General features: G+C 38.9%; 1 protein-coding gene across 1 annotated transcript; it reads left to right on the top strand.

Annotated features, from left to right (window-relative positions):
- Window positions 1-27,124: 27,124 nt before the first annotated feature.
- MOXD1 (monooxygenase DBH like 1) lies at window positions 27,125-123,817 on the top strand. The gene is made up of 13 exons (XM_040965322.1): window positions 27,125-27,129; window positions 43,529-43,831; window positions 67,821-67,967; window positions 69,603-69,770; window positions 69,881-69,964; window positions 97,339-97,518; window positions 97,796-97,898; window positions 99,912-100,078; window positions 101,071-101,262; window positions 103,467-103,526; window positions 113,995-114,137; window positions 122,485-122,653; window positions 123,398-123,817. The coding sequence occupies exons 2-13, from the start codon at window positions 43,568-43,570 to the stop codon at window positions 123,560-123,562; spliced, it is 1,842 nt and encodes a 613-aa protein (XP_040821256.1). The 5' UTR covers window positions 27,125-27,129; window positions 43,529-43,567; the 3' UTR covers window positions 123,563-123,817.
- The last annotated feature ends 10,857 nt before the right edge of the window (window positions 123,818-134,674 follow it).

Below are 134,674 nucleotides of genomic sequence, written 5' to 3'. Positions count from 1 at the left end.
GATGACTAGTGAACCTGAGCCTCTTTTCACATGTCTGTTGGTTCTTTCTATTTTCTTCTTTGAAAAATGCCTCTTCTAGTCCCAGACTCATTTCTTAACTGGATTGTTTGCATTATTGTTGTTGGGTCTCTTGAGCTCTTTGCAGTCTTATATATTAATCCATTATCTGTTTCATTGTTGGCAAACATTTTCTCCTATTCAGTAAGTTACTTTTTCATTTTTTTCTAAATGTTTTTCTGTGTTTGTTTGTCTGAGATTTATTCTATTTTTTATTGGAAAGTCAGATATACAGAGGAGGAGAGAAAGATAGGAAGATCTACCGTCTGATCATTCACTCCCCAAGCGGTCAGAATGGCTGTTGCTGCGCCAATCTAAAGCCAGAAATGCAGGAGTCTCTCCTAGGTCTTCCGCTCAGATGCAGGGTCCCAAAGCTTTGGGCCATCCTTTGCTGCTTTTCCAGGCCATAAGCAGGGAGCTGGATGGGAAGTGGGGCTGCCAGGATTAGAACTGGTACCGGTATGGGATCCCGGCACATGCAAGGTGAGGACTTTAGCTGCTAGGCCACAGTGCCAGGCTCTGTTTGTTTTTGTAGTACAGAAACTTCTTAGCTTGGTGAAGCTGTTCACTCCTAAGCTCTTCAGTTAGGGGTTCTATAATGGAAAAATTTAGAACCCCTGCTGGTAGATGGCAAGTAAGTTCATTTTTCCCATGAAAACCAAATCTCTGCAATAAGACCATGAGCTGGCATTGTGGTGCAGGGGTCAAAGCACCTCCTGTGTCACTAGCACTCCATATGAGAGCTCCCCGTTAAGGAACCTGGGGAAGCAGCCAATGGTGCCTCAAGTGATTGGGCTCCTGATGCCCATGCGGGAGACCCAGATGGAGTTCCTGGCTCCTAGCTACAGCTTAGTTCCAAGCCTCAGCCAAATCCCTGCAGCCTTTTGGAAGTGAGCCAATAGCTGACAGATATTCTCTCTGCCTCTATCACTCAGCCTTTACAATACATCTTTTTTTAAAATAAAAATAATAAAGAAAGAAACAAACAAATAAAGGGGTCCCAGAGTAATGGTATAGCATGTTAACCCCTGCCTGTGGCACCACCATCTCGCTTGTGTGCTGGGTCAAGTTCCACATAGTCCGTTTCTAATCCAGCTCCATGTTAGTACCCTGGGAAAGCAGTGGAGTTGGGGGCCTGGAACAAGCTTCTGTCTGACTTCTGGTTTTGGATCGGCCTACCTTCAGCCACAGCAAGCATTTGGGAAGTGATTCAGTGGATGTAAAGTCTCTCTCTGACTTTATCTCTCTGCAACTCCACCTGTCCAATAAAGATAAACCTTTTTAAAAAGGACCCCCAGTTCCAACACAACAGCAGAGTTTTCTTCTTCCTCTGTGTTCTCCTATTCCTCCATCCCTGTTACTGCAATTGCTCAAGGAATCTTTGACATCATTCGGCACTGATGTAATGTCACCATTTTGGCAGATTTCCACACGCCTTGACATAGAAAATTTAAGGATGAACCAAAAGAATATGATGTCTGGCCTCAAAGAACTAATATTTTGACATTTGCCATATGAAAAGCTATTGACATGTTAAAAGAAAGGAAATGGTAGGAGGCGAAAAAGCAGGCAGGGAATAAATGGAATTGAGGATGAATTCACCGCTCTTTAGACCAACTAACATCTACTGAACAACTAACTAACTGGGCAAAAAATCTTTAGAACCAGCCTCTTGCTTACCCTCTTTTCCATTTACTAAGTAACTCGATTTTATTTTATTTTTGGCTCAATTAAAGGGTACTAGAATAGTAACGGTTCACTAAGAAGTTATTAATTTGAATGATAGCATGTATAATGCCCTCATTGTGCTGGTGATGGTATAGTTGAATTCATAGCTAGTGTGTCTGGTAGTCAGGAACGATATTTGCAATACATTTACCAAGTTGCTGTTCCTGATAGACTAGTAAAGGAAGGGCGGCCAAGGGAATTTGCAACTATTGTTTCATCAGAGCACGTGCAAATGCACTTCCAACACTGCCTTTGAAATAGATGAATAATGTTTTTAATTTAGTCTCATCGCAAATCCTTATTTTTTAATTGAAAAGAACAAAGAAAATCTTGTTAATGGCTCATGTAATGTTTTCTCATAATTTACTTATTGTATCAATGTGTCTTTGGATTTAGAATTCTTTTAGTTAAAAGAAAAATCATGTAACATCTTATTTTTGTCGAAATATACCTAATTTTAAATTAGGTAGAGACAGAACTAACTAGTGACACACTAGCTAGGTTTTTATAAACTTTGTTGCTTCTGGCAAGTTTTTAAGAGGTTGGTCACTTAATTACTCAGAGTGGGATTCCTGTAGGTTGTATGTAAGGATGGTATTTTTGCTTAAAATTCAAGTGGTAGAAGGCAAAACCCAGATTTCCTGTGCAATCGTCACAGGCATAACACCCCTATTTGTTTCACAGGGAGGCCGCTAGAACTGAATTGAGTCTTTAAATAAACTTGAAAGGACATTAATTCCCACTTTGGCCAACCCAAAGTACAAATTTTTAAGTATTTACTGTAAGTACTGTTAGACAGCAGTTGCTAGCTCCAAAACCTGTTAATCTTGGTGGAATATGTAGAAATGTAGCAAAGTTACAACAAAGACTTATTAATATGAACTTAGAGTTTTTAATGGGTGCTGGAAGTTCTATGCCACTATTTAATGGTAGAACTGAAATACTGAACCCATACCAGGAAAAAAGAAAAGACGTTTTCTAGAAACCAGAGATTTAACCCAAGATTTAGATACAAGCTTTTGTGTTTTCAGTTTTTGCTTTGTTTTGTTTGGATTACTTATAAAACCCAAAGCATGATGGCAGACCCTTCAGGTTAAAGATGATTCCTCTGCCAGTAATAATTCTAGAAACATCAGTCCAACTTTAGGTAGAATATTGCAATTATTTGTCTAATTCTGGGTGCTTGGTCACTTTGAGTTTATTTCAAGGTGTTTGACCACATCAGCTTAGTGCCAACTATAATGCTTCAGCCTCCCTAAAAGGTACCAGGGTTTTAATGTTTAATTATTAATTTGCAAAGGGCCATATACAAACAATTAATAAAAATTAAATTTGATAATCTGTCATTTATCATTCACCTTACTTCTACCTTGGATGAAAAATAATACTTCTACTTCAAAATTAGGATTTCCCCATTGTATTTTTTCAGAATCTACAAATATTTTTTGTGCTACTTTAGAATTTTTCTATGTTATATTACATTTTAAACTGGAATACAGGTAACCAACCAATATTTTACTTTGGAATAACATGGGCATTTTAAATAAAGAGCCTGTTTGCTATAAAACATAAAACTTTTTAAAAAGATTTGTTTACTTTTATTGGTAAGTCAGATATACAGAGAGGAAGAGAGACGGAGAGGAAGATCTTCTGTCCGATGAGTCACTCCCCAAGTGACCTCAATTGCCGGAGCTGTGCTGACCAAAGCCAGGAACCAGGAACTTCCTCCAAGTCTCCCATGTGGGTGCAGGGTCCCATGGCTTTGGGCTGTCCTCGACTGCTTTCCCAGGCCGCAAGCAGGGAGCTGGATGGCAAGTGGGGCCACCGGGATTAGAACCAGCGCCCATATGTGATCCCAGCTCATTCAAGGCAAGGACTTTAGTTGCTAGGCCACCGTGCTGGGCTCCATAAAACATTTTAATGTTAATATTTTAATTAAGCTTCAATCAAGATAACTAGACTCAGATACAGTTTAAGATACTATAAAAGTAATTTTCCCATGTACCTTTTACACAGCTTCCCTCAAATTAATATCTCACAGAATTTCACCACCAAAATACTAATCTGAATACAATTGAAATAAAGACTATTTACATACAGAACATTTTCCGCCACAAATCCTTCATGTTGCATTTATAGACGCACGTGCTTTGCTCAGATCCCTTATCTCCTTAGAATTTCTGTTCTCCATATATATATAATATATATGTTATATATATAAAATACATATGTTATATATATATACATTATATATATAAAGACTGGACTTGAATAAGGATTAAGAAAATTTCATAATAATAGAAATTTTAACCAGGTTAAAATTATTTACACAATTTTAGGCAAAACAGAAAAATTTAGAAATTAGTGAACTATGGAGAAAAATGGAGAACTCTCCTTCTTAAAACAAAAGCATGGCATAACAAGCTAAGCTTCCACCTGTGGCAATGGCATTCCCAGTGAGTATCAATTCATATCCCAGCTACTCCACTTCCAGTCCAACTCACTGCTCATGGCCTGATGACCAAGAGCCTGCCTCTTCCATCCATGTGGAAGACCTGTGGGAACTTCCTGATTCCTGGCTCCTAGCTTGGGTCAGCACAGATCTAGCTATTGTGCCCAACGGGGGAGTGGGACTCTCTCCTCTTATTTCTTTGACATTATATCTTTCATATATACATATATATATAATCTTTCATATATATAATCATGTCCCTCATATATCTCTCTTGGTTGTCTTCCTGGCACCCACAGCACAATGGCTCCCAGGTTTTCCTGTGGAGTAGTGACCTTGTCTACTGATCAGTAGCCATATACTTTGCCTGGAATTGATTCTATCCTAACTAGAGATGATGGACATTACTCAACATCCTTTGGTTAGCTGAATCATATTGTTTTTGCCTTAATGACCGGTTTAGTTATGTGTGTTAATCTAGATTAAGCAAATGAACTCATGGGTTTTTTTTAAAGATTTATTTTTATTATTTTCTTATTGGAAAGGCAGATATACAGAGAGGAGAGACAGAGAGGAAGATCTTCCATCCAATGATTTACTCCCCAAGTGAGTGCAACGGCCAATGCTATGCCGATCCGAAGCCAGGAGCCTCCTCCGGGTCTCCCATGCGGGTGCAGGGTCCCAAAGCTTTGGGCTGTCCTCGACTGCTTTCCCGGGCCACAGGCAGGGAGCTGGAAGGGAAGCGGGGCTGCCGGGATTAGAACTGGCGCCCATATGGGATCCCGGGCGTGCAAGGTGAGGACCTTAACCACTTGCGCCATGGCGCTGGGCCCGAACTCATGGTTTTACTCTCCTTCAACCAGTGATCCAATTATGATAATGTGTGAAATGTGATCCTCTGGCAGTGAAATTAGACACTAGTGAAAGCTTTTATTGTTATAACAGAAAATACAACTTCAGAACGAAAAATATGAGTTTGGGTGAAATCATTCATTCACATATTTAATAAATATTCACTGAGCGTTTAAGCTCTGAGAAAAGTTAAATACATTATTCAGCAAATTTTGACACTGTTGCGAAGGAAATAGCGGATAGGTTCTACACTTAAAAGCAAAGATTATTTCTGAAAACCCCATTCTTGCTTCTCGAAAGATTGTTGTTTTCCCAATCAGAAATTTTAGTTCCAGGAAAAGCACAAGACAATGACAGTATTGTATGAAAGGTTTCTTTCGGACAGTTTTTTACCCTAATCATCATGATGCTAAAAGCCTTCAGAAACACAAGTGAGTCTGTGTTCAGACCAAGCACTTGGCCTCGAGAAGATGAATGATCAGAACGACTCACCATATGATTATAAGGGTCAGGTAGTTTAAAAAGAAATTACAATCTGAATTGAACGAAGGATGAACAGTGTTGCTATTGAGCTACAAATCCCAGCTAATAAGCATAACCTTGTAAAGAGAGGTTAGTGTTTGGGAAACTGCATGTTCTTACAGAGGGCAAAGCTTTGCAATATAAATAGCTGTGAGTGTACCAGCTTTCATCTTTGGTGTCTTAACCATACGATTTAGCGTTTTTACATCCAAAGTTGGATTGAAAATTTTAGATGTTCCAAACATTGCTAAGACTATAAGTACAATTCCACATGTAATTCAAAATACGTATTTTTTCCAAATGTTATAAAACTCACATGGATGCTGAAATTAAAACACTAACTTGAGTGTTTCACCCTGAGAAAATCAGTAATTTTTGATTACGAAAAGAAGAGTGCTTGAAGGTCTGCTCTTCTTCATCCTCATAACTGTATGATGTATAGTTTTCTTTCTTTTTTCTTTTGAAAATAGAGTAAGAATCAGTTAACAGATGAACAGCTCCTGCCTGTTAATTTCATTGGGATGTCTAGCGATTGTTATTATTACTATTTTAATCTCAAAATTTCCTTGCACTCTCAGGAGCAAAGAGAAATTGACTGTTGGAAAGCGGGGAGATTGCATAATGCAATGGAAAATCTTTGTCAACCTTAGGTGTGAAATAAGAGTAAATATTTCCTTCACCAAGGAAAACAGATAGCTTAGTTCCATACTTTAAGTTTTGACACTTTTTATCTAATTTTTGTTTCTCTCTTTAAGAATATTTCCAAATTTGATGACATATTTATCTTGTATATCAAGATAATATTTATAGAAAAACATTTTTTTTCATGAAAACAAAATTTACCATTGGAAATAAAGGTATACACAGGCCAAAAAATAATGTAGGGGCATGATTTTAAATGTTGAGTAGTATTTAATTTGCCTTAAACTTATTTTACTTTTCCTTGAAACATCATATATAACAAGTTCTCTCAGAGTTTTAGTTTTGATCCTGGTAATTTCATTAAAATCATTAAATGTTTGTGAAAGCAGTTAATAGAGAAAGTCCAAATAGACCTTCAAAAGCAGTATTTTTAAGAGGATAAGTTGTGCATTTAAATTATAATACTCAATTAGAGTCCCAAAATTGGGGGGGGGGTGGGAAGCAATGGGAACACTATAATTGAGTCATAATCCCTCTTAGTTTGCACAAATACTCTATTATCCATTCCTATTCCTTCCATTTTAACCAGCAAAGAGACAGTTTCCTTTTACGAATATTCTCTCCAGCGTGTATTGACTACATTTACACAGCCGGGCCAAACAGAGGAGAAATACACACTTCTCCTTACATCATGGTCTAAAAAAATGACCTCTTATGAGTGTAATAGACGGGGAAGATTTTACTCAGAACTATAGCAATAAGGATCAAGTCTACTGAAATAGGGGAGATTGAGAATCAGGCATTATAACCAAAACAGGAAGGCTTCAAGTGTTGGGGTGTTTGCAAAAGTAATGAAAGGTGGTCGGTTAACATCAGTATGCCCTCTGTGTTTGCTCACTGTGATTGGGACTTACTATAGCCTTCTTTCCCACACAGATGCGGGGACAAGGTTGTTATTTATTCTGACGACTACTCTTTAAGTCAGTGTTCCCATGTCTTTAGGAAAAAAAAAGACATTTCAGGGCTGCAAAGAATTTGCCTTTCAAAGGGGTAGAGAAAGCACTTACAAGTTTAGGTTTTCTTAATGATGTAAGTTGCTCAGAATTTGATAAACTCAAGAACAATGCCAAAAATTCTCAATCAATAATTGCTACCATTCATGTGCCAGGTACAGGGTACATGTTTATCTTATGTTTATCAGTGACCTTCGCAACAATACTTTCAGTAAATTGTATGATCACCTTATTTTGCAGATGAGAGATCTAAGGCTGAAGCTTGGGCTTAAGGCTTTTTCCCCCATTTTTTTACTATTAATATTTTGTGATATAGTTCATATACTCTAGGATTTCCCTTACCCCATTCCCAAATCCCCTCTGCCCACCTCCACTGATCTCCCTTATATGATTACAATAGTATTGTTCTTTATGAACAGTCATAAGTCCATCATTGCAAGCATGGACAATGGCAGACAATCCAGCACTATATTGTCAAGATATATTTAACAGTTTCATTGGGAGTCCATCTTTGATTTGAAAGTAGAAATACATACTGCATTGTGTGCTCACATCTGAATATGATTGTCTCCATTGCACTGTTACTATACATCCCCTTCAATGAAAAGCCACAAAACAAAATCAACAATGGGAAGAAAAATAGAGAAATTCACAACATGAAATTAAATAACATGCTACCAATGACTAAAGTATTACTTAAGAAATGAAAAACAAAATCAAGAACATTTTGATGAAAATGCTGCAATTGTATGATCTGAGTCAATGAAGAATTTGAGAAACAAAGTGTTTTGAAAAAATGAAACTAAAATCAAAAACATCAAAATCCATGAGATATGGTTTCCACTGGTCTTTGTTAGTGAGATGTGTCTCCTGTAGGCAACAAATAGATGGATTTTGTTTTTTTGTAAATCTAATCTACCAATATATGACATTTGGTGGATGGATTTAAGTCTTTTACATTCAGGGTTAATATGAATTGGTAGTAATTTGGTCCTGTGCTTTTAGAAATGGGTTGTCATTATTTTGTTATTATTTAGCTGGGCTATTCTTCACATTTGCCTTTAGTTTGGTGGGTGCTATTCCTTTTTTCTTTCAAGAGAATATCTTTAATTATCATCTATAAGGCAGGTCTGGAAGAAGCATATTCTTTGAGTTTTTCTTTTCTGTGAAAGCATTTTATTTCATTTTCAAAGACAAAAGAAAGCTTTTCTAGGTACATTATTCCGGGTTAGAAATTTTTCCTCTTATCTGGAATATGTCACTCTATTCTCCTGTGGCCTGCAGAGCTTCCTGTGAGAAGTCGCTGTGAGTCTGATTGCCATATATCAATTAAATTTTTTTCAGAAATATATTTAAGAATCTTTATGTTCTATTGAAGAGAACTTGATTATCATGTGTTGTGGTGAAGATAGCTTTTGCTCAAACCTGTTGGGAGTTCTCCTCCCCTCCTGAATTTTGTTTCCAATTCTTTCTCCAGATTAGGAAAGTTTTTCTTTATAATTTCATTAATATACTCTTTTTATTGATTGGAATCTCAGTATTATCAAGATAATGAGCATTCCTAAAAAGAACTACAAACTCTGTACAACTCTTTTCCAAATCCTAATGGCAATTTTTGTAGAAATTAGCAATCAATCCTGAAATATATATATGGAAATTCAAATGTATTAAAATAATTTTGAAAAAGAAAAATAACAGGTTTTTGTGTTTGGTTTCAAAACTTACTATAAGGCCTTGATAGTTAGGACGTTGCAATATTAAAGAGGGAATAGGCACATAGGTCAATGGAATAGACAGATTTCAGAAATAATCCTTAAATTTATGGCCAGCTGATACAGTTACTTTGGACAGACTTCATAAAACTTAGGAACATTTGTTCCTTCTGCATCTTTATCCATAGGGTCAACCTTGGGTAAGTCAGAGCTTGCTTTGGAGTAGAGGCCAGCACCATGTGGGTGTGCCCACATTAAGGAAAACAGAATAAAATTATGAGTATAAGACAGCTTTGAAAGTGTTTCATATAAGAAAACAATCATAAAAAATGCAATTTTAAAGAAAAGCAAGCAACACAACCATCACAAAATACAGAAAATTAACATGGCTGTTATTAATTAACTGACCAATGTCTACACAAAAAAGTTTCCCCTACATTTTTGGCCTCCACACATTTAGAGATTATCTTCTCTTATGAGATATTCTTTAGTATTTTCTCCAGGAAAGTAGAAACATCCCATCTTTTCTCCAGCATGACTGAGGGCAACCCAGGGTTCAGAAAGCTTTCTTGCAGCTTCACCATTCATTACTGGGGAGATCACATTTGAGTTTCTGGCTTGGGCAGCAATCAGCAGAGTCACAGGAAAACACCCAAAAAGCCCAAGTTTATGTTTAAGAGTTCAATCGGTTATGCCTGTGAAACTAACAGCCGATAGTTAGTTTTACACAACAGTCCCACTGCAGTCCCAGTATCACTTTAGGTTGTAGAGGGTGACCCTGAGACTGCACAGTACTTCATGCTCCTGAGTGTGGCTGAGACCAGTGCCTCTTTCTCTGGTCATGAAAACACAAGTGTTAGACAGTGTTATAAGTGAAAATCCCTAGAGGTCAAGCTTCATGAACAACTCAGCAAGACCATAAATCTGCCTCTAACCACAGTTGACATTCTTCTGAAGAGCTTCTCTATGCACTGCCAAACAGATCCTCAAAGCTTCTTTCATGCAAAGGTAGAAGGCAATTAGGTTCATGATCTCATTAGTTTGATGTCCCTACAAAAGATTTAAAATCAGTTCAGAGTTTGGGTTTTGACAAGAGGAAATATTCCAACACATTAGAGAGGGTGAGAAAGGTATGGAGGGCACAAGTGAATGAAGACATATTGTGGGGAGAGCAAAAGGATCATTTGGGAAAAATATCCAGTTGTAATTAAGCTGATAGATTCATTACGAGTACTTGGGTGTAAGGAAGATCAGTGGTTCATCATACAACATGAGATTGCCCTGGGAAAGTAAAAGAAGAGCAGAACAAATTGCCACTGGGATCTGTCTGCTGTGAGGATTTTCCTTTGAAAGGGCTGGTCAGTGGGTGATGACATTGCCATTTGAACAAATAGAGCATTCAGAGGTTGGAATCAGCATATATATTGCAAACAGGATTCAACAGAGAAAATAAATGTGAGAGTATGAAAGCTATCCCTGGATAGTCCATGCCAGGACTGAAAAGAAAACAGTAGCTACACAAATCACACTGAAGTGGCCAGCACCCTGTGGGTCCCTGCCCATAACTGATAGTGTAAGCTGCAGATGCTGGAGATCCAAGGGAGGTGCTTTTCCTGAGGGCAAAGCAGCCAGTTACAAAGAATGGATGAGCTGGCACATTGGACACAACCTATTGCTGTTGTTTCCTGGAGATCTTCAGAAAAGCACAAATTGGAAAACTTTCTAATTTGTAATTTGTCAACTTTGGACCATCTATCAAATTCAAAGTTAAAGGTAACATGAGAAATTGCTGTTGGGGGCGGGGGGAACTTTGTGGAAACTTTAGAATACATATTCTAAATTTCTTCCATACCAAGAATTCTCCAGAGAAAGACCTGTTCCATTGAAAATCACCTGATTCCCTCCAGTCCAAGAAATGTTCAACTTTATGGCACTGGTTTCACATTTGACATCGAGTGGCTACTGTAAAAAGCTGTAATTCTTTCCTCACTGTCTTCTAGGATATGTAACAGCAATGATTCTACAGACCAATATGCCGAGAGAGAGCCTGAAAATGTTTGTACTCTCAGTTACATGGTCAATGGGTTCTGATTTTATATATCAGTACACAAAAAAATCATGATCATGAAATCACCTTTATTTATGCTATTTTAGACTGTTTTGAGACATATAAAGTAGAAAAGTAATGCTTTTCTTATTATTATACTCCCCCAAAACATTTTTAACTGATTGATATATATTGTGCAGGTATAAAAACCCATATTTGTGTATGCAACTCAGATCTTCTTAAGCCACCAAGAACAGTGAACTACCATGTCCTCCGTGTGCACTATGGTCTGCTGTCAAGCACTCCATCCTCTACACTGAGGAGGACCAGTTCTTCTAGGAGGACTCATGAACATGAACCTGAACCATGCAACTAGAGCCATGCTGGACCACCCCCACCCCAGGGCTCATGGACCCTGCCCTCACCACACAGGCAGGCTTGGTGACCTGGACCAAAAGACTCAGGTCCCTCCAGGGCCCCCATCCTTGGGGCTCACGAATCAAGCACTCACCACATAGGCAGGCTCTGCTGGACCCCCACACCTCTGGGGTTCACGGATCTGATACCCACTATGTAAATTGACTCATGGGCCTGGGCCAGGAGACCCAGGGCCAAGCCAGACCCTCCACTCCTGAGGCTCATAGGTTCAGCACCTACCAAGCAGGTGGGCCCAATGACCTGGGCCAGGAGATCCAGGACCCATGGAACCCCAACCGCTGGGGCTCACTGACTCAGCCCCCACCACACAAACAGGCTTAATGACATGGGCAAGGAGTCCCAGGCCCCTCCCAGACCCTCCAGGCTTATGGATCCGATATCCATCACACAAGCAGATCCAAGGACCTTGGCCAGGTAACCACGCCCTGCTGGACCCCCATGCCCAGGGCTCGCAGACTTGACACCCACTACATAGGTGGGCCCTGAAACCTGGTCCAGGAAACCTATGGCCAAGCTTAAGCCCCTACTCCCGGGGCTCATGGACCCGATACCCACCACCTCCAGACTGACAAGGCTCATCTTTGCTCATCATCCACCAGTGGGTGCTTCAGCTGCAGAGTCAGCCCCTGTACTGGCTTGAGTATAAACTGGCTGGTGATGCAGATTGATTCGACCCCTCTTGTGCCACATCCTGGTTGATTCGACCCCTCTTGGGCCCCATCCTCATTCTCGAATTTGCCAGTGAATGCTATGAACTGATCTGGCCTAGCCCAACCCGTGACCTGACCCACATGTATGCCGGTGGATGCTGTAACCTGCTCTGGGTTGGGCTGCTCCTCGCCTTGGTTCTTGTGCTTACCTGCAGGGACTGTAATCTGACAAAGGAATTCACCCAACTCCTCTATCTGGTTTCTTCCAAGTGGCAGATCTTGCACATACCAGTGGGTCCCTGGCTCAGGTTAGTTTTGTCCACCTGTTGTCCTGGCAGGGATGGTTTCCTTGCCCAATCAGTCTGTATCCTTTCCAGTTATTACTGTTGGGCGTTGCAGTCTAGCACACCTGGTCCGTATCCTAACACAGCTCTCACATGGTTTAGTGGGAGCTGAGACCTAGCCCAGCCTGTTCTATATCCTCCCTGATTCTCACAGTACCAGTGGGTGCTGGAGTTTAGCCTAGTTCAGCCCTCCTCAGACCCATGCCACACCAGTGCCAAGGGAAATTGAAGCTATGTTCAGCCCAGCCCTAAATACCCATTCTGATTCCTAAGGTCATCAGTGGGAATTCCAGCCCAAATGGGGCATTTCCTTAGCCCCTGAATCAGGCCTATTCCTAGCCACAGTACTTGTGTGTGCCAATGGATATTGCTGTTTCACATGGATGGGCCCACATATTGCCCTGCAGAGTCTACCCTCAGACCTGATTCACGCGTCTTTGTCCACTTCATGGTCAAGCCTCATAGAACCTATTTCCTTTTCTGACACTCTCTCATGAGTTCCATATAGTAGCTTTTCAAGTAGAGTGGCCATGTCAGTGGAAGTTCCAGAGAAGTCATTCCTCACCTGGACCAGAACCTTGAGGTCCTTATTGATCTCCACCTGTGCCATCTTTCAGACTCCGTGTTAGCTCACATCCCCAAGCTCCCAGAGTGCATTGCCAGGCAGCCTGTGGATTATGCCTGGGCAGCACTGGCCTGCTGGACTGCCCCAGCACAGCCACTGAGATCCCAGTGCCCGAGATCCACCAACAGTGTGATTGCTGTGGGAGGAGGGGTTTCTTGGGCCTCAGGACAAGCTCGTAATTTGCCCACCACCTGTCAGTGGTGGTCATGCATTGAGCCTAGCTCAGCCTGGATTCCCCCAGCACAGCAACAAAGCTGGGAGAGTTGAGCCTCCAGCTTCAGACTCACCTGGGCTCCCCAACCCCATTCCTTTTGACTTATTCTTAACATCTCCCTCTGAACCAATACCCCTCTTCTTTAATGCCATTATAAGTTTAGTCATCCTCAATAAGCCTTATTACCTTAGTGTCCCTTTAAAATTCATGTGACATTAAGATAAGTCAATGTCTTTTTAACTTTTCCAGCTATGCTGCTAACAATTCCTCATGTTTTTCTTCAGCAAAAACTTTGTTTCTACCAAGATAATTTATTGGAAAATTCTTAAAATCACAGCCTGTATGGCACAGATTAGTCCCAGAGATCACAGAACTGCCAAATGAGAGAGATTGTATTTGCTGCTGTAGGCATCAAAGAACTGGCCGAGTATACTTTCAAACATGAATGAATATAGTCTCAGCCTTAGTATGGTGCTGTAGAACTTGCTATATCACAGGCATTTGTGTTTTTTAAAACATGTGTAACTTTTACCAAAGTGTTATCAGGTATGATGGACACCTGCAGCTGATCTAACAACTGTATTCATTTTTCCCTTCTCTTTCCCAGAGCGTAAAAAACATTCCTAACTTATAGTGAGTTACTAAAACATATGTATCCAGATGGAATGATATTAACTTTCCTCTACCACATCCCAAATGTTTGAAGAATTTCTTGAGAAATCTGGTGTAATGTCACGGGTGCTGTGAAGTGCACTTAAGAACCATTGGGACACTTCTTTTTCACTACAAATGGAATTACCTCCTTGGAAAATTAGTTATGCTGCACCTTCTTCTGAAACAATTGTCACAGCTTAACAATAAAATAAAAAGCACATACGCTATATGACCAGCTTCTCAACCTGCATCCCAGAGCTTGTAGGGATTCATTCCTGGAAATAAGAAAAGATGCTATCTCATCAGAAATACTATCATGTAATAGCAAAAAGTTAGAAATCACGTGTGACATATGCAATGGTTGCATATCTACTTGATTATATGTTATGTAAGATGTATAATAATACAATTATTTTTACAAGTAACAATTGAATAGCATGATATGTTCCTTTTGCTAACAATAATTATGTAAATGAAGGAGTAGATTTTGTGACTCTTAGCCTTACTTCTGCTTTGTCAATACTGGCTTGAGTTCCAATTTCAAGGGTTATTACCAAAGATAGGTAAAAGTGATCAAAACTATAATTAAGGACTCATGGTGTCAGCTACACAACTTCTGTTGTTTGTGAACTCATCTAGCTTACAAAAGACACAAAACTTGATCATGCAAAAGGACCATGACAGAAGATTAATCCCATACCCTAAAAACAATTCAACTATGTGTTTTGTCACAAGAAGAATGCCAGGGCAACTTTCCATTATGTCTTTTAAGTTGGGGTTTCTTGAAGTATAATTATCAGGCCATGACTTGAACTCAATTCACTAACTGGTGCTTGTAAAAGTGCAGGTATCTGATCCTATAATAAGGTTATGGTATATGAAGTCTCTGTGTCTGTGGCTTGAGAATCTTAAACAGCTTCCAGAGAGAGCAGTACTGAACTGTGCTAGACTGTCATGTTCTCTTCTTGGTAGCTTCTGTGTCATCACTGCTAGGGTTTTCCCTGTCCTGGTGCCCTGCTTCCTTATTTTTGCACCTCAGCTTTGCTGTCTGAGTCAAGGGATGGCTTAATTGTGAGGAAGGGTATTCCTTGCCCTTTCCGTGCCTTAGGGAGCAATGCTGGAGTCCATGATTTGGGCTCCCCTACATGCACATGTGGTGGACATTCCAATGTGCACATAAGACATCTTCCATGTTTTTTGGATTGTGCTTAATTCTTCACGGATTGCTTAGATTTTATCCAACAGCCTGAGCTGAATGGAACACTTGGTTCTCTTTACTCCCAAACAGGAATTCCCTCTTTGGAACATACCTCCAACCCCTCTTTGGAGAAGACACCAGCTAATGCAGTAGAGAAAAGTTTTGCTTTCTTCTACTGACTTCAGTAGATGACCTTGCAGGAAAGACACATGTTACTGACTGAATGAAAACTTCAATGACTGGATTGATTCTTCTTTCAATCCAAAGAGCTCCTTGGTGAAACAGTTCAACAGTCTACATGTAAAGGCATCAGCTTCATTTTAATTCCTCTGAGGTGTACCTCTGTGAAGGGACAAGGCTGTGTGTATATTTGATCATATTATATAGATTCATTATCAGACCTACTACTGGTATATCTGAAAAAGTTATTTTTTAACAGGTTTAAGGCTCTGAGGCTATTTGTCTGACAGAGTTTAAAACACTTCTACTGGACAGAATCAGGACTGCAGGATGAGTGCAGTAAGCCTGATCCAAAATTAATGCACATTTTAGTTTAGAATATATCTCTATATCCATATCTATTACTTATACCAATATTGTATATTGTATATGTCATAATCCTTTACTAAAGCAAAACTTGTACAATTGAATGACATAATGACATACCTATATCTTTATTCTTAGTAAAAGAAACGTAGTCAATGTATTGTCTTTGATTGAAAAAATTCACACTGACTTACATCTGGTTTGATTCAATTCAATACAGATAAAATAAAAATAGATAAGAGATTTTTAAGGAGAAAATCAATATGATTAGCCCAATAAGCAGTACATATAATATTGAAAATTACATTTAAAATTAATGACAGTAAAGAGACACTGCATATCTATACTAAGATCACAGAGGATAAAATACTGAAAAATATCAAATTTGCTTTCCAGTCTTTCACCATTTTCACATTTGTTATTTCTTGAGTTGGCTCAATTTGTTTAAAATGTCACACAATAGTGATTGCTACTCCATCTGGAATTTTTTGAAGAAAGAATGCAATTGAGTAACTTCTGACATTTGCAAATCAAAGTTGGTTATATTTAAAACAATTCATTATAGGTCATTTTAAAAAAGAATTTAAGATTTTAAATACTTAGCTATGTTTATGTTACTTTTCTTCAGTTCTGGTTTTCCCAATGTTCAATAATTAAAAACACATAAATAAAGTCTTATGATAAGAGCAGGCAGAGATCAAAATTTTCATTCACAGCTTACTTAATTTCACAATGTTTCCCTACTAAAATGCATTTTAAGGTTAAGAAAGTGATGAAAATCAATAGGTTCAAAATTAGGAAAGAAGTTTTGAATAGATTAACCAATTTTATTTATATATAGAACATATATAATCAATTGAATTTATATCCAGAATACATAGAAACACATAAATATTTCACCCAGTTGACTTACTAAAATTTGACTTTAAAATATGATATTTAGCCTGGTATGCTACAAAGAACACAATGTGGACATAGATTTTTCACCAGTGTAACTTGGGATTAAGAAAATCAAAGCAGGGTGGGGTTATACAGTTAAGAGTTGAGTTTAATGTCTGTATTTTCACTATTTCTCCTAAAATATTTCAATGAGTGACATGTTAGCAATTAATACATATTTATTGTTTTCAACTGGGAGAGAAAAACAGAGTGAGTATAAATAATGCTAATATTTGGTTATTTCTGTGTAAGGGGTTGGGGTCCTTTTTATGTCTGGTCTTCTATTACAAACTTTCCCCTTTTTAACTGCAATACTCTTATTTATTCTACAAGTGTGATACTTTCCAATGAAATACTATGAATGAATAGGGAAAATTAAGACAAATTCCTCTTCCTCAGTTAAGAAATTCTTGGGTGGGTGTTGTGGCACAGCATGTTAATGCCTGCCTGCAGTCTTGGCATTTCCAATCCAGCTCTATGCGAATGCACTTGCAAAAGCAGTAGAAGATGGGTCCAATACTTGGGCCCCTTCATCCCCATGGGAGACCCTGAAGAAACTCCTGGCTCTGGGCTTCAGACCAGCCCAGATTCAGTTTCAGTTCTTGCTGCCATTTGAGGAATGAACCAGTCTTAGGCTACCATGCCAGGCCCCATACACTCTCTATTATACTATATATCTACTATTAAATTACAGATTTCCTCAACTTTATGGCTTACAAAAATAGCCACCATTCATTTCTCCTGTAGTTCTTAAATGTTAGGAGTTAAGGAGCAGTAAAGCTAGACTAATATTTCTAGTGTGGCTCAAACACGATCGGAGAGAGTTGATGCTGATGGTTTGTAGAAACCTTGACTTTTTCCTGCAGGGACCTTTCTAAAGACTGCCTGATTACCCTTAAAACAGAAGGATGGGGCCCGGCGCGGTGGCGCAAGTGGTTAAGGTCCTCGCCTTGCACGCCCAGGATCCCATATGGGCGCCGGTTCTATCCCGGCAGCCCCGCTTCCCTTCCAGCTCCCTGCCTATGGCCCGGGAAAGCAGTCAAGGACGGCCCAAAGCTTTGGGAACCTGCACCCGCGTGGGAGACCAGGAAGAGGCTCCTGGCTTCAGACCGGCATAGTATCGGCCCGTTGTGCTCACTTGGGGAGTGAATCATCGGACGAAAGATTTTCCTCTCTGTCTCTCCTCTCTGTATATATGCCTTTCCAATAAAAAAATAATAAAAATAAATCTTTAAAAAAAAAAAAAACAGAAGGATGATGTCCTTTACAGTAAGCAATTGGAAGGAGAGGCCATGATGGGAGCCACAGCACTCACTGAGCCAACTCTGGACAGCAAGTACTCTAATTTACAAATTACCTTAATAACCAGATTCAGCATGAAGAGAAACTTTGCAGGGATGTGAATAATAATAAAGATCATCAACAACTTTTCTTAGAACCTATATAACACTACCTCTCAAATACAGTCAAGAAATATGAACAAGCAGGTGGAAGAAGCTAAAAAGCATAGTATTAGAAAGTGCTAATCAAGGGATTTGACAGTAAGTTCCCATATTTAAGGATTAGTCCTCTAACTATACCAGTGTTTAACATAGTAAGACAAAAAATTATAATAAAAATTTAACATCATTACAGGAGCACTAACATTGCTACACTCATAGCAGAGAGAGAGACAGAGAGAGAGAGAGAGAGAGAGACTAGGAAAAAGTCTGCCCAGAAGACAGGGAAAGAATGGGGACTGTCATCTGTATTTACCAAGGTTCTGATGGAGAAAAATGTATTCCTAAAAATGAGTTGGTTTCACATGTTTTTGAGAATTCAGAAAACAACTGAAATAGTTGAAATTGTCCTGAGTTGGAGGCCTTAGGATGCACCGTGAAACCAATTAAACATTCTCTCTGACTGAACAACTCATCAAGCTGTGGTTTCTACAGCTGCTGCGTATTACATTCTCAACAGACATGGGAACACACTTCAAAATTACGAAGTATAAAAGAGAAACAAAACATTAAGAATGAAGACTGAATGAATAATAAAAACAGAACACAGTGGAACACTCAAAATGTTGAGTTAAATCATTGCTAAAATAAGAACATAATGTAATTATTTGTAAAAAAAAAAACAGAAGCAGAAGAAATAAGAATGAAACAAACATTTAAAAATCAGGCAGATTTGAACAAAAGCAAGAATAATAAAAGCCATGAATAAGGAACAAATAATGATGGTGAAAAACACATTATCATTGGTACAACCCTACTTATGTCAAAATGAAAAGTTAAAATCATTTTCTCATTAAGTATCATTTTCTCAAAAGCTGGAAAAAACATGACCAATCAATAAGCACAGAAAAACGTTTGACAAAACCACTACTCATTCATGACTTAAAAAAATTCAACAGATTAGAAATGGAAGGAAACTTTCTCAACTTAATGAAAGGCAACTAGGGCAACACTATACATAACATCATATTTACTTGTGAAAGATTGTTTCTTAGGAAGAAGACAATGTTGCCTACTCTCAATACTTCAATTCAACATTGTACGCAAGATTCTAAAAATAAATACAATGCATCTAGATTGGAAAGGAAAAAGTAAAGTTGTATTTATTCACAGATGCCATTATTCTGTGTTAAGAAAACTCCATGGGTCCACAATAAGAAATTACTAGCAGTTGATAAGATCTACAAGATTGGCTTCAAGATAAGATACAAGGTCATCCTTATCATACTAACAATGCCCTGAAAAATTAAGTAACAGAATAATTTCACACATGATCTCATTAAAATATATTTGACAAAAGAAGAGAAAATAGGCACACTGAAAACAATAACACATCACCAAAAAAAGTTATAGAAGATCTAAATACATGGAGAGACACTCACATTCACAGATTAAGTATTAAGAAGGTAATTGTCTTCAAATTCTCCTTAGCGAGAAGTTCTGAAGGAGCAGCTTGGGAAACTCCTCTGTCGGAACACAGCCCCTACAGATGGGCGCAAGAACCACAATATGGAGCAACCCAGACCAGGCCAGAGGAAGATACCCACCATCATAATATGGCATAGGTTGGGGGCAGACCAGGCTGAACCTGTTCACATCAACCACTGGCGAATCCGAGCACCAGCATAGAGTGTGGGTCAGGCCGTTTTTGGTCGCAACACATACCAGTGCACATTTAGGAATGTCAACATGAGGCGAGCCATACCAAATGCGATTGCAGCGTCAACAGCACACATGAGAACCGGGGGCGGGGGAGTGAGGAGGCAAAGCCAGCTGGGGAATGTGGGCTCCTCTGCTGGACAGCCACTCCCACTGGAGAGCATGAGTTGGGATGTGGCGGAACAGATCATGCAGGGCTACAACACCTGTGGGCCTCATGTAAGCTAGATTGGGAAAGGACCAGACTGGGCTAACTGTTCCGACTGGTGCAAGCAAAAATTAGAGGGAGTGAGGGTTGGTTGGGCTTTGCCACATCATCAGATGGCAGAGGCTGGCGTTGAGGGCCAATTAAGTTAAATTCCAGAACCACCTGGAGAGTGCATAATCCAGAAGTTGGAGTGACCTAGTAGCGAGATAGTTGGCACCTCCCTCTGGTGTAACACTCCCACTGGAGAGCACAACAACCAGGACTGGTGCAGGGGTGGCTAGACAGAAAGGCACCTGCCAGTATGTGTGTGGGCTGTATAGTAGTTTGGTTGGAGTTGAACTAGGCTTCAATACCCATTGACAAGTACGAGAGCTAAATGGGATGTGGGGCAGATTGAACAAGCCTGCGGTACATACTGGCATGCATGGAACCACAGTAGGGAGTAGGTCTGGTGGGAGTTATGGGGAGTCGCCCCAACTAGGCTGCAACTCCCACTGGTTTACATGAGGACTGAGTATGAAGTGGGTAGGATCAAGCTGGACTACAACACCCATTGGCTCAAGGGCTGTAAACAGAACTGAACCAGCAATTGCAATGGCCAGCATGTGCATAAGCTGATTGGGGCAAAGGACTGACAAATTCACACAAGAAACAGGTCTGGGATCATCTCAGATGAAGTTTCTTTGGAGAGCCCTCCAACTGAACTGCTGATCTCAGAACCCCAACCATGAAGAGACTATGTCAGCCAGTAGATTCTGAATAGGTTTCATTGTGCTTTGAACAGCGAGATTGACAGCAATTCAGAACAACTGAACTATCAAAACTGCTTGAGCAGGACCCTCAGAGACTGCCTCACATCGGGGACCTGGGATGGGAAGAATACTGGGTGGGGCTTTTCCCTTTGTTTCTCCCCTGACCCCATATACAGGGAAAAAAATATTAGTGTGGAAACAATGGTATTACCCACTTTCCTGTAGTCCTTAATCCTTTGTACCTTAACCAACTAAGTAAGATCATTTAAAATAAATAAATAAATAAATAAATAAAAAGGTTATGAAAGAAAAAAAAAACCCACAGAAATTCTCCTTAGTGAAAAAATTATAGCAATTAACAAACCGTGTGTATTTGTGTGTGTGTGTGTGTGTGTGTGTGTGTGTGCGCATACAGAGAACAAAATTACTAAATAAGTTACTAAACAATTTTGAAAAATGTTGGGGAACTAAAAGGTCTTCATTTCAGGTGGTTGCTTGAAACTACAGTAACCAAGACAACACAGACCACCTTAATTGAGAAGTAGGTTATTTGTTCCTTGTAAGTTTTATGTGTCAGAAAGTTTTCATAACTTGATTGCTCAGAAACACAATTGTATTTCAAAAAAAACGGAATTACAAGGTAAATTTGGGGCAGGTCTTTGAAGTGCCTGAGTTCCATGCTTTGCTTTGCTCTTAGTTCTAGTTTCCTACTAATGCAGATGCTGCAAAAACAATGGTGACAGCTCAGCTACCAGGGTTCCCACCACACACACACACACACACACACACACGGGAGATCTGGATGGCATTTGTTACTCTCAGGTTCAACCCCGGTTTGGGATGTTGTGAACATGTGGAGAGTGAACCAGTGAATGGGTGTTTTTTTCTATCTCTTACTTTCTGTCTCGCTGTCTCTCAAATAAATGAAAAAAAAAACCACACACACACACACATTGAAGTAATATTTTAACAACTGGCATTTTGGAATGACAGGTAAAGCCACCACGTATCACACCAGCATTCCACAAAATTTCTCAGAGTCCTGCCTATTCCATTTCCAATCCAGCTTCCTGTGCTTGGGTTTCTGCCATCCTGTGGGAGACCTAGTAAAGCTCTGGGCTCTTGGAGCCTAGCGCAGCTCCAGCAGCTGTGACCATATGGGGATTGAGCCAGTGGATGGAAGACCTCCCCCCCACCCCCGCTCTCTCTTATTCTCTCTCTCCCTCTCTGTGTGTGCTTCTTCCTCTCTGTCTGTAACTCTGCCTTTAAAATAAATAAATCTTTGAAACATGATGCTTACTTTAGTGGGAAAGTTGTTTCTTTATTTTTTTTAATTTGTGCAGATTCTTCTTCTAAATAGTACTTTTCATAAGCACCCCTTACATGCATGCCTTTCAAGGCTTATTCAGAGCAAGGCTGAAGCTGGCTACTGGTATAAGAGAATTACATATTCAGGGAAAGCATCATCAAAAAGATGGTATGGAGCCATCTTTCTCTACCACACTGAGAAATTACATTTGTTTTGATCCCAAAGAAAAGTGCTATCCTTTTCTTGATAAATGTAAATACAAACATTTCTTTGGCTTTTCTCTGTCTACTGTTTATATCTACTGCGCCTGTTATTTTATTGTTGGAGAGTAGATATTGAATAGTGATTTAGTGAGCTTACCAATTACAGAGCCATAGAACACAACTCAACACTTTCATACTTTAATTCTCAGCATTAGCAACAAGTCCATAATGATTTCCTGTGCTTGTAGACTTGTGTTTTCACTTCCAGTCAAATGAATAGCTATCTCAGAAGACTCTCAGGATTTGGATTTTCCTACTAGGTCAGAGGTCGCCATGAAGCCACTTACTGAGGGCTAGCTTTGTGGGTGATGTCAAAGCCCTCAGGGGCACTCTGCAAGTCTAAGAGACTCTCTATTCATCCAAGTCAAGTTCAAGGGCCTCAGGCAGTCTTCACTCAAGAGACTGTGGGCTAGGAAGCTGGCCTGATTTGGGAGGACTCTTTGGTACCCAGGGATAGCTGTCTGTAACCCCAGTTACAGGCTCAGCTGGCAAAGCTGGTAAAAAAAAAAATTGACACATAGGATCAAAACTACAGGTTTTGTTAGTGTGCCAGGAAGTTTGGGTGGGTCACCCTCAGCGCATCACACTCCCTGTGCCTTTGATGTTATTTACCCTGGAACTCTTCACCTCTGTATTTATGGCAAAAGACATGCTGGAGAAGATCATTTTTCTCATTACTGTGTTATTGCAGTCAGCTGAGGTTAACAGCACTCTGCATGCTTTTAATCACAGGGTCTGCCTAACATTTTTCTCTGCTTCCCGTATTTCACTTTTAGTCACTTTGGCTGCACTTTTTCCTCCTTTTACCCTGCCTCCCCAAATCATCTAACTCCAAAAGCAATCCTGTCTTGAATTAACAACCTATGCATGGAATAGCAAAACAGGGAACTTTCAGAATGCTTATTTGCAAGTGTGAAGTTTATGGATAAAATGGAATCCATTTTAGCTTCTTTTTTTTTAAAAGATTTATTTTATTTTTATTGGAAAGGCAGATATACAGAGAGGAGAGACAGAGAAGAAGATCTTCCATCCAATGATTCACTCCCCAAGTGAGCGCAACAGCCAATGCTATGCCGATCCGAAGCCAGGAGCCTCTTCTGGGTCTCCCACGCGGGTGCAGGGTCCCAAAGCTTTGGGCCGTCCTCGACTGCTTTCCCGGGCCACAGGCAGGGAGCTGGATGGGAAGCAGGGCTGCCAGGATTAGAACTGGCGCCCATATGGGATCCCGGGCGTGCAAGGCAAGGACCTTAACCACTGCGCCATCATGCCGGGCCCCTATTTTAGCTTCTTGAAATAAAATATGCTAGAACAGGTGTAGCATGTGTGGAAAACAAAACTAGCAAAAATGGGTTCATTGATTTCTCAAGGTTTTCTTTTAGAGAAATAATTTACAGGAATGAAGAATTTATTTATCTGTTTGTTTAACACACTCTGATATGGCATTTCCTTGTGCTAATCTTTAAAGAAGTCACGAACTTAAGTCTCATTTAATCCTTATAGTCGTATGAGAGCTATTAATCTTATTCCCATGTTAAATGACAAAGATGAAACAGAGAAGTTGACTAAATTCAGTGAAATTGCACAGATATTAGGTAGCAGAGGTAAGATCCAATTTCAGAAAATGCCCTCTTCCAACGCTCATGATCTTCGTTTTCCAAAAGTTAAAACTGCAGTCCTATCTCATTACCCATACACATGCTCCACTTACAGAAACCACAGAGTGAAAGCAAACAGCGAGGGCAATAGAGAAGAAAAGAGAGAAAAAAGAGGGAAAAAGGAGACCAAAGAGAGAGAGAGAGATAGAGAGAGAGAGGATGAAAGACTCATGCATGGAAACAAGCACTTTCTTGATGATCTGGGTTTATTTAAATCAATAGCACACATTTAAAGTATACAGCAGTTGAAAATGCTTTCAGTGTACTCTTATGTATGCTGCAAGGAACTTGCGCTTGAAAATGTGAAATGATGCATTAAAATCTGGCTGTAAGTTATATGAAAGGTTTTCATTTGCAGGTAGACTGTGGCTGTGAGAGAATGAAGAGGTTATTGTATTATGATTTTAAGGATAGTTGGAACTTCTCAACAGATAAGGAGAAATATGCACAGCAAAAGAAGGATTACAGTTTCTACTGTCTTCCTAGAAAGTGTATTCTGTTTTGAAACGTGGACCTAATCACTGGGCTTTAGCATTTGCAAGGATAAATCAAACAGATGTAGTGCATGTATATGGTTGTTCTCTGAGCAAATATAACTATCCTTGGACATTATTGACATATATGTTTGACATTTCACAATTGGAGATACATTTTGAGTTTTTGTATTGATGTGTGCTGTAGTGACAGTGGTCTGGAGAGTGGTGTCAGGACCCAGGTAAGGCTGGGCGATGACACTGGACTAGCAAGGCTCAGAGAGAAATGTGAATGTGTGGCTCCATTTGAGCAGAGAAGGTCATGAGATTGAGACTGTTTACATAACAAAACCAATGACAGGTCATGTTCCATACACACTCAACTATGCATTTGGTTGACTAAATTTGCTTCCTAATAAATTAATGTGCTAAGTTTAATCATTCATGCTATGGTATTTCACACAAAGTCAGGCAAGAGCACTTTGAACCTGATGAACAATAAGCTCAAGGCTTTCTTTGAGGTGGTTTGTTACTTGGAAAAATTACTGTGTTTTAACAGTTTGTGTCTTGGCTCTATGAAGAATATCTTGATGCAATTCTTTGTATAAACATTCTATTTTCTATGTTTTGTTAATTCTTAACCACCAACATGAAGAAAGCATTTTCAATTTTGTTCAGTATGGGGGTCCTTTTGTTTTTCTTTTGAATGAACTCAAAATAAGAAACTAATAGTATTGTATAGATGACTTTGTAGAAAAAAATATCCCATGTTCAACTCAAAATAAATTAAAAAACAGCTATTGGGCTCGGCACGGTAGCGTAATGGTTAAGGTCCTCACCTTGCAGGTGCCAGGATCCCATATGGGTGCTGGTTCTAATCCCGGCGGCTTCAATTCCCACTCTGCTCCCTGCTTGTGGTCTGGGGAAGCAGTTGAGGATGGCCAAAGCCTTGGGACCCTGCACCCTGTGGGAGACCTGGAAAGAAGTTCTTGGTTCCTGGCTTGGATCAGCGCAGCACCAGCTGTTGCGGCCACTTGTAGAGTGAATCATTGGACAGAAGATCTTCCTCTCTATCTCTTCTCCTTCTCTCTGTACATCTGCCTTTGCAATAAAATAACTAAATCTAAAAAAATAAAGAAAAAAAGAAACAGCTATCAGGTTTGCAACTGTTTATATTTTGATTCTTTATCTAGAAATTAATGAGTACTTAAGTTCCTAGAATGCAAGCTCTCTGAAGAGACAAAATGAATTTTCATTCATGGCTGTGTCTCCAGTGCTTAGAACCTAACAAGTACCTGATTGGTCCTTAAATGTATTTGTGGATAAATTAATGAAGTAATAACCTGGAATCCAATCTAAATGAAAAATTCACAAATTTACAACAAGCAAAATACATGAAAAGATTAATTCTAGTGAATTGACAAAGTGTTCTTTCAAAAGGCTATTTAAATTTGATGGTCCATAAGACAGGTTTGGCTTCACAATACACTTTATTTCTGTTTGCTCTTCTAAATTCTTTGGCTTCACTTCTTTAACAACTTTTGATCATTTGTGAAAATATGGGGATTTGTGATTCCTGGGAGCTACTCATAAAAGGATCAATTAGTAAACACAAACCAAGACCAGCACTGTGGATTAGAAGATAAAGTCCCAGCCTTCAGCACTAGGTATCCCGTATGGGAGTGGGCTCAAGTCCCAGCTGCTCCATTTATATTCCAGTTGCCTGCTAACGTGCCTAGGAAAGCATGGTAGAATGGCCCAACTGCTTGGGTTCCTGCATCCACATGGGAGGCCTGCAAGAAGCTCCTGGCTCCTGACTTCAGACTGACCCAGCTCCGATTGTTGTGGCCATTTGGGAAATGAACCAGTAGATGGAAGTGCACTACCGTTTTTTCTCTTTCTACCACTTTTTCTAATTTTTTCTTTCTTTTAAACAAGTAAATAAATCTTCAAAGGAAAAGAAAACATGTTTTTCTACTTACAGAATGGATACTGTAAATGTTTCCTTCTATGAAACACTATTTCTTAGTTTTAAACTGCCTTTTCCATACAAATCACAATTTTCTTGTAGACCTTCTAGTTTTAAAGTCCTAGTTTTCTTTACTTAAAATTTGTCTTAAATGATGGCTATCTTTCTTTTCTTCAAAACTATATTAAATATTGTTCAACAAATCTAAAATAATACATACATGCATATAAGTGTTTCAACTGTATTTTAACCTTCAAATTGTTTACAGTCTGGCTCATCAGATTTGCCTGCTTCTACTTTTTTTTGGTCACCTCTTAACCCTTGCCTGCCTTTTGAAGTCAGTTGTTTGTTGGATCAGCTGTCCTGAAAACTAGTTGTAGTTACATTCTGTTTTCCGCTTGACTCATCCAAACGCTTGATCTCTTGATGTATATTAAAGAAAAAAAAAATAGAGTTCCAGCAGACTGAGATCACAGGAATACTGTTGGGAAAGCCTGTGCCTCTTCTGTTCTTACACCTCTCCTTCTTACACTCATTCAGAGGCACTCTGCCTGGTGCCTCTTCTCTCTGTTCCTTTCCTCCTCAGGCACAAAAGAAACTTATGGGATTGACACCTTTTTCTAAAGATTTATTTATCTTTTATTGCAAAGTCAGATATACAGAGGAGGAGAGACAGAGAAGATCTTTCGTTCCAGGATTCACTCCCCAAGTGACTGCAATGGCCAGCACTGCGCCAATCTGAAGCCAGGAGCCAGGAACCTTCTCCAAGTCTCCCACGCGGATGCAGGATCCCAAGGCTTTGGGCCGTCCTCACTGCATTCTCAGGCCACAAGCAGGGAGCTGGATGGGAAGTGGGGCCCCCGGGATTAGAACCAGCACCCATAAGGGATCCTGATGCTTTCAAGGTAAGGACTTTAGCTGCTAGGCCACCCTGCTGGGCCTGGGAATGACACTTTTAAGAAGCACACTTTTCAGCTAATTTTTCCTATGCACGAGGGTTTTTGCCTGGTTAGTAATATAAAATTCTGCGTTTGCCTTTATTTACCACATCATGGCACATTTAAATATTAGAAAGTTAAACTTGTATCTTATACGAGGGGACTATACTATTGTGGTAACATGGGCACAAGCAGGGGGAGAGGAAGACAGGCAGGCAGAAAACAGAGGAATCTGTATCTACAAAATAGCACTATAGAAAACATAAAAACTAAATTTTTAAAAAGCGGAACAGAAATTAACTCCAAAACTGATTATCTTATCCGTTTGGTTAACTGTCACACCCAAATAACCTGCAGGCTATCATTTGCTACTTGTTTTTGCTTATCCTGATTTATATAATTAAACTTAATGTTCCTTGTTACCTTTTGGGGAAATAGGTGGATGTAGTAATTTCTGCAAGATGGAGCTAAGATGTCATTTTTAAAGAGAAAGGAAGAATGGAGCAAGAGATGCTTTGTCTGGGCTAGCCATTTGGCTACAGATCAGAGATCTTCTCATACCTCAATTCAAAGCCCCTTTCCTCAAATGTTGAGGCATCTGACGCGTTCTCTACATGGACAAATCTGTCTCAAAGAAGTGATATGTTTAAAGTTTTCGAATAAAAATATTGATTTGGTAGTTGAAAGAACTCTGGAGATACAAAAATAATGTTTGAATCTCTGTAGTTTATATCTCAAGTTATAATTTTAAAAATGTGAATGTTTTTGAGAGGCACAGAGACAGAGAACTGATGGACAGAGAAATAGGTCTTCCACTTACGAATTCACTCTCAGGTGCCCACAAATGGCAGTGTTGGACTGTGTCCAAAGTCGATAGCCAGGATTTCAATCTGGAACTCAGATGTGGGTAACAAAAACCCAAATACTTAAGCTATCACCACTGCAGTTGTGAAACTGACCCCCACAACACAAAATGTCATTGCCCACCCTTTATCAAAAATTTACTGACTTATGGGAGTAATCTAGCTGGCCTTACAGGCTCTAACCACTTAGATTCAAGGAGTCAACTGCTTCTCTAATAGATAGGAACATTGATGGCCAGTGTTGTCCTAGGTAATTTGTGTAGGGTAATTCTAGATCTGAGCAAACATAACTGCTACCTTTATGTAACTCCCAGAAGAGTGGAAGCCCACCTTGCCATCAGAAATTGCCTAAAGAGCACTTCAACACTGACCACTTTGAGGAGGATCACAAGCTCCCCTGACCAGCCAGGAACTTGGACACAACCTGATTATGCATCTCTCACCCCCAGTTCCAATGCAGAAGAATGTTACCCTTAACTCCTTGAGGAACCAAGGAATTAAAGGATAGCAGCCGGTCCTGTTGCTTTGCACTTTGCAATAAATACCTATTTTGCTCTACCATTCTAGTGTCAAGCAAGTGGACCCAGTTTGGGGGCTGTGTAATAATGCTTCCAATCAGTTTTGGGTGTTGTTTAGCAACAATAGCAGAGTTGGGAATCAAACTCTGATGGACATAAGCATCTTAACTCACATCTTAATAGCTTGACTACATACCCACTCTTCAAATTTTGAGTTTTGGGGGAACCACTTTGTGTTGGATTTTCTTTTTATTTAATAATCTTTCATTGTAATAGCAATAATAAAAGTATTATTTTTCTACTTTAAATTTGATTTTCAAAATATTTCAGACCCACACTTTCATCAATACTGTACTTGTATCCTGAATTGCCTAAATGTCTTCACTATCCGATGTCACTAGGGGTCCTAAGATAAGCCTACATTTTAAAAAAAATCATTAAAGCTATTTTTTTGTAGTAACTTCTTACTGCTCTAGATTTTGATTATTGATTATATACTTGAAAAATGACTAGGCTTGCTTTTCCTGGTTGTTCTTTGTAAAACTTTCAGTCTTTATGTTACACAGATTTGATTTTCTACAAGCGTATTTCTCCTTTTGTAACAAATGGGAAAAATGAATTTTATAATTACCATTTACAATGACAAAGATAGCTAAACTAGTTTAACTTGTATGTTTGCATCTGTATGTTTGTGCCTGAGTATGTGTAATAGAGAGAGAGAGAGAGAAAGAGAGAGAGAGAGAGCTTCCTTCAATTTCATCCAAACTCATTTCCCCTGTCCTCATTATATCTCCACCATGAAATTAAAGCTTCATATTTTTTACTGTCATGTAACCAACTTCAGTAAAAAAGGTTCTATTCTAGAAACCCAGCAACCACAGAAAGTTTTAGAAAGATATTTCAAGAAAAACGCCAAACATCTATAGAAAATTGATTTTCTATGGTTTGCTTGTCCATTTAAAGCTAACAAAAATAACCTCCAACACAACTATTTGGCAAAAGAGGTCAAAACTTTGTAAAAATACTTTGTAGTTAATAATAGCAATACATACTTAATATTAACAAAAATTTCTTCCTTCACAATTGAGAGGTAATCCTGCTGTTACTGATTTTTATAAATTGAAAAACCGTTCTATCTCTCAATTTCCTTGAAATTAAAATTCCTTGAAATTAAAACTTCATGAAGATGCTATAGGATTAAACTAGACAGTTCATGAGACAAATCTGTGGTACTCAACACATGAATGATGATGGTGATGGGAATGGTACTGGTCATTTGCATCCAATAACAGTGCTTGGCTTTTTCCATAGTCTACTCTTAATAATTATTGATTGCTTTTTAGGTTTCTCAAGTTCACCATTGGTTCTCATTATATCAATTTTTTTAAAAAGATTTATTTTTATTATTATTTTTTTATTGGAAAGGCAGATATGCAGAGAGGAGAGACAAAAAGGAAGATCTTCCGTCCAATGATTCACTCCCCAAGTGAGCGCAACGGCCGATACTATGCTGATCCGAAGCCAGGAGCCTCTTCCGGGTCTCCCACGTGGGTGCAGGTTCCCAAAGCTTTGGGCCGTCCTTGACTGCTTTCCCAGGCCACAGGCAGGGAGCTGGAAGGGAAGCGGGGCTGCCGGGATAGAACCGGCGCCCATATGGGATCCTGGGCGTGCAAGGCGAGGACCTTAACCGCTGCGCCACCGCGCCTGGCCCGGATTGTTAACTTCCATAAACATGTTAGAAAGAGAAAGTGTGAAGAGTGCGAAGGCATTGTGAGTATGAAGTATCTTCAAAATGTTCACAGAGAATGAATATTCTGGGGGAAGAAAAAGCCTTTCATGGAGTTTACACATTTTGCACTTCTCTTATTGCCATTTTCTGTGAAAGTTTTGATCTTCTCTTACAGGTTCAGACTACTTAGACAATAGCCTTCTGTTTCTTTTATACTATTGTTATTGTTGATGCTTTTGCTCGTAATGCTAATTTCATAATGGGAGTTTTGGTAGACCCTGTCTGGGCAAATGCTATGTTAGTAAAGTGACAGCAATTATCTTGCTAATTACTAATGTGACAGTCAACCTGACTATATGATTTAAAGTCTACTGATCCTTATTTAACTATCTAACTGAAGAAAAAGATGTGCTTCTTTTGAAAAATCAACTTACACTGATGTAAAGCTAAGTTGATTTTCCAATGTGGATCTTTAAATGTGCCAAGTTCCAAAGAACTGAGACTGGAGTTTGGATTTAGAAATAAGAGGAAGTAAAATGCTGTGGTCAAGAAATAAATACACATATTTTTCTTCTTCATTTATTGATTACAGGATCTCAACATTTTGCTCAACATTTATTCCCAGAATGTCTTATATGTGCTTGTTTACATATGAAAAATAGTTGTTGGTTATTTAAAATTTCCATCTAGGGGAATTGTTTTCATTGTTTATTATCCCTAGTAATTATTGCCATGACCTCAATTATGATGGATAATTAAATATTTATAGTAATATTTCTAGTCTCTATGTTCTTTCATTAGAGCACAGATTCCTTTAACTTCTAAAACCACATGTGGAATTTTGAAATCAAATAAGTTGTACTAAATCCTTTCATCATTCTTGCTTTGGAATCAAATTTGTATTCAGTTTTGAGTTCTTGTTTACTAAGTCTAGACTTTTCTTTAAATTGAAAGCCATAGAAGTGTGAATATAAACATATGGAAATCTAAGTATGTAAATGGCAAATCTATAGCACAACTCAAGCAGTAACATTTAGGGAATGGCTTGTGCATAATATCACAAGATTCACAATGGCTTTACTTCAAGTTTTTGAAAATTAAAACTGCAAAATCAATATTAGTATTAAATTTGAGACATGCAAGAGGTAACTGTTAAAAGAAAATATTGAAAGTGTAGGGTATTATTAATTGTGTTAGGCAACCAATTTCCTGATTTTCTGTTAAAAATGTTATAATGAGGGCCCAGCGCAATGGCGCAGTGATTAAGGTCCTTGCCTTGCACACCCGGGATCCCATATAGACGCCGGTTCTAATCCCAGCAGCCCCGCTTCCCTTCCAGCTCCGTGCCTGTGGCCCGGGAAAGCTGTAGAGGATGGCCCAAAGCTTTGGGACCCTGCATCTGCATGGGAGACCCGGAAGAGGCTCCTGGCTTCAGATCAGCATAGCATCGGCCATTGTGCTCACTTGGGGAGTGAATCATTGGATGAAAGATGTTTTTCTCTGTCTCTCCTCTCTGTATATCTGCCTTTCCAATGAAAATAAAATAAATCTGAAAAGAAAAGAAATAAAAAGGAAGAAAATCAAGATGGCAGAATAGGTAAGGACACATTTAAATAGATGGAGATTCATTGGCCAGGGTGAAACAGAGAAGGCACATTTCAGGAGATACAACAGGCAAATTGCAGAGGGGCACTCAGAGACTCTTGGACATGAGAAATCAGTGGAGACAACAGTGTGGTGTTGCAGCGACCAAAGAACGTAGCAGCAGTCAGTGAGTGGCAAACTGAGCTCCGCCAGTGGCCAGAGCTTTACTAACAGCCAGGTGGGAAGGGGGTTCACCAGGAGCTGAACCCATGCAAAGAACTGTCCATCCTGCTTATTTGTTTGATTCAACTAGGAGCAGAGACATAACGATGTGCCCCAAACCAGTGGTGCAGGAACAGGGTGGACTTCACAACCCAGACCTCCCCTCTACCCCTGCCTCATTATAGCTGCATTGGATGCCATTTTGTGTAGGGAAGCAAAGACTTGGTATGGGGCTGCACATGCACTGAGGAAATGAGCTAACTCATTTCCAGTGCAGTGCATTGCACTGATATGGTATCCTACAGATCCTATCCAGAATAGGTCTCAGGCCTAATCTCCAACAGATCCAGAACTCTACCAGTGGTAAACTGGGTGCCATTTTGTACAGTGTGGCAAAGGCTTTAGAAACTGGAGGAACAATAGTAAGCTGCACATACGCTGAGCTGAAAGCAAACGTACTTGCAGCTCAGTGCATTGCACTGTCCCAAGGGGAAAATGATACTGACATAAGTATCCTATGAGTCAAAATACATCTGAATAGCCCCTAACCCAATGGCCAGCAAGTTCTGTAAAGATCAGTACAGTAACTTAATTTTTTTAGGACACCTGATGTCTCCCCAATCCTGGGGACTGCTCGAACCAGAAGTGGGAGAAAGATGGTACAGGAAATGGTACAAACTCAGCACAATGTTACAGGAGGTGGAGAATGGTGAGTCAGGAAGATTAACATGAATGGCTAAAGATTAACATAGGAGCCCATACCTGAAACTCACTAGAGGAAATGGCACAAGTGACTGCAAACAAAGAGCCCTGTACCAACCACAAAAACTAAAATTGAACTGCAGACCTGTGAATGTTGCAATTGAGAAACCTACCCAAAGGAGAAGAATCTGCTAACCAGAAGTACAATGACCAGGAGCAAAAGAAGAGTCAGAGACACAAAGAATATTACTGAAGACTCCCCTGCAAAGGAGTAAAAGCCTTTGCCGAGCTCAAAATTAACTGAGGAATCCATCAAGAAAATGGGGGTGCAGAATTCAAATCACTTTTTAAAAAGCATCTTATCAGCAATGAGAAAAATATGCAGGAGTTCAAGGAATATGTCACACAGGAAAGAGCAACATTGAAATTAAATCAAGCTGAATTTTTAGAGATGAAGGATGCAGTAGAGCAAATTAAATATTCAGTTGAATGTCTCCATTAAAAAATGGATGAGGCAGGGCCCAGCGCCGTGGCGCAAGTGGTTAAAGGTCCTCGCCTTGCACGCCCGGGATCCCATGTGGGCGCTGATTCTATCCTGGCCGCCCCGCTTCCCTTCCAGCTCCCTGCCTGTGGCCCGGGAAAGCAGTCGAGGACGGCCCAAAGCTTTGGGAGCCTGCACCCGCGTGGGAGACCCTGAAGAGGCTCCTGGCTTCGGATCAGCATAGTATCGGCCCATTGCGCTCACTTGGGGAGTGAATCATCGGACGGAAGATCTTCCTCTCTGTCTCTCCTCTCTGTATATCCGCCTTTCCAATGAAAAAATAATAAAAATAAATCTTTAAAAAAAAAATGGATGAGGCAGAAGAAAGAATATCAGAATTTAAAGAGATTTGTTGCCACAATGGTAAAACAATCAAAAAGCTAGAAGAGGAACTGAGTCAAACTGAGAAGCATCCAAAACTTAAGGACTCTATTAAAAGGCTAAATATAAGAGTTGTGGGAGTCTGGGCCCGGCGTGGTGGCGCAGTGGTTAAGGTCCTCGCCTTGCACACTCCGTATCCCATGTGGGCGCTGATTCTAATCCTGGCCGCCCCGCTTCCCTTCCAGCTCCCTGCCTGTGGCCCGGGAAAGCAGTCGAGGACGGCCCAAAGCTTTGGGACCCTGCACCCGCGTGGGAGACCTGGAAGAGGCTCCTGGCTTCGGATCAGCATAGCATTGGCCATTGTGTTCACTTGGGGAGTGAATCATTGGACGGAAGATCTTCCTCTCTGTCTCTCCTCTCTGTATATCTGCCTTTTCAATAAAAGATAAAATAAATCTTAAAAAAAAAAAAGAGTTGTGGGAGTTTCAAAATGTACAAAAAGAGAAACCTGGGTTTAATCAAATGAAAGCTGATATATCAGAAATTAAGAATACAGTGGCACTAATTGAAAGTACAGTGGAGAGTCTCCAAAATAGGATGAATGAAGCAGAAGAAAGAATCTCAGAAATGGAAAATATTTCCTGTCACCTGGGGGAAAAAAACGAAAAGCTGGAAGTAGGGTTGTTCAGTCCCCCCCCAAAAAGTATTCAAGAATTGAGAGACACTATTAAAAAGCCAAATACAAGAGTTATGGGAAGTTCAGCAGTGGGATTGGAGCAAAAGCAACTCCCTGCATTGTGGAGGCTGTGGGGCATGCCCCAGCCAGGCCGGACCCAATGACAGGGACTCAGGTCAAATTCACTGCCACTAGGCAGTGAAATCAAGTCCTAGGCCTTGGGCAGCCTGTGTACCATGTGGTGCCAGGCTCTGCCTGCTGGCTACCCAGCAACGAGCTTTGGGGTTTTTCGATATGTAATTGTTGCCTAGTGACATGCTTGGCTAAGGCCAGTGTGAGTGTAATGAGGGATGACTTCCGGGTGATTCCCAGCAACGAGGTCATGGAACTTTCTGGCAAGTGGGGACTCAGACCTGGGTGTTTGGAGGGGAGAGTCCATAAGATCTACTTTGGCTATACTGATTCACCAGCCCAAATGGGAATCCTAAGATGGGCAGTTTGCGTACAGCATCACTGACAGCCATGTACCTGTCCACACGAAGGCTATGGATGGGGGCCTGTCTGGTAGGGCTAGGTACCAGTACTTGTCTGAGTGGTGGAACAGTGGACAGGTCACACTTGGCAGGGCCAAGATACTAACCAGCATACATGAGAACCAGGTCCAAGGGTAGATTCTGTGGAGGAAGTGTGGGCCAAACCCTGTGGAAATACAAGTCTTGTTGGTTAGCATGTGAGCTGGGGTGATGATGGGCTAGGTGTGACCATGAAACCTGTGCTCATTTATGGGTAAAGGAACCAATAGCAGTCTGGGTGGGTCAAGAGAGCAGCACCCGAACTTACATCCTAAAATAGGATGTGGGGTAGGTTGAGCTGCAACTGGAAGGGGGCAGACCATGCAGGGCCGAGCAAACTTCAACTCACAAGGAAGAACAGAATTCAGGATGGATCACAGGTCATGCCGAACTAGACTCATACACCGACTGCTCTACATGAGCCACGGATACTAGGTCACAGCATTGAAGGCAAAGGCTGAGACAGGTGAGGGGCTGAACCAACTAGGTCAGAGCAACCACTGGCACGCGCATAATCTATGGCTGGGAATAGGCTCAACTGGGGAGCTGTGAGAGTACACCGTTGCTGAGTTGGGGTTCCCACTGAAGACTGTGGGGGCCAGAGTGGGGACTGCATTCTGGTCTGGATATGGCTGCAATCTCTCTTGACACAGCATGAACTGGGGTTGAGTACACATAGCTGGGCTAGATGCCAGCACCATCTGCTGCTCTGGAGAATCTGGATAAATGTAGAATGGACTAGGCAGGATAGGACATGGGTGGCTAGACAGAAAGGTGCTTACCAGTATGTGTATAGACTTGATAGTAGGATTGGTTGGGTTAAACTAGGCTTCAATGCCCATTGACATTTATGAGCGCTAAATGGGTTATGGGACAGACTGAACAAAAGTCTGTGGTTCATAGTGGCAAGTATGGGAACAAGGGTAGGGGGCAGATCTGGTTGGAATTATGGGGAGTCGCCCCAACTAGGCTGCAACTCCCACTGGTTTACATGAGGACTGAGTATGAAGTGGGCAGGATCGAGCTGGACTGCAACAAACATTGATTCAAGGGGATGACAGGCCTGGAAACAGAACTGAACCAGCAATTGCAATGACCAGCATGTGCATAAGCTGATTGGGGCGACGGATGGTGCCAGACCCTGTATTGACAAGCACACACAAGAATCAGGTCTGGGATCATCTCAGATGAAGTTTCTTTGGAGAGCCCTCCAACTGAACTGCTGATCTCAGAACCCCAACCATGAAGAGACTATGTCAGCCAGTAGATTCTGAATAGGTTTCATTGTGCTTTGAACGGCGAGATTGGCAGCAATTCAGAACAACTGAACTATCAAAACTGCTTGAACAGGACCCTCGGAGCATGCCCTACATCGGGGACGAAGAATGGATGGGAGGCAGGGTGGGGCTTCTTCTTTTGTTTCTCCCTTGACCCCAGATATGGGGGGGAGGAGAATGATGATATTAGTGTGGAAACAATGGTATTACCCACTTTCCTGTAACCCTTGACCCTTTGTACTCTAACCAACTATATAAGATTATTAAATACATAAACAAACAAATAAATAAATAAATACATAAATAATGTTTTAAAAAGTTATGGAAGTCCCAGAAGGTGCAGCAAGAGAAGCTAGGTTTACAGATGTATTTAATGAAATAATAAGAGAAAATTTCCCTAATCTGGAGAAAGGCTTGTCCAGAAACAATTTTCATCATGACACATGATAATAAAGCTCTCTTCAATAGAATATAAGGCAAATATTCTTAAATATGTACGTAAAAAAAATTCAACTGACATAGAGAGGAATGGCAATCAGACTCACAGCTGACCTCTAACAGGAAACTCTGCAGGCCACAGGAAAACGGAGTGACATATTCCAGATAAGAGGAAAAAAAATGCTAAAACTTGTACCCAGCAAGCTTTCCTATGTCTTTGAAAATGAAATAAAATTCTTCCATAGCAAAGAAAAGCTCAAAGAATTTGCTTCTTCCAAACCTGCCCTACAGATGATGCTGAAAGATGGTCCCTTGACAGAGGAGAGGAATAGCATTCACCTAAACCAAAGGCAAATGGGAAGAACATCCCAGCAAAAATAACAACAGAAGACTAAATCAACGAACAACCAATTGCTAAAATGACAGGAGCCAATTACCACCCATTCATATTAACCCTGAATATAAAAGGCTCAAATGACATAGCGTAGTAGACTGGATTAAACAAACAAACAAACAAACAAAAACCCCAAAATCCATGCATTTGTTGCCTACAGGAGACACATATAATCAACAAAGATCAGCAGAAGCTATATCTCATGGACTTTTATTTTGTTCTTGCATTTTTCATCTCTTTAAGGCGGTTTTCTTCTCATATTAAATTCTTCACTGACTCATAGGTGATACAGTAGCCATCATTTTCTTCAAGAAGGTACTTGATTTTCTTTTTCATTTCTTCAGCAGCACATTAGTCATCAGTAGCATGTTATTTGATTTCATGTTGTAAATTTCTGTTTTTCTTCCTGTTGTTGATTTTGCTTTGTGGTGTTTCATTGAAGGGGATGTATAGTAAATGTGTAAAGAAGATTATCATATCCAGATGTGAGGATATAATGTCGTATGCATCTCTCCTTTCAGATTAAAGATAGAATCCGAATGAAACTGTTAAATTTATCTAGACAATAGGATGATAGACTGTCTTCCATCGTCCTTGTCCACAGTAATTAATTTATAACTGTTTCTGATGAAATATACTATTTCATAGCATGGGAGAAATCAGCGTGTGTGTGTGTGAGAGAGAGAGAGCAAAAAGCAAAAAAAAAAAAAAAAAAAAAAAAAAAAAAAAAAAGAAAGAAAGAAGAGGGAAATAGGTGCTAGGTGCTTAACTTAGTGGTCAATATGCCCATGTTCATCATCAAAGTCCTGGATTCATTCCTGATTCTGGTTCTTACTTTGCTTTCCTGCTGATGTGCACCCTGAGAGGCAATTGTGATGGTCTAGTAGGGTTTCTGTCAGCTATGCAGGAAACCTGGATTGCATTTCTGATTTTCAACCCAATTCCCTTATCCACAAGAGGAAGGTATGAATTAGAGTGTCTAAGTTCTTTTCAAAGTTGACATTTTTATTAGTAATGAGTATATTTCATTCCTTTTTTTCTCCCTCAAAAATCACCATCAGCTTTTGTAACCTGGTCTCCATGGACGTGAGAATTGTCAGTATGTGAGGAAATTTTTCCTTTTGTTATGCTCAAGATGAATGCAATAATCAGCATACTTCCAGGGACTCCTTTTGCAATATGGCTTTATAGTAATATTGGATGAGTGCTTAGAGCAGATCAACTTCATCTCTGCCAATTCATTGATGCCCACCATGGTTTCCTCTGGAGGGAAATTCTAATTGACGAATGAAAGAAACAGAGCACTGCCTTTCTCTTCCATATATATATACATACAAACATATATATATATATATACAAACATCAGGGCAATTATGTTTTAGATCACAGTTTACAGTCAATATTGATGTGTATCTCCTTGAAAACAGTTTGAGTCCTGTGATTTTTTTTTAAGATTTTATTTTTATTATTTTTTTATTGGAAAGGCAGATATACAGAGAGGAGAGACAGAGAGGAAGATCTTCCACCCAATGATTCAGTTCCCAAGTGAGCGCAACCGCAACGGCTGATGTTATGCCAATCCGAAGCCAGGAGCCTCCTCCAGGTCTCCCACGCAGGTGCAGGGTCCCAAAGCTTTGGGCCGTCCTTGACTGCTTTCCCAGGCCACAGGCAGGGAGCTGGAAGGGAAGCGGGGCTGCCGGGATAGAACCGGCGCCTATATTGGATCCCAGGTGTGCAAGGTGAGGACCTTAACCACTGCGCCACCACGCCGGGCCCGAGTCCTGTGATTTTTTAAAAGAACCTGTAGGGCCAATCGGCATTCAGTTTCAAAGTAGCCTCAAGTGCCATGTTGAACATATCTCAATCTCCTGATAATAAATCCTGAATCCTCACTTTCTCCATCCACTCCACTATCATCAATAATATAAATATCCATTGCTGAAACAACCAGCATAACATGGAGCAGATATTTGGTCAAGGCACTTGGCTCATGTAAAAAAGTATCAGTAACACTGAAGGAATGCTTCATCATGATGATCTCGTGGTTTTAAAATTATTGCTTTTTATTGAAGATGAGGTGAGAGAGAGCAGGTGGGTTTAAAGCAAAAACAACAAGTACTAAAGTTATATTTCTGGCTGTTCTGTAACTGACTCATGGTATGAACTTAAACCTCAAATCCTTCTTTATCCACACAGTGGCTTAGTTTATAGACTGAAGTGAGAAAATGCTTTGGTTTCCCTACTTGAATACCTAAGAACTACTGAGATCACTTACATAAATATTTTTTCTTCTTTGAGCTCCCTAGAAGACAGGAATTTTATAAATATTTAGTATTATTGTTGCACCTTGGTAGTCATGAAAATTATAACACTCCAAAGAAGAAATAACCTATTTTAGACCATCCTAATTTATACCAAGCTGCTTCGTGTTGATTTATCACCTTCTATCCATCCTGTTTTTTTTTTTTTCTTACTCCTTCTGTAGGTCTCTTGCAGTTAATTAGTGTAGAAATATAAATAAACCTTAGCATCAGAGGGGAGGTGAGGAGGCTCAGCATGGGTGCAGTCACATTGGCTGATCTCAAGCTGTGTGTCAGAATGGGTGTGGAATAAAAATAAATAGAATATTTTAATTTCCTGATTGAAAATTGTGAGAAAATGATTCATTTTAAGAATGAGTAATCTGGTCGAACATCCTGAAGTTAAGATTTTAGAGTCTCTAGTTTTGTCTATTCTGTTTCTTTTGTCTATTCATGCATTAAAAAGGTACAGCCGGAAAAAAAAAAAAAGACGCTTAAGAAAATGTGATTGTAATGAGCATGTTTAGAGCAACTCTGTTTAACTCAAGTGGAGTCTCACAAAATTAATGCAACTGTTTCTTTGCAAACTTTGCCCAATAGGCTGTTGCTCCAACACTTTTTTGGCACTGAGCTCTGAAGTGATGTTTCTTGATGCATACAAAGGTTATTTTTGGATGGTGATGTTTTAGGTGATTTTTTTAAAAAAAAAAAAGACTTCCTTATAATGATTTGAAAGGCAGAATTACAGGGAAAGCGAGAGATGTAGAGATCTTTCCCTCACTGGTTCACTCCCTAAATCATGGCTACCACTAGAACTAGGCCAGATCAAAACCAGGAGGCGGGGGTTTCGTCCAGGTCCTTCAGTTAAGTGCAGGGGCCCAAGGACTTGGCCAGTCTTCTGCTTCTTTGCAAGGCACATTAGCATGGAGATGAATCACAAGTGTAGCAGCCTGAATTTGAACTGGCAGCCAGATGAGAGGCTGGAATTGTACATAGCAGCTTAACCTATTGTGTCATGAAACTGATCCCCAGGTAATTTAGTTTTTCTCTTTGTTGTTTATTTATTTATTCATACGTTTAACATTTCCTGACTCTTCCCTTTAAATGGGCTTTTCCTCTGTATAAAATCAATCTTCTTAAAATAACTTCTGGGAAACCCTTACCATCGATTTCGCTCACATCTCTGCCACACAGCCTAGGTTTTTATGGACCTGCGCTGTCATACTGCTTTCCTTACAACTCTAAGACTCATAAGAACTGTAACGTATTTTCAAACAGGGAAACTGAGTCATTTATGCAACTAAAACATATTGTTGCTTTTGACTCAGGAAACTCGGCAGCTTACAAAGCACACTTAGCTAAAATTTCTATTTTTTTCTTAAGACATTTCAACCAGGGAGGGCCAGATCTCCTGCATATGAATGATAGTCATTTCTCTTTGTCAACTTCAGTGATTATATTAGTTTTAATGTTCCTTATACTCTAAACACAAAGACACTGAATTATACAATAATACAATTGCATATTTATATATCATATAATTTTAAATATATTTAATTATATAATACTATATACTCATGTATTTAATTAAAATATTTACATATTAATGAAATAATTACATATTATATAATTTATGTAATAAATTTTACAATTGAAAAATACAATTTTGCCTTCAAACATATTACTCACTGAAACCATACAAACAATTTAAATATTATTTTTGAGTATTCATGTGTCTGCTTTTCTAGTTTTGCCTCAATTTCATCACACAATAGAATATCCCATTGTATTTGTGGGGGCAAAGCTTTCTCCCCATGGTGCAATTTTGTAAAGAAATTTTTTTTCCAGAAGAATCTGAATATACATCTAGGCACTCTTCCTTTTAGTATCTATTGTGCACCTACTGCATGTCTGTTTGCATCCTAGCAAATGGGGTCCCAGCATTGAATTAGATAAGGTGCCTGATTAAATAGTGATTACTCAAGAAAAACTAGCATGGCGTCAAAAATGCATTGAGTTCTTGTTAGAACACTCCATTGGCCTCATTGTAGAGCAGCTGATGCCATCTGATTGTGAAATACAGAAGGAGTCTCAAAAAGTGCTTCAAAGGAAAAATGAGGAGTGAGGTAGTTAGAGAAGAATGAAAAAACCTGGCAAAGCACACCACCTTAAAAGGCACAGTGATAGAAAATAGTAGATGGGAAATAGTTTAATAAGGAAACAGAAGATTTTCTGGAAAATGTGAATTTGGGGTTTATGTATGGAACTTTGAGAAACAGGTATGTTTCAGGCTCTTCCATGTTAGGAATCAAAGAAATGTCAACAAAACAGAAAATCTGCCTTTGACCACCATTTGGGAACTTAACTTTCCTGACATGGCAGTGCAGGATGGGGACAGGCTTCTGCATACAGCAAGTGTGCTTGGCAACATGCCAAGGCTGAGCCCTCCTTAGCTCTGAGTCTAGTAGTTCTCTCCATTGTTCTATCTCCATATCTCCCTTGTCTTCACGGAGGAAGTCGGGAGAACCAGCAATTGCCAAAACGTCCCTAGCTCTTGGAGAAACTCAGCGCTGAGGTTCCCAGCCCTAGGCGCCACAATGGAGGTTGTTACTCCCTGATGTCACCATGGTGGATTCTGTCAGTGCCCAGGCATTCAGTTGTTGGTAGTTCCCACTCTCCAATGCTATCTCCATTCTTCCATGGCTTCTCTTGTTTCTTTGTTCCAAGATTTCAAAATCACTTCTCCCTGAACTGGACTCTTGACTACCTCTGCCCTTGGAACAAATTCCTTCCTGTGCGCAGCTCTGAACACCCATAAGAGGTCTGTGCAAATAGCTTTTGTCTTCCAGACAGCCAACACAGCCAACTGTGCCTTAGAAGAACATAGTTTGATTGCATGTTACAAGCTTCGGAAAAGTTATGGGAAAAGCAAATGGGCACAAGAAAAATACAAGCTTGAGGGGAAAAGAATATGTAACTGCGGTTTGAGTACAGCCTCCAAATCTGTGATAAATCACACATCTCCCCACGTTATTTTTCCACTTAAAACTTGTATGATATGGCTCCATGGGCACCGAGATTTCTCCTTCTACTCTCAACTTTCCCCACAGTTTCTCCCATATCGTTACAATAGCATAGTCCTCCAGCAACAGTCACAAGTCCATCATTCAGTTGTTTGTTTTTCTTTCTAGTATTGTTTATATATTTGTAAGCCATCTTAGATTTTTTTTTTTCCCAGAAACATTATAAAAACAAACGAATGAAGAAGGTAGCTAACAGTTATCATGTTTGAAGTCAGGAATGCGGTAGTAAGAGGTAAAGGCAAACAAGACAAAACAAACTTTTGTTAAAACCTGTCCAGAGCCAGAATTTCAACGGGCAGAAGACAGCAAACCGCAATCAACCGTGGCCTTCTCTGTTGCTGGCGAAGTAGTCTGGGGAAGCTGCGCCGCTTTAAAAGCTCTAAACCAAACCAAAACGAAAGCGGGCAGGTTAAGCCTTGTGCCGCTGAGACTTCTCAAGAGAAGAGCTGCACGGACCAAGACAGAGGGGAAATGCATTGGGGAGGGGCGAGAGTTCGGTGGGGGCATCGGGCGTAGGAGGAGGGATGGACTTTAAAGTCACCCTGGGCAGCGGGATTTCTCTGCACCAAGTCCAAGGTGGACCCCTTTGCTGAAGTCCTCTCATTTCTGGCTGAACTCTGCCCAATTTCCCCAGGTTTCCCTAGACATCCCTCCCCTGACTCGTTTCCCTCTGCCCCCAGCCTCTCCTACCAAGCCCTTCGTTTTTCTCCCCGCCATTCGGGGGCTGGTGGTGTTGGACGTGGGGGTGTCAGGTGGATCGGAGGGAAGGGTCATGCACGGCCAGGGTCTGTGGGGTCCACGGTCGGACCAGACGGGACAGGGCGCCACCCGCGGGAGGCCCGGGGCGGGGAAACCGGCTCCTGCCCCTCCCGGCCCCTCGGCCAGCCCCGGGGGGCGGTCCCAGGCCGCCCGCTCGCTGCAGCCGCCCCTCGCGCCTGCTGGGCGCTCAGCAGTGGAGGAGCCCAGGTGCCCGCGGGCTGGCCCCGAAGATGTGCGGCTGGCGGCTGCTCCTGCTCTGGGGGCTGCTCCCCGGGGCTGCGGCGGGGGGCTCCGGCAGGACCTACCCGCACCGCACCCTGCTCGACCCCGACGGCAAGTACTGGCTGGGCTGGGGCCAGCGGGGCAGCAGGGTCGCCTTTCGCCTCGAGGTGCGCACCGCCGGCTACGTGGGCTTGGGCTTCTCTCCCTCCGGGACCATGGCTGCTGCGGACATCGTCGTGGGCGGCGTGGCCCATGGGCAGCCCTACCTGCAGGTAAGCGCTCCTCCCAGAGCCACCTTCAGAGCCTGGTGCGAAGGGAGCCGGTGTGAGCGGGAAGCCTCTCTAACCTTAGTTTAGCTCCTGGCATTCTCACGTCCCCAGGCTGAAGCGTGCTCACATTAGCGATCTTTCCTGCATGCCCTTGGTCCAAGGAGTGCTTACCTGGATTCTCCCAGCACTACCTCAATTTTCTCTTGGGGAAGCTGAGCCCGAGTGAGCCCCAATAATTTTCTATCTCTGAACACTTTGCTGTTCTTGGAGCCCCTACTAAAGAACCCCCTACACCCACACGTGGCGCACATTGCACTTCATCCCTGATGAACTAGGAGAGGCACGTGGCACAGAGGACCTAAGGAGACAAGGAGAGAAGAGCGCTCTGGTCCCGGCGTGCTGGGAGCTGTTACACCTTGCAGTCTGGGGTTGGGAATCTTGCAATTGCCCATTCGCTGACATCTGGGAAGCCTCAGGCGTGGTGCTCTTTAGCTGTGTGGTGCATTAGGTGCTTGAGGGGTCCCTAAGTGTCGCTTAGGGACTTTGTTACTCAAAGAGCCCTTTAGAAACCTGCATTTAGACACCTCCGGAGACTGAAGTCCTCAGGCAGAGCCCCTTATTAAGAGGCAGCGGTAGTTAACAATGGAAAGCATTTGACAGCTGCCGGTTTGCTTTGAAGGGGATGGTGTAGCCGGGGTGGCTGGTCTCTAGCCCCTTTCAGCAATCGGAAAGGCTAATTAGGTTTTTTCTTTTTTTGGTGCTCTGGACATCTTTGTCATTGTGATTAGGGAACACTTCCTCCAAAATATTGTCCTTTGCAAAAACATCCAGAAGAAAACTCCAGTTGTTCTGTCATTGTCTTCAGACTTTGCTAGTGTTTAAATCTATGTTCCCTGGGTATTTCACAGTGCACGACTCAGTAGTTTTAGTTTCAACCTGTAAGCGCTGTTTCCATCAGGTTCTGACTGGGACATCATCACTTTTGAACCCTAATTCCTGGCTACAAATAAAGTGACAGGAACGAAAAGTTAGAACTCTCCGAAAGTCTAGGCTGTTGCTGAAGAAAAGGTTTCCTCGCTGAGTAAATGCTGTGAAGTGCCAATAAAGAAAAGTTTTATGAGGACTGCGCTCTGCTGAAGTCACTGAGAACTACACCACGTGTGCACAGGCTATGCATCTCAGACACTGTGAACAAACAACTTGACTTCAAATAAACAGCACTCATTAACTGAGTGACAAAATTCAGTGATAGGAAGCCAACCATAACTTGCTTAAATAAGATTCAAAACAAGGTGTTTGGCTTGTGTGTTTATACTTTCCTAGGGTGGGGACTGTAACATGTCCTTTAATTATGCCTGTGTGTTCTACTGATGGAACATGAGAAATTTTACTATGGTGATCTGATAGTGCAGGGCATACTAAGAATGTTAATGATACTATGTATTCCCCAAAGCATAGTGCTTCTAGAAAGCCCACCCAATTTGATATCAAACAAAAGGCTGAATATAGAATCCTGATTCAGTGTGCTGTAATAGGTCCACCAAATCAGACTGTGTTGAAATGCAGAATGTTTTCACACTTGTCATGATTCTTCATACAGATTGCCTAAGTGCTGTTTAGATTCATTTTGAAACATGGATTTTTTCTTAAAGAAACTGTTGAATACATATCATTGAGATAAATTAGAAACATGCTTTGCCAATATATGTAATGATCAAGAAGTAGGGTTTTCACTTTTAGTTTTATTCTTAAAGAAATAAAACCTGATTTTATATGGAAAGGATCGTCATTTTTAAAAATTTGCCTGACATTCTAGACAAGTCCACTTTCTTCAGCATTCTACTCATTTTAGGATGTATAAAATATGGTAAAATGTTAATTGGGAAAGTGGAAAAGTAGAGGAAAGAAACAAAATATTATAAGTAAAAAGAAACATATATAATCCTGGCTGAATTATTCAGGTGAGATGATTTTATTTTCTAAGACTTAAAGTTGAATATTCTCTGTAACAACTACTGGGGAGTCTTCCTGCACTAATGTGATAATGGAATCTTCAGCAACTACCCTGAAATGTAAACAGGGTTCTTCAGTGCTGTTTGTGTGTGATTCAATTAGTGGGATGTGAATTTCATGTACTTTTGCTCCTTGTGTGAGAAAACTGAAACAATGAGACAGTATCTGCTCCGGAGGCCTCCATGTACAGGGAGCAGTCCCTGATAACTGGACATATTAGGCTTTATGATAACTATCTCAGTGTACCAGTCACAACATTTTGTGGCTTTTTCAGACTATTTTCTTTCACCTTTCCTTATTAAATTTTAATTTTGAGCTATAATGTTTCTTTACCATTATTTTGACTTTAGTCTTTGGTCTAATTACATTTACCTGTTTTACAAAGGGCGTTCACTCCTGGCTTATTCTGTAAGCATGAATATCAACCAACCAATTAAGTTGAGAATTGTTGGTTAAATTGAATAGAGGTCAGGACAAAAATGGAGCAGAGTAGTGTGCAGCTGAGTACTACAGACAGATGTGTTAAGCCAAGATAGAGGGCATTAGTGGGTAGAGGGAATTTGGAATTTTTGTCAGTGAATTTTGATACAGATGAGTGCAAAGTCTAAATTATCAGATCTTCTATGTGTTATTTTGTTTTGAGAGAAGACAAAAATTTCAGTTTGTGTGTGTCTGTGTAAAAATAATCTGATTATGAAACATTTACAATGACTCAGGTTTGCATGCACACACAATGTGGGTTCTACTCTGCAGGGACCTAAACTCTGGACCAAGAGGGGAAGCGCTAAGATAAATAAAGAATCAACCCAAGTTATGAAAAATCCTTAAAAGGCACAAAGGCAACCTTTGTTTATTTTGAGGCTTATTTAATTCCGTGCCAGGAAGTGGGTCCAATTTGAGGCACCTTACCTGATGTTTGGCTATCAGTTCTAAACAACAAATCACTCCAAAAACACAGTCACTTAGCACAATGGCAGTTTTTTCTCTTCTCAAAGATCAGCAATTTGAACAGGCAGTAAAGGCGATAGTAATGTACTCCACTTTGTGTCAACTCCAGGGTGGATGATTGAAAGCATATGTGGGTTCTCTCTCTGGAATGTGTGACCCGTGGTTGATGTTGGCTATTGCCTCGGAGCTCAGCTAGCACTGTGTGGTGGGATTGTGGCTTTTCCATATGACTACAGAGCTTCATGTACTAGGGGGTTATCTTCAGAGTGAAAATATAAAGAGGTCCAGGTGGAAACTGCAACCTTTGACAACTTAAGCTTTAAGTCAGGTCATGTGTCTGGATCACAGATCCACTTTATTTAAGAGAGAACATAAACTCATATTGCTATCACATTATAAGTTGGTCACATAATAAAATACATTGTTGAGACCATCTTAGGAAAATATGCTTATCTGTAACACATTGGTCCTCTCTAGGTTGTCACAGTCCCTTTCCTGCCACCACATGGAATACCTATTTTCATTTCTACGTGCATCTACTCTCTCAACAGTAATTAAATTGAGAGGCAATGTTTATTCACCATTCTTTTCTTCTGTGTCTATTTCTCCCCCAATCTCTCTCTCTCTCTTTCTCTCACACACCACACACACACACACACACACACACACACACACACACAACTGATGGAGTAATGAACTGTTGGTACCTTTCCCATTGTCCTTGTATTTTAAATTCTCTTTCTGCCTGCTATCCCTTTCCACAACAAGCATTCTGAACCTTGGTCTTTCCATTGTTTCAATCATCGCCTAGCATTGATCCAGGATTCCACTCAGTGAGACAACGTGCAGAGAACAGTAGGATACTTGCCTGTCAGTTTATGGAGTTAAAAAATAGTTTGGATTTTTTTTTTTTGGTCTTCAGGCAGCAGTGTTAGCTACTGTTTTCTCTTTTTAAGATTTAATTATTTATATTTTATTAGAAAGCTCTGGTTCACTCCCTAAATGGCCACAGCAGCTGGAGCTGATCTGAACTGAGCCAGGAGCCAGGAGCTTCTTCCAGATCTCCCAGGCGAGTGCAGGGCCCCAAGTCTTTGTGCCATCCTTGACTGCTTTCCCAGGCCACCAGCAGGGAGCTAGAAGGGAAGTGGAGCAATCAGGACATGAACAGGTGCTCATATGAGATCCCAGTGGTTGCAAGGGGGAGGGTTTAGGCCCCAGGCTACCACACTGAGCACAGTGTTAGATACTTTTAAAGCTGGTATTATGGACATTCTCCCTTCTCATTTGTCTGGAGATTGTGCCTTAAATGTTGATTAGAATGAGGAAGAGAAAAGGGGAGTGATGGGGCTGTGAAATGAAGCCTGTTCCAGTGTCACCCATGGGATCAGCAGATGGGGGATGCTGCTGAGGTTGGTTGCTATATTGTCTCTGCTCAGAGCACTGTTGGAGGAAGGCTGTCATTCCTCTTGCGTTAGCTTCTCAGAATCTCACTATTTTTTCTCCATGAATCAGCTCAACTCTCATTTCCCTGACGGCTTCATGTCCTTTCCTTATTCTTTGCCCCTCTTTGACATAGAGCAAATCCACCCCCACCGGAACCATTTAGCAAGTGAGAGTGCCCATTTGAGACAAGTAATCTGGTTGATGAATGCCCAGTTTGTGTGAGTGAGAGAGCAGCATTGTAGGATGTGTCTGTTGAATTTGCACAAAAATGGATCACCCTTCCTATGGGGGCATTAATCTCTAGTGAATAGAGACCAAAACATATGTCATCATTTGCCACAGCCTTGCTTGTTGGCTATCATGATAACTTGAAGCCTTTCTGTGAGAAGTGTCTTCAGCAGCAGGATAATTGCTACTAGGCTGCTGAGGAAGGGCTTGGAACTGATTTGCAATCACAGAAAACAGTGAGCATTCTTTGTGGTTAACGATGTGCTTCTTTTAAGCTCACCCCAGCCAATGGCAACAAAGAAATGTTTGGAAAGCAAATTGAAAGCCTGTAACGGGAAGATGAAGAGAGTGTGCAAGGCTGACATAGCTCAGCTGGTGCTTTGTTAAGAGATATTTTAAGTCTTTGGATTATGCCCTCCCCCAACTTCCAGTCGATGAAGAGACCTTTCCAAGCTTCGTTCTTTGTGTATTAATAACGGGGACACATGGTCCATTGCAATGCTTCAGCCCAGGAAGATGCTCCACAGCTGTATGTTTCTCCTTGACCAAGCAGATTTTGTAATTAGCCTGAGGACATGGGAAGACCTAATAGCAAAAGGAACAATGCACCTGAATTGACAAATAGGGCTCAAGCCTTTGGGGCAACCAATGGCCTAATGGCCTATTTCTGGAATCTTGAAGAAAGAAACCAGAGTTCGCTCAAAGAAAGTGAAGTAGTTGATTGATTCATGATTTGTAAAGTAAAGTTGCTGGTGGGTGAAAATGTTTAATCCATACATAATAAAAAATGTTTACATGGGTACCTCAAAGTATATTTTTAAAAATTATCACTGGTAAAGAATATTTAAATAGAAAAATATTTCTCTAGGAAGTTTTTTCCAAATGTAACATCTTTTTAACTTGCTAAATTTTGGAGTATTTAGAAAACAGATTAAAAACTGTTCATAAGGACAGCATACAGCATTTGTGCAAAGACTACTTCAAAAATTATTTCAAGTAGATGATTTTATTAAGTATAAGATTCTATGATTGTGTCTGAGTGTTATACAAATAGTATGTAGAACAAATTTAATTTATGATTCAATTAATGTAACCAAAAATTGTGAGAAGATTTTATACATTAAATGTGAGTGTTTTGTGGTTCATTTACTGCCTTTTAAAAGACTAGAGTTAAGAACCTCAAGCTTCTTGCCCTCATTCTTCTCAAATTGTATAGGCGAGGAACCTAAACCATAGGTAACTGTTAACATGACTTATTGGAGACCATTCAGGTGCACATCAGCAGCCTTGATTTGTTTTGTTTTTGTTTTTTGTTATTGTTGTTTTTTTATTTTTTTGAGATCTAGTTTAGTGCCCTTTCTTATCCTGTGAGCAATCTATATCTTACATAAAAAATATACTACATATATCTTCCTACATGATTAAAAATATATAACAAACACATCTTAAAACAGTGATTAAAATAGTTGCATTTCTTTTACTGCTTTTTTCCCCCATTATAAGTGCTGTAGATACACATTTCTGTAATATGATAATATGCTTACTCAAATGTTTAAATGCCCATTCATTATATTCTCAGTATATTTTCTGGATTGTAAAGGAATCCTTTAACATGCTATGCATGCAATTTTCACAGTAACCTTGGGCTGCCAATATCTTACATCTCTACTTTGGTAGAATAATCAGAGGTTTCCAGGATACACAGCATGGGAAACACTAAGTGCATACGGCACTCAACTATATGCAGAGAATATGGGAACTTTCAGTCATTCATTCAACTGATATTTACAGAATGTTTACCCAGATGTTCTCAATGATAGGGATTATCCTTGAATGAGATGAAATCGGTGAAATTAGATAGCTCAGATTTTGGTGAAGGGTATCAGTAAACAATCACAAAAAAATCAGTAAAACATAAGAGTGGTGTGGGGAATTAAAGCAGGAAATGACAAGAAAGAAGCAGTTGTGTGGGTATTTGCTATGCTGTGTAATGATGGAAAACTGTCCCAAGTTTGGAAGATTGTCTTTCAAAGTTAGCCATAGTGCTTGCAATTTAAAAATTTATGTACTGCCAAATATATTATCTGGCATGGGCATCAACTAACTCGGTATATCTGGAATCTAGAAAGCTGCCTACCTGGAAAAATAGAATTAATTTTTTTCAAATGTTCCTGAACTGTAGGTGTTCTTTTCTAGTTCTGTGGCATTGTTCCACAAATGTTTAGTAAGTTCAACTAGAGCCTTTCAAGCTTGATCTAGAGAAGTTTCTTAATAGTAGGTGTGAATATTTTTCTCTTGTATCTGGTGTTGTTTCTCATCTTCATTAACACAACATAGCTAAGATCTTTGAGACGCTAAACCAAAAAATGTGTGTGAGCAGGTATGCAATCATCGTGAAACTTTTAATCTAACACTTCATCCAGGCTCATGGACTCAGACACTTGGGCTATCTTCCGCTGCTTTTCCAGACACGTTAACAGGGAACTGAATCAGAACTGGAGTGGCCAATGTCCTTGTGGGATGCTGCTGTTACTGGCGGGAGCTTAGCTTGCAGGTCATTGAATTAGGCTTTCATATATTTTTGTTTTTCAGATGTTGCTAACTTGGAGACAAGTTCATGGATACTGATCTCTTGTGTGGTCAGCATCTTTAATAGAAATTGGGAGACTCAACTTAGAGAAACATTGAGGATTCCAGGCACTGGGGCTAAGAATTCATGGGAGAGTCCAGGCAAAGGCTAGGTATAGTGATTATTTGCTATTTGAAGCAAGGGGCAACATATACTTGGACATTTGCTGCTATTTTACAATAAAAAATTAAAGTTTTTTTAAATGCATGAAAGCAGGTCTGAAGTAAATTTTATGAAGTTACTGATCCCAAGTGTTTTCTTAAATGTATATGCTCAGAAAAGAGGAGCAGTGTTTGAACTGAGATAGAGGTATGTTTCAAAACGTGGAGTAATCTCAAGGCAGATTCTCCTCTTCCTTCTTTTTACAACATTTGTAATATATATATATATATATTTGAAAGAAAGAAGGGGGACAAGAAGGGAGGGAGGGAGAAAGAGCAAGAGTGAGAGTGATAAAGGGAAAGAGAGGGCATGGAGAAGGATATGAGAGGGAGAGATAACAGGGAAGGAGAAAAAGAAGTGGGAGAAAGAGAAATGGGAGAGGCAGAGAGAGATGGAGCTCTTTCATCTTCTGAGTCATTGTCCAAATGCCTGCAACAACCAGAGCTGGACCACACTGCAGTCAGGAGTCAGGAAATCCTTCTGGCCGCCCATGTGGGTGCTAGGGACCTAACTATGTGAGCCAGCACTGCTGCAGCACAGGCATTAGCAGAAAGCTGGATCAGAAGTGGAGATGGCACTCTCTGCCAGACAGTGATATGGAATGCAGATAATCCAGGCCACAACTTAACCTACTGTGCCACAAAGTCTGACCCTCCTACAGAGCTTTTGGTAACTGGTACCAACTGCTGTATCTAGGCAATACAAATAACTGCCCACACAGAATCTAAGATTTATTTGTTATATATGGTCTCAGTCCATCAAAGAAACATTATTTCATTTAATTAGAAATGAAATCATGGGATCACTCTCTCAGCATGTAAGTAAGTCAAGAGCCTTTTTCTGCTCTAAAATCTTCTGTTAAAATTACCAGTAAGAAAATGGACTCCCATTTGGAAAAATCCTGCAGTACTGTCCCCAGTAGGTTTCATTAATAGGCATCTTTTCCCATCTCTCATTTCCACCGTTGCTAATAAGCAGTGGAATGCCCTCAAGCGGTAGTTGCAGAAGAAGGAGGGAGAGTTGAAGGAGTGGTAGATAATTAGTATTTTATTACGGCATGGATGGAACACTTACAGGTTGACAGCTGTGGCAGTTCTGCCAAGTCTTCTACAGGTACCAGAAACAATTCCAGGTGCTTGGCAGATCCTCCTGAGAATCCTGCTGAATAGCTGTCGAGAAGTTAGGAACAGGAAATACTTTGGCCTAGGTGTGAATCCAGGCTCTTTCATTATGTGTCCTTTGGCAAGCTCTCGAACCTCTCTAAGTGACAATTTCCTTCTGGGGAAAAGGAAAATCACAATATTTAACTGCTGGGTTTTGTGAGGATTAAGTTAAAGAGATTGCAAATCTTTTAGCAGATGATATGACATCTTGAAATTACTAAAAAAATGTGAGATATTATTACTATTATGGTTAGTCACTGAATGAACTGTGAACAGGGCCATAATATTTCAGAAGACAAACATCTTAGCTTTTCGAGTGGGGGAGAAAGGTATGTCTGAGTATATAAATGAAAGAGATGGGTAACAATTTTGGGAAAAATTCAAGGACAAACTTAATGCAGTATACTTTTGAGCTCTTTACAGCTGTTGACTAGAGGCTAGTCTCATTTCAATAATGGTATAAAGGAGACGATGTTTTCTCTTGCATTTGATTTTCCAGACATGTAGATTAGGGCATTAAATAAATGAGATATCTTAAGAATAGCAAATGTTCTTGCTGGGATTATTGTGATACTCTTGCAGAAAATGGGCTCATAAAATTGAATGAGTTATAATCAGAAGAACATAATATTATTAATTTTTATTAGGAGGGAGAGAGGAATGGAAAGATCAAACTCTCATTTGGTTTACACTCCAAAGGCCTATACTGGAAGTTGGGAAGAAGGAACTCACTATAAGTCTCCTGTGGGTGAAGAGAACTCAATTATTTGTGCCATCATCCCTGACTTTCATGGTCTGCATTAGCTGGAAGCTGATTCAGGAGCCAAACAAAGCAATCAAACCCAAGCAATTTGGTGTGAGATATGGACATCTTAACCTATGTCTTAACTGTTAGGCTAACCTTTTGTCCTGATAATCATAAATATTTAAAAACCGAAACCTGTTAAAATATGTTTTTAACATATTGGTTACATTAAATTTCAAAATGGGCATCTAAAAGGAATACTAGGCTAATGTAAGAAAAGGAAACTAAAAGTTAAAAATTCTTTGAGAATAAAAGTAAGAGATCGCCAACTAATGCCCCCCATTTGGGATCTGGCATGTGTGGGAGGCTGGGTGGGGCTTCTTCCTTTGTCTCTCCTTTGACCCCAGATACAGGGAGAAAGATGATCAAATTAGTGTGGAAACAATGGTCTTACCCACTTTCTTGTAGCCCTTGACCGTTTGTATCCTCATCAACTATGTAAGATTATAAAAAAAAAAAAGAAAGAAAAACAAATTCATTTGTTATGGTTCAAATGAACATTAGTTGTGTAAAAACTGTATCAAGTGGGAATTCATGTGAAAAGAACCCAGGTATTAGATCATTTTAAGTTCAGTGTGCTGAGGCTGTTAAGTATGCAAACACCATGTTAGACTATAGGGTTCACAACAGGGGAGTCACATCAACATAGCCCTCATGCCTAAGGATCCCTTTTAGGAATAGTGTCCTAGAAGTGCATTTGAAAGGACTGTGACAGAAGAATTCAAGGATGGCTGGAACTCTTGGAATTCTGGATGCCTGAGTAACAGGAAACACTGACAATATTCATTGGCTAAGAAAAAGAAAATTAGAATGATACAATTAATCCTTTTGAAGTTGTAGATAGTCTTCCTTAAAAAAAAAAAAACAATATGCTGGGGTGGCTAGAAAGAGAGGCACTCAACAACACCCGTGAGGACTTGATTGTTGAGCTGGTTAGATGGATCTAAGCTTCAATGCCAATTGCCAGGTACAAGAGCCAAGGGGGATGTGGGACAGACTGGACTGATCTGCTCCACATACTGGCAAATCAGGGTAGGAGGCGGGCCTGGTGGGGGTTATTGTGGGTTGTTCCAACTACGCTGAAGCTCCCACTGGTGTAAGCAAGGGCCGGGTATGGGCTGGGCAGAACCAGGCTGGACTGCAACAACCATTGGTTCCAGTGGAAGACGGGAGTGAAAACGGAACCAACCCAGCAATTGCAACCACCAGCTGATCAGGGTGATGGACTGTGTCGGGCCCTGTTTTTGCTAGCACATACAAGAATCTGGTTTGAGAACACCTCAGACAAAGTTTCTTTGGAGATCTCCCCAATCGAAATGCTGGACTCAGAACCCAAACCAAGAAAAGATAGAAGACAGAGCAGGTCAAGTAACCATCTCAGCTATATGTTAGCAGCGAAATACGGGGCAAACAGAGACTCTATGATGAACTATGTCAATCAGTGGATTCTTCAAAGACCTTATCATGCTTGGAGTGGCCAGATTGGCAGCGATTTATAACTGTTGAAATATCAAAACCACTTGAGTAAGAACCTCAGAGCATGCTCTACATCTGGGACATGGGGTTGGGAAATTGGGTGGGCCTTCTCCCTTAATACCCCCGTTTAAACATGAAGGAAACAGTATGGGAAAAATAATAGTCTTACCCACGTTCCTGTAGCCCTTGAACCTTTTTACCCTAATTAACTATGTAACGATTGTCAAAATACAATAAAAAAAAAAAAACCAATATGACCTCTTTGTAGTTCTTTTCAAGACCCACAAAATGTCACAATGTCTGGAATCCCATCTGATCCTGCTGTCCTCTTGTGCATGGCCTTGCAGTCCCACTGGATTTTATTGGCTTCATCACACTGGTTAGCCTCACCCCTGCTCCAAATTGTCTTTTAGTAACTGTTCTCGCTTCCTGGAAATGATTTCCTTTATATTTTGTGTCTTTGGCTCCTAATTTTATTTTATTTCTCAGCTTCAGTATCTTTTTGTGACTGATCACCAAACACACAGTAGTCCCTGCAAACTCTTTTTATTTTCTGGTAGGAAATTACTATCTATATTTTTTCATGTATGTGATGATTCAGATTTATCTTTAATTTTTTCTACCTTATCCCAATAATCAATAGTTTTGTTATACTAAAAACCTGTGTACTATCTACTGTCCTGCTCCATTATGTGTGGCCGACACCACAGCAGAGACTGAAAAAGAGTAATCACTCGATAGCACATGTGTTGGAGAAGTAAGGATGGGGAGAAGGAGGGAAAAAAAGCAAGAAAGGAAAATAGGATGAGAAGAAGGATGGAAGGAGGGAAGGGAGGAGAGCAGTGAATAAGAAAAGTGTGGAAGGAATAAAGGGGAGGGGAAAAAGCAAAGGAAGAATTTGCTTTCTTCCCCAAATCTAAACCTTGTTTAGAAGAGTCATGGACAATTAAAGAGAAACAATCTAAATTTTTTGAAACTAAAACATTGAGATATGATGAAAGTAAAATAGTGTATTACTTGAAGGGTAGACTCAAATTGGTGTTACCCTTTGATACATACTAAAATGGATGAAGAGTAAAATTTTAAATACCCTATCTCTGGAAATTCCATAATTTCCATGTTGCATGAAGTAATTTTACACTAAAACTAAAATGAGATTATTGGCAATAGGAGAAAATTCAGGATATATATATATATTTTTCAGAAGGCAGCACTTAGACAACAAATGGATTGCACAGGTGGGCCTCTTTTGTATTTGAATATAACTCCACTTTCCAGTTTTGGCATTCTGGTAGATATTTAACAGATTCCTGTTTAGGCTCACTTAGTTTCACTGTCATGTGAAGTGTCTTCTCAAGGGCAGTACTCTCCCATTTTGGAATTACACTCAAATTTCTAAGATCAGAGAAGATGTCAGTTTATATTTAAATCTAAAAAGTGCATTTATATATATTTGCGCAACCCTGTAATTTTTTGGAGATCAAAGATTCTCTTTAGTAAAACAGAAATTTCTAATTATGCCATCAGTATTATTAAACCAGCATAATGTTTGTTATAGAAATTAGTAATACAAACAGAAATGTTTAAAGGACCAAAGCTATTGAGATTTAGAATAAAAGAAAAACTCCAGGCACCTGTCGAAGAAAATGATGACAGATGGTAACGTTTTTCTTAAAGGTCTCCCTGCAGCTGTGCATGCATTCAGCACTCCAAGCTGAACTGAATCTATTCACATCTGTTATTACACCCAAAAGGATTTTCACTTCATGCTGTTTAACACAGCACCAGTCAAAGCTCTATTCTGTAGCAGAGGTTTTATTTCAGAGAGGAAGATTGACCATGGGTGAGAACCAATTTAACATCTGTGTAATCATGTTTTTGAACAAGAGGTCATAGCAATCTTGTCAGTGATCAAAGCTAACTTTTGTGGAGTTGTTTTCTTAGTTTAAAAGTGGGAGTTATTACTCACACTATTAACTAAATAATACGGATCAACTTCCTACCTGCTTCTGCTGACGGTGGCTTGCTTTGCTCTTGCCACACAACAGCTGGAACCTCAATTAAATATTTCATAATTTTTTGAAAGCATAAAATGTTCAAAAGAAGAAAAATACCTTGTGAGAACATGTCTCGAGAGAGATATTTCTGTGATGAATATTATTACTGGAGCCTGATAATTAAATTAGATTTTCCAGAATATAAAACAATGTTTTCTTTAAAAAATACACAATTTAAATACAAAGTCAAGGCAAATAGAAACAAAAGCTAATACTCAAATGATAATTCATATGGAATCCATATTTGATAGTTAAGGTGGGATATAATTGAGCTTCACAGAAAACCATTCATATAGAGTAACACTGCTTTACAGTTCACATCGTAGAATGTTAAAACTGTGTACATACAAATAAGAGTGACTTCTGCATTATATTATAGAAATATATATATTATTAAAACATTTGCCAAGTTTTATTCTAAAATTTATAAAATTTCTACAGCATTGTGATTACCTGTGTCATGCTTATCTCTCTTATTCCAATAAAGTTCATTTTGAATAATTTTAATTGGAGCTTTTATTTATCCATATTTTCTATTATATTTGTTATATGTACAAATATATCAAACATATATGTTATAAAATACATTTTATAATGGTTATGACATTGGGCTGTAATTAACAGAATGCATTGGCATAATTATTTTTATTTTCAGTTCAAATGTTTGGGACACTGAACAGCACAAGAACCTGGCTAGGAAATTACCTTTACCACGGATTTACATAGAGCTGCTTCTGATCGCATTTGTTGAATGGAATCAGGAGGTGGGATGGAGGTGTCGCTTGGTTCTTGTTCTCAAAACAAATACGATATAGTATACTTTGGGGAATGTTAACTTCTGGGTGATTTAACTAGCATTTCAATTCTGAATTAGCAAATGCTTTACTGTATCAATGTAATTTTTTAGTTCCCTCCCTCCTCCTCTTCCCTACCTTGCCAGAGAAGGATAGTAGCACAGTAACTACCTACTTGATTATCCATCCATTTGAATGTTTTTCCATCCAAATGTCAGAAAACTTAAACTTATTAAGCATTGCTTGGAGGCATAGCCAGTCTAAATCTCAAGACACAGCGGTTTTCTGTTTTCAGATAGATTGTTCTTGTTCTGAGTGACCTGCTGTCTTTATCTCTGCTCTTTTCCTTTTCCTCCCTTTCCTTTTGTTCACTTTTTTCTTTTCAGCAAGAATAGTTGAAATACATGAAATTTGATACCTACAGCTTTTTCGTAAGTCTTTTTCTTTCCGCTCACCTAATCATGCTTTTAAAAATTTTCAGGATACTATTTGTGTTTTGGTGCAGTCCATACATTTTCCTAATACAGAAGGAAGAAAAAAGGGTGCATTTGGGGGGGGGGGTATTTTGGTGCTGCTAAGTTAAACTACAGTATTCTTATAATATAATATTCCACACCAGGTCTTGGTCTATTTTTAGACCACTACCATGTGGTTAAAAAAGCATAACGATGTGTAAAATATAATCATTCTGTTTGGGATTGTAAATAGAGGAATAAATATTCACAGAAGTAATTATCACTTCCAGTTGTGATGATCAAAGGAAACTTCATGTAGTAAGTGGGATCAAGAACCTTAAGAGGAATAAACCAAAATTAGATGGAGTTAGTAAAAAAAAATATGTATATCTCTCATTTGAAAGAGAGGAAAGTGAACAAATGCAAAAGGCTGGGGAAAGGGTGAGATTTCAAAAATAAATAATAGATACATAATAGGGGTTATGTTCTAAGAATTAAGGTTAAGCCAGGCTAGGCTAAACTGAATGGGACTTGGAATCTAAATTTAGCACTATATACTGTTGAGTAAAGCGTAATGATATAGAGAAAGCAATTTCTCAAGGAATACCTTGACAGGAATTTGAAAATGATGGCATCTGAACTGAGATAGGTAGAGCTGAAATGAAAGAAAACTCAGTTCTTTTGCAAAGGAATGTTTACTTGAAGCAGCATCAGGAGCTGTGAATAAAAAGGGTGAAATTAAAATAGTCTATAGTTCTGAATATGGAAGTCTGGAAGAATGGCAGCTGGCTTGAGAAAACCAGGAAAACTAGTCTTACAAATAAGGAGTAAATGGATTCTTGGACTTAATTGCGTTTGAAATGATGAAAAATCTCCACATGAAACAGACTTTTGGGTGTGTGATAATGAGTGAAGGTGATGATTTGAAACTGTTGAATATGAAACTCCAAAAGGACTAAATATGAGGAAAACAAGGATATATGTCAAGGACAAAAATCTTTAAGTTCTTAAAGAATGGGAGGGGAAAATTAGGGCAAGAAGTAAGAGATATTAAATGTTAAATAGACTATCAGTGGTGAGATTTTCTGCTAGTGGAAAGCATGGGATATATCCTGTGCATGTTGCTAGGACTTCTCCCCAAACGTGATAGGGAAGAATTCAAGCTTTCATTATTAACTGTGAAGATTGATGAAAGAACCCTTCTATTGTTAGTTTATTGAGAGGGAAACTAACTCTTTTCAAATAACACTTTTTAGAAGATGAACTGCACTGATTGGATTTTAATATCGAAGCAGGCCAGCCTGCTGGTTCTATGCATATTTCCATGGTTGTGATATGCATTTTGTATGTGATACCCATTAACTTTTATATTTTGAATTCTCTTTGCAAAGAATATCCACCTATTTTTTAATTTGAAAAGAATATATATAAGCATATGTAATATACACATTGTTTATTATTAATTATGTATATATAATAAATGGTAGATATCTTTCTTCAGACCCCCTCCCCATAGGCCTGCAACAGCTGATTGTAACTCAGTCCAAATCTCCCATGTGGTCGGCAGGGATCCAAGTACCATTACCTGCTGCCTTTCAGGGTGCACATGAACAAGAATCAGATCACAAGAGAATCCAGGACTCTAACCTGGGCACTCTGATATGAAAGTCACATGTCCCAAGCAGTGACTTAACTGCTGCCAAACTTTCATCTAACTATTTCTGTTTTAAACAAAATCTTCAAAAATTTTTTAAATATGTTTTGATTTTGGTATCATGGCAATGTTGTTGTCAGGCAGGTGAATTAAGATGTGCTAAGATGTAGTAGATAGTGCGATGGATAAACCCCTACTCTGCACGCTCTGAGGTTCCAGATGGGCACCAGTTAGTGTTTCTGCTGCTCTGCTTCCCATCCATCTTGCTGTTTATGGCCTGGGAAAGCAGTCAAGAATGGCCCAAAGCCATGGCCCCTTGCATGCATATGGGAGACCTAGAAGAAGTTCTTGGCTCCTGGCTTCAGATCAGCTCAATTCCTGACATTGCAGCTATTTGAGGAGGAATCAGTGGATGAAAGTTCTGTCTCCTTTCCTTCTCTATGTAAATCTGCCTTTGTAATAAAAATAAATAAATATTTAAAGAGAAGTGCATCTAGAAGTGTTCGTAAGTAGTTGATACTTTCTCTAAAGTATTTGGTAAAATACCAAGTGTAATTATCTTGGCTTAGACATTTCTTTGTTGAGTGGGATTTTTAGCCATGAATAAACTGCAAGCTGTCTGTTTTTCCTGAATAAATTTTGTTGGTTTATATTTTTCAAGAACTTGGTTTTTTATTGGAATTACCAAATTTTGTGGGGGCCATGAAAGTGCTCATACTTTTTGTTTTTATTTATTTAAGAGGCAGAGTGACAAAGAAAAGAGGCTCAGAGAGAGACAAATTTTGCCCCTGTTGGTGCACTTTACAGGTGGCTGCCAACAGCTAGTGCTGGAGCCAGGAGCCAGGAAATCCACTGAAGTCTTCGGGGCAGCGGAGGGTGGGGGTGGAAGTAGGCACATTAACAAGGAATTGGTTTGAATCTGGGATTCAAATGGGCATTCTGATATGGGATGCTGCCATTGCAAGGGATAGCTTGACCTGCAAAGAACAATAGCTATCGGTAATATTTACCTTTTAGTGTTTGTAGAATTTTTTTCCTTTTTGTTTCATTGTATTGATGTTTGATTTATATTTTCTGCTATCTTACTTTTTAAAATTTTAGTTTTAATAAAATCCAGCTTTATTTTCCCTACGTTTGAACACAAATTTTAACAGTAATCCAGAAATTTCAGATAATTGATAGTTGCCTTTCCCCCCTACAAGCTAGTGTAAAATTTATTTTTTATACTGTGCAATAAGATAAAACTATTCAAAGCTACTCAATTATTATTTAAGGATGCAATTCCTTTCACTGTAAATTCTTCATTTACTTCATCTTCAACCTTTTGAATAAAAACTGATGCCTAATTTATGGTTGTCTTATCACCAACCCTTATTTATTTGTTAATCTTAACTTGAAATATGTCTATATCAAAACACCACTGAGAATTTCTGGCAAACAATTTCAAGCAATTTGCCCTCAGGTCTTTACAGCTGTTGGGTTCCCCTAATTCTTAAGGTCTCACATCCTCACACAATGAATAAGTTATTTCTTCCTATTAAAAACATCCCAAATGAAATGCTTAGGCCATTTGATGCCTTAGCAAAAATCATACTCTACATAGAAGCTGTTAGGCCAGATGAGCTCAATGGAATTTCAATATGAGATGATTGAACAGTCTATTATGATATTTGAAATTTTATCATTTGTCTTAACTTGTCTGAAAATCCAGAAAAAGGTGGATTAGTTAGATGGAGTAGGTACTTTTTAGTGGAAATGAAATGAATGGAACATTGGCTACAGATGCATATTTTATACAACTAATGGTGTTAGAAACATATTTACAAGACTGGTATGATTACTCAGCTCTTTAAACTGGTTCGTTTGTAATGTATTCTTTTGTTTGCAAAAACCATGACTGCAAAAATTATGAAATGAGCGGCAAATTCAGTGTAGAGAAACAATTAGTTGATCTAAATGCTTCTTTGTTCATAGATATTGTTATTTCCTTTCCACATTGAAATCTGTGGGATTAAAAGCAGTATCATGAAAGTGCTTTGCTTCAATTGCTCCCACAATTATAACCTGGTTTTTGGAATAAACTTATAGACAAACTAAGGCTTTAGCAGGAGAAATGTAGCATTAAAAACTGATGTAGGGGCCGTTGTCACGGCATAGAGGATTAAGGTACCAGCTGCAATGCTGGTATCCCATGTGTGTGCCAGTTCAAGTCCTGGCTCTTCTTCCTTCATTAAATCTTCTTGATAATGGACCTGAGGAAGCAGCTGAAGACAGCTCAGGTGCTTGGGCACCTGCAGCCATGTGGGAAATCCAGATGAAGTTATTGGCTTCTGGCTTCAACCTGGCCCAGAACTGGCCATTGTGATTGTTTGAGGACTGAACAGTGAATGAAAGATCTCTCTTCTGTCTCTTTGTCACATTTTTTTTCATGTAAATAAATAAAAATCTTACAAAGAAAAAAGTATGATGTGGCAAGTTTTTGTAGATAGAAAAACTAAAATAAAATAACATGTCCAAGTTCAGTAGTGACCTATCTAGAGTAGAATAGTGAAGGACAGATTCCAGGTAAACCAGGAGGGTTGGGGTACTGCCTCTATGCTGACCAGCTGCATAATCCGGTGTAGAACACTTAATCTCTGTGTGGTTCAGACTATGTCTATAGAAAGGGAAAATGGTTTTATCTCATAAATTTTATGTGAAGGTGAAAAGTGTCCATTACTGTAATACGTGGAAACAGGGTCTGATGTGTAGAATGTACGTGTAGTTATTGTTCCCAGAGGAAAGAAAGGTTGGATAGAGTCTGTGCTATTAGTAGTTGCCAATCTTTTTTTTTTTTCTCTTTCAAGATTTATTCACCTTTATTGGAAAGGCAGATATACAGAGAGGAGCAGAGACAGAGAGAAAGATCTTCCATCTGCTGGTTCACTCCAAGTGGCTGCGACAGCCAGAGCTGAGCCAATATGAAGCAGGAGCCAGGAGCTTCTTCCAGGTTTCCCACGTGGGTACAGAGGCTTTGGACCATCCTTGACTGCTTTTCCAGGCCACAAGCAGGAGCTACATAGGAAGCAGGGCCACTGGGATTAGAACTGGTGGCCATACGGGATCACAGCTGGTGCAGGGTGAGGACCTTAGCTGCCAGGTCACCACACTGGGCCCAGTAATTGCCAATCTTAGCATATTGAAGAATATCTAGAACAGGAACCCTGGATTTCAAATTTGCAACTCCCAGTAATTATCTCAAAAAGCTATTAGGAATGAAAATTCTAAGCATTAACCGTTTGAGTGTGACTTTTACATACCATTAAGAATTTATTTTTTGTATTGTAGGTTCTCAGTCAAGCATAGTAATCAAGTTTTCAAATACAATTTTTTCATTGATAAAGTTAATTATATTTCAGCATATATATTATAAAACAACTCATAATTTTTTAAAAATGAAATTCCATTAGGTACCAAATAAACATATGACAAGTTTCATGTCTTTAATGAGTGATGAAATTTAGCACCAGGATTTTGATTAATTTCAACATGGTGAAAGACAAGGACATTTTTTCTTAAGGAAAGTTAGTACCTAAATAAGGAAGAAGGTTGGTATTGAATACATACTAACTATGATAGGCAGGCCTACTATATTTCCTTTATCTTTTGATATCTATACAAAAGCTTGTATTATCCCAATTTTACTAATGTTAAACTGAAACTCTGTGAGTTTGACTTCATCAGCTCTGTAAAGCTGTGTGAAATTAAGATACTAGGCATTTGATTTCAAAGGCCATGCTTTCTCTGTTGAACTTGTCTGCATTCCCAAAGTGGTATAAAACATGTTTAGGACAAAAATTGTGACTGATCAAGAAAACAGGTATTCAGTATCTTTTAGTTCAACTGATTTCATCTCTATATATTGTCCCATTGAATCTCCTTTTCATAAGCAGAATCCACTCATGTTCATAAAGAAGCAACACCTCTGCCATCAGTTTCTTTTTCTCATGAATGATGTAGAGATGCCCCAGCAGTCACAGTAGGGGAAAGAGTGCTGACCTGAAGGCTAATTCTGGTTTCGTTGCTGCCTAGTTGTTTTTCTTTGGAGTAAGACACTTAATAGTGCTGAAGGCTGTCTTTTCATTTGTGCGCGAAAGTAAAAGTGCCTTGTGATTTCAAGTGTTCACTCACCCTACCTTCTTTGATAACTCATAAGATGAATCTGTTGCCTTTTTCTAAAGATCACAAATTTGCTTAGATTTTTAAATTTTGTTTTAATGGCGTTTACAAAATTGGGCGGGATGCACCCCCATTTGTGCCTCCAGTTAGGGTAGGGAGGGACAAATGTTTCAGTTCTTCCTTTTCTTCTATGTCTACTGGAGGGGAAAGGCGGGGGGCAACTCCTCACTGTCAAACCACAAAAGCTCTGGGGATGGGGATGGTCAATTGACGCTGTCTTAGAGAACACTGATATGGAGAGGAATGTTCCAAGGGTGTTACTTGAGCTCTGATTTTTTGTTTTTGTTTGTAATTTTTGTTTTGTTTTGTTTTAGCTCTAAGACATCATTAGCTTCATTGCACCAGGGTTAAGAAAATATTTCCAAGGTCTATTGTCTGACCAAGTCCGCTCTAGTGCATCCACAGACCCAGACATTTGCTACTAAGCTTGGGCAGGACACTCAAAGTCTTCTGCTGGCTTAGATGAGTTGGTTGTCATGTCCCTCATGTACATCAGGGTGTTCTGCCCACTACATTGACATCAGTAACTGAAGAGGCCCAGTACCAATAAATGCTCTTCAAGATCAGATCACATAGCTTGTGATTCTCCCTGTGGTGGGGGAAATATCAGCATACCTTTGGATGCAGCTGCCTGGTTAATTCCACTCCCGCCCCATCTCAAGTAGAACTACGGGGAGTGCAGTATAACTCAGTACAGCCTGTTACCTTCCCAGTCCTCATGCACACCAGTGTGTGACATGGGCTAAGTAAGAGCAAGCCGTCAAAACCCCCAACAGGCCCACTGCCAGTCCCAGTTTTTGTTCTTGCCAGCATATGCTGCAGCGTAGGCTATCAAGCCTGTCTCACATCCCATCTGGCTCTTGGCTCTTATGCCAGATTGGCGTTATAGTTTAGCTCAGCCTGTCCCACTCCCATACCTGGCCTAAATGTATGTGAACTGGTGCTGCACCTTGTTCAACCCAGCCTGGCACCAGCACTGGTTCTCGTACTCACTAGTGGAAGTTGCAGCCTAACAAGAGGGTACCCATGGTTCTTCTACCAGGCCTGTGCCCAGCCCAAGTTTTTGTGCTTCCCAGAACATTCTGAGTCTAGACTGGCCAGCCTATACCCATTCTGCCTCTTGCATGTGACAGTGGGTGTGGAAACATAATCCCCTCAGACCTAACCCACATGCTGGCCAACAGGTGCCACAGACCTGCCCAGACTGGTATCCCCAGTCCCAGCTCTCACTCTCTCCAGTTGAAGCAGCAGCTTGAATAGAAGTCCCTTGAGATTCCCCTATGGTATCTGCTCCCTGCCTTGGGTCTTGGGCATGTTGGGGGTTGCTGGTTTCAATCTGGCTTGTCCTGCCCCCAGTCTCGGCTCTTGCTAGTGGATGTTGCAGCCTAGTCTAGTCCAGTATAATTTATGCTCTATGTTGGCCCCTACATGGGCCAGTGGGTACTGTGGTCTGGCCCTCATCACCTTGTCCTCATGCCTTGCCTGCCCACAGGCTACCCCTTACATGTGCCAGTGAGTGCTATAGCTTTGCCTGGCTGGCCTGCTGACAACCCTGGCTCACAAGCTCCCCAGTGGGAGAACCAGTGGCCTACCACAGAGTTCCTGAAGTTCCACTACCAGGCCTACTCCCAGTCCTGGATTTCACTAGTGCCAGCAGGTGCTGTGAAATTTTCTGCTCTCAGTCCCAGCCTTTGCTTATGCCAATGGGTGCTACAGCCCTGCCCAGTCCACCCTCTTTCTAGCCCCAGCTCCCACAAGTTTCAGAGACTTCCATATTCCAGCCAATCTTCCAACTCTTTCCATCCCTAGCTCTCATGCAAACTTGTACTGCTATTCCTCAGAGGTGAGCCCACAAGTGCTCTACAAAAATTACCTCCCAGTTCCAGTTCTCTCTCACATTCTGGTGGGTGCTGTGGCCTGGCCTGATTTGGTTCATTCCTTGCCCCAGTACTTAAGGGCATGTAGTGCAGTCTAGCCTAGCCAAGCATGCATCCAGCTCTAGCTTTCTGTGTGCCAGCAGATGGTGGCCAATGCTACTTAGTCTAGCCCAGATCTCCTATGTAGTGTGTGGGTAATTTGGTGTGATCCAGACATGCCATCCAGTTCCCCCTTCCCCCAAACCATTTCATGTCAGCTTCCTCGCCTACCTTTGAGTACAGTTGCGTGGTATATGAAAACTCCAAGAAGTCAGTCCTTACCTGTGAAGTATGCTCTCAGATTTCCCCACTCCACTACAAACCAGACTCTCCTATCCCAGGCAAACTGCAGCCTGCCCCATTGCACGGTGGCACAGTGTGCCTGGAGGCTGGGATGGTGTGTCCCAGCCTGGCTTGGTGTTTCTCACTTTCCATCATGCTGTGCTGTCTTTAAAAAAAAAAAATAGAAGGATCACAATTTTTAAAACGAACCAGTTTCCTAGGGAACCATTTCCCTAATTGAAATCTCTAGTTCCTTGACAATTCTTGCATTAGAAAATGTCTCTAGGTACAGATTTTTAATAAGCAAATCCAAAAACTTTTGTTTTCTTTTATTTTTTACTGATGCATAAAATTGTAAATATTTGTGTGGCACCAGATGATAATTTGATATGTATACTTTGTGTAAGGCTGATATCATAGTGAACATATTTGTATTTTCATTTATCATTGTTCTGTGATGAAAACATTAAAAATACTCTTCTATAGATTATTTTAAAACATAAAACTGTACAACCTGGTATAATTTATCGGCAGGCTACCCTATCATAAATAAAATACCAGAAATTATTTCTCCTCCATAAGTATAACTTAATACTGGGTAACTTTTTCCCATCCTTTGCTGCTTCCCTTTTACTCTCTCCAGTCTCTGGTAAGCATCATTGTACTCACAACAGCTCTAAGGTTAACAGCTTCATACTTTACACATGAGTGAGATACTGAAGGTACTTATCATTCTGTGCCTGGATTATTTAATTGAGCACAAGGATCTCTACTTCCATCCAAGTTGCTGAAAAAACTAAGATTTCATAATTTTTATGGCTGAAGAAAGGGTATTCCATGATGTGTTTGTGCATTCTTCAGTTGGTGGGTGGTTAGGTTATTTCCATTTCTTAGCAATTTGAATAGTATTGCAACAGACATGAATGCAGATGTGCAGAATAGTTCTTTTTGAAGTTCTATAAATTCACTTAATGTGTTTTCTCTGTATTTAGGATGTGCTGGTTTTCTTTGACTTTTTTTCTGTGATATTTATTTGTTTAGTTGAAAGGTAGAATGACAGGTAGAGAGAGAGGCTGACAGAGAGAGATAGAGAGCGCTTTCCTCCTTTAGTTCATTCCCAAAACGCATGCAACATCCATAACTAAGCCTGGCCAAAGCCAATATCCAGGAACTCGAGCTGGCTGTGGTGGCAAAAATCCAGGTACTTAGGCCATTTTCCACTGCCTCTTGAGTGCAAGCCGTTGGCCTGGAGGTTCAGAGTAGCTGAGTACAGGTTCTCTTGCATGAGAAATTAATGCATCATGACAACACCCACCCCAGTCTTCCTTCCTTTGTTTCCTCTCTCACTTTCTTCCTATGAATTGTATTGTTTATCCATTTAATTTTATTTGTTTGAAACAGAGGCTAGGGTGGGAGAGAGAGAGAGAGAGAGAGAGAGAGAGAGAGAGAGAGAGAGAGAATATGAAATATCCTTCTGTTGGTTCTTTCTTCAAATTCCTACGATAGCTGGGGCTGGGCCAAGCAGAGCCTGCATCCAGGAAGAACACCTGAGTCTCCCATGGGAGCCACAGGAAAGCCAGTATTTTACAGCCTGATGCCTCTGGGGGTACACATCAGCAGGAAGCTGGTGAGAATCATAGGCCTGACTGTAACCACGCCTTTTGGTCCAAGATGTGGGCATCTCTCATGTCCCTTACCTTCCGTTACAATACCAATTCCCTGATTTTTTTTTTCCATTTGTTTTCACAGGATTATTTTACGAATGCAAATAAGGAGTTGAAAAAAGACACTCAACAGGATTACCAATTAGAATATGCCATGGAAAATAGTACACACACAATAATTGAATTTAGCAGAGAGTTGCATACATGTGACACAAATGACAAGAGTATAACGGTAAGAAATCCAGAAAAACACATGCAAAAATAAGTGATATTCTTTATAACACTTAGAAAAATAAAAAGAACAATATTTTTAAATATTTTTACAACAATGTCATAGTCTTTGTGGAATAGTTTTGAAAACATTTTTTCTTTAAATATTTATTTATTTTTATTGAAAAGGCAGATATGCAGAGATAAGGAGAGAGAATAGTTTTGAAATCTCTTCAAAAGTGAAAAAATACATTTGGATAAAGGCATTTTTGTGCGAACTTCACATTTTGAAGAGCTGTTTAAAGTCTGAGTGATTTTAATTGTGAATGTATTTTTAAGTTCTCTATAAGGTTTGAAAATGGGTATTAAGTAAACATGTGAAGAAATGTTTTAGACAACTGAGAATTATGATGTCATGGTATAATTTATATGATTTGCAACTCAATCACCTTTGTGAATTTTGAAAATCAAGATAAATAGTAGGCTAATTATAATTGCTATTGGCATACTATATGAGATTTGTTATTTTATGACTTCATACAAAAATTAATGTCTATGTATATGCAAATTAAATACTTAAAGAATATATAATTCATGTGATACTTTATAAAATTTCACTAATTGCTTGGAATTTTATTTGGTACAGACCCATAAAATGATCTTTTATCTTTGGTAAACCTAAAGCTTTAGAAATAGCATAAAACAAACCTGAAGTAATTTAAATTAAGATACAGCATAAAGAATAAAAAGGAGTGAGCCCATGCAAAGATATGGATCACTTCACATAATATAACACGCAATTATACTTCAATTGAAATAATAATTATAGTCATCTGACTTATTAAGACAGAATATAGGAAAGGGAACCTTTAAGCAGCTGTCATTTTATTGTTTATTTTCCAAGTTCTTACAAAGATCTGGCAAAATTCATTTTTCTATGGGAGGACCGAACTATTTCTTTATATCCCAGCAAACTGTCCCACCCTGTCACCCTCTGGGTGATTTCTGTTGGTTGCTCCATGGAAACAAACTTTCACCTAATAGTACTTGCTCCAGGTATACACTTTAGTCCCTTGGAGATTCCCAGAATGCATAAATGAATATGGATTGACAGTAATATCACAAACAAATCAGAATCTTTATTTGAATTTTCTGTAAATGCATACATATGACTGAGCTAATATGTGGGGGAAAATCTATGATGAAATAGAGTCTAAAGGCAATTTTAATTCTATTTATTCATTTGTCCTAAAATATTCCATAGTGTAAAAATTTATCTTAATCATATAAAGACTTTAGTACACAGCAAGGATATTTGTTTGGCAATTACCAGTTACTAATTTAGAATTTTGGTATGATTATCATTTATTTTTTATTATTAATCAAAACATAACTAGTAAATCAATTGTCCTTGATTCTGTTTTGGAACAATTCCTTAATTTTTAATTTATTCTGAAAAAGCAAATCATTTACTCAGATTTTTAATGTATTAATAAAGATTTGCTCAATTAATGTTAGAGACCATGTTGAGAACTCAAAATGTTGGCATTTTATTCATTTCTGTCTCCTGCTTTAGCAGAGTGTTTTAAACTCCAACTCTGGGGAAAGAAAAGTAGGTACTCTCAGGAGATGTAATGATGTCATGTCTGATTCTCAGGACAGCACAGCAAGAGTGATCTGGGCCTACCATCATGAAGATGTAGCAGGAGCAGGGCCCAGGTACCATGACTCCAATCGGGGCACCAAGAGTCTACGATTATTAAATCCTGAAAAAAACAATGTGTTGACTGCGACATCACTGTTTTTTGACCTGGTGAATCAGGACGTAAGTTGTTTTAGATTGTTTGATTGTAAAATGGGTGTATAAGGGTGTTTTTCTTTATTATGTTGGATACCATTTAACTGCGTGTTTTTTTCCCCTTTTTATTAAGACAGGTCCCCATCCCAAACAAAGGTACGACATATTGGTGCCAAATGTTTAAGATTCCTGTGTTCCAGGAAAAACATCATGTAATAAAGGTATGCAATTCACTCATAGACTGTATTTACTTGTCTGGACACAGGAAGAAATAGCTGTCTTCAAAATACAAACTATGAAAATGAAAGTTAAAATGATTGTCAATTATAAAACTTATTCAGAGAACACAGAACTGAATTGGCTGATCTGCACACCATTTTAAGAGTTTGAATTATAGCTAATATTCTGATTACTTAATTTTAAATGTCAAATGTAAAAGTTTGGGGATGTGTTTGAATACCTCTGTTTATTGAAGTAACATTTCTAAAATTAGAATTGCTATTCTAAAAATTAAAATATGTTTACATGTTGGTAAATTCTACCCAGCAAGGTTTTCTCTGCCATCAGTATTACCTGAAAATATCTGCTTCATTGAAAGCAGTGGATATTGACATACAAATCATGCTATTCTTTGAAAATAAAAAATTAGCAAACTTTCACCGAAAAAAAACCCCAGATTTTGTTAATAAATGAGCCTGGTTTGTTTCTGGCATACAATTTCCTTTACCTACCTATTGTGGGCCCTCTAAAACCTTCTTACCCAGTTACTGAATAAACAACCATTTTTACAAAGGCTCTGGTAATTGTTGGCAGAAGAGGCTGAAGATATGATCTTAGTGAGATGGTGGCCATGACATAAGAAAGGATGAGTCAGAGCAGGAATTTTGTAAACACTCTGAAGACCAGACCTTGCCACACTGCTGCCAGCCCCCAGACTGTGTCCTGAAGCCATGAAGATGTGAGAGGAGCAAATTCTTAGACTCGACTAAAGGGAAACCTGTGGGTGCGATCACAGGCCCGCTCTGTAATGATCTGTGTGTTCTCAGCTAAGTTACTCTGGGTAAGCCAACTCCCTGGTTTCCTCATCTGGAAGACCTTGGAAAGTCATCACATTTTGAACACCACCTCAAAACATTTCAGTAGAGTTGGAAACACTGAGCACATTCTATAAATTGACATAAATTTGTTAATTTCTAAAATATTTGTCCAGTTGCACAGATCTGCCTTTGGTTTACTGAATGAGTCACAACTACATAGAGAGGTAAAAGTGGTGAAGTCTGAGAATATTTGTGCTAATAGGTAGTCCTAAGTGTTTGCAGGATATTTTTTGGTAAACAGAGACTTTATAACTATCTGATTGTAGGTGAGTTATTTACCTCTGTGTAATAAATTATTTTCTGTTTTGTACATGTGGAGGGGAAATATAAATTTGAATCTTATGCCTAGGAATTCTTAGTTGGCTTTGCTAGAACTAATACTCAGATAAATGGGTTTAGAATTAAGCGCCTTTGGACCACACGTTGCTGTCTTCTGAAGCATTTGCATCAACTGGGATTTTAGTGAAATGAGGGGCTTCGGGGCATTTTTTTGTCATGTTTGGCGGTCTATCAAAGAACAAAAATTCTTTACCTTGAACAAGGAGGAATTCAAGGGAGGCATAGAGATCAAAGAGGAGTGAACATACCAACTTTATTGTTTCAGGGGGACACATGGCTGGAGTCTATACTTCAAAACTAGTTTTACTTAAGTATTCTGCAGTAAGATAGATTATAAATATTTAAAAAGTTGTTTAGTATTATTAAGTATTTTCTTTGTAAAGGAACTCGAATAGAATACCATGCGCAGTCCTCTACTGGGAAAATAAATTCAAAACATTGAAGTTGCACAAATTGTTTTAAGGCCATTTCTTAAGGGCAGCTGAATCTGTACCTTCTACCTGGTTATAATAACATTTTAATAAATTATTCAAGTAGAACTCAAAAGTCTAGAACTTACTCTAAGAAATTACCCAATTCCTTTTACATTTTTTTGCTCATAGACAGGATTTATTATAATACACATAAAAAGATTGTTTTGATTTTAAATCAGTATCAAAAATTGTAACCTGAAAAATGTGAGTATTGTAACATAAATATGGAAATTATGGAAAGGAGAATTCTTTGTAATTTGCTTTAAAAACCACACTCCTCTCACCTCATCTCTGTGTCACAACTTGAGGCCTACTTCCAGTCCATCTAACCATATTCATCATGACTTTCTTCGAGCTTTGCCACTACTGTGACTTTAACCTAATGTTTTCTTCTTCTTTTTTAAGTAGAAAGTGATTCTCTTTTCTTAAAGATCAGCTTTATAATAGGGATTCAATAAGCCTCATGGTGCAGTGAGTGGGTTCTGCCTTGGAATGCATGGTGCAAGTCTGAGGCTCTTCTCTTGTGTTAGTCATGGAACCACAGGGGGTTTGTTAGCCTCCCACAGCCAATGTTCTCAATTAAATGAAAACAGTATCATCCTTACAGAACTGTTTAGATCAAGGATTAAATGGGAATTTGTTATTGTTACCAATAAATATCACAGCATTGGACACTTAGAAAACTCTTAGTAACTAAACTTTTATTATCAGGTTTGTTTCCAGTGTTGATCTCCATATAAATTTCATTGAAAATAAGTATTTAGTAAGGAATCCCAGAAAGAATAAAGAATTGTGCTGCGAGGTTTGCCATTGCTAAGTGTTACTTCAGGCAAATCATTGATCTCTCTGTGCCTCAACTGAAAGTGGGATAGTAACAGCCACCTAAACTGGTTGTTGTAACTGATAAGTCAGTCAATTACATTTAATATTTTTGAAGTATTTAGATGAGTGATCGGCACATAACATCTGTTAAATAAAGTACATACAATGATGCAGATTATTAGTAGCACAGAATTGGTAACGTTACTCATCTTGTTAACTTTCTGGGTTGCTAGGAAATCTTCCACTATCTAATCCCTTCTAGACAATCACATTTCTAAATAAATCCTACATTTCCATTTATTTCATTTAGAAAGACCATCTTGGAAGTTTTCTGCTTTGGAAAAATACAAAGTTGACGTCAACAAAGTGCTGTCGTCACTGTCTTCATCAATAATAAATGCAGGAAGGGGAAAGTCATGCTTATTTTTCGCTTTGCTATTGTCACTGGCCAAAATATCATTCTTTCCATGACATTCAATATTGCTGTTCTGTTCAATGGGTGGCATTCATAAATCTCAATGATTTAATTTGGGAAATGGCTCCTGGGATCAGAACATGTTAAGAATAATTGACATTGAATAACCGTGAACCTTCTTAAAGCTGTATATTTAGAGCTTTGAGATATTCACTCTAATGGATTTTGCATGGTAGGTCCTTTGCAGGAATCTGTTTCAAATGGACTTTTCTGCCCAATTTCTCTATCGTTTACATTGCTTTTTGTTAGACACAAACATACCACCACCAAACAGAGCTTTCTCATTAACGTGTTTCTAGAATGTCAAGTATGACAGTTTCTATTCTAAAAATGTGTAATGTTTCTGGATTAATTTTAGTAAACTGTGGGAATATGAACATTCTCTACATCAAATTATGTGGCTTAAAATCTATTAGAATTCTTTCTTCTCTGGCAGCACATCCCCTTCTCACCCCCACCTCCGCCCCGAATAGGTGCCTTATAATTGCTGTGGAGTTTTCCCCCTGAAGGAACTAGCATTCTAGTTTGTTGTCAGGATTTTTCCTTTAACTTCACATCTTAGGTCCACTTTTTTTTTTTTTAAATCTTGTGCTTATCTACATTTTTTTGTGTAGCACTTGGGAAATGGCAGGTGATTCTGTTGACTACTGATTAAGTGGCAGCATTTTGTTTTCACCTATGCCCATTCCAACTCCATGGAATGCTTTTTTTTTTTTAAATCCATGATGTTTTCCTTTCATCCTTTACTAATTTAACACATTTGCTAGAAGTGAAGTTTTGGGTCTGTTGATCTCTGTAGTATGCTGAAATAAGTTTCACTCTGTGACAGCTGTGAAAATATGTTCCACTTGTGTTAAGTAATCTGAAATATTTTATTTGGATATTTACATTCTTTATAACAATGGATTATTATTCCACTTATGACTTTTTTTTCCACTTATGACTTTGTCATGAGTTGATACAATGGATAATTCTTGATCAAGCTTGTGGAAGATGGTATACTATAAAGTCAAAAGAATTCTGAACTTTAGAAATCTGTGGTACAAAGTTTACAAATGTCTGTAACTTTAGTACTTACATCCACATACCTCTGAAGTTGTATTTATGATTTATCTGCAAAAGAAGAGATAAAATGCTTGGACATTTACTGTGGTTGAAACTATAATGTTGGGCACACACAAGAGAAGTTCAGTGTATGCCAGACCTGCTTGTTGAGGTCGTTTGGGAACTAAACCAGTAGAATAAAAGCTCCTTTATCTCTATCATACCAGGTCTTTCTCTGACACTCTGCCATTCAAAAAAGAAGATGGTAGCATGACTGACTTTATAGTAATTATTTGATTCAGAATAGTGTATTTTAAAAATTATGGGCTTAGATTGGCCAGTGTTATAACCATTATTCTAGATCATTTTAGGTTATGTCTACTTCACAAAAAAATGGAGATTGGCTTATTGTGTGCTCTTAAATGTCACTTGAGATTACAAGGCAGTTGAATTTTCTTTAACAGCATATCTTCATGGAAGTGATCTACTGCTCTGTCAATAATTAGCTTTCTGACCATAAAGTATTTAGCCTTGTCTAGACCTCAAATGCTTTAAAGCATAAATGAATTGGAACAGATTATCTTAGTTGGCTCTTTCTACTTCTACAACTTTAGGACTTGATGAAAAAAATGTAGTCCATGCTGAGAGCTTTTGGTCCAAGTTCCTGATGTGCTTGCTTCACGTTGTGTCAGGGTGAAATTCCTTCTTGAATCTGAAAGTAACCTCTTCTTTAGCCCATCAGAAATGGACTTCCTAAACATGTATTTTGAGTCACGCTACTCTTTTCTAGAGCATTCCAATATGTGGGCAAGCACCTGGAAGGATCCAGAATGTCTACAGATACCTGTGGCCATTTGATATGTTAACAGAAACAAGGATTTTTTAAAAAAAGAGATCCATGAAGTTTCTGCTTTCTGGTCTCACTATTACAGCATTTGATGTTTAACCTTTAAATTCCCATGCACTTAGCTTTATACAAATATGCTTAATGGTTATTAAGTTTCTCTGTCAACTACTAGTTATAGACACAGAAAGAGAATGAAAATCACATCAAACTAGGCAAACACAAATCTTTGTAGTGTTTCAAAACATCTGCTATTGGCTGTTGATGGCTGAACAAAGGGTCAGACCACTTTGTTCAAACCTTTGCTCCATAAACTACCAATGTGTATCCTAACTTCTTAGATCTTAGGTTTTTGATTGTGCTTGTCTTTAATGTTAGTTATCATTATCAAATGCAGTAATCTTTTGTAATGTGTTTAGGTTTTATATATGTTAGGTAGTTTGGTCAGTGTAGCTGCATTCTCAATTTACTTTGGGTTAAAGATGCCTATGAAGGAAGCCATGAACATAATGCTATTTTAAAATAAGATTGAATAGTAAGAGGGTCAGAGTGAGCAGTGCTCTCCTGAGTTAGGCACACAATAGTGTGCTCTGGCTATGTCTCATCATTTCAATGCTATTCAGAAAACTTGCAAAGGAGGAAAAATAGTTTTTCAGTAGCAATTAAGTGAACACAAGTGAGAATACCTATTGCAAAGTAGGCTTATAATTTCTTGTTTTCTCTCCTTGTGGGGGTTATAAAGATGGATGACTAAAACTTCATCTAGGTACATTATATTTAGCATCAAGGTTACTCTGAAATATTGGTAGACAATAACTCTGTTTCATTTTGAAGAAAATATTCCCTGGGAATTAGATTTCATAGCTTGCTTCCATTACTCAAAACCAAATGAAATTTAATCTTATTTCTTCCTGTTCTTGTCTAAGGAAGGATAAGAACCAACTGGTGACTAGCATCTGAAATATTCTTTCACATTCTTAAGCCATTTACTTAAGCTTCTATTCCATGACTTTAAATGATATCAATTTCAACATATGTAAAAGACACTTGTTTTTCTTTTGTCACCAACTCTATCTCCAGTACAGTATAATTTTGAAGTACTTTAAAAGGCTGAATGGCAAAATATAAATGCCCTAGTGAATGTATTGGTAATTATTGGCTATAAAATTTGTATATAATTTGGTCCCTTTTTATTAAACAACTACAAAATATTTATGGAAATTTTAGGTGTTATTGATATGACAGGATTAAGATGTAACAGTAAGATAAGAATGACTTTTGATTACATACAGGGAGGATATAGTGAAAATGCTAACCTATTTTTTTCTGTATAAATGCATTATCCTCATTGGATTTTCATTATGTCATGATTTTAGTTATCACCACTTTGCATATGAACATAGTAAGGCATAACAAGCTAAGTAACTTGTGTGAAGCAGGACTAAAACTTAGATTTTAGCAAAGCAAGTGGATCTTCATGCAGTTTTATTAGCCCTAGCTGTCCAATTTTTTTCCAGTATCTGAGGGAACTTCATCAAGTTCAGGGAAAGTGTAATAAAAAGATAAGCTTATTTTGGTGTAAAATAAGTTTGTGATAAATGCAACATTTCATAAAACACATAATTGCACAATAATTACAGACACATGTAAACACTTGTAATAGAATCATCACAAAAAGTAGATATTTTCATTGTCTTATGTTTCTTTTTGATGTTGTTTCTGTACTAATTCTTAATGTGAGATCTACCTGTTTAACAAAATTTGAGGTGCACAATATCATAGTATTCCAGGCTACTTTTGAGTCCTAGGATGTTGGTCCATAGACTAAAGTTTCTGTAAACAGAAAAAACCCTTTCACCCACCCACTCCAGAACTTTCCAAAAGTTTGTATTCAGTGATCCTGTGAACTAATTCTGATTTTGTTGGATGGAATATGAGTTCACTTAGGCCTGATGTCTTTATTCTTAAGAACTAAAAAATGCTCTTAACAATGGATGACACATAGAAAGTTTCATTTGTAACTAAGGAAGTCATTTAAAATTTGTTAATATTATTAGGTTCAAGATTATACATGTGGCTATAAATGATGAAAGTTAAATTTTGGAAATGATGTTAGGGAGAAAGGAATTGGGAATAATTTCTGGAAAGAAGGTAATGAGCCTGTTAATCTTTATTTGGACACATTTTTTACAATAAGGATCGTTGGAAGGAAACCATTAGCCTTCTATTTACATTAAGTTAAAAGCCTGCAGCGAGTGAAAGTAATGCTAATGGACTATTTTATGCATCCTCATGAAACTAGTCCATAAAAAGAGACTTGTGAGAGAAAATATTATACTTTTTATTGTGTAGTTAAATTTGTAGCAAAATACCTATAGTGAAATGCCCTATAGCAGAGACTTGTTGAGGAGAAAAGTAGAAATGTTTGCTTTTCAATATTGGTTAAGAATCTGATGGTGTGTCCAGAGTCTTGTCATGCCTTACTCATTTGTAAGCTGAAAGTTGAATTCATTACAATGCAGTGCCTGGGAGATTGCATCCATGCTAACAACACAGTTTAGTCATTATAAGTATGTGTAACTGAGAAATTGCTCTAAGTGATCCTTTACCTTTAAAGTTCTATGACTTACTTTGTTCGGTACTGGGATTGACAAAACTGGAAATTCACAAAATGTATTTGTAAAAAGTTGATATAAAATTTGTAAATTTATAATGTAAACTGTAATCATCAGTTATCTTGAAAATTATAAAAGCAATGATAATTTTTGTATGTTGCTATAGGTTATAACATGTCAATTTTAACTTAATACCTATTTTCAATGCAAAATCTATATGTGTAACAAGGTAGGATAGCATTATTCACCATTTGAACTTTGAACTTTTTATAATCTTCTTTTAATAATTATTAAGGAATTATATATCAGGATGCTTCAGGAATTTATGGAAAATGACGTTAAAATATACATTTATTTTGGTGCAAAAATATCTTGTGATCCCTGCAATTTTTCATAATGCACAAAAGATTCTATGAACCTTTTAAAGGCCTTTCTATGCATCATTTCAAAGAATTTTTGCATCAAACCACATTTATATATGAATACTGTTTGCCAGAAATCTTTTGAAATACTCACAGATGTAGAGGAAGCTTCCTTTAAATAAATGAGATATTTTCTATTCAACTGTATACGTTATAAATTGGATAATAGTTTTTTTTACAGCTTAATTTAGATAAGCCTGCACAGTTATGTTCTCTAAAGTATCAACACTCTTTTGGTGCATTTAATCTCAATGTGTTTCTGTGTCAAAGCTTAAATTATGTATAAAGTTTTATAATGTGTTTTTAAAGATTTAGTTTATTTGAAAGGCGAAGGGACAGAGTAGAGGAGTGAGAGAGAATCCATCATCCACTGTTTGTTCTCCAAATGGCCATGATGTTGACCCTGGACTGGGCTGAAACTGGGAACCTGGAACTCCACCTAGGTCTTTCATGTGGGTGGCAAGGATTCAAGACCAGGGCTACCTTTCATTGCCTTCTCAGGCTGTTGAGCAGGGAACTGGGTTGAAAGCAGTGTAGCTGGGATTTCAATGGGCAAATCACAGGTTGTGATTTAAACTGTTGTACTATCTAAAACTGGTCCCTAATACTATATCTTTTAAAAGAAATATATTATAGTGATGTATCAAAAATGAATGAGTGAGTCTCACTTCAATGAGTCCTTGTTAGACTTTTCTTGATTCATCTCCTGGGGTGCACATTCAAATCATCAGACTCAGATTGTTAGGTAGAGGGGAAGTCCCGCTTTTATGAGATGATTATGGTTGTTGTATAGAAAAGCTCCCCAAGTGACCCTTCTATGAACCCTGTTTCTGAGGCTCAGTGTTTTGTACTTAACTAAAATCTCCCAGGATGTTGCATTTGTAAGTGATTTTATCATACCTACTATTAAGGATCACTAGCACATACTTTTCATAGTGAACAGTGATTTTATTCAACAACTATCATAAAGATTGAACACACATTGAACACCTATTAAAATCTGTTGTGTTGGTTGTGTGCACGTGAAGAATTAAGCAGTGTATCGTTTTAACTTACTTTATTCCTTGAGACATTACATATTTCTTTGTGGGAGTACAGAGGCAAATGCCAGCTGCTTCCAGGAACCACAGCTGCATTTTATTATAAAGTTTGAACTAACTCAGATATAAAGGAGACTTCCTTCTGTGAAGGGGAAAAGATTTACGTTCTAGTGAAGCATATACATGGAAGTTAACTTTATACATTAATGATCGTAATGGAATGGACTGACTTTGGAAATTGTATCCTGCAGGCCACCTTGCTGACTTTAAAATTTATTCCTTTAACTACCAGTAAAAGGAAATCTTTCTGTCATGAAATCTCACTGCATTGCTCTATGTGAAATTTAATTTTTCAATTTTAATTTTTAAAAATCTATTTATTTGAGAAGTGAAAAGTGGAGAGACAGAAACCTTTCATCCACCAGCTTACTCCTTAAATGCCTACAAAGGCAAAAGTTGACATTGGCTGAAGCTTGGATCCTGAGGTTTAGTCCAGCTGAAATTCAGTCGTGGCTGACAGGCAGAGTCCCACACCCTTGAGCCATCACTTGCTGCCTCCACGATTTGCATTAACAAGAAGCTGGGTTGAAAATAAAGAAGGACTTGAACTCAGGCACTCAGAAATTAAACATGATCTAAGTAATGTTTTAACTGTTGTGTCCAATGCACACCCCTGGAATTTAAAATCTTAAAACAAGATTGTGTAAGCAAGTGTGTAAATGTTATTAATAGCCCATCAGTCTTTAGTTGGCCTATGGAGCTCATGCAAATACAGGATAGGTGCTTTGGTTCATGGTGTTTTTCTGAAGCGTACACAGTATGCCTGCTTTATACCTTAGCCAGCTAGAAACATCCCTTTATATTACTCTAAATCACAACAAAGAGTTAATGAGTGTTTGCTGTGCTGTCTTTTGTCAGATATGGACAATGTAAAACATAGTTGTCACCCAAGGACCTGACATTCTAGATGGGAGGGTCGGACTTGGGTGGTGGTGCCGGGGAGCATTGCACACTCAAATGATAATATTGGCCTAAATGAGCGAGTGAGTATTTGCATTAAAAAAATGTGGTAGGAGCTTTAAAGAGGGGAAAAAGAGAAAAGTCATGTATGAATACAGTGCTATGCCATATTGAAAGGAATAATTTGGAGAAAGTACAAAATGGACAGATGATTGGTGGGGGAACAGGGGAATATTGACTGGGAGGCAACCTCCATGCGCTTATGCCCCTAAATAAATCACATGGTCAGGACCACCATTTGTAGAGAACACTGTCCGTTTTTGGATGGTGAATGGTGTTACAGATCCCTGCAAGCAGGCAGTGTTCCTGTTCTCATTTTGCATATGAGGAAATGAAAACCAATTGTTGATGATTTTCCTCGTGGTCTTCTGCCTACAGAAGATATAGGATATTTAAAAGCCAAATATGCATAAGTATTTTTTATGATTTACCCTCAAAACATGACTTTCAGTTAGGTGGAAAATAGCATCCACTGGACTTTTGCTTCAATATTGGCATTTTGAAAGTGCAGCACTGCACATTGGGATGTGCAAGAGCTCCATTTGATCCCATGTGTGGCAAAGAATGGTTGGTGCTACCATCAGTATCTGTCTGTCTTAGAGCGAAACGGCAGCTGCTGGCTTAACTTTAAATCAGTCGTCTAATAGGTCAAATTAGAAAGTGCGATCCCTGCAGTTACTTGTTTTCAGGGCAACTGCTTTTTTTTTGACCAGAGAATGCCTTGACTATGCCAAAGCCCCTAGTGTGAAATATTGAAAGGGACTGCAGGGTGTGGCCTTTAATACCTAAATTGGGGTCACTGATTTTATCTTGAATGCAACTATTGTGTGGCTTTAACTAGTTTTACTTAGTGTTAAAACTCTGGCAAATTGCATCATATTCTCTAAAATAGACACCAAAGCTACTTCTTAATTGCACATATATACATGTAACTGTTTAGTTCTTTAGCATAAAGCTGCAGGCAGTTCCTAAGAGGAAGGTGTTGCCCTTTCAGGAAATGTGGAAACGAAAAAGCCAGTGATAGGACTGTTGAGTTTGTTGGAATGATGTGTGTTCTCTTTGTCAGTGTCAGTCATGCTTTCTTAGTAGTTCAAATATATATAATATGTGTATTTTTCTTTATAGAAGAGTTTACATTACATGGATATTCAATTTATTGGAACAAGGAGATAATAAAGCTCTGGAGACAGTATGCATTCATTGCCCAATGTTTGAAAAAAAAAAAAGCTGGCTCAAAGCCACCCTCCAAAGATGTAAATTTGTTTTTCCTAATTATTAAATGTTTTGTACACTTACTAAAATAATCTTTATTTGAATTCATGAAAATGTAGATTTTTTTCATATAGTAGCTGATTTTAACATCATAACTCCCAGGGGAAATTGGTAATTTTGAGTGGAAGCTAAACGCAGTTTCTCATCCAAGTAGTCAGTGTTATGACCTGCTTTCACTGTGTGTGATTACATTTCCTTTCGTGACCCTAACACAAGTATACATGCGAAATAGAAAGGAGAATTCTTGTCATTTCAAGAGTGCTCCATAGAATACTGCTCAGCCATTGCAAAGAATAAATGACACCATTTGCAACCAAATGGACCCAACTAGAAGACCATTATGCTCAGTGAAGTAAGTTATTGCAGAAGAACAAATGCCATATGTTATCTCTGATACAAGGCAAACTTTATGTATTATATGATCAATAGTCCTTTCAGTACTGTTTTTTGCTGCAGCTCATGAGTTTTGATTTCTTCAAAATAATTTCTTTTCTCTTATTAAATTCTTCATTGACTCATACATCATACAGTAGCATCATTTTCTCCAGGAAGGTTTATTTTTTTCATTTCTTGATCTACACATTAGTTATTCAGTAGCATTTTATTGTTGTAATTTTTTAAACTTTATTTCTGTTGTTGACTTTGTTTCATGGCTTTGCATGTAAGAGAATGTATAGTAACTATGTTGTAGAGACTATTGAAACCAGATGTGAAAATGCAATGCAGTGTGCATCTCTACTTCCAAATCAAAAGTGGACTCCCAATAAAACTATTGAATATATCTTGGTAATAGGATGCTGGAATCTATGCCATTTTCTGTACCTGCAAAGTCAGGATACATTTAAGTAACAGAATGATGAAGTCAATGACTGTTTGTGAAGGACTATATTATTGTAATAATATGGAGGAAATCAGTGGGAGGGAGGGAATTTGGGCAGGGAATAAGGGATATCTCAGAGCCAGACTGCATCATAAAATTAAAAATAAAATAGGGTCAAGCACCATAGCCTAGCAGCTAAAGTCCTCGCTTTGCATGTGCCGGGATTCTATAAGGGTGCAGATTCTAATTCTGGCAGCCCAGCTTCCCAACTAGCTCCATGTTTGTGGCCTGGGAAGTCAGTGGAGGATGTCGCAAAGCCTGAGGACCCTGCACCTACGTGGGAGACATTGCAGTTGCTTGGGGAGTGAACCATTGGAAAGAAGATCTTCCTCTCTGTCTCTCTTCCTCTCTCTGTCTCTTTATATATCTGACTTTGTAGTAAAAACGAATCCTAAAAAAATAAAGTAGAAAAAAATCTATATTTAGAAAACAGCTGTTTATTAATTGTTCATTATGTAGGAAAATTTAACTCGGGAAAATTAGCTATTTTATCTACTATCAAAGAGCAGGAAAGTGAGGCACATGGGTTAGCCTGTCTGATCCTAGCACCCATACTCTAATTACTGGTAAACATTATAGCACTATGGCGTGGTGTTAAGTTACTTAAATTTTTTGCATGGGTCTAAGTTTCAAGATTGCCGTCTTCCTGGTCACGTGGATTTTACACTTGCATGATCCTGAGATACTAAGAGAACTTCTTGGAATCCCAGTTTCCTTGTGACAAAATGGAGATGCTACCTATTAATAAGATTACCATGACATTGTTTGAAAATGTTTGCAAGCATGACAGATCTGACATGTTGCCATTTTGTTATGGCCTTTTCTCAACAATTTAGGAATTCTGTTTCCATCGGCAATCTTTTTCTTTATGGCTTTCGAAAATGAAGCTAAATGAAAACATACACACACACCCTGCCTTTCACATCCAGTTAATTGCTTGAAATGGAGATTCAAATCTAAGTCATAAATTACAGCTGTTTATGTTTCTTTTTCAACATATGAAATATTAAAAAAAATCAAGGTGAAAAATATACTTAGGTTTTATATCCCTTTCTACTGTGTAATTTTTTAATAATCCATAATTACAAAATTTTTACGGCTTTTGGAAAAAGCTCCAAATTACCAGGATGTAATTATCCAGTGATTTAGAGCAGTTAGAACTAAACTTGCTTTGATTTTATTGACTTTTCTGGTGAGTACTTAAAAGAGGAAGAACATTAAGATGTTTGTTTATATATCCAACTGGATTTTATATGGTTGATCATTTCTTTTACAACTTGGAATTCCCTACTTCCACTATCTTTGCAATTTCTTTCCAAATTCACCTTTAAGATAAAGCTTAGTTCTTTTAAAAACTGGGCTACCAAATGTGACGTGCTTGTTATATAAGGCAAGCTTTTATTTTAAGAGTTTATTAGCGTTATAGTTGAGGGGCTGGTTCCATGGCATAATAAGCTAAGCCTTCGCCTGCAGGTTGCTCAACTTCTGATCCAGCTCCCTGTTTATGGCCTGGAAAGCAGCAGAGGATGGCTCCAGTCTTGGGCATCTGAACTAGCATGGGAAAGTCGGAAAAAGCTCTTGGCTTAGCCTCAGCTCAGCTCCAGCCAATGTGGCCATTTTGGGAGTGAACCAGTGGATGGAAGATCTATCTCTTTCTCTCTGGAACTCTATCTTTCAAATAAAATGTATCTATATATATATATATATAAAGAATCATAGTTGAATTAACTTTTAAAGATTACTGAACTAGTTTTTTTTAACTGCTAAACAAGAAATGAAAATGCTTAGTAACAGTATTCACTCAAATAGCTTTTAAAAATTTCCAGCAGATTGTTGGTTTGGTCATATTATTTTGTCATGTTTGTTTCAGATGCTGGAACACTTCACAGAATATTTTTAGCTCGAATTAATAATCACATGAAATTTATATGTAACATGAAATGCTATTGCGGTGGCCTTTAATTGCAATTATAATTGGTTCTTACGCACAATCGTTTGAAAGATGGTTTCAGTTCTGTGCTCTCTTTCTCAAGAAAACACTTTATTTTCTAACATGAATACTTTCTTATTATGAATCAGATACTTACCTGATAAAACAAACAAAAAAGTGAAAATGTCTAAAAGAAAAATTTGTTGTAACCTTTTCTAAGGTTACTAATGTTAAGGTTACTAATGTTAATATGTTTGAATCCTTCAAAAACTTATACTCAAGAAAATATTTGCAATATTATATAGAATTTTTATGGGATAATTTTCCTTCTTTTTCACAAACAAACTTAGATCAATATATGTATATACAACATATGTACTAATCATAATATGTATAATGCATTTAATAATTCTTAGTTTGCTCTATCTGTTTAATCATCTTTATTAATAAGATTAATGATGTATTTGTTTTAATATTTACATGGCATAATCATCTCTTAATGTATCATTCATCATTTATGTGCATTCAACATGACTTAAGTTTTTGCTACTCTAAAGAAGTTTCAATTAATTTCTTATGACCATATGCTTGCTATTAGTGATTTATAGGCCTGATTTCTAAGTGCATCCAGTTGGAATTATGTACATTTTTATTAATGTATTTGCCTTACTGTTTTCTAAAATTTATAAACCAACAATATGTGAATACTTACTCATTTCCACTCAACCATCTTAGTAGTTCATGGATGAGTGGAAACTAAGAGTTCTGATTACCTTGAGCTGCTCTTCTAGGACTGCTAGAGATGGTTGTATTTCCTCTTGTGAGAATTTTCTGTTCAACCATTTACCAGTTTTTAAAAAAATACTTCTACTGAATTTCATGGATAAGCAATGGGTTATGTAATAATGCATGCATATGCTTGCATGATAGTGTTTGCACTATTACATAACCCACTGCATTTTCACAAGGCGAACTGACATACAAAATCACGTTACGCGTTTCCTACAACTTCTTTCCTTGGGCAGTTCCTAGGTTCTGTCTCCCCAGAAGTAACGACTAATGTGACTGATCCTTTCGCCTGTTTTAAACTTATTGTAGGTAGAACTAGATAGTAATAGTCTTTTTTTTTTTAACCTGGATTCTTTTAGAAGCTCTACTTGGTGTACAAAATAGCACATTGTCATACACAGAAAGCAACACATTTATTTTCACCTTGTTCTAGATTTCATTGTCTGAATACATCACAATGTTTAATTAATCTTTGTTACCGTGGACTAAACCACCTCATAATTAACAGATTTAAGGTTTAAGCATGCTTTAAATGACTAAGCCTTTATTATAGCTTGAAGGTGGGTGAGGATGACCAATACATACGTGGGCTTACTCAGATCTACGAGCAGCTGAGGAGGTATCTCAGATGATGACTGAGCTCTCAAGAGACTGGAAGCCAGCTATTCTGTTGGTTGAGAATAGCCTGGTTTCAGAGGCATCTGATGGGACAAGCTGGCCCTTCTTATAGCTATTTTGTTTTCTAGAAATTGAGACCAGCTGTTCAAAGGATGGTGACAAGATTCTGAAAGAAAGAGAAAAGATTGTGAAGCCTCTTTAGGCTTCTCTTGGGATTAGTATACATACCAATACTCTGGCTCCAAGATGGAAAAATCTCACCTATATGGAAGAAATGGGTGAACAGACATTGTCCCATGATGAAAAAATGCAAAATCACAATGAAATGGGCATGAATACAGGAGGGTGGCGATTTGGGGAAATCTTCACATTCAATTGAGTAAATATTTGCAATCCATCTACATGTCATTTTTTACTGACAGATATTTGGATTATTTTTTGATTATATTCATTACTGCTATCATAAACTAGTTTGTGCATGCCATTCTGTGAGCATGTTTATGCATTTCTACTAAATATATAAGAAGGTACTTCAAGAAAGCTCATGGAAAATTGAACTACAATAAATTTGGAGCAAAAAATGCAATCCATACATATGAGGGGTCTTCAAAAAGCTTGTAAAAATGAGCATTATATAAAAATCTATATATGGATTTTTTGTTCTTTTTACACCAATGTAAACTTATAAAATTGCATTTGTTTTGATAAACTTTTTGACTGATCTTCCTACGTATGGATGGAATTTCTGTGTCATGATCTGGGTAATAAGCTTTGGTAGGTTTCACAGTTTTTTGTTGTCTTTATATACCGTTTTGGTTGCTCTGTAGTTTCATCAGTACTTGAAATTATCAATATTTTTGTTCTAGACTTTTTAGAGAGAGAGTATAGTGATGGTGATAGTGTTCTTTTGTTTTAAACAGCTTTGCTGAGATATAGTGAATTTTAAATTTCCTGGCTTTAAAGTGTATAATAAATTTTCATTTATATGTATACCTGTGAAATTAATACACAGTAAATACAATGAACATCTTCATCAAATTTTATCTTAATGTTTTGTAATAATCTCTTTTACTCCTTCCATCTTCCCATTTTGGCAATATATGCTTTTATCACTGCAGTTTAAATTTTCTACATTTAGTTTAATTTTAAATTTTCTACAGTTTAGTTTAAATTTTTTTCCTGGGTTGGCTTCTCTCTTTTTCTCTTTTTCTTTATTTTGTATTTTTCATGAGACAGTTCCTTAGGCTCAGGAATTTTCCCTTCCATGCTCCCCTTACCTCCACTGTTTTTCCCCTATATCATAGCAACAGTATAGTCCTCCAAAAACAGTTATAAATGCATCATTTTGCTGTCTAAATGCATCCTGACATTTTAAGTATAGACAATGGTTTTATATGATAGCATCATCAGTATATGCATTTTTGTCTCAAAAGAGGTATAGTTTCTTTTTCTCAGAATAATTGTTTAGAAATTTTCAAGACTGTTACACATTTAAGTATTCAATTTTTGAAAGTATAACAGAAAGAAAGGGAGAGACAGACAGAAATCATTCATCCTTTGATTCACTCACCAGTTAGAAACATTGGCCAGCACTGATCTAAGCTAAAGTCAGGAACCAGAAACTTCATTTTGTTGTCCCACTTTGGAAGGGTACAAACACGTGGGTGACCCTTCCACTGCTTTTATCAGACCATTAGCAAGGAGCTGAAATGGAAGTGATTTAATCAGGATCCAATCTGGTACACATATGGAGTGCCAGCTACACGGCTGGCAGATTTATCCACTATACCACAATTCCAGCACCCATATTGTGAATTGTTTAAATATTTTGATCTTTTAATCTTTGGGTAGCAGTGTATTGTATAGATGTTATACAACTTGTTTATTCGTTGAATTATTGATGGCTATTTTGACTTTTTCCAGTTTGAGACTATTATAAATAAAGCTGCATTTGTGTTTAAGTCTTTATGTGAATATAATGTTTCTTTTCTTTTAGATGTAAATTTAACACTTACACAATCATAGTGGGACATGGGTTCCGACATATGAATTTTAAGGGAATATAAATGATCAATTTCAATAATCCAGATTTGCAGCAGAGACAGACTACCTTTACAATTGAGTTTTTATGGTTTTAGTATCTCAGTAGAGGTGAACAAAGTTAAAGGATCTCTTTGCTCTGTTTAAATGAAGGGCCCCAGCAGAGAAATAGAAAGAGAAATCAGTCTTCCACTGCCATTTGGCCCATTCTAGGGTCGTTATTCCTCAAGACAGTAGGGTTGTAGCCGATACAAACTGTTTAACCGCTGTTTTTACTTAGCACTTTAGTATCTTTTTGCATTTAAAAAATGTTCTTCCTCTCACTGAATTAAGCAATCTGTATTTTTTAAAGATTTATTTATATTTATTGGAGAGACAGATTTTACAAAAGGAAGGAGAGACAGAGAGAAAAATCTTCTATCTGCTGATTCATGGCTGTAATGGCTGGAGATGAGGCGATCCCAAGCCAGGAGCTTGTTCTGAGTCTCCCACATGGGTGCAGGATTCCAAGGATGAGGATCATCCTCTGCTGCTTTCCCAGGCCTTAAAAGTAGGGAGCTGGATGGAAAGTGAAGCAGTTGGTACATGAACTGGTGCCCAAATCAGAAGTCGGCACTGCAAGGTAGAGGATTAGCCAGTTGAGCCATTACGCTGTCCTGAAGTTAGTAATACATTTAAAGGCACAGTTTTTGTCAGTTTGGAAGATGCTGAGTACTTGCCAGATGAAACATGTTCAGATGATTTATTTGTTCTTCTGCAAGCTCATGTTATGGGTGTGATTTTATTTTGTCAGATTTCTGAATGGGGAGGCTAGAATGCCATGACCAAAGGCATTCCTGGTATCTCCTGAGGTCTGTGAGAGGATCACAGAGAGAATGAGTACTAAGTTAAGAAGTGTTTTCTTTGGGCCAAAGTAGAGGTTGTAGGGTTCAATTGGAGGAGAGGCATAATGTGCTGATAGAGACAATAGAATACAGATGATAAGAGTCAGCCATCTCATCCTACATGTTAGGACAGCGTAGTGAGAGTAAAAGCAGCCTCCCCTGGGAAGGAGGCTTTGGAAGTAAGCAGTGTGTAAACACAGGTTGCCACAGGGGTAGAAGTTGAAAGACTTGGCACTTTATTTGATGTGAGGGGTTAGAACTTCAATAGAAGTCTAAAAGAAGCAATGTCTTATGGGGGAGAAAAGATGATGAGCTCTCTTTTAGATCCATTACTATAACTCAGTTTATCAGATCTTATTTTTACCACTTCTCTCATTTGCCAAAAAAAGAGACAGGCTGTTTTTGGAAGCAAATTTTTTCTTTAGATACACTTCCAGGTTGTGAATTACGAATTAGAGTGTTGCTTTTATCTGATGGGGAAGTAATGGAATACATCACTCACACATTGTATATGTTCCCTTCAGGAGCTGAACATTTTTGGTATAATTTTTATGACTGCAGACTTAAGAATGAACTCTTGTAAAAATATTACACAAGCTAATTTAGGTTTGATTTAAGCCTTATGGTTTGTATGTTTAGAACAAAAGTGCAGACAGTATCTGGTTAAAACTAACAACCCTGAGTTTGTTCAGGAGACCCACTTAACTGGCAACTGTGGCAACTCAGTTGGCTGTTTGAGTACTTGGGACTGGATAAAGTGGATGCCAAGATGAATAGGAAAACATGTATAATAATGAATTCATTTCAAGTTATGGATATGTGATCACTGATATATTACTTTCCTCATATATTACACTTTCATATAAAACCCAAATGAAAAGAATAAAATAATAATCCAGAGTATGATAAGACACTTTGGGGCAGGCAGTTGACATAACAGCTAAGCCAAGCTTAGCTGATGCTCACATCCCAATGTGAGTGCCAGGGTATGAATACTGACTCTACTTTCCATTCCAGTTTCCTGCCACTGCACACTCCTGAAGGTAGCAGGGGGTGGCTCAAGGATTTGGGCCCCTGCCCTCCAAGCGGGAGTGCTGCATTGAGTTCCCAGATCTTGTTTTTGACCTGGCCCAGTCCTGGCTGTTGTGAGCATTTGGAGAGTAAGCCAGAAATTAGAAGGTCTTTGTCTCTCTTTCGCTCTTTATCCCCTCACTCTTTCTCCACCTATGCGTTTATTTCCAAGGCAGAGTGACATAGAGAGAGGAAGAAACAGAGAAAGAAATCTTCCACCCACTGATCGGTTTCCCAAAAGGCCGCAAATGCCAAGGCTAGGTCAGGCTGAAACCAGGTCTCAGGAACTCCATCTTGGTCTCCACCCAGGAGTGACAGGGACTCAAGTACTTGGGCCATCTTCTGTTGCTTTTTCAGGCACATTAGCAGGGAGCTGGATTGGAAGTACAGTGGCTTAGACTTGAAATGGTGCTCATATGGATGCTGATGCTGCAGGAAGCATCTTAATGACTGTGCCACAACACTGGCCCTACAAATGAATTTTTTTAAAGGCTCTTGCCTTGCTTTCAAGAAACACACCTCTGGGATTTAAAGGCTTTGGATTGGTGAACTCCTTTGTTGGGAACCCTAAACAAAGACTTCCCTAAAATAGAGGTTATCTGCCTTGGTTGGAGGATTAACCCAGATATCAAGGCCACTGCTAAACTCAACCATAGTCTGAGATATTGTTCACTTTATCTTTCTTTTCCTGAAATTTTCTTATAAACAAAGATTTTTTTTTTGTTTTAAAATAAAATCCTCGTGTAAAGCACAAAGAGAAAAACAAGGAAACAATTCAAAATTACAAAACTCTTCCATCCATTTCTTTTAATTTCTTTTACTTTTATGAAGTACAAAAGATTACATTTCTTAGTTGTAATGACGGTTAATCATAAATTCTGGGATGGATCAAGCACATTTTTCTAAATTTTTAAATTGTTTTCTAGTCAAAGGAAATAATTCAAATGATGTTTGAATGCAGAACTATCAGAATAAAGTACAAAATTATTTTGTTACTTATTCTAATTCATTTTCTGACCACAGAGCCCTCCCTGGTACCTCTACTGTAGTTCCATAGATGCAGAAAATACACAACATGGTTATCCAGAAAATGATATTTAAGTTAGTCAGCCCTGCTATTCAGAAACTGCGTGAATTTGTTCAACTGATTAAATGTGTCTCAGATTGATTACATAATGAAGAGTTATATCAATCTCATGGTTTGATGAATTTGAAATTGAATGACTTAATTATGCTAATAAGAACAATGTTCTTAGTGTTTATATTTATAATTGTTAGCTATTTTAGTAAATGTTTGCTGGATAAATGACTAAATTCATTGATGGTGAACGATGGCCAATGTTCAAAGCAATCTATTAGGCAAATATATCAAAGGAAATGAAATCAACATCTGAAAGAATTATTTGCATTCCCATGCACTCCCAGTTCAATGCACAATTACTAGGATATGAAATCAGCTTAGATGCCTACCAGCTAATAACTGGATAAAGAAAATGTGGTATGAATACACAATGAAATATTATTCAATCATAAAAAGAATGAAATCTTGATATTTGCCAAAAATTGATGCAAGTGGAAATCATTACATTAAGTGAATTGATACTGGTAGCAAAATATTGTTTTCTGTTATTTATGGTAGTTAATGTATTTAAATAGAAGAAAAATTATAGAAACGCCAGATACTGTGGTATGTAGTTGTAAGTATTACTTCACTGAATCGTACTAGGTAAACAACAATATACTTTCATTACATTTACTAAAAAAGAAAAAAAAAAAGAAATGCAGAGGTGGCAATAGTGAAAGCTTTTGGGGTACTAATAATGCAATGTTATCTTTCTTTTTTTCTTTAGTTTTTATTTTAAATGATGTTTACATAGTTGATCATGGTGGGAAGGATCAAGGGTTAGGGAAAAGTAGGTGTGACCATTGTTTCCAAATTTTCTGTTTCTTCTTCCTGCATATGGGGGAAAGTAGGGATAAGGAGAGAGGCCATATCCAGCCTCGCAACAACCTTAGTACTCAGGGATGGAGAACAGCCACCCGATATCAACCCAGGGTCCCAATGTGATATACACTTCGAGGGTTTGCTGAATGCTGCTGGGATAACAGTCACTACAACACCACACTGTTGTGTCCACTACGTTTCTGTGTCTGTCAGTCTCCAGGTACCCCACTGCTGTTGTTCTAGAACATGCTCTTTCTGTTTCACACTGGCTAACATTTCTCCATCTGTTTAAACGTGTCCTTACCCTATTCAGCCATCTTGATTTCGAATTCTTAGCTCTTAGCTGTAGGCTTCTAGGAGACAGGAAATATTTAGGGAATGAAAAAGCAGTAGTATTTCTTTCTCTCAGATAAACAAGTTAAAAAGTTTTTTTAAAAGGGTAAGTATTTAAAAATAGCATGTTGGACCTGACATGATGACTGAATGGCTCAATGGGTAAGTCTTTATTGCAAGTGCCAGGATCCCAAATGGGCACTGATTTATTTCCTGGCTGCTTCACTTCCCACCCAACTTCCTTCTTATGGCCTGAGAAAGCAATAGATGATAGCCCAAAGCCTTGGGACCCTGAACCTATGTGGGAGACCAGAAAGAAACCCCTGGTTCCTGACTTCAGATTGGCTCAGCTCTGGCCATTGTGGCCATTTAAGGAATGAACCAGTGAACGGAAGATCTTTCTTTCTGTCTCTCCTTCTTTCTGTAAATCTGCGTATCCAATAATAACAACAACAACAACAACAGCAACAATTACAAGAGCAGAATGCTTGAAAAAAAAAACATTTCCAAAATAATAAGCAGGATCTAGTTTTTCTATTATATTTTATTAATTACACACATGCACATAGAATAGTGACTTTTGAAAATATGTTCCCTGTGATGACTTGACAAAAACGTAGTAAATGGCAGATCTTGGATTCTAAACGAAATCTTGGGCTTCAAGCAATCACCCAGTACTCTTTCCTGAAAATAGTTCAGAGAAATAGCAGAGATGAAGGCAAAAACAATCAGAGCAGGGAACCAGGGAAAACAAGGGCTAGCCTTTCATAAAGTAAAATTTAAATGGTGTGGGATTGGGTCTTATAGAATGCATAAAACAGGATTAACAAATTTGTGGCAGTAAGAATGGAAATTAGTACATAAAGTGAAGGTTCCCCTCTGACCACATTCTTCTATGTGGGACTGTGGAGATAACACAGAGCCAATGACAATTGGCAATGATTATCAGAGAAATATGTATTGATTTCCTTAACTATAGTAAGGCTGGTGTGGAATCACTATCCATTTGGTCAGCTTAACACATTCTAAAGTAATGACTTGGAATGATTGTCAGGCAAGGTTCTGCAGTGTGGTGCAGAAGACAAGTCGCTAATTTTTTGTCTTTGTTCTTATACACCTGTAACAACACCCTTCAGATTTGGACACTTGTGAAGAATAGACACATGCTTGAAACATATAATAGAATAACAGAGTTAAGATCATGACTCTAGTACTGTGGTTGTTGAGGGCTGCTCTCTACTTCCCATTGCTGCGTTGCTGTGTCTTTACCTGGCATAAGGTGGAGGCAAGGAAAGGAACATGCTACTTCACACTCTGAGAACCATACTGCAATCCGTGAAGGTTATGTACTCAGACTCACTCACCTGTCAAATATTATATCAGTTAATACTACCACACTGTAATTAAGATTCAACATACAATTTTGGAAGATCACATTCAGATTACGGCAACATCCAAGAAGATGGTTTCAAAACTACTCTTCCATTATGCTATTTATCTTAGGCTGGGTCCCAGATATAGTCCTTTGAGATATGTATTTATCTAATTATTTACTAATAAGATATCAAGAGAAAACACTGGGTGGGTAGGGGGAGAGTGAGGTTGGCAAGAGTAAGTTGAAGACATGTGTGAGCCGATTTTAGTTCCAGCCTCAATCTAACCTTGTGGAGAATAGAAGTTACCTTTAGGGTTTTTCCCTTCTGATGCAAGGTTATAGGTTGTTTTGATAGCTGCTGTTTAGCAATACCAGAGGCATAAATGTTTTCTGGCACTTATTGTCCAATCATTGGTTGAAAGTAATTAAGAAGGCAAGACATTGCTTGAGACATTCACATTCAATATCAGAGTCTCATGGGTTCCAAATTCCAACTCTGGTTCTCTTTGTGGCTTGTAGCCAACATGCACCCTGGTAAGTGACAGGTGATTGCTCAAATACCTGGGCACCCAGAGTCCACACGGGAGACTGAGATATATTGCACTGATCTTAATTTTGATGTGGTCCAGCTCCAGCTATTTTGGGTTTTTGGGAAGTGAAGTACATGGAAGATCTGCCTTTCTGTCTGCGCCTCTTTCTTCCTTTCAAATAAGAATATGCTACAAAACAGATTTATAGTAACTCATCCAGAAGAGAATGTGAATAATGGATGCATAGGAAACTTAGAGCATATACTCAAGTAAACTTATTGTTAACTTACACAGGTCTGATTAAAAATAATAAATAAACCAGAAGAATAAAAGCAAAAGATATTCTATACTGAAATTTTATTTAATGCAGAAAAAAAGAAATTACTCTTTTGGGGAGTTACACCTACATCAAAGCACACATATTGATCCATATATGAGACATCCTTACTTATATTTGATTATTAATTAAGATTTTTGGTTGCAAGTAAAACAAAAACCCAAGGAAACATTAGGAGAAAGAAATAGATGTGTTGGCGTATCGCTTAAGAAGAAAGGTTAGGGACTCACCATGATAGCGTAGTGGGTAAAGTCCTTGCCTTGCACGCACATGGGTGCTGGTTCTAATCCTGGCAGCCCTGCTTCCTATACAGCTTCCTGCTTATGCCCTGGGAAAGCAGTTGAGGATGGCCTAAAGCCTTGGGACCCTGCACCCATGTGGGAGACCTAGAAGAGCCTCCGGGTTCCTGGCTTCAGATCGACTCAGTTCTGGCTTTTGTGGCCCACTTGTAGCATAAATCATCGGGGGGGGGGGTTCCTCTTTGTCTCTCTTCCTCTCTGTATATCTGATTTTGCAATAAAAATAAAATAAATCTTTAAAACAAATTTTTAAAAACACCCCTTCCCAAATTTGATTGCTTTTAATAACAGGTTCATTTTATTGTACTAAAACTTGCCTGCCTATTAAGGATGAAGACATGGAAGAAGAGGGGAGAAAGGCATAGATAATGTTTCTATCTTATGACAGACACAAGCATGGCAGCATGGTTATATAGTAATTTATCAACGCTGTTAGTTCTGGCTAAAATGTTCTGCCAGTCACTATCATTTCCTGAGCCACCTGACCTCTTAGCAATCTAGAGATGGTTAACAGGCTTTTATATGGACAGAAACTTCTGACTTAGTTGGGTGCATAAAATGGGATTGCCAAGAACAAGAGTGAGCAGGAAGGAGTACAATGGAAATTTACAAAACTTCCAGCTCATTAAATTTCACCATCATCTCTCACCTTTTGTTTTAATCTTTAATTCAATGAGTTCAAAGTTGGTTTTGGAGAGCTGTTTTCCATTTGCTTATTCGTGTTTTAACAGGTAAAGAGTCACATCTTAAAAACTACAGTTAGAATAAGTCAAATAAAAAGGGCAAAAGATGATGGCATTAGGAAAAACACTGAATATTTGGGGCTGTTCACTTTGCAGGTTCAGTTTCATGGTCAGTTTCTGATGCTTTTTGTTGACCTTTCTTTCCTTTCCCTGCTCCTCTTCCCCTCCTCTGCCACCCTCCCTCCCTCCTTCCCTTCTTTCCTTCTTTCCCTCCTTCCTTCCTACTGTTATTCTTTCTCTCCTTCCTTCATTTCCTCCTTTCTCATTGAGATTTTCCCAGTGCTTTGATTACTTGATATAACTGGGGGCAGGGGGGATGTATTTTGCTGTATGGAAGAAACGCTTCAGGTTGAAGCTTATCCCTCTCATATCACCTGTATTTGGAATCCTGGATGGCTATTTTCCTATGACTGAGGCTGCCTGTAATTCCCAGCTGACAGGTTCTCTTTGCTTGGTCTCCAGTATAAGTAGGTAGGCACTCAGACCTAGCCTTTGTTCGGTGCCTTTAAACCCCATGTTTATATGGGAAAGCAGTCATCAATGTCCAGGGTCCTTGTTGCCACTCTAGCACTGTGTTGTAAATACAATGGCATAAGCTCTGAAGTCAGGCAGCTTGATTTCACATCCTTGTCTACCATTTCCTAGCTGTGTGTTGCAGTGCCTAGTCTCCCTGGGTGTCTGTTTTATCACCTGTAAGATGGACAACGTAACATTTAGTTTATATATTGGTTGTAAATACTAAATAGGGTACAATAGGGTACGTAGAATGACTAATGACAAAAAGTAGGTGTTAAGTGAAAGACACGTTACTGTAATTATTCTAGGAATACATTGTTAACTTAGTAGCTTGGAAATAGTTTCAGGATTTTCAATTAAGAAAAGACATTTGCTCTTAAAAGGTTTTGTATGCAATTTATTTGAAATTCCTTAGTCAGTCACCAGCTAGTGCCACGTGCTTCATGCTTATATTCTTTGCTGCCTCTCACTATGTTTCCCCTAGGGTCTTTAGTTTCTGTTGATGCCTTGGAAATGACCTTCTCTCATTGGACCCAGTAGTTTCTTCTTAAAACCTCCCTGTGAACTTGGATCAATTTTCAGGTTCTGCCCGAACTTAAAAAAAAAAACATAAAAAAAATCTCTTCTGTGCCTGGATATTTTGCTATGGAAGTATCAGCAGTACCCTTTATCCTATTGGGGTACTAAGGCACCTGAACAAGTCAAGTCTCATTAGAAAATTCAAACTTGATGTGGAAATTAAGCTCTAATAAAACATCTGTGTTACACGTCTGTGCAGTCATTGTTTATTGTGAAACCGTGTTTGAACAATAACTGTCAATTTCAGGAAGAATGAAAAACAGTTTCTGCCCTCAGGGCTTGAGACCTTCTAGAGACAAGTACAAGCAAAACTGTGTTATTGCTGTGACTTTGATGTCTCTGCTGTACAAGTGGGTTAGGTGTGGCCTGACTCACTTTGGAACACAAAATTAGATTTAAGAGCTTTGAACCTTGGTCTAATCATGGAAACCTCTATCCATTGCATAGCTTTGGCCCCTATGGCTGGTTAGATTTTTCCAACAGGATAGAGAGGCAGAGTAGAGAAAATGGAAAATGGAAAGCCCTAAGAGAAAAAGAGATGAAGACACACCGCATAAACATGCATGTCTGAAGCAGAGAGCAACAGAAGTTTTCAAAATGTAGTGCCTAAATGTGTGTAGTTAGGGTTATAGGTAGAAGGGTTGGGAGAGCGCTATGATGTGTTTTATATTCTGTGGTTTTTCTTTAATTGTCTTAATATGTCATTAACTCATTCAGAATTTTAAATTTCGTCTTTATTTATATAAAGTGAGTAGATTTCACATATTCATGATATGGGTTCAGAAGCATAGAGGTTCCTCTCTTCCCTTCCCTTCTCCGTCTTCCCTATCCCTGTCCCTGTCCCCCACCATCTTATTTTTTCCCCAAATTATTGCAATGGCATATATTTTCTTTCACTTGACAATCGCAAGCTCAGTGCTCCAATGGGCAAAGGTATCTTGACATAGCAAGTGGAAGAAAACAAAAGCAAACGAAAAACATTGAGAATCCTACTATCACTCAGAAGTATAGACACAGGGTGTAAATAGTAATTAAGTCCCAGGATGTTAATCTCACTTATAGAGTTTAATTATTGTTGTTGCCATTATGTTCATCATCATCACCACCACCATCATCACCTCTAGAACAAATTATACTTGAAGTGTATAATTGAGAAGAATGTTATGATAAAGAGCTGATGAGCACTTATGCTAGTTTTGTGCTTTTGGGAGATGGCATGGCAGGATTCTCCCCATCACATCTTCCTCCTTTGTGCTTTTGTAGGTTGAGCCAGTGATACAGAGAGGACATGAGAACCTGGTCCACCACATCCTGCTCTATCAGTGCAGTAGCAGCTTCAATGACAGTGTCCTGGACTACGGACACGAGTGTTACCACCCAAACATGCCCGATGCCTTCCTCACCTGCGAGACTGTGATTTTTGCCTGGGCCATTGGTGGAGAGGTGGGGCTAATTGTTATTGAGATGTACCATAAGTAATTGCTCATATTTCCTTTCACAGTTACAGTTTAAATACTTACAAGTAAAACTTTACACATTATTTTTGATGTAAGGGTGGTATTTTTTGTTTGCATAGAAGGGATGCTGTCTGTAAATCATTTTCTCTTATCAAGTATATATTAATGGAGTCTTAAAAGGTTGAATATCTTATGGAATGGGTTGGCTTCTGGGTGGAACAGAGTTCTCATGGACACTGTGTCATGGAATTTTCCATATTTAGGGCTTTTCCTATCCACCTCACGTGGGATTATCCCTTGGAACTCCATTAGATCCACATTATGTGCTATTAGAAGTCCATTATGACAATCCAACACAGAAGAAAGGTGAGTTTACATTTTATATAATTTACCTATGTATTCTTTGTTTTTTAAAAAAGATTTATTTTTATTGGAAAGTCATATTAAGAGAGAGAAGGAGAGAAAGAAAGATCTTCCATTTGCTGGTTCACTCTCCAAATGGCTGCAGCAGCCAGAGCTGAGGTTGTCTGATGCCAAAAACCAAGAGATGCTTCTGGGTCTCCCGCATGGGTGCAGGGTCTATCCTCGACTGCTTTCCCAGGCCACAAACAGGGAGCTATAAGGGAAACTGAGCAGCTGGGGTATGAACCGGCACCCATGTGCGATCCTGGCACATGCAAGGTAAGGACCTTAGCCAGTAGGTTATCATGCTGGGCCTCCTGTCTTCTTTCTTTCTTTCTTTCTTTCTTTCTTTCTTTCTTTCTTTCTTTCTTTCTTTCTTTCTTTCTTTCTTTCTTTCTTTCTTTCTTTCTTTCTTTCTTTCTTTCTTTCTTTCCTTCTTTCTTTCTTCCTTCCTTCCTTCCTTCCTTTCTTTCTTTCTTTCTTTCTTTCTTTCTTTCTTTCTTTCTTTCTTTCTTTCTCTCTCTCTCTCTTTCTTTCTTTCTTTCTTTCTTTCTTTCTTTCTTTCTTTCTTTCTTTCTTTCTTTCTTTCTTTCTGCTTTATCATTTATAACTCTTAAAAAGAGTTGAAACTAAAACCAATGCTACAAAAAATTAACCTGTGTTTGATCAACTAAATTAAGACACCATTTAGTGTGACAGAGGATATTATTAATGACTATACTTGGAGAGTGAACAGTAACACGTGCTAGGCAATTGGGTACATGTGACTACTTTGTTTTTTGCTTTGTGATATACATTAATACCAAATACATGATTCTTGTGAAAATTTTTTCCAACTACACATATGGAAAAGCTACCATGATAAAAATATTAACCTTTTTTGTAACAACTCATAAATACACTGAATAAATCTTGATGCAAGAACATTTTATAATAAGCCACTAAAGTGAAGAGACATTGTACATTTGATTTCTGAATTACTTGTATAATATTTCAAAACCCAGAAATTGTTTTTATATGTAATTTTCAAAAAAGTTTTAGATTATTATTTTATATTGATTCATGTGTAAATGCTGAATGCCAACTATGTGCTGGGTCTGTGCTTGAGGTTATAATATGGGCATAAAACAGATACTGTGTTGATGGAAATTATAGATTCACGGGAAAGAGAAATGATAAGATGATCACATCAGGTAGCAGAAAATTATAAACACACTAGTTGATCAAAAAAAAAAGTTATCTGGTACTATGAGAGCACACAATAGGTAATGGCACATAGTTAAGGGTGAGTGGTGTGCATGGCTTAGAGTTTTCCTTGCTGAAGCTGACTATTCAAAGTTCTAGACACACATTCACTTTCAGTTATCATCGTAAAAGAGAGTCCTTTGAGATGCTTGAAACTCATCATTTCCCACCTTATAACAAATTTACCATAGCAACAAGAGTTACTTGTTCATATTTCATCTCATCACATAAGAGATTCTTAACAATTATTTGTTGATTGAATGGATAGTGAATGAATAAGACAGTGGAGACTAAGTATAAAGCAAGTCAACTCTAAATTTTACTCTGTAAGTAGTGTTCTCTGGACCTGTGAGTTTTCACTTCTCAGCAAATGTTATTGAACTTCACTCAGAACAATATTGAAACAATTTATTTTGAGTTATTCTCAGGGATGGCTTTAGAATTTTCATTCTGTTGTCATGTCAGACAATTGGGAAATCAGCTGATGAGTCATCATGTCCCCTGTGGCATGATGTGTGTGTTCACTGAGGTTGCAGATTCGGTGGTGACTCAATTTGTAATCCCTGCAACTGGGACTGACTGTTGTCTTTCATTAATCTCTGCTTATATATTTGTATATTTTCATTTGTGAGATTTTAAGGAAAACAAATGATGTCATTTCAACTAAACATAAGAGCGTTTTCTTTTTGTAAAGAAGTCAAACTCATATTCAATGATGTACTTTTCTTCCAGGTTTAATAGACAGTTCTGGACTGAGGCTGTTTCATACAACGGATATAAGAAAATACGATGCTGGAGTGATTGAGGCAGGCCTCTGGGTGAGCCTTTTCCATACCATCCCTCCAGGGATGCCGGAGTTCCGATCTGAGGGTCACTGCACTCTGGAATGCCTGGAAGAGGTATGCAGGGTCTGAGTTTGTCTAAAGATAATCCAACTCATAGAAAGTATGGTATAAAATATTGTATGCTTGCATATTATTGATTGTTTTCTTGTCAGCATATTGTGAAGTCATATGGTAATTTTAGCAGAAACATTGTCTTTTGAACTCAATGAAGGCCATGGAATGTAATTCCAAAGACAAGAGAGTAACTTGTGGAATATTTTCCCTCTTTAATCCTTTCCTTTTCTAAAATATAGGATAGTTTATTAAACCTTTAAAGTTTCTGCCTTTGTATAATCTCATTTTCCATTCTCTAGCTCACTTTCTGTTCTTATTTATTTTTTCCATAATTCATTAAAAATAGCTGTCACCAAAGAAGAAATCAAGTTTAAGTATTTAATAATGACTGTGTCCATATATAAAACTTTTTCCTTGAATCGAAATATTTCAACCTGTCTGGGTTACGAATGGAAAGATACTATGGCTGTGGACAATGTGACAGACTGGTGCAGTAGAAGAAAGACTGCTCTGCTGAGAGATTTAAGCCTTGACTCAGAGGACCATCCACGGCATCATTTGTTAGCTCCAGGACCATGGTTAACGTGGTTAATTTCATTGTCCCACCTAAGCATTCTTTTGTAAAACAGCAGGAATGATTCCCATTTTTAAAAGGTTCATATTTTCAGGTCATGAATACACTGGAATCTTTTTGCTAGGATGCTGGCTTCCTCTTGACCTCCCCAAAGAAGGAAGCAATAAAGATAACCTTTAAGAGTAACCTGGCAGGTCTTTGTGAGCTTCAGTTCCCCTTTTTGTCTCCTGGCAAGAATTGCTTCACAGAGAACACTGAGCCATCCAAATTCAAAATTGGCAGCTAATGTTCTCAACTAAATTGCTTTAGTTTTTTTTTTTTTCCTCAGTTGTGCCTCCAAGTACATTTGAATGTGAGTTGCCTGAACATGTGCTTGTGTGGGCTCATCCAGTCTTAGTCTTCCTCTATGTACTTGCAGGCTCTAGAAGCTGAAAAGCCAAGTGGAATCCATGTGTTTGCTGTTCTTCTCCATGCTCACCTGGCTGGCAGAGGCATCAGGCTGCGTCATTTTCGCAAGGGGGCTGAAATGAAACTGCTCGCTTATGATGATGATTTTGACTTCAATTTCCAGGAGTTCCAATATCTAAGGGAAGAACAAACAATCTTGCCAGTATGTACCTTTAGATTATTTTTATTTAATGAAAGTAAAGAGCCTATTGAAATATAATAGTGAAATGAATTGTTCATCTTCACATCAGTAAAGCCACCCAATGTGATTGTTGCACAACCCTGATGGAATGTGTTTAATCTGTTTTCCAAAAGCCCCAAAAGCAATTCAAGTAGTTGAGAAAAAAGAAAAACAAATCATAAAACATAACTCCCAGATTTTAAACACTAAGCATGCTTTTTTTTTTCATTTGTTTCTAAGAGATTCTTTGAGTTGCAATTTTGGTAATGGTAGAATCAGAGCTTGCCTTGTGCCATCTTAAAAAGATAGCATAATGTTTAAATATTTTATTTCAGTAAAAATGAAAATAAGTATATTTTTCCACTTAACAAAGTTAACAAAGTTCTTTCTATTGTTTCAATCAAAGCTGGGAATCATGGTGCAAAAACTGGTGATAAACATATGCCTTACACTATTGAAAGCCTTTTAAAAATGTTTGTGATGTTTCATGCACTCAAAATTTTTGCTCCAAGATTGTTAAATCTAAACCACAATTTTCTACTTTTATCCAACATAATTTCCTACTCTTACTCCACTCTTACAAGTCAGCTCATAATACTACTAAGGAGATGACAATAATAGCAATATTGTTCTACATGATGCTGGACATATGGTTTGAAAGGGGATGAAAGTTGGCAGCAAATTAAGTGACCACCTGCAGTACTGGCATCCTTTGTGAGGACAGCTTCAAGTTTCATTTGCTCTGCTACCTGTCCAGCTCCCCATTATGCATGTGGGAGAGCGCTGGAAGGTGTTTGAGGTCCTTGGAATCCTGCACCCACTGGAGTTTCAAGCTCCTGGCTCTGGCCTAGTCACAACTTGGGAAGTGAATCAGCAGATGGAAGTTCTCTGTCTCTGCCTCTGTTCTCTAACTCTTTCAAATAGATGGATAAATCTTTAAAAGCCACGAAATGGGATGAGAATACATAGCATAGTATGTTGTATGCTGAAAAAAAATTCTTAAGAAGACAGTTATAAGAAGGACTTCCTCAGGACTATCATTTAAGTCCACAGTCTAGATCTGTATTTCTTGCAAAAATTTGTTGGTATGCCCTCAAAGTAAAGAGAAGACATTTGAAAAACAATGGCCTTGTCAAGATTCTTTAAAGCCTATACTTTCTCTTATGGTATTGTCTTAGTGTTTTCCAAACAGAATGATCTCAGATCTTTCTAACGGGTGTGCCAGTGGTAGATCTAAGTGTGCTTAGATACTGATGTCTAGTCCTCTGAAGAGTGGTGCGAAGAGCAGGAACCAGAGGGTGGCTGGCTGTGGTCCATGAAGTGCTCCATTTACTTACCTTAGAGAGGAGTCATAGACAAACCATTTCCTGTAGGCTGTGATGTTGAAAAGGAGGAAAACATTATATCAATTCATTACTATTATTGGCTTCACATTTCTGTCGTAACAACATAAAACATGACTAAAGATCTTAATATAAACGAAGAAGTTACCACAGTAACCATCTTCTATGGCTATCATTTTATTAGGTATTTGATCTCTATAATGAATTGACATGCATTCTTTCATTTAATCCCTTCAAAGCAATCATGCAAAATGTTTTATTTTTTTATCATTTTTTTTCCAGAAATTTGTTTAATTATTTGAATGTCAGAATTACAGAGAGAGAGAGCGGCAGAGTGAGAGGTTTTCCATTCGCTTCACTCCCCACATGGCCACAGTGGCCAGCACTGGGCCAGTTTAGCACACGTAGCCAGAAGCTTCACCTATTTTCCTCACATGGCTGGCAATGGCCCAAGCACTTGGGCTATTTTCCACTGTTTTTTTCCAGGCTCTCAGCAGGACCTGAAATGGAGCAGCTGGGACAGAAACTGGTTTCCATATGGGATCACAGTATCACAAGCTTTACTAATTATAACACATGCTATAATTTCTGTCATTTCATTTAGATCAATAAGTTGTGACCAGGTTACTGAGCTCTTTACCTTGGTCATCAAGCTAAATTATTATGGAATCTGGAATGAACACAGATGAGCTTATTTCTTTGCTTTTTATATTAGAAAATAAATAAACTATCAAAATGCTATTTTCTGAAAAATTTTCCTACTATTAATTAATATCCTACAAATGTAGTAAGTAAATAAAAGCACAAAGCTTTGGTCTGACAGCTTTTGCTTTTATGTTTTAGGGTGATAACCTAATTACTGAATGCCGCTACAACACAAAAGATAGAGTCGGGATGACTTGGGTAAGAGCCTTTTTATTATTACTAAAGTTCATGTGTGGATGTGAGGGAATAAACGTTGACTTTTGAAGGAAAAAGGAAAAGCAATTTCGCTTAGAAATAAAATTCTCAAATCTTCAGCATGAAACTTTATAAAGTTGAAATAAGAGCCTTTTTAAGCATTTTATCAGACTTCAAGCTAACTAATGATGCTATAGCTGTATTCACTGCATAGTTTATGGGCCCCTTTTATGAAAAGTACACTGTTATTAACTGCCTGTCTGCCTGTCTGCTGGAGTCTGGACGTAGATAAATCCAGACTTCAAAAGGATGAATGAGCTCTGTGGTATCAGGGCCTCTTGTCCAAGCACATTTATGGGTGGTTCTGTCATGGATTCATGGTTTGCTTGGTCTCTTCCAGGGATCATAAAAAGAAGGAATACCTTCCACAAACTCATTTTGTAAGGTTAGCACTATTAATTTTACAAGGTCACAAGAACCTCAGAAAAGAAACGGCTAACCTACAGCTGATAGAAATATCTTCAACAACAAATAAAAAAACCTAGCATTTTTCAATTTAAAGATAATTGTTAACAAATTTAAGAACCTCACAAATTGAAAAACCTAACAAATTTCAACAAATTTAAAAATATAACATCTTTCAATTGAAAGATATTGGTTATAACTGCTTCTATTCAACATTGTATTAGGATAGAAAATGGTAAGAGTTTTGAAAGAAAAAGAAACAAAATACATTAATCAGTGCTACTGTAATTTTCTGCATCAAAATTCTCCCAGGCTTGACATTGAAACTTACCTACACTTTGGAATATAATACATTATCTCAATAAATGTAATTTAAAATGACTGGGTATTTAGAAGCAGTGTCTAACATTATATCTGTTTGATCTTTAAGGAAAAATTATAAGTATTTGTTGTAATACATTAAAGAACACCTAAAAGTTAAGAATTACTGCATTAATAGATTATGGGCTCAGAAAAAAAATTCCTTCATTCCAGTATAACTATAAATTTGCTGGAATTCGTATAAAATCATTGAGGGAGATTTTATGATTGGGATCATGATGTTCTGACTAAGAAATCTTTATCTAACTGTTTAATATTTTGTTAATATTTCCAAGACTTGAAACTTGGTGATAATTCAACACTTTTAGCTTTAACATGGAGCAAGTTGACTCCAAAGTTTACATAGAAAAGCAAGAAGGTAAAAATAGGAAAAACAGTACCAAAAATATGATATAGGAAATAATGTATAAGATGCAAGAGCTTTAATACACGGTAATTTGCATCCGGAGTTCTAACAGTGAAACATAAAAACAGTCCTAGAAATCCATCTTCAAATCCTGTCTCTGGAAAGGATGGGCTTTTTATTCAAAGGTTCTAGCACAACTTGATATCCATATGACAAAAAGAAAAAAAAATGTTTAAAGGATTTCTTTATTTTTATTTGAAGGATTTGCAGACAGGAGAGAGAAGAGAAGGTGAGAAAGTGAGAGAGGGAAATCCTCCATTTGCTCGTTCATTCCCCAAACAGCTGCAACAGCCAGAGCTGAACCACTCCAAAGCAAGGATCCAGGAGCCCGAGTGCCTGAGCTATCCTTCGTTTCTTTTATCAACCACCAGCAGGGAGCTGGATCAGAAGTGGAGTAGTGGAGACAGTAACAAGTGTGCATATGGGGTACCAGCACCACAGACTGAGGCGTGCCCTGTTAAATCACAGCCTGAGCCCCCTAATTTTTTTTATTTAAAATAATGCAAAATAAATCAATTCCAATCAGATACAATATTTAAATGTGGAGAAGAAATTCTAAAACCATTGAAAGAAAATTTCTGAATATTTTTTCGTGATCCTAAAGAATTTTTTGAACATAATTTAAAAATACATGCTGTCTAATGATAAAATAACTTCCATAAAGATCTTATCTATCAGAAGCCACTGTTAAACCACACTATTCAGCATAAAAAAAAACAAGAAATAAAGAAAAGAAAGAAAAAAGTGCCATTGCTCAGTAACAGAAGACAAGTAGCAACAAGAAGACATGATAAACAACACCAGACAAAAGCATTTCACAGAAATACAATGCAATTAGAAAAGAACCATTTGGTGCTGGTATGGCAGCTCCACTTGGAAACATCATTCCACGTGGGCACTGGTTTGTGTCCTGGCTGCTTCACTACGCTTCTAGCTCCCTGCTTGTGGCCTGGGAAAGCAGCAGAGAATGACTCGTCTTTGGGCCCTCTACCTACCTGCGAGGCCTGGAGGAAGATCTTGGCTTTTGGCTTCAGATAACCTCGGCTCTGGCTGTTGCAGCCATTTGGGGAGTGAGCCAGCAGATGAAAGATCTCTTTTTCTGTCCCTCCTCTCTCTGTAAGAATTTGCCTTTCAAATAAAAATCAATCATTTTAAAAGAGAAGAATTTGATGGAGGGCACAATACTTGTTTTTTTTTTTTTTTCAGAAAAATGACATGATGCAAACATAAAGCAGAAGGAGGTTTTTTTTTTTTTTTTTAACCTGTGCCTTTCATTTGGTAATGCTTAAATGTGCAATTTCAACATACAGGCACTGTGATACTTACATACTACTGAAGGGAACGTAAATTTGTAAAGCCACTTTGGATAAAAGCATAATATTATCTAGTAATGTTGGAGCTTCATATAAGCTCTTCCCATGCCATTATTCTTTTTTTTTTTTTTTTTATCATTTTATTTTGACATTTTTAACATAGTTAATTAGGGTAAGAAGGTTCAAGGGCTACATGAAAGTGGATAATACTAGTATGTTTTCCATATTGTTACCTTCATGTTTAAAGGGGGTTATTTAAGGGAGAAGGCCCACCCAATTTCCCACCCTCCCCAGGTCCCAGATGTAGGGCATGCTCTGAGGTTCTTGCTCAAGTGGTTTTGATATTGCCACAGTCATGAATCGCTGTCAATCTTGCCACTCCAAGCACTATGAGATCTTTGAAAAATCAACTGATTGACATAGTCCATCATAGCTGAGATGGTTGGTTGACCTGTTCTGTCTTCTCTCTTTTCTTCGTTAGGGTTCTGAGTCCAGCATTTAGATTAGGAAGATCTCCAAAGAAACTTCTTGTATGTGCTAACAAGTACAGGGCCTGGCACCGTCTATCGCTCCAATCAGCTGGTGGTTGCAGTTGCTGGGTTGGTTCTGTTTTCACTCCCGACTTCCACTGGAACCAATGGGTGTTGCAGTCCAGCCTGGTTCTGCCCAGCACATACTTGGTCCTCACATAAACCAGCGGGAGCTGCAGCCTAGGTTGGAGCGACCCACAATAACCCCCACCAGGCCCACTCCCTACCCTGGTTTGCCAATAAGTGTAGCAGTAATCCAGTCTGTCCCACACCCCATTCCACCCCAGCCGCTATCTTAGTTATCTTAGTTTTATGTCCTGTGAAAGTGGTAACCCAAGAGGGATGAGCCCACTATTTCCCTCCCAGGCCTCTCCCACTCCCAGATTCCAGTTGATGCTGCGTCTAAGCCCAAACACCCCTTGCCCACTTTAATTTTGCTTGCACCAGTAGGAATAATCCGCCCAGCCCGGCTTTTCCCTGATCTGGTCCGCATGAGGCGCACAGGTGTGGTAGCTCTGCCTAGTCTGGTCTGCCCCCATCCCAGCCCATGCTCTCCTGCGGAAGTAGCTGTCCTGCAAAGGAACCCTCCCTTATTCCCCTGCCGGCTCTGCCCACTTCCTTTCTTGTTCTCAGGCTGGTAGGGCGCTGCGGTCCCTTCCGGTACAGGCAACCTCACCTCGGCATTCCATAATGTGCACTAGTCTTTGTTGCGACCAACCCTAGGTCGACCCACACTGGTGCCTGGATTTGCCAGTGGATAATGTGGACAGATTCAGCCTGGTCTTGCCCCCACATCAGCCAATTGTATGCCAGTGGGTAGCTTTCCATGGCCTTTTCTGGGCTGTTTCCTATCATGTTTCTTGCGTTTACCTGCCTGGTCTGTGTCCTGCCAGAGGAGTTGCCCAGGCTCCTCCATCAGAACCTCTCCCAATGCCAGGTTTCACGCTTACCAGTGGGTCCATGAGCCAACCCTACTCAGTCCACCTCCTGTAATAACAGGAACTGTGGCTTTTCCTGTCTGGCCTTCCACCCAATCTGGTTCTTGCTGTTGGATGTTCCAGCCCAGCCATGGTTTGTCTACACCCACATTTGGCTCACACATGGCTCAGTAGGGGTTTGAGACCCTGCCTGGTCCATCCCACATCTGCCCTGGTCCTCCAGAACACCAGGGGGAGTCGGGGTCCGGCCCGGTTCGGTGCATCCAATCCCAGTCCACACTTGTGCCAAGGGAGACTACAACTGTTTCCAGATCAGAACGCAGCTCCCCTTCCAGGCCATGTGCCTCTTGGTGGGAACCTCAGCCCAGCTAGGGTTGTCCCCTTTGCTCCCCAACCGGGTCTGTTCCCAGCCATAGATCACTTGCCTGCCAATGGATGCTCTGACTCAGCTTGGCACAGCTCCTCACCTGTCCCGACCTCTGCCTTAGACACTGTGGCTTAGCGTCCCTGGCTCCCACAGACCAGCAGGTACAAGAACCTAGCTCGGCAAGACCTCTGCTCCCTCCTGGTTTCTAGTTTTACTTGTGGGCTAAGGTTTGTTCAGTCGTGCCTAATCTACTCTGTTCCATTACCAGTTGACACATTGGCCAACTGTTGGAGCTACTTTTGCAAGACAGGCCCCAAGCCCTAGCTTCTGCATGACTGGTATTTGGTACTCAGAATTATTAGTGATTTAAAGTTTTGCTAAGGAAGAGTTACTGCCTGTTTCAGGTCCAAGAAGCACAATGGGTTCAAACTGGAGGGAATTAAGCAGCAACTCAAAGAACCAAATCCCCAGAGCTCCCCGGCCGGGCGGCCAGCAGGCAGAGCCTGGCACCAAATGGCGCACTGGCCGCCCGGGGACAGCTCAGCACATGGCGGCTGTCCGGGATCCAGGCATGAGACGCCCCGTCCTGAGACCCACCAGCTGCCAGGAGGCGCTGGAGGTTTAAATAACCCAGGCCCAAGGTCGCGCCCCTCCCAAATCCCATTCACCGCCCCATGAGGGCGGCGGGTGGGTGCCGGGCCTGCCCAGTCCCGGAGGCCTCCCCCTCGGTCTACTCACCCCGAAGGAAGCGGCCCCCGGAACCAGCAGGCCCGGGGACAGCTCAGCACATGGCGGCTGTCCGGGATCCAGGCATGAGACGCCCCGTCCTGAGACCCACCAGCTGCCAGGAGGCGCTGGAGGTTTAAATAACCCAGGCCCAAGGTCGCGCCCCTCCCAAATCCCATTCACCGCCCCATGAGGGCGGCGGGTGGGTGCCGGGCCTGCCCAGTCCCAGAGGCCTCCCCCTCGGTCTACTCACCCCGAAGGAAGCGGCCCCCGGAACCAGCAGGCCCGGGGACAGCTCAGCACATGGCGGCTGTCCGGGATCCAGGCATGAGACGCCCCGTCCTGAGACCCACCAGCTGCCAGGAGGCGCTGGAGGTTTAAATAACCCAGGCCCAAGGTCGCGCCCCTCCCAAATCCCATTCACCGCCCCATGAGGGCGGCGGGTGGGTGCCGGGCCTGCCCAGTCCCAGAGGCCTCCCCCTCGGTCTACTCACCCCGAAGGAAGCGGCCCCCGGAACCAGCAGGCCCAGGGACAGCTCAGCACATGGCGGCTGTCCGGGATCCAGGCATGAGACGCCCCGTCCTGAGACCCACCAGCTGCCAGGAGGCGCTGGAGGTTTAAATAACCCAGGCCCAAGGTCGCGCCCCTCCCAAATCCCATTCACCGCCCCATGAGGGCGGCGGGTGGGTGCCGGGCCTGCCCAGTCCCAGAGGCCTCCCCCTCGGTCTACTCACCCCGAAGGAAGCGGCCCCCGGAACCAGCAGGCCCGGGGACAGCTCAGCACATGGCGGCTGTCCGGGATCCAGGCATGAGACGCCCCGTCCTGAGACCCACCAGCTGCCAGGAGGCGCTGGAGGTTTAAATAACCCAGGCCCAAGGTCGCGCCCCTCCCAAATCCCATTCACCGCCCCATGAGGGCGGCGGGTGGGTGCCGGGCCTGCCCAGTCCCAGAGGCCTCCCCCTCGGTCTACTCACCCCGAAGGAAGCGGCCCCCGGAACCAGCAGGCCCGGGGACAGCTCAGCACATGGCGGCTGTCCGGGATCCAGGCATGAGACGCCCCGTCCTGAGACCCACCAGCTGCCAGGAGGCGCTGGAGGTTTAAATAACCCAGGCCCAAGGTCGCGCCCCTCCCAAATCCCATTCACCGCCCCATGAGGGCGGCGGGTGGGTGCCGGGCCTGCCCAGTCCCAGAGGCCTCCCCCTCGGTCTACTCACCCCGAAGGAAGCGGCCCCCGGAACCAGCAGGCCCGGGGACAGCTCAGCACATGGCGGCTGTCCGGGATCCAGGCATGAGACGCCCCGTCCTGAGACCCACCAGCTGCCAGGAGGCGCTGGAGGTTTAAATAACCCAGGCCCAAGGTTGCGCCCCTCCCAAATCCCATTCACCACCCCATGAGGGCGGCGGGTGGGTGCCGGGCCTGCCCAGTCCCAGAGGCCTCCCCCTCGGTCTACTCACCCCGAAGGAAGCGGCCCCCGGAACCAGCAGGCCCGGGGACAGCTCAGCACATGGCGGCTGTCCGGGATCCAGGCATGAGACGCCCCGTCCTGAGACCCGACCCATGCCATTATTCTTGTGTGAATTTTTTCTTGGTCCATGTTTGCAACATGTATTTCAGGAAAGCATTATGTAAAGTATTCATACAGTACAGGATAAAAAAAAAACCCTGGGAACAGCTCACCTACTTGTCAAATGGAGAATGAATAAGCACATTATAATATATTTATAGAATGAAACAATAGACAGTTATGAAAACAGTAAACTAAAACTGCATGTGAACATGAATGTACCGTGAGAACCTATGGTTGATTGAAAAGAGTTTGCAGCGGAATATATGTAATGCAACGTTTGTGTAAAACTCAAGCACATAACATTACTTAGGATCACATACTTAAACTGAGTTGAAATGTGAGAAAATAAAACAATGATAAATAATTAAGAATATCATCATGGTTTGTCAGGTTAGGAACACCGGGTTTGGGAGCTGGGTGCACAGGACTTAGTGTACTGGTGTTGGTATATTTTTACCTACACCTTACAAATAAACTTTTGTTTGTATGAGATGTTTTATTTATTTATTTTTTAATTTTTTTAAAGATTTATTTATTTTTATTACAAAGTCAGATATACAGAGAGGAGGAGAGACAGAGAGGAAGATATTCCGTCTGATGATTCACTCCCCAAATGAGTGCAATGGCCAGTGCTCTGCCAATCCGAAGCCAGGAGCCAGGAACTTCCTCCAGGTTTCCCACGCGATTGCAGGATCCCAGGATCCCAAAGCATTGAGCAGTCCTCCGCTGCTTTCCCAGGCCACAAGCAGGGAGCTGGATGGGAAGTGGGGCTGCAGGGATTAGAACCGGTACCCATATGAGATCCAAGCGCGTTCAGGATGAGGACTTTAGCCGTTAGGCCACCGTGCCGGGCCCGAGATGTTTTATTAAACACATAATAAATATGACTATTGTGGTGGGTATTTGAACCCATCTTGAAACCCCATTCAGTGTAATACATCTGGACTGCAGCTACTAGGGCTAGTAGATGACAACATGTACCGCATATCTGTGTCTCACATTGGGAATTGCTCTCAGAATCAGAGAATGTTCAATTTTTTTTTTAAATTGGAGCAACCAATAGCCAGTAATGAGTTAAAATGTGAATAAAAATGCTCAACTTGCTTCTTATAAATTGGTACAATTCTGAATAGCCACTGCAGCTGAAAGATATGTGAAATATATTTGCTGAGGCATGAATCGCAACCTTCTAGTAGGCCAGCTTCTCCTGTTGCCTAGTTCTCCTTTGAGCAAGTGTAGGTAATTATGTTTCTACAATTAATAAAAATCTGTATATTAGCCATTACATTTATTTATGACCAGGAATGTACCACTATGTTTTTGATCTTTCCTTTTTAAAGGATGCACTCCTTAGTTGACATGTAGCAACTGATTGTGTGATTCCAGCATATTTTTGTTTTTCTAATTACGTATAATAAAATGCTGGGTGTCAGTTGTATTCTTGCCTGTATGTGATGTCTCCTTTTCTCTTGTTGCTTTCAAGATTTTCTCTTTGTCTTTGGCTTTCAGCAGTATGACTATGATGTGTCTAGGTATGGTTCTCTTTGTATTTCTCTTTGGCATTTGTTGAGCTGTTTGAATCTGTAACTTAATGTTTTCCACTAATTTTTAAAAGATTTATTTATTTTTATTGGAAAGTCAGATTTACAGAGAGAAGGAGATTCAGAAAGAAAGATTGTCTGCAGGTTCACTCCCCAAGGGGCCACAGCAACCAGAGCTGAGCTGACCTGAAGCCAAGAGTCAGGAGTTCCTGGTCTCCCACATGGTGCAGGTTCCCAAGGCTTTGGACCATCCTCTACTGCTTTCCTAGGCCACAAGCATAAAGCTGGAAGGAAGTGGAGCAGCCAGTACTCAAACTGGCACCCATATGGAATCCTGGTGACAATGGCAAGGTGACAATTTAGCTACTAGGCAATCACACCAAGCCCTCTTTTCCTCTAAATTTAGCACAAGCTTAGACATTGAACCTTTAAATTTTTAAATCAATTTCTCCCTTTTCTCCTATCTTGGAAACTTAAAATATATGTGTGTTGGAACATTTAATATTGTCCCACAGATCTCTGAGATGTATTCATCTTTTTTTTTTTTTTTACTTTTGTTTCTCTCTCTCTTGGTTGGCATAATTTGTATTGTTAAGCCCTGAAATTCCTTTATTTTCTTCCTTGTGTCATCTCAAATATGCATGTAAGCTCATCCTGTGCAGTTTTTTCCACTCAAGAATACCTTTGACTCATTTTTGAAAATGGTTCTCTGGAACCATTCCAGAGTTAGACATTTTTAACAGTGCCCTTAATTACTTGAGCACATTTTTCTTTAACTCCAAACATTTTTATGTCTGCTTCTAAGTCTCTGTCTACTAAACCTAGCATCTGTATCATCTCATAGTCCATTTCTCCTGACTTTTCCGTCCTCAGTGACAAATCATAATTTTATATTTCTTCTTATGTTTAATAATTTTTGGTCCATAATTGAACCTAGATAATTTGTTGTAGCAACTCAAGACTCTGTTCTTCTTAGGGTCTTCAATCTTTTTAAAAGCTTTGTAGTAGATAATTAACTACCTAGCTTCCAAGTGCTGAACATTTCTCCTGCTATGTGGCTACATGTTGGTAGACGTGATGCAAAGACTGTGGAAAACACAGTTCACTCAGACAAAAATATCATCAAACTGGTTGATTGGCCTCATGTTAACTAAATATCCTTACTATTCTTTAGAATGTCTAAAGTATTGCTAAGTTGGGCCCGGCGCGGTGGCGCAAGTGGTTAAGGTCCTCACCTTGCACGCCCGGGATCCCATATGGGCGCCGGTTCTAATCCCGGCAGCCCCACTTCCCTTCCAGCTCCCTGCTTGTGGCCCGGGAAAGCAGTCGAGGACGGCCCAAGGCTTTGGGAACCTGCACCCGCGCGGGAGACCCGGAAGAGGCTCCTGGCTTCGGATCGGCATAGTATCGGCCCGTTGCGCTCACTTGGGGAGTGAATCATCGGACGGAAGATCTTCCTCTCTGTCTCTCCTCTCTGTATATCCGCCTTTCCAATGAAAAAATAATAAAAATAAATCTTAAAAAAAAAAAATAAAGTATTGCTAAGTCTATATCATATCAGCAGAAAGTTAAAGAGATATTGGGTAAGAGAAGTTTACTTACTTTAAAGGTTTTTATTTCTTCTTTTTAAATCAAAAAGATGATGGATATTAGGGAGAGAGAGAGGCGGGGAATCTTTCATCCACTGATTGACTTTTCAGGTGTGCATATCAGCAAATATTAAGCCCAACAGAAGCTCCAGGATCCCGGGAATCTATTTGGAAATGCTAATACAGGAGTCATAGTCTTCTGCCTCCCAGGATTCGCATGAACAAGAATCTCTGTGTTACTATATTTGGAAAACAGGCATTTAGCCTAAGAGTTAAGATGAGCATGTAATAAGCTGAAGTGTCTGGGTATAAGCACCAGCTCCAGAGTCTGACTCCATCTTTCTACCAGGGAAGATTGTAAGAAAACAGGTGATGACTCAAGTGGCTTAGTTTGCCACCCGCATGGCACACCTAGGTTGTACTCCTAGCACCTGCCGTTGGCCCTGAGCCCACCTTGGCTGTATTGGCACCTGGGGAGTAAACCAGATTTTGGAAACTCTCTGTTTATAATTACTTCTCTCTGCATCTGAAATGAATAAATAATTTTTTAAAAGATCATTATATTTCAGCATTGGAAGAAAATAAGATATTGTAAATAGCTAAATGGGTGAAGCACATATTAAATAAAATATCTCCATTTTCAGGGAGGACTAAGCACCAGAAATGAAATGTGTCTCTCATACCTTCTTTATTATCCAAGAATTAACCTTACTCGATGTGCAAGTATTCCGGACATCATGGAACAGCTTCAGTTCATTGGTGTTAAGGAGATCTATAGACCTGTCACGTAAGTAATGTAAGGATTGCATAATGCAGCTAATCTGCTGCAGAGAATGGGGGACATTTTATTAAATTAATCAACATGTTTGCAGAATTCTTTCATATATTGTTCTATTGGATTACTGTCAAAAGCACAGACCAGGTAAACTTCTGGACTGCTATGGCTAGGATTCGTTAAAATCACTCCTAGGCTCATTGATTTTGTACAAGATATAAAATGACTCAGCATGTAGTTATACTCACTGAAAATAATTATTAATGTGAAAAAATACAAAGAAAGACAAAAGGACAAGATAGAAGAACAAAGGAAAAGGTTTGTGGTGCAAGGTCAACAGCAACCCAAGCACAAGCTTCTGCGAGGTCTTGCCCAGGGGAGTCACACAGTATCTTTAATAACACATATATCAAGTTAAGACAGCATGTGTTGAAATGCAGTCTTTTGAAGAAGGTTCCTAAAGGAACAACACTCGGAGTTTTACTGGAAAGGTACCACAGGGGGTCAGTAGGCCTAGCATGCCCTCCCAAATCCAATAGAAACCAGATTTTTTTAGCATGTGCTGCATTTTTTTTATACAAATACTGCATGCTCAAAGAGCCACTTTTATTATTAGACAAATAAAAGGTTATTTCCTATTTGAGTTTCCAGATGCCAACCAAGAGTTAATCTTAGAAACAGATGATTCTCAAGATGACACTCTCAGACCTGCTGTTACTTATTCTTTGTCATCTTTGCTTATCAAATAAATACCACTTAAGATAAAATCATAGATAAGATCAAAATTTTTCACGTTTATTGAGATTATATTCTGGAGTGGAGGCATAAAATAAACACATACAGTTTTCATTGTGTTTTTATTTTATTGGAAAGGGAGACAGAGAGAAAGATCTTTAATCATTCGGCTCACTCCTCAAGGACCTCCAAGAGCTGGGGTTGAGCCAGGAGCTCAGACTTCAATTTGAATCTCCCATAAAAGTGGCAAGGACCCAAGTACATCAACTGCTACCTCCCAGAATGCACATTAGCAAGGGACCAAAGTCAGGAGCAGAACAGTTTCAAAGCCAGGCCTTCTGGTGTGTGTAATGTGTGTTTCAAGGAGCACCTTAGATGCTGCTCATCTTCCAAATGCAAAATTTTCAATCATAAGAAATGTTGTCAAGGCTATTCAAATAATAAAGGAAATGCGTAGTTGTCAATAGAATGGTGAAAGCCCTCTCTGGGGTAGGGGGTGTGATTTTTGAGCAGGGACCTGCATGCTGAGAAGTCAACTGTTAAAAGAAATGTAAATGCATGCACATGAGAGAAGAGCCATTGCAATGCCACTATGCTTTGAAGATCAACAAAAGGGTGTGTTTGGATGGAGCAGAGTGAAAAATTCGGGTGGTCTGAGCGTATATGGGGCCAGACTTTATGGGCAACATAAGGTTTTTATTTGGAAAGAAAAATCATTGAGGATATAAGTGTGTCAAATGGGCTGTTGAGAAAGCATTGCAAGAGGCCAAGATTGGAAAGAAATAATAACACTCAGGGGCTGATTTTGATTATTCAACTGAGAGATGAGCGTGCTTTGTGCCAAAAATGGGTCCTGGATTTGAGAGTGGTTGCAACCTGGTTACTTTTTCAAAGAACACCAGAGGATTTGTTAACGGATCATATCTCTGGGAAGTGGGAAGAGAATAGTGACTTAGTGATGATGTATATAAAGTGTTAGGGAACGTGTTTGAAGGAGACATGGAGACTTCTATTGGGTTACATTAATATTAATATTAAAAGAGAGTTTACCTATTCTTAGTAACATGAGTGAGAAGATTTAGAATGCCTGGTGGAAATTTGTTTTCATAAAAGGTTTGTTTTAATAAAAGATTGTTTTAATGATTAGGGTTTTGTTTTAATAAAAGAAAGATTGTTTTAATGATTAGAGTTTTTCAAAATGAAAGAGAAAGATGCAATTAAACAAAATACACACAGGGATTTTGGAGGCAGGATATTTAAGAACAATGTTTTTAAAACTTTAGGAAGATATGACAAGTGAAAGACCCTGATGAAGAATATGAATATGGGCTGATTATGTTGCAGGGGCGATACACTGTGAATTAAGAACACTCTTATTTTAAATTAAATTTGTTACTTGTGGAGATGTCTTACTTAGTTCTTTCCAAGCCTGTAACTAACAGAAGACTATTAAAATGATTGTATCAGTTGATTTGTGTTTCCCTAGGATTTTCACATACATGCTTTCATTTAATTTATTTTTATACAGTTCCAACAGGCACAAAAGGACATGTAATCTCAACGTTAGGGAGGAAGAAACAGAAACTAACAGATTAAGAAACAGTTCAACATTACAGAGTATGTGGTAACTAGGGGAGTTGAAATTCATACCCGGCCTCTGAGACACGCATGCTTAAGTATAAGCTAATAAATATGTGGATAAAAGGCATCTAAACTAAATAATTATGCATGCAAATAAATACAATTAGCAAAATCAAAGCAGTTTATAAAATGCCTTTATTAAAACACTAGATTGCAATCTCATTTTTAACTGATATTAATTTGTTCCAATTTGGAATTAAGTGCTTTCCCTTTCCTTTGAAATATTTTTTCACATGATAAATAGAGATATTTCCTAATCAAAGATGTGTTAGCCAAATATATGGTTAAAAAATAAATGGATAATCAAAGCTCCACGTTTTATAAGATGAATGAAGGATACTCAATGGCCCGGTTGTTTTATTTTTTTGTTGACCTTGTGTGACACTTTCAAAAATGCCCTCATTCTGTTCGTTGGTGAGCCCTGCCTGTGTTCATACCTTTGATCTCTGGGAAATACTGGAGGGGTGGGGTGGTTCAACACCTGGGGAGACAGACAGAATTGCTTCACATTACAAGGCCAGTTTTGAGATGTCAGGGGACCACAAAACAAACAACAAACAAAAATCATTTAACTTCATGGTCAAATTTATTCTTCAAAAATATTGTAACGGTACCTCTATTTTAAAGTACATATTTAGTTTCTAACTAAAACTTTCAAATCTAGTTCATCAGCTTAGTGACATAAATGAGAATGAAGGCCAAAGGTACTGGCTGGATGATCAAAAAGAGATATGGTTTAGGTACTACTTTTCCATTTTGCTTAAATGAATATTACTAATGTGTTTTTAGGATATAGGAATAAAAGGAATGTATAACATATGATCTTAAATATTCTCTTCTGTGCCTTTAATATCACAGCTCATTAGCTGTTGGTTTTATTGTAAGCATTCTGGACCAACCCTAGGATTCAGAGGATAGGTTAATAGAGAAATAGAATTCTGTTTTATCTTTTATTGTCTATTCTGGGGAATAAAATTTTCCTCTGCTTCCCACATATCTGGCAAGGTTTAAGAAAAACCGAAAATCTCACAAAGATCAGATAACAGAATAGATCATGAGTTTCAATAAATCATGCATTCTCTTTTATACCATATGTCAACCGTGAATATGCGGTTTCATTGCGGCTATGAGATGGAAAATTCCCGAAATCTCAGCAGTATTTCTTAAGAAGAATCAAGAAGAACTTCTCTTGTCTTTGCAGAAAGAAATATTTTGTTTTTACTACTTAAAAATCTCCCACGTTCCTTATAAATAGTTGTTATGCACCACAAGTGTTCACACAGAAGGCAAAAGCAGTCACTTCAAATTATGTTAGAGACAAGCCCGACTATCATTAATTGAATGTTATGGAAGTCATTCTTTAATGCATTGTCATAAAGGTGAATCGGTTAAATATCGTTCCACAGATCATAGCTAGGATACTGTTTCATACAAAAACATGCAGTCGTTTTTATTATAAAAAGGATAAATTGCAGTAAAACTACACTTCGTTGAACTTCAAATAAATATATTTGCTGTTGGTTTTAACTATGAGAAAATATTTTATGAAGACTCTCAAATATTGAAAAAAGAGGTCTTTTAAAGAAATAAGTCTTAAAAAATCAATCATGAAAGACATGAATATGTTTAATTCACTGTTTGAAAATCTAATTTTCAAAAAATATTTAAAAACAAAAGTTTAGGTTTCAATTTATTTCCTCAATGACAAGGCATTTCTGCCATCTTCTTTTTCCACATTTCCAAATATTTATTATCATTATTATCATATTCCAGTTTTCAAATATTTTAGCTCTTATATTTAATTCTGTAGCCTTAGTCTCATAATATTTGTTGTCTTATAAACATTTTGAAATGGACTCATTGATAGCCTCAAATATTATATGATTTCCTTTTTATTTGAGTCATCGCAATTTTATGCTACAGCTGTGTAAACAAGATGGGACTCTCGGAGCTTTTGTCCCAAGTGTTTTCGTGTTTGAGAATTTCTACACATTGGACAGTACTTTGCTGAGAACATTTCTGTGTTGTGCTCTCTCTCTTATGAATTCTCTTGGATCAATGAAGAACTCTTGCTTGTAAGATTCAGAAGTAGATTTGGATGGATGTTAGCACTGAACATCTCAATAAAATTTTCCTGAAACACATGTATTCATATGTTTTTTCACTTCAGAAAAAAATTCTTATATTATATATATGAAATTTGTATTTATAGTTTGTCCTTATAGTTTTTTTTCTAAGCACACTCTTTCATAATTTTTCAGAACTGTCCTTTTCATCTTATTTTTTGGACTTTTTTGGGTGCTAAATGTATTTTATATTAAGCTTATTCCTTTGTTCTGAGTTCTTCCTTTTCATCCCATTCATTTTTAAAAATCTTTTAGTTGAGCCCTGTTTTAAAGAATTTGTTATTGGATAACCTTACAGAGGAATCTTTATTGGATCTCCCCAGTATGATTAGCTTCTATTTTCTTTCAGACTGATTTTCTTCCTGTCATTTTATAAACAACATGCTTCCCCCTCTACCCTCTGTGCACAGTTATGCTTTGCTAATGCTGAGTCACGTCTTTGCAAAACTTCTTTTTGCTCTGATATCTGTCTTTCTTGTGAATGTATATGAACCTAGTTTTTGTTCTCTGTACACCACTGCTTGAAGTTTTGGATGATTCATTTTATACCTGCTGTTTGCAACGTGGTACTTTCTTACCATTAAGTAGTAAACCTTAAAAGATTTTAATTCTATGCTATGCTATGCTATGCTATGCTATGCTATGCTATTTGAAAGGCAGGGAGCAGACAGATATCTTCCATCCACTGGAGGATTCACTCTCCAGATGCCCACAACAGCTGGAGTTGAGCCAGGAGGAATCCAGGAATCTGAAACCCAATCTGGTTTTCCAACAAGGGAAGCAGCAACTCAAGCATCTGAGCTATCACCTGCTGCCTGCCAGGGTGTGCATTAGCAGGAAACTGGGGTTAGGGGCAGAGCCAAGGCTGAAACCCAAGTTCTCTGATATTGGATGAGGGCATCTTGAGTGGTGTCTTAGCCATTACAACAAGTGCCTGTTGCATCAGGTGAGAAATCTTGGTTCACCCAAGGTTGTGAAGATTTACCCCCCACCTTTTGTTACTTTACAGTTTTAGCTCTTATACTGAGGTTAGTGATCCATTTAGAATATTTTTTTTGGATATATGGTAAAGATTCATGAGTATCAAGTCATTCAAGTATCATTTGATTAAAGAAAGCTACCCTATTATTAATGAATTACTTTGAACTATTAGAATATTACATGAGGGTATGTTGACTATCTCTGGACTATGTGTATAATTAGACATATATCACATGGGTATTGCCCTTTCAGAAGTAGCCATGAAACAAGACTTAGTCATATATTTTTTTATTTTTAGTTATTTTGATAGCCTGGGTTTGTTATTTCTCTCTCTCTTTCTCTCTCTCTCTCTCTCTCTCTCTCTCTCTCTCTCACACACACACACACACACACAAACATCAGTTTGTAATTGTTAAAAAGCCATAGTGTTCTATTTGACTTGTGTTGATTTCCTATGTCAGTTTGAGGGAGTTGGCATCTTAATAACATTGAGGATTCTGCTCTGTGAGTGTGAAATGGTTTTACACTTACTACTAAGTTGATTTCTCAGTTTTTCTTTTCAATGTAGAAATTTTACAACATGTATTAATGTTTATTTTCATGCTTTAACATCCTTTTCTTCTAATTCTTTCAACTCTCATTGCTGAGTCTTGGCAGGTTAATTGACTTTTTCCAGTTTTGACTACATACATTATGCATCTTATTTTGATTGGTACCAGGTTGTTTTTATGTTTAAGAGCCTTATTTTCCTTTTTAAGATCAACATTTAGGGCTTACTTAGCTTCCTATTAACGTCTTACCCGTTCTCAGTTCTTTGTTGAACAGTCAACGGAGATGCTCCATCCTGGCTGACTGGCTGGAGTTCAAAGAGCTGCCAGCTTTCGTGAGCGCTGGGAAATGTTTGGCCTTCAAGCTCCCAGTGTCTTTTCGCACAGCCTTGTGGAATTTTGTTCTAAATATAATCATTCATTACTCATCCACATATTAAGGTGATTCTTACTTAATTTTTTTCTTCTCTCTTACTCTACCTTGACATTTCCACCTGCTTCAGGCTCCATGAACTCTGATTTCTGTCTCCTTAGCTCTTTGAGATCATCATGTTTCTGCTTGGAAATATTCCTTTATGTGTGATAGTCCAGAAGGTTCTGTCAGGCAAAAAGCTAAGATGAACACAGTGTTGGAACATTTCCCTGTTGTTCCGTGCTTTTTGGAGAGCATATTTCTGTACTACCAGTGTTCCAGGCCAAAACTGGCTGTTTCGTTAGTTTATGAGTGCTTTATAGTAAGAGAATAGATGTGGTGCAAATTATTCCAACGTGGCCAGAAATGGAAGTCTGCTAATTAAGTTTTGTTTGTTTTATCAGTTTTGATTGGAATCTGTGAGTTAACTCATTTGGTTTTGTGTGCATGACACTGTTTCTTGGCTGGATTTTTCCATCTATTTTTCTTCTTCTACTCTAAGGGAAGACACCAACAATGAAACCTTTAAAACTGAAGTGGCACATCCAGGGTGACTCAAAAAGAAATGGAGCCACATTATCTTCCTTTATTTGCTTTTCAGTTTATGGAGAGCAAGGAAAGATCCCAGCCACTGAAGACATTGAACTTGAATTTTCATTGGTGAATCTGAACTTACAAATATAAATTGCTCTATATTTGTTAGAAAATTAGAATTGACTCTGTCATTGGATATCACAAACTTTGTTAACTATCTAGAAAAAGCGCATTTCAGGGTTTAAATTGAATTTACAAAGAAAAATTCTGATCAATATTAAATCATAACATTAACACAACTTATGGTTCTCAACTACAATGTTATAAAAATATTACCATTTTATTATTTTTTTGAACCTGTCATTGATACTGTCTCAACCCAGATGTTTCGAAGAATGGAACTTGCATTATTTTTAACATATTGTTTACCCAATACTATGTCAATTAATTCCACAATGTTGTATATTGATACTGAGGCTTTGTTGGGGCTTTTAACTGACCGGATCTTTACTCTGTTAGACCTATCTTCAGACCAGAGAAGGTCTCCCCAAGAGGCCACTGAACTTATCTGGACAATAAGACGCTGAACTTTATGCTAGGCATGTGTTTGCAAGGAATGAATCTCAACTGAACTTGAACTATGGTTATGCAACAAGGTGGAGGAATCCACCATGGGGGGAGGGGTATGGGACAGGTGGGGGGTATCCCCAGCGCCTATAAAACTGTACCACATAATACAATGTAAACAACAATAAAAAAAAAAAAGTCCAGACTATCTGGAGAGTTCTCACATGAAAAAAAAAATATTACCATTTTAGTTATGTATGATGTTGAGTAAGACTTCTTCACACTTCTCAGACTTCTAGAAATGTGTTTTCGTTTCTATAACAATGTTATAGTGTTATAGAATATATATAATATATTAATATAATAATATCATTATATAATATATAATACATTATTATATATTGTATATAACATATTAATATTATATAATATGTTAATATATAAAATATTATTATATAATATATTATTATATATCATTATATTATATATTATGTATATAATATATAATATATCTGCCTAACTCTTAGTTCCCATAAAATCAGAAGTACTTATTACCAAGGATGGATGCACAATGGTGCTACAGGATGCTTTCTGAATCTTACTTATCTGCTACTAAAGCAAGTATTGTAACTCTCTTAGAAGACTTCTTCCTTGGCATGCTATTTCTGCTAGCAACTGTTGTTCAGTTCATAAGCATGTTAGCTAGATTGGTTATGGGTGCAAAAGTATGCAATTATAAGTTCTTAGTATGTAGAAAAGTCAAACACATGTAATTTTATTCTGATTATAATTGTGATTGTTAATTTTTAATTTAGGACCTGGCCTTTCATTATCAAAAGTCCCAAACAGTACAAAAATCTTTCTTTCATGGATGCAATGAATAAGTTTAAATGGACTAAAAAGGAGGGTCTCGCATTCAACAAGCTTGTTCTTAGCCTGCCAGTGAACGTGAGATGTTCCAAGACAGACAACGCGGAGTGGTCGGTAAGCTTACATTCTTTTAACCTACGAGAACATAGACGTCACATCTTAACCAAGTCTGTGACATGGCAATCTAAGGAACAGACACATGTCTGTAAATCTGATGGCCCAGGTGCCTTTTGATATGCCTCATAATTATTGTTCAGTGATTACTTGGGTTGACTGAAAATTTCTGATTCCGCTGTCTGAAATGAACATTCAGATGTGAGCAGGAACAGAATTGGATGTGAGCAGGCCTGATGCAGTAGCCTAATGACTAAAGTTCTCACCTTGCACATGCCGAGATCCTACATGGGCGCTGGTTCTAATCCTGGCAGCCCTGTTTCCCACCCAGCTTCCTGCCTGTGGCCTGGGAAAGCAGTGGAAGACCATGTACCATTGTGGAAGACCCAGAAGAGGCTCCTGCCTCCTGACTTAGGATTGGCTCAGCTCCGATCGTTGCTCTCACTTGGGGAGTGAATCATTGGACGGAAGATCTTCCTCTCTGTCTCTTCTACTCTGTGTTTATCTGACTTTCCAATTAAAAAAAGAAAAAGAAAAAAGGAATTTGATGTGAGCTTCAGAAAGCAATAGATCTGGATGTGTAGTGTTGGACTTCTAAGTTCTGACTCTCCTGATGGTTTAAACCTTTCGCAAGTGTCCCCTGCCTCCTTAGCATCTGTAGGGATGTGGATGGCTGAGAGGGCATGGCTGCTGCCTTGCTATTAAATCACTTGCTCATTTGCTCTGTCTACTGTTTCTTTTCAGATTCAAGGAATGACAGCATTACCTCCAGAAATAGAGAGACCTTATAAAGCTGAGCCTTTGGCCTGTGGAACGTCATCTTCCTCTTCTCTGAACGAAGATTTCTCTCTCAAGTTGATAACGTGCTTTGTGTTTCTCGGCAGCACGCTGATCACCAAGTCCTTGTGATTAATCTAATTCTGCTGTAGTGGGTGGCTTTTTTTTTTTTTTTTGAGATCTGAACCTTCTGAACCTGTTGTTTAAGGTACAGATTAAAGACTCTGTCCACTTTGGGCATGAAGAGATGGCCATGAAGGGGTGGGAAGTTTTCGTCTCACTCCCCTTTCCTGTCCCTGCCTGTTCCTCCTTACTGGTTTATCTGAGAAATGTCACTTATGTTTTTTTTTTTTTTTGCCTCCAAAATGCCTGCTGTGGTGTACAGATGCCCAAATAAATCAAAATCAGCCTTAATTTAGTGTTTAAAAACACATTGGAATGATTTGGTGGAAATAAAAGAATTCTTTCTCTTTTCTTATCCCATGTTCTTAAATGCTCACTGTAATGACTTGATTTTTTAAATTTTGACTTTTATGTTTCTTTTAAAAAGCTTTCATCTTAAATATATATATATATATATAAAAGGCTGCACTCCTTTCTAGTTGCCTCCTTTAATATTGTTCTATGCATGTGACCTTCCAAGTGTCCCAGTGGACCTTGCTGTTCTCTACATGACCCAGAATCATCTGTGGAATGTACATTACCCATGGACTCCCTGGCTTGGTGACTTAGGAGGATGCTCACTCCAACATCTTGCTTAGTTGAGTCTCTTGCAGCTCACAAATAGCTCCCCTCACTTTCACAGTACTTCCTCAACCCTTCCATACTCCATCCTGGCCAACTGAGTTCTGCCACTCACCAAAAAGAAAGAGGTTATGGAAAACACAAAAACAAGGTGCAATTGATTGTATGCAGAGGAGCAAATGGAGCTGGCTGCAAGCCCAGTGCTCTGAGGGGTCTTTCAAGAGGTGCCAGACCAAGTTCTGACAGGGCAAGCAGTAAAGGAGGGCATGGATTTGAATGGTATCTCAGTGATTTGTTGGGTGTTTCACACGTGGGCTGACTGTGAGTCATGGTTGCTATTCTGGTTGCTTCTTCTTAGTTAATAAACTAACTTGACACATAAAATCATCACTAATTGAAAATCTTACCACTTTTTGTTCTCTTGGGTCAGCAAAGTCTTGTTTTCTGTCCTGTTCTTCATTCTTAATCTGAATCTGCTTTGATCATATTAATAAACTGAATGGTGTTGACTTATGTGATTGCTATTCCTTGAGAGAAAGAAGCATAATTGTACTTGTCAGTAAAATTATTTAAGAACATTGCATTTTCAACTGCATTCTGAAGTTCTTTCTATCCTTCAGATGTCGTCCCCAACACAAACTATGTTGTCATTTAAATAAATATTATCTTTAGAGTGTTTCCTTCTTGATTCTAACAATTTGTACACTTGGTGAAATGTTTGAGTAATTTATGAGGCATATTTTAGTGTTAGCTTCTTTTCATTGTGTAAAGTGTGATATCAAATTATATGATTTCTCATTTCCATTTTTTCTTTGAGTAACATGATAATCCCAAACACTGGCTATTTGAAATTCCATGCTTATTTTTCCTTCAGAAATTCTGAATTATTTCTTTTGGAAATGATGCCATAGATGCTTGTTTTCCTTGTTCTTCATATGAACAGTGAACATGGCCACCAGGAAGGGCTTCGTGTTTTCATAGACAAGAAGACTGATGGTATTCTCCCTCTCCCAGGAGTCTTGTGAATGTGTCTTCCTTTGAAGAACTGATGCCTCATTTGAAATTAAGAATGCTTATTTGCTGAACAGTCCATAGAATTTCAGTTACTTCTAACTTACTTGCACTTATATGGAGCAGACTTTCCAAACAAGTTGGAGCGTTTTTCTTTCTCCTTTCCCTTGGAGGACTTTTATTGCCACTGTGGGGCAAGGCACATCAACTGCTTCTGTTCAGGCAGCAGCAGTTGAGCTCTGAGCAAGAATACAGCTTCCATTTATTGTAGTACCTGGTTTGACCCTTCAGTGAAGAAAGGATGGAGAAAACATGCCTGAACGGCACCAGCTTTCATTAAGGCCCTGTGAGGTTGGAGCTATCTTGATATTCTTCCCTTCCTTCCTTCCTTCCTTCCTTCCTCCCTCCCTTCCTTCCTTCCTTCCTTCCTTCCTTCCTTCCTTCCTCCCTTGCTTCCTTCCTTCCTTCCTCCCTTGCTTCCTTCCTTCCTTCCTTCCTTTTTCTGGTTGAGGCTAAGGCACATTCCAAGGAATCCAAAAGTTCATGACGCTGATACAGTCAACAGAGACAGGGTATTAAGAGCTTTCAACTTAATCTTGAGGTTATGGAGGACATTTGAAAGCAGTCTGCATATGCAACTATAAAATTAGATCAGGAAATGCAGGTTTAATTATAAAGACCATCTCTGTGTTCCTGATATGATAAATGTTGGTGATTAATATTCTTATAATAAAAAGTTCCTCATGTCTTTGTTTCCTTATGATTAAGTTACTATAAGTGGGATTACAGAAATAATCCTGCACATTTTGAAGAATTTTGATATGCACATCAAGTTATTTTAAAATGATTCATATATATATATATAATATGTGTATCTGTAGAATGTATCTTTGTTCCTCTGTCTACCCATTACATATCATATGTCATCTATTGTGTGTCATCTACTTTAATGGAGAGAATGAAAATTAATTCAAATATGGTAAAATGGTTGCAAAGAGATTGGTGGGAAATGTTTCCAGAGTTCTTTATATCAACCTTGCAATTATTTAAAAAAAAAAAAGTTAGAAAGGTGAACTACATACAGATGGATATACAGTAAGTGATCAGGTAAATTTTCTTTCTCCTGGAGCACCCCTTCATTTAGTGGTTATGACAAAAGAAATTAGCTTGGACTTCCTCTTCAGGGTCCATGGAAGGAGGCTGGGTGACTGTCATTTTGCCAGTTCTGACTGAAGATGAAATGGGTGTCCATTTGGGGATCCAAATCAGAGAAAGAATATGAAGCATTTAGGATGTGAGAAAGGATTGCCCCGACTAAAATAAAACAAAGAAAGAGGGCTTTCCGCTAGGAATCATTTAAAATTATCTAACATTTATTTTGTGTTTTCCCCAACTGTAAACCCAGTGCGTAGTAATGTCTTTGTAGAAAAAATTAGGAAATGCAGTAATTTTGAAAACAAAACTTAATCCTGCTACCTAGAGAATATAACTTTCAGGTTTCTGGTAGCTATGCTTTAGTTATGTAGTGTAGTGTGTGTTTGCGTGTATCCATGTGTAAATGTAGATGCATCTGTTAGTTCATTAGCTTCTGAAATGAACTTTAAATTGGTGAATAAATTTTACTTCATTTTTAATAGTTTAATGTCTGTGGTTCATTTACTTAGGGCTTACCTTTTTCTGTGAGGGGTCCTTTGCCCCCATCACCCAAGTGTCACCTGCAGTAAGTTTGTTAGTGAAGAAGGATTGGACTCAGAAATGACAGAAATCACTTCCGCTTGCACTTAGTGTCATGGCATCGGTGAAACACAAGAGGGCCTTTTCCTTAAAAGGCTTTGACTGATGCTGTGTACAACTCAGTTAAACTGATATTCTGTGACTGACAAATAGTTAATTGACTAGACTTACAACACTCCTTTCTTCTCAGGCCAGCCCTGTGTTCATGGAGAATATTTGAGCTGTGCACAGTTCCTGTAAGCATGCATTTGAAAGAGCTGGAGAAGTTATTCAGTATTCAAATTTCCTAGACTCATCGACTGCACTATGTTGTAACTGAGAAGCAGTTCCTCTGGGATCAAACTCTGGAACACTCAACTAACTTTACAACTAGCTAACTTCACAAATTTTCTGAAACTCTCAAGGTGTTCACGAACAAGTGCAAAGCAAAGCCCAGCAGACATAGCTCTCCCTGTGACCTCACCGAGCCACTCCTCTCTTCCTGTTGTAGTTTCCAACAGACAGACATTCTATTTTTCTATTATCTGGAATGGCACAAACAATAGAACAGAACTTATCCAATTAAAAAAAGAATATCCTAAAATGAATCCCATGGCATAAAGTATTATAAAATGCCGATGAATAAGACCATGAAAGTTTGAGAAGTTTCAGTTCTATAGATTATTCTTCAAGAGAAGATGAACATGCCTCATAGACTAGCAAAGGAACATAAAATTTTAGAAAGCCGGACCCAGCAAATGTATTATAACGGAGATTTTTTCACATGCAACAACTTTGTTCATTTTCTGTCTTTCATCATGAAGTAAGATATTTGTAGTAAATTGTGTGGACATTATCATATAACTGAATTGTTCTGCCATAAGGAAGACCATGTCCTAGGTTGGAAGTCTTCAAGTGAAAGTTGTTTAGTCTGAGTTCCATTCATTGTCCTCTGATTAACAATAGCCTATGCACTCCATGGTTTCAATTAAAAGCTCATTTAGTGAACACACTTGTTTTCTAGTCTTTCTATTAAATGGTGTGGAAAAATGTAAAAAAAATAACTCGGAAAAATAGTGTGGGCAATAATCTATAAATGTAGTATACAAGCACAAATTCATCCACTGCTCTCTAATAATCTTTAAAGATTTCTTTTATTTTTATTGAAAAATCAAATAAACAGAGAGGAGGAGAGACAGAGAGGAAGATATTCCTTCCATTGGTTCACTCCCCAAGTGGTTGCAAGGGCCAGGACTGGGCTGATCAGAAGCCAAGAGCTCAGAGCCTCTTCCAGGTCTCCCACATAGGTGCAGGATCCCAAGGTTTTGGACCATCCTTGATTGTTTTCCCAGATCGCAAACAGGGAGCTGGATGGGAAACGGGGCTGCCAGGATCTACTGGCACTGATATGGAATCCCGGCATGAGCAAGGCAAGGATTTTAGCTGCTAGGCTATTGGCGCTGGCCCCCCTTTAACATTTTGAAAGCCAATATTATAAGCCAAAATGTCCTATAGGATGCAATATGTTGTTACTTACCAAGCATTTTCACAAAAATTCTCATTTGATACATACAACTACTCTAAAAAATGAGTGTCAACTCTGCAAAGCTAAGAAGACAGCATGCTTTACTGCAAGTACCCCGGAAATCCTAGATTCCAATCACTTTATAAACTATGTATAGAAACCAGATCAAAACTTAAATAAGTTTCTGTCTTCTAATCACTCCAGTAGGGATAATAATTTCAAACTTTATAAAGCTGCTTGTGGATTAAATGTGATAAGGAAGATTACACACCTGGCATATTGAGCTCAGCCATTATTTTTTTTTCTTCCCGCCTCTGTGCAAGCTACACATTTAAGGTGCACAACACTTGACAACCAATCTAGGCTTTCTTTGTTGTCTATACCAACCTTTAGATAGAATTAACTGAAATTTGCCTTTAACTGGACCAAGTCTGCTCAGCAAATGGCACCTAGTCAATCAACTATACAGGCTTGAGTGTATTTGGACATGACTGGAAAATATTCACTGGCTTGTATTTCTTAGGTCTCACATTTCTGAAAAAGAAATACGTACTATTTCAAGCCTGCTTTCCTCTTAGAACGAGTTTGCTCTCTTCAAAGCTAGGGAAATGGGGCTGGCAAGTGCTGCGAAGTATGCTAAGTCAGCCTGCTGCACTGGCATCTGCAATGGACATTGATTCTTGTCCCAACTGCTCCACTTCTGATCCAGCTCCCTGCTTATGGCTGGGAAAGCACTGGAATATAACTCAAATCCTTGTGCCCCGAACCTATGCGGAAGACCTGGAAGAAGCTCCTGGCTTCTTGCTTCTGGTTCCAGATTGACTCAGTTCCAGCCTCTATGGCCATTTGAGCAGTGAAGCAGTGGATGGAAGACCTCTCTCTGTCTCTCCTTCTCCCTGTAAATGCCTTTCAAAAAAGTAAAAATCACTGTATATTTATTTTAAAAGCTAGTAAAACTTCTGGATCCATCTTCCTTGGCTTTTATGAGTTAGTTTTTACACAAATAGCTTTAAGATTTTTCATTTCATACTAATGAAAAATAAGGAAAGCCACGGGAAATAATTGGGTGAGACCGATGTGGCTGATGGCCACTAGAGGGCACTAGCGTATCTGCTACAAATTCTAACATCCAGATCGTAGCCACGCAGTTGGTTGGGCTGTTAGAGCAGCCTTAAAAACCCAGAGTGGCTCACACAGCTTGGACTGAGATGAGTTAGAATGTAAGAAAGGCACCACAGAGGACTAACCAAACAAAGAATAACTGCAATTGTTGTCTTTCCATTTTGAATTGCATTTTCTAATTTATTTGCAGGACTTTTTTTTGTTAGTAGTATCTTACTGAATATCAAACATTTTAAAAGTTCAGCTTATCTACTACTGAATGTGTTTGTATTACCATAGCTACTCTTGATTTTCAGTCTCAATTAGCTTTAGTTACTTGCATACAATATGGTGTCCAGCTCTTTGTTTTTTTAGTTCTGTTGGTAGAAAAAGAGAGACATCTAGTCTTAAGGGCTCATGTTTTCCTCTTGTAGGAAGAAGCAAGAATATTTTACCAAATCCCAGTGAATTGTAAATTTTCCACTTTACCTGTTGGGAACAGGGTCAGCTCAGCACTATAATCAGTCAAGTGTGCTCCCCAGAGACAGTTTCCTCCAATCCATCCAGGTAGCTTTTGCCCTTGATTTTAGCCTGAGCTTCTCAATATTACACTGAGTACTTGGAAATCCCTGCAGATTCCAGGAAGTTCCTCTTTGTATACCTGCCCTCTTTCTGACTCTTTTTTTGGTGAATTGCAATCATTTTCCCATTTCTGAAATGCCAGCTCTGTCTCCTCAATGGAGAATATCTGAGCATGTGTGATGCCGTGGGTATTCATGGCTTCAATAAGCTTACATGCCAAAAATTTAATTATTGCTTATACTCAAAAGAATTTGATTTCTTCCCAAGTTGTTTTTGTAAGAAGAAAAGTGTCTCTCTGACTAATGGGATATCTTAGGATCGGGAAGGAACAAAAAGTTCCCACTTGTTTTTGGAGCCAGCTTAAAGGAGAACACTATGACCTGGAGAACCTGAAAACCCCAGGAGGCCAGCTGCCAAGCCCTGGCAGCCACACCTCCAAGCACAAGAGGCCAGCTCCGGGTCACCAGCCAACTCCCTGCCATCTCTCAGAACTGGATTAGCTGCTCCTTGTCCATTGCTCAGTGGCACCACGCACTTGCCCTTTCCAATGGATTTATTCCCATACATTCCATGAATAGTTTCTGTCTTTTAGCCTATAAATTCCAGGAAGACATGAAGTGTAAAAGTCGTGTTAGTAATGTCTTACTTGTTCCTTGCATGTTGCGTGGGACAGAGAAGGTCTGCCGCACACAGTCGTTGGATAGACACATTTCTCATATGAGTTGTCAGAGGAAGCGTAAGGTTGCTTCTGAGGTCCACTCTCCAAGTCTCTGTGTTGCATTTTGCAAAACTGTCTCCGACACTTTGTATATGCTTTGGTTTTCACCACCAGCTGTTCTTTCCCAATCTATCATCGTTTCTGCCCACTTCAGAAATCTGGGCTGGCAAACTCAGTAACGTTGGTAAATAAGATTGTGATGTAAATTGCATTCTTAATGAAAAGAAAATTTAGAATGAAGGGCTCTCTGCCAAAAACAGAACATAAACCTCGAGCAACGATCTATTTATTTATTTGATTGGAAAGATTCCGATGTGTTCTTGGAACATGTGTTTAAGTGACTCAGCACCTTCCAGGCTAAGTTCAGGCACACTGGGCTTCTGCTTTCCACACGGGCTTCCACATTGGGTTCTGATGATTCCTGATCACCAAACCTGACTAGAGAAATAGCTTGCTGATTTGAATTTATTATATCATCAATATAACTCAGCTTGTCCTAAAATCCCATGCTCACTCTCCCTTGTTAGCTGTCATATGAAAATCTCTCTTGCCCATTCTGAAATTCAGTGCAGACATTGCTGATTGTCCATCAGTCCACACATTTAGTCCCTGTTTAATACCTCCTCACAAAAGGTTTTAAATCAACCTCTCTTTATCTGTCATTTAATCTTTCCTTATACATTTATTTTCAATGATTGTAACATCAGGGTTTGAGTCAGAATCACCTGGGACAATTTGTGAAAGTAAAGATTCTAACTCCTGTTTCACACCCACTGAATGAAGCATGATCTAATGAGTGAACCAGAGCATCTAACCCACTGTGCTGGTTCTTTAAAAACACTCACAGGGCCTGGCGGCTAAAGTCCTTGCCTTGAACAGGCCAGGATCTCATATGGGTGTCAGATCTAACCTCGGCAGCCCTACTTCCCATCCAACACCCTGATTATGGCCTGGGAAAGCAGTCAAGGATGGCCCAAAGCCTTGGGACCCTGCACCCATGTGGGAGACCTGGAGGAAGTTCCTAGCACCTGGCTTCAGACTGGCCCAGCTCTGGCCATTGCAGTCACTTGGGGAGTGAATCATCAGGATGGAGGATCTTCCTCTCTGTCTCTCCTCCTCTCTGTACATCTGACTTTGTAATAAAAATAAATAAATTTTAAAAACAATCAAGCAAACACGATTCTGATTAAATTCACACTACTGTCAAGGTAGCAAGGTCTTTTTTTTTTTTTTTTTTTTTTACAAAATGTATTTATTTTTATTGGAAAGGCAGATACGACTTTTGGAGAGGAGAGACGGAAAGATGTTTCGTCTGCTGGTTCACTTGCCAAATGGCCACAAGGGCCGGAGTTGAACTAACCCAAATCCAGGAGCTAAGAGCTTCTTCTGGGTCTCCCACACAGGTGGAGAGTCATACAGCTTTGTGTCATTCCCTACTGCTTTCCCAGGCTATACACAGGGAGCTGGAATGGAAGAACAGACCGGGCACAAACAGGTGCTTCTGTGGGATCCTAGCGCTTGCAAGGCGAGGACTTAGTCATTGAGCCACAGCACTGGGTATTCACCACTGTCCTTATTAACAATAAGACCAGGCTATTATTTTCTATATAAACCCGTGGACATACTTGCTACTCTATTCTCCTTCTCATACAGTGACGGGAAACCATGGCTGCAGGTGCTGCAATGCAGTTTTCTGTAAGTAAAGATTGACAGTGTTTATGTCAGCTTCTCAAAAACAAATTCTTACTCATAGATTCATTTGAAATAAAACCAGAGATATTTTTTTTTTGAGAGAGAGAGTTCTAAGCTAGTAGAAATCCACAGCAATGCAAAAATCAGCATGATTTATGTTGAATAGAACCTGGGCTCAGAGACTGATTAAAACCCTCAGATATGGAAGGAGTTCTCTTTTTCATTCTACCACTCGGTCATCTTTAATAGGAACATATTAACTGAGTAGAAAATGTTAATAACTACATGAAAGCAGATAAAATAACTATTTCCAAGATTTTCAAGCAAAGCTTCAAGGACATGTTGAATCATCAAAATGACAGTCCTGATAAACGATGCAATTTGTTTTAAAAAGCAGTTTGTCATTTGGGTGGACTCAAGCAGCAAAGCTATAATTGAGGAAGAGGCGCCATCATGTGGTGTAAGTGAGAAATGAATTGACATATTAAAGCAACAATTGCTTGTCATCTATATAACTGGCTTATAATGGCTTTTATGTTTCCAGTTCATCAGAAGGAAGGAAGGAAGGAAGGAAGGAAGGAAGGAAGGAAGGAAGGAAGAAAGGAAGGAAAACAGTGAGCAAATATTGCGAAGTTGGATTCTTCTTGGCCAACAGAGGATACCATACTGTCTCCTGTTTGCCTTTTAGAATCTTAGTGTCTTTTTGAATGAGTTAGGAGCACGGTGAAGTCTTGTGGAACTTTTGTCACTAAAAAAGTAAATTTGTCTCCAACACAAGACTTCAAGCATATAAAATACTTTAAATATTTTAATACGATCACATTGGTGAGAGTCTTTTGAGTGTTTATCTAGGAAATCTCAAATGCACTGATAACAAAATGTCATATTTCATAGTAGGATTATGTAAGAAGCCTAAGAAATTTCATCTTACTTCGGTTATGAATAAAATAGGTAACAAATTTGAATTCAAATGCTATTTCCTTCACAGTGTCTTGTTTATGTTAGTGAAATATATTGAGAGCAACGACATGGCTAACTGTGTCTACCCATCCCAGATAAAAAGCATTAAATCAACAATAAAACTGATTCCAACAGATTACTCATGTCCATTTATAAAAATACAGCTTAAATTATCCATTTCAAGAATATGAATGCTTACCATGTGTCTGACATAATAAAACCATATAGCATTTTCTGACTATTGCTTAATTAACAGAAAACTTCACAGTGTGCTGTTTACTAATTTTAATTTGGGTATAATCCTTCTTATTAAGTAGGTAAGTAAAGCAGAAAAATTAATAATCAATGCATGTGAAAGAAATTCATCTATTAAGATGAATAAGAATTAATGCCTGCTATATGTTTTGTTTTTATTTACTTATTTTTTAATATGATTTATTTATTTTTATCTGGAAGACAGATTTTGCAGAGGGAGAATAGACAGAGAGGTCCTGCTTGCTCACTCTTCAAATGGCTGCAACAGCCAGAGCTGAGCTGATCTGAAGCCAGGAGCCATGAGTTTCCTCTTGGTCTCCCACTTGGGTGCAGAGGCTCAAGGACATGCGGTATCTTTCACTGTCTTCCTAGGCTACAATCAGACAGTTGGATTGAAAGTGGATCATCTATGACTCTAATCAGCACCCATATGGGATGTCAGTATTACAGGCAAACTACACCCCACTACAAAACCAATCCAACCCCTGATGCATTTTTTAATGACTCTTTTCACAAAAATAAAATTGTCTGAGAATAATTAAGTTTGTCCCAAAAGGATACATACTTTTCTTTAAAAAATAGTTATTTTATTTTTATTGCAAAGTCAGGTGTACACAGAGGAGAGACAGAGAGGAGAAGAGACAGAGAGGAAGATCTTCTGTCTGATGATTCACTCCCCAAGCAACTGCAATGGCTGGAACTGAGGCAATCCGAAGCCAGGAGCCATGAACTTTCTCCAGCTCTCCCACATGGGTTCAGGGTCCCAAGGCTTTGGGCCGTCCTCACCTGCTTTCCCAGGTCACAAACAGGAAGTTGGAGGGGAGGTGGGGACGCCAGGATTAATACTGGTGCCCATGATATTCTGGCACCTTTAATGGGAGGGCTTTACCCGCTAAGCCACCATGCCCGGCCCATGATGCATTCTTTATAAAAAAAGTTTTAT

The sequence above is a fragment of the Ochotona curzoniae genome, unplaced genomic scaffold (assembly GCF_017591425.1).
Source record: "Ochotona curzoniae isolate NIBS_2020 unplaced genomic scaffold, NIBS_Ocur_1.0 scaffold_3890, whole genome shotgun sequence".
Classification (NCBI taxonomy): Eukaryota; Metazoa; Chordata; class Mammalia; order Lagomorpha; family Ochotonidae; genus Ochotona; species Ochotona curzoniae.
This window is presented reverse-complemented; position numbering and strand designations above follow the sequence as displayed.

Excerpts from the sequence above, each read along its gene's own strand:
- MOXD1 (XM_040965322.1), top strand. The coding sequence starts at position 43,568 with ATGTGCGGCTGGCGGCTGCTCCTGCTCTGGGGGCTGCTCCCCGGGGCT. Across the intron at positions 97,899-99,911 it reads CAATCCAACACAGAAGAAAG|GTTTAATAGACAGTTCTGGA; the intron begins GTGAGTTTACAT and ends CTTTTCTTCCAG. Across the intron at positions 114,138-122,484 it reads GAGATCTATAGACCTGTCAC|GACCTGGCCTTTCATTATCA; the intron begins GTAAGTAATGTA and ends TTTTTAATTTAG.